The 144179-nt window shown below is 38.7% G+C and overlaps 3 protein-coding genes and 1 long non-coding RNA gene across 6 annotated transcripts; all 4 read left to right on the top strand.

The window, feature by feature from the left end:
* The first annotated feature begins 52453 nt into the window (after nucleotides 1-52453).
* LOC149169031 (uncharacterized) lies at nucleotides 52454-103806 on the top strand. Of its 3 annotated transcripts, none has more exons than XR_016259360.1 (5): nucleotides 52454-52909; nucleotides 53036-53108; nucleotides 53196-53286; nucleotides 77403-77457; nucleotides 103544-103806. It is a non-coding gene; the product is annotated as an uncharacterized LOC149169031 (long non-coding RNA). The 3 variants fall into 3 exon arrangements; XR_016259359.1 differs by having other exon boundaries at nucleotides 52469-52847; XR_016259361.1 differs by lacking the exons at nucleotides 77403-77457; nucleotides 103544-103806 and having other exon boundaries at nucleotides 52468-52728; nucleotides 52848-52909; nucleotides 53196-53549.
* Nucleotides 103807-120064: 16258 nt separating this feature from the next.
* LOC149169030 (uncharacterized) lies at nucleotides 120065-121015 on the top strand. The gene is made up of 2 exons (XM_089425051.1): nucleotides 120065-120721; nucleotides 120837-121015. The coding sequence occupies exons 1-2, from the start codon at nucleotides 120065-120067 to the stop codon at nucleotides 120879-120881; spliced, it is 702 nt and encodes a 233-aa protein (XP_089281177.1). The 3' UTR covers nucleotides 120882-121015.
* An 11-nt stretch (nucleotides 121016-121026) lies between these two features.
* On the top strand, nucleotides 121027-122846 carry LOC149169029 (uncharacterized protein PHLOEM PROTEIN 2-LIKE A4-like). The gene is made up of 2 exons (XM_089427013.1): nucleotides 121027-121138; nucleotides 122460-122846. The coding sequence occupies exons 1-2, from the start codon at nucleotides 121041-121043 to the stop codon at nucleotides 122839-122841; spliced, it is 480 nt and encodes a 159-aa protein (XP_089283139.1). The 5' UTR covers nucleotides 121027-121040; the 3' UTR covers nucleotides 122842-122846.
* A 10441-nt stretch (nucleotides 122847-133287) lies between these two features.
* LOC149169028 (uncharacterized) lies at nucleotides 133288-142951 on the top strand. Its single transcript, XM_089428524.1, has 3 exons — nucleotides 133288-133807; nucleotides 140519-141835; nucleotides 142031-142951. Exons 1-3 carry the CDS (start codon nucleotides 133625-133627, stop codon nucleotides 142637-142639), a joined length of 2109 nt encoding a protein of 702 aa, XP_089284650.1. The 5' UTR covers nucleotides 133288-133624; the 3' UTR covers nucleotides 142640-142951.
* The last annotated feature ends 1228 nt before the right edge of the window (nucleotides 142952-144179 follow it).

The following is a 144179-nucleotide window of genomic DNA, read 5'->3' as shown; positions in this document are numbered from 1 at the left end:
TTTGTTGTATCTCGAGATGTAATTTTTCTTGAATCATCCAAAACTGACAATGTTGTTGAGCGGCAACTTGATCGCTTGGATAGATTCGCAAAAGCAAAATCATTTCAAGAATTTGATAATCAGATTCCACATCTTGAAGGGGGGATTCCTATACTAGATCAACATGTGGAATCTTCTTCTGAAGAACACTCTCCCCCGCATGAAACTCCAACAACAGATGATGCTTTAAGTGATGTAATTGATAGAATTGGGAGACTCAATCTTCATTCAGTCCCAACTCAATCAACAGAGCAACCTGGACCATCTCAGAAAGGTCCCCCAAAGTGGCTAATGAAGACACTTCAAAGTGTTCATCCTGATGAAATTGGAAAAACGGGAACTAGAAATTCAAACCGGCAAAATGGAGGTGATGTAGATGACTCTAATTCACCTGTTGATATGGATGTTTCTTATGATTGTGAATTGAACTTGTCTACAGATTTTGAACCAACTTCCTTCAAATAAGCTGCTTCTCATGATGAATGGAAAGAAGCGATGCAAAAGGAGTATGATGCCCTCATAAAGAATGGCACTTGGAAGCTGGTTGATCCTCCATTTGGAACCAAACCAATTTGCTGCAAGTGGGTCTACAAGAACAAGTATAAAGTTGATGGCTCACTTGACAAGCACAAAGCTAGGCTTGTGGAAAAAGGTTTTGCACAGAAGGAAGGGGTCGATTATGAGGATACTTTTGCCCCCACAGCAAAATGGGCTACCATCTGGACACTCTTTGCACTGGCAGCTCAGAACGGTTGGAAAGTCCATCAAATGGATGTAAAAAATGATTTCTTGAATGGAGATATAAAAGAGAATGTTTTTATGTCCCAGCCTGAAGGATTTGCTGTGAAAGGACATGAACATAAAGTATGCAAACTTGTGAAGTCCTTGTATGGCCTCAAACAAGCACCGCGAGCCTGGTATGAAAAACTAACTGGGCATCTTCTGAAACTCAATTTCAATCATTTTGATCTTGATGATGCAACTTTATTTGTCAAGAAAGTTGGCAAAACAGTTGTATATCTTGTGGTATATGTAGATGATCTTTTAATGACAGGGAACAATGAAAGCTACATTACATCCATAAAGAAGGAATTGGGGAAAAGTTTTGAAATGACTGATTTGGGCTATGTTCATTACTATCTTGGCATTGAAGTAACACAACATCCAAAGTCCATATTTCTTTCTCAAAAGAAATACATTGGAGATTTGTTGAACAGGTTTGGCATGACAGAGTGCAATCCTCTTACTACTCCAATGGAACAAAACTTAAAGCTCACATCTATTGAAGGAAAGGAATTTGAGGATGCAACAAAGTATAGACAGGTTGTAGGAAGTCTCAACTACCTAACTACTACCAGACCATACATTTCATTTGCTGTTGGAATCCTCTCCAGGTTTATGCAAAAGCCTTGTGAGGGACATTGGTCTGCTGCAAAAAGAGTTCTAAAGTACTTGGAGGGAACTCAAGACTTTGTAATCAAGTACACACGGGTGGATGACTTCGGCTTGATCAGATACTCTGATTCAGACTTCGATGGAGACAAAGAAACTGGGATATCTACTTCAGGATATGCTATGAGTCTTGGATCAGGATCTGTCTCCTGGAGATCATGCAAACAATCAGTTCCAGCAGATTTCACAACAGAAGCAAAATACGTGGCAGCAGTTGAAGCAACAAAAGAAATTGTGTGGCTCAGAAAAATTCTTGAAGATTTACAGGTAAAACAAGTATAATCAACTCCACTCATGATTGACAACACCTCTGCAATAAAGTTGGCCAAGAACCCAAAGTTCCATGATCGAACAAAGCACATCAATACTAAATATCATCTGATTCGACATCATGTTGAGGCCAAAACAATCCATCTTCGTCATTGTTCCACAAATGAGTAAATTGCAGACGTCTTCACCAATGCGCTTGGAAGGGAAAAGCTTGAACAATTCAGAATGATGCTTGGACTCACCAACATCCCTTCAGATTAAGGGGGGAATGTTGACACCTAATCCTTGTGATTGGGTAAATATATGTAAATAAATAAATGAGAAATGTGAACAGTCATCGGGAGATGAACTGAACAGTCTCTCCCTCATGTATATAACAGACCTACCTAATTGAATGAATACACGAATCATTTTTCTTCCTAATGGAGTTACTGCCTGGCCTGACAATTCCTCCAAAACCATCTAGCTTAGGGTTTAGAGCACCTACCAAGATACAAATATCAACACTCCCTCTTAGCGATGGAGGTACTTCCAATACTAGGAAGTCTCCATCATCATCACCAACAACACTCGCCCATCTAGTGTCCATCACTGTAACATACTCTATAGAATGAACTTTGCAATATAAATAGTTCCTTTACCTCATCTCATCTAAACCTGAAGACATCAACACTTCCATCTCCCTCTGAAGCTAGACTCTCTCTGAGTCTACACAATCTCCATTGGTTCAACCTATCACTGATCTCCTGTCCTATAAGGTCAGTCTGAGTTACGATTGAAAACGGGCCATCATCACCATAACCCAATCCTGCAAGAACTCATCCTCCTAGATCAAACACAACTATTTCATATCCCTCCAATCTCGAATATGCAACATCATGATCCAATGAATAAACTAGCCTACCAAACTGCAGTCCATCACATGAAGCAATATTGATCGTACTAATCTCTTCCATGCCAAATAAATCCTTAACTTGTCCCAACAATCCAAGGAAAATCACAGGAAGTCCATGATCAAAAATTTTCCCTACAACAAACTGTTTTTCACTGGGTTCACCACCAATCCACCAAAACTCCCAGACTATCTCGCTGCCAAGCTAGTCAAGACCACATCTCTATGTTTTCAACTGAACCCTCTCCTCCATGATCTAGACAATCTCAACTCCCTCTAAGTTGCTTCATTGTGAACACTCTGACTCATTGGCCCTTCAAAGTAGCTCTAATACCATGTTTTTTTTACACGATACTGGTTTCTAGGATAGAATCTTACAATCACAGACGCTACCAAACCAAGTATCAAAACAAACTACTTTGCATAGTGGGACAGTATATAGAAGTAAATCAACATGTGCATAGATATAGAAAACTTTTTATAATACTTTTGCAACCCAACTTCGTTATATTAACAAACTATTAATACAACAGTCTAGGGCTCCCGTATCAGGGATAATGGCCCTCAGACATCCATTGATACAAAGATATATGACTAGGGTTTGGTGTCAATCACTTCAACAACCAATCTACCATGAACAAGATATATTGACCATATGGTTGATGTAGTGTGCTCTCTCAACTCCCCTCATTCGTACCCTAAAAATAGCTACCTGTCCCTTTAGCTCCCAATTTGCAACAACTCCATTAGGTCACTAATATTGGCTTCACCTACTCTCTAGCTAATCATTCATCCTTCAACGTATCAACACATCAAGAATCCTATAGTTTCAAAACTCCATTTGTCAATAACTCTAAATTGCCCACTGCTACTCCTTAACTCCTTTGGGTCTTCTTTCCCAACTAGTTGCTCCTTAGTCCTTCAAGGATTGATCCAAGTGGCTCTAGAAACACTCGGAAATTAAAGAGGGCTTAGGAAAAGCTCAAAAATCAAAACCTTTTTATTTCCATGAAACCAAAGTTAGATTGAAGATATCGTCACAAGATTTCCAATGGCTCAAATGGCACCTCAATCTAACATTGTATGTGAAAGTTATGGCGAGTGAAAATTTTTGTCAACTTGGCACATTAGTTAGAGTTAGTAGAACTCCAACTAAATTTGGAGCCCAGCTAAATCTGAAGGAGCCGCTAAATTTGACATAAATAATGAAGAAACAAATTAACACTTTGCATTAAGGGTTTCTAGCTATCGAAACTAGCGAAATTGTCGCCTACTTAATTTTTCCGATGACCCCAAAATTTCAGTCGACGAATTTTGACTATTTTATTTAAAAGTCAAAAAAATAAAAATTAAATATGCAGTGGTGGGCCACCAATTCTTCCATACTATATTTATATTATATATATTTCAATATATGGTCGTTAACAACATATCATATTATGGGGGGGCGGTGGGAGTTGAACTCGTGTCAAGCCGGGTGGTCGGCCTGCCCCACGCGGTGGCCCCATAACAACACCCCAAAACACTAATACACCAACCAACAAAAATAAATGACCGGTTACATATGGGAGTCGGCGACGATGGAAGCTTGGAATTTGTATAAGAACCTGAATTCACAATTTTCCCAACAGGAGAAGAGGAGCACGCACAGATACCAAGGCAGTGGAACCATGCCTAGCATGAATTTCAAGGAGAATATTCTTTGATGTAGAGGAGGAATCTTGGCGATTCCCTAGAGGGAAAAATTTCACAGTGTCAGAAATATGCCAAGTTTACACTCAAATTAATCAGAATTTCACCAGGAGTTTAATGGTGTAGACAAATTTCTCATCTAAGCAGCATAATTTCATTCAACTTGTAGAACAAAATCTTTATGGAATCTTGAGGAATCTTTGAGATTCCTTAGAGGCCCGAAATTGATAGTCCCAGAACCAGGCTGACTTTGTTATCATTTTCTCAGTTTTTCGCCAAGAACATGATGATGTGATCATATTCTTCATCTGAGTCGTTGAATTCCAGTCAACACGCGAGAAGGAATATTTAGGGAATCTTTGAGATACCTGGGGGTCCAGATTTTGGCCGAGTCAGAAAGGGTCGAGTTTACAGTCATTTTTCACGATTTTTTGATAGGAATTCAACAGTGCAGTCCATTTCTTCAACATAGGTGTGCATTTTTAGGCCATCCCCGTAATTGGATGTATAAGGTGTCTTTTGTACATGCATCTAATTTGATTTTTGTTGAAGATTAATGAAAGTGGCCTCCCCACTTTGAGCAGAGCCCGAAGACATAGCCCACACTAGGTGAACTTCGTTATCAACCTATTATGTCTTTGCTTCTCATGGTTTTCATTTATTTCCACTTCTTTTATGTGTATGCATCTTATGGTTACATGCCCTTTTAAATCTAATTACATATGCATATTTGAAGTGAAAATATTTGAATCATGTTTGGTAACAAAGAGGGTCTTCTATTGATGTGAATTGCAGGTGTATGATAACCAAGTCAAAGCTCCAAAGAGGTGAAGGAAAACTTAAGTCCTTTGATCCAGAAGCAGGGTGTGCAACATGAAGAGGGAAAATGGTAGATGAAGATGCTCGGATGGAGGAAGAGAGAAATTATCACAAGACTTTCTACGCCATGGTAGAAAAAGTGGACAAATTGTTTGCATAGTATGAGAAGAAAATGGTGAAACCAGAGAAGAAGAAAGGACCTGATAATCATGCCTCGGTGAATCATGAAGGAGAAGGAGAAGAGCTTCTTGAACATCCCTCTCCATCTTCCAGAAAAAATTCTTCCTCTTCCTCTTCTCATCATTTTAGAGGTAGGAAAAATCATAAAAAGCCCTTTTTCAAGCTAGATGCCACGTTTGATCTACCTATGTTTAGTGGAGAATCTAATGCAGAAAAGATAGATAACTAGATCAAACAGGTTAAAGTATATTTCCGCATACAATGAATCAAATAGGATGAAGCCAAGATCTAACTAACATCCCTTCAATTGAGTGGCACTGCTCTCGTCTAGTGGGAAGGCAAGCTGCAGAAAGGTGGTAAGAGTAGTCGTAAAATTCTTTCATCTTGGTCTGAGTTTGTTTCTGCTTTAAGAGGACAATTTTACCCATTGGGTTATAGACAGAAGGCCATGATGGAATGGAAACATTTGAAACAAAGTAAAGGAAACATTAGAAATAAGCATTAGCATTAAATGTTCCATTAGACTCTCCTGAAATGTTGATGAAATACATTGGCTCATTGCATGGTTATTTGTGTCATTCATTGTTATTATTTGAACCTAAAACTCTTGATGAAGCTAGTGTGAAGGTTGTACATCTTGAAAGCAGGGGGAAGCATGAGCAATATGACCGCCCAAAGAGGGCAGTAGTAGCTAAGAGAAAAGAATCAAAGACCTCTTGTACTCATTGTGAGAAAGAAGGGCATGATGAGGAGCATTGCTGGAAATTGCATCCAAAATTGAGGCCAAAGAGGAATGATAGAAAAGAGAAGCAGAAGATAGTTGCAACTATGCAACAAGACTAAGAATCTGAATCAGAGGATGATGAGAAGATCACAGTTGCAAGATTTTCAGGTGTTGGACCAATTGACCTAGGATCGAACTTAGGTGATGAAATGAAGATTGTAGCTCTTGGGATTACAAAAGATGGACCTATCGACTTGGGTTCCGATTCAAGCGACGAGACAAATATTTCAGCATCTATTGTGCCAAAAATAAGGAGGGAACCAAATACTACATGGCTCAAGAACTCAAAGAAATCAACCAAAGAATTCAGGTGAAGAGTGTTCAACTAAGAAGATTCCTACAAGAAGCAGAGGAGGAGAAACAAAGGTTGCAACATCAATTACAAGCCAAGGAGGAGGCCTTGGAAAATTTGCAGCATAACAAGCCTGAGGTAAAAAGTGATTCTTCAATTTCATGTTCTTTTTATGATGACGATTTCACTGCTTTTGAGAAACATACTATAGGAATTGGATCAAAATTGTTGAAAAAATGGGGTATCAAGGAAAGGGCCTCGACATTAATGGCTAGGGCATTGTGAATCCCATCAAAGTGGAGGAATTGCCTCATTATGCAGGACTTGGGTATGTCAGAAAAGAGGTTGGAGAATGCTCCAAGGCAACCAATGACCAATCAATGACGGATGATGGGAGCACCTCATCACATTCCAGTGATAGTGAGGATTCCACGGGCACTTATTAGAGGCGCACCAAGAATAATTATTCCAAGACGGTCCAGAAAGTTTGGAGGAGAAAGAATCATTATAGTCACTGCAACAAGGATGGACATTAGAGAGCCACATGTCAGATGCTCCATGACCATAAAGCACCTATGAAGGAACCAATGGGTGATGATGTTCAATAAGCGAATCCGCCACCAGGAGATGACCCATTCACTTTGTTGAGTGAGAGATGGTTTTATTAGATATAGTAGCTTGTCATGGCCACATTTTTCAAATCATATTTTGTGAGAATATTGTAAAAGTGATGATGTGTTTCCCATCACTTATGAAAGAAACATGATGATATTTTGGCCTTTTGTTGATAGTTGGGGCATTGGTTTTTGTTATGATTTTTATGTAAACTTGACAGAAAAGTGTGTTATAAACTCTTGGAAAGTATGGGGTTGTTTGAGTCATGTTTGGTATTGTATGTAATTTTCAAAGAATGTACTACATGTTTGCATAGAATGCATGTGTTACTTTGTAACTTGTGGCTCCGAAGTACAAAGGTGAATGAGAAGAAAGTGCGGCTTCACAGGGCACTTGTTGTGTAGACAAGGGAGTACAGAAGATTGCAGATAGTGTTCATGTTTTTGGAGGACTAAAATCTTCTCAGAGGGGAGGAATGATCTAAGTGGCTCCAGAAACACTCTGAGATTAAAGAGGGCTTAGGAAAAGCTCAAAACTAAAATCACTTATATTACCCTGAAACTAGGTTCATATCAAAGAGCTCGTCACAATTTTTCTAACGGCACAAATGACACCTCAATCTGACATCGTATGTGAAAGTTATGATTGCTTTACACTAATGATTATATGCATATATGTATGTATGACGCTGTTATCTAACAAGGTCATCATGGATCATGATTTTTTTATGTTAATGTTTATGTATATGTATGTATGTGTCTATATGTATCTATTTCACTATCCAACAGGGTCATCAGGAATCATTCTTGTGGAGGAATGATTGCTTACACAAGAAAATAACATGAAGAGGTTCGTGGTCTTACGAGGGATCAATTGAAAAGAGTACTCATGACAAATATATGAGGTAAGTATCATGTGGTTATGATTTGATATTATGTGATTATATTATGTCTATGTTATGGATAGGTTACACCAAGGGATACTTCAGTGAAATGAAAGCAGTGGTCTGCAGAATGTTAGGATAAGCATGAATAAGACACTAGAAGCAAGGTTTCTTGGTAAGGACAGTGTGGTTTCGGATATGTGGTATTATTGTTGAGAATATGTTGTATATGTTGTGAATGTTTCATCTATGATGATTGTGCACATGCAGTATTGTGCATATGTAGTGTGTGTACATGTTTTTTATGCAATATTATGTACAAGGTGTTATTATAGATAGTGTTGTATGAATGTTGCATATTAAGTGTTGGGTACAGATGACGCTATGTACATGTTGGATATATGATGTTGTGTACATATTTTATTGTGTGCATGATGGATATAAAATGTTATATGCATATGGTGCTCTGCACGTGTTGTATATGTGGTGTTGTGTACAGATGATGCTATGTACATGTGGATATGTAGTGCTATGTACATGTGGATATGCAGTGCTATGTACATGTGGTGTTGTGTGCATGTTGTGCATGATTGTACAAGTGGTGATGTGTGTATGTGGTGTTGTGTACATGTTGTACAACTGACATTGTGTGCAAGTGGTGTTGTGAACATGTCATTCATGTGGTGTTGTGTACATGTGGTATCGCGTACATGTCGTGCATGTGGTACTATGTACATGTGGTATTGTGTACACGTTGTACAAGTGGTGTAGTGTACATTTGGCATTGTGTACACGTTGTGCAGATGGTGTCATGTACATGTAATGTTGTTCACACGTTGTGTAGGTGGTGTGGTGTACAGGTGGTATGGTGTACATGTTGTACATATGGTAATGGTGCACGTGAAGTATTGTGTTCATGTCGTACATGTTGTGTTGAGGGCATGTGGTACTATTTATGTGCATTATGTACTTGCATGTATTGTATGGTGTTGTACATCGGATATAGATGTATTGTGTTGTGTTGTACGCTAGGTGTAGGTGTATGTATTGTGTTATGCACAAGATGTAGGCCTATGTATTGTATTGTATACATTGGGTGTAGGTGTATGTGTTGTATGTCAAGTGTAGGTGCATGTATTGCATGGAGTTGTATGTCATGTGTGGTTGTATGTATGTGATGCACACTATGTATATGTGCACCTGGTTGAGGAGAAGGCACTGGGTGTTTGTCGGTTGTGGAAACCGATCCAATGTGTGTACGAAATAAGAACAAAGGTAGAAGTAAGATCGATTAAAGGATAAGTATCGATATTGTATTTCAATTTTACTATGCATATGATTTATGATTCTGGTCTATGATGATTACATGTGATCTATGATTCTAGTTTATGATGGTTACATGTGATTTATGATTTTAATCTATGATGGTTATGTTTTGAGCTAACCTGATGTGATATTTTATGCATGTCGATTTGGTCAAATATGCTAGTTTGACTTGTTGTGACAGGAAGCGAACAGGATTGAAAATGTACCTTATTGATGAGTTACCAATGAGGTATGATGTCAAATTATTTCAATTTGTTTTAAATCTAATGGAAGTTATTTTCTTGGCATAGGAATGCATGAAATGTCTAGTTGGGTGATTGAAATTGACTACAAGAATTTGCAACAACAAAAGGAATTGGAAAATGCAGCAGTATGTTGGTAAAGCACTTCAGGAGCAAGGCCATTGTGGGACACTAGTACCCAATAGTGTCCATTGATTTCCATGAGCATGTTATGACCGGTATGATGCTTTTGAGGTAGGTATATGCCTTGGTTTTGTATCTTCCGATGCAAGGAAGCCTTGCCAAGGGATGGACTGCCTGAGATGGGGGTGCCAACAAAACTTGGAAGGTGAGTGACTGCATGGAAGGGATTGACCAGATTGCCCGAGGGACTGTGTAGCAGAGAAGGGAAGGTTGGGGATGGATTTGTTTAGGTCATTAGCATTGTCAAATGGAATCATATGCACATTGGGAGTGCACCCTGGAACAATGAGCAAATAAATGTTCACTGAGAGGACAAGTGGCACAAGATTATAGCATTGGACATTGGATGCAGATTTGACTTTCCAGTGGGTTCTGGACTTCCTGGGAAGGAGATGAAGCGAACAGGATTGAAAATGTACCTTATTGATGAGTTACCAATGAGGTATGATGTCAAATTATTTCAATTTGTTTTAAATCTAATGGAAGTTATTTGCTTGGCATAGGAATGCATGAAATGTCTAGTTGGGTGATTGAAATTGACTACAAGAATTTGCAACAACAAAAGGAATTGGAAAATGCAGCAGTATGCTGGTAAAGCACTTCAGGAGCAAGGCCATTGTGGGACACTAGTACCCAATAGTGTCCATTGATTTCCATGAGCATGTTATGACCGGTATGATGCTTTTGAGGTAGGTATATGCCTTGGTTTTGTATCTTCCGATGCAAGGAAGCCTTGCTAAGGGATGGAGTGCCTGAGATGGGGGTGCCAACAGAACTTGGAAGGTGAGTGACTGCATGGAAGGGATTGACCAGATTGCCCGAGGGACTGTGTAGCAGAGAAGGGAAGGTTGGGGATGGATTTGTTTAGGTCATTAGCATTGTCAAATGGAATCATATGCACATTGGGAGTGCGCCCTGGAACAATGAGCAAGTAAATGTTCACTGAGAGGACAAGTGGTGCAAGATTATAGCATTGGACATTGGATGCAGATTTGACTTTCCAGTGGGTTCTGGACTTCCTGGGAAGGAGATGAATCTAGTATTACATTGAGGGTGGACGTGTGAGCCTCTAGATTCCCTTGTTGCGGATGTAGGCATCGTATATTTTTATTTTCTGGTTGAGAAAATGTGTATATGTGTGTATTATTATAAATATTGTATCGAGTTGGATTTATAAAGCTCCATAGACAGTATGGTTATTTGTTGGTTGAAATAGATGTGTATATGTATATATGTGATTATTGAAAATACTGTAATGAGTCGTGTTATAAAGCTCCAGTAAACGGTATTTTGTCATGTTTTAGCATATGGCCATTGTAAATACTGCAGCGAGTTGTGTTATAAAGCTCCATGGGAAGTATGTTTTGTTTTCAGCAGTCTAGTTGGTTATAGGTGTCATTGAACACTGAGGGTAGTGTTCCCCTAAGGGGGAGGGTTTTGTAACAGCCCTGGTGAAAATTCCATGTAAAATATATATAAGGCCATAGTGATGGGATACGTATTCCAAGTTGAATGGTGGGGGAAACATGCTAATGGGTGTTGATTTGTTTTATTATGGCTAAGGAAATGGCTAAGGCTTTGGAAAGGCAAAATGGAATTTATGGAACATTTATTTAAGAAAATAGAGGCCTCATTAATAAAAAGGCTTATGAGGATAAGTGGGCAAGACTTGGTTAGTTCAGTGTTAGAGCTCTCTTCTATTCTCTCTCTCTCATACTCTTGGATACTTAGATTTTTCTTGAGGCACTCTTGGAGGGCGTAGCATACTTGGATTTTGGAGCAAGAAGGCAGAGGAAGAGTAGGAAAGCGCAAGAGGGCATCAGGATCAGCAACTACATCATATTTTCTTGCAGGTACCAAGTTGCATGTATGATTTCTTCACTAGTTTTGGCATGCATGGCACATGCATGTGGTTTCTTGGTCATGATCTGTCACTAGCATGGAGGATTGCCTGGATTGACAATGGATTTTCCTAGCCTTGCCATTTTCTGGATAGTCATGGTGTTGTGGGTTTATTTTCCTTGTTTCTGGTTGGTTCCCATGTTTCCTTAGCTTGGGTTGAGCTATTAGTTCCTGGAAACCTTGGCTAGACAAACGCTCTAGAAGCCTTGTAATGGCTTGGGTTGAGTTACTAGTCATGAAAGCCCTGGTTGGAAAAATGCTCTACAACCCCTGTAACATCTTGGGTTGAGTTATTAGTCCTGGAATACTTAGTTAGACAAACTCTTTGGAAGCCCAACGGTAGTTGTGGGTTGAGTTACTAGCCCTGGAAGCCTAGGTTGGACAAACGCTTTGGAGCCTAGCAGCAGTCGTGGGTTGAGTTACTAGTCCTGGGACTCAGGTTGGAACAAACACTCTGGAAGTCTTGGAAGGATTGGATGGAGACCAATCTAATGATGGTTTTTTGATGTCTGGCCATGAGGTGGAATCACTATTTAATGGGTTGAGGTGGATTTCCTCTGGAAGCCCTGCATGAGTTTTGATTGATGTGTTCTATGAGATCCCACATTCATGCTTGGAATATGGCACGGGGGTGAATGGATGAAGAGAGATTTGACTCAGCCATTCTATGGTTGGATGGAATGTGGAAGTCCCATCCCTGGTTTGGATTTTTCCTCATTGATGAAAGGTTATTTCTCCTTGTATTTCTATGAGTATTATGATGGATTATATGTGGTTTATATGGATTTTATATCATGGATATTTATGCCCCTATTATGCTAGTTATTTATATGTTTTATGATAGCAACTATGTATGGCTCTCATTATGTTCTTACTTGTTATTGAATGATCAATATATTTATGACCTAATGGATGAAATAGCAACTAATGTGATAAGGAGAGAATGCTTCATAGCAATTATCAGATAACTTTGAGATCCCTACACTTAATTCTGTTGTTTACACTTGTAGGTTACATGTTCACGATATGTTTGATGAAATGCCTGTCATGGCTAGTAGGGGTCTGGCTAAGGTCTTGATCATCTCATTGCTTTTGCATCATTATTTCCCTATAATTTTCTTGATTCTAAGCATTCATTCCATTTTGGGCAGTGGCCTGGGCTCTGGGCCTGAAAAAGTGGCTTAAATCTCGAGGTCACTGGCACAGAACTAGTAATTTTGGTCCACAATCACTGGCAGGCAGGCCTATGGGAGCGACTTTGGGTTTCTGGTCGCTCACTCCCTTGCCCATATCATGAGAGAAACTATGGCCTAAGAGGTCCAAAACAATAGTAGGACGCAGGGACAAGTTGTCTAAGTGGTTGCCTTGTCTTCTGAGGGTTTTGTTGATAATGTTGGATGAATTTGTGTGATGTTCCATCAGTTCCATTTCCTTAAGGTTCCTAGGAGGTCGAATCATATCATAGTGGCCTCTCATCGCATGTTAACCCCAGCTGGTCGGTTACTTGGGTAGATGTGGTAGGAGGGTGTTACAACTTCCTCCCAAGATAGGTATTATTGTAACTTTAGTAGTTCCTATAGAATAGTTTCTAGTTCCTTTAAAGAGTGTAGTTAATTAATCCTTATTGCATGTTATAGCTATTTCCTAAGTGCTTAATTAAGTTTAGTGTGGTTAACGAGCTATTATCACAAATGATTTAACTACATTCTCGTATTTGTGTAAGTAGCATTTAACTATGTTTTCAAATTTTCATAAGTAGCATTATTTGGTATTTCATCTTTAGGAAGGAATATTTAGTTATTTCAAGGATTTTCTAGTATTTTAATTACAATAGATCTAGATTATGAACTACTTCATGTGACAAGTTAATTGGTTTTCCATAGTTAACACAATTTGCTTTGAGAAAAAATAAGGAAATTTTCTAGTTTTTTCAAGAACGTTTTCTGCTTTGGTGTGATCTCGAAAATAAGAACAAATCGCTAAGATGAGTATTAACATGATTATAAATTGAATATTCAATTATTGAAAACTTGGCAAGGTCATACAATTTTCTTTCTTATCAGTGATTTATTTCCACAAGTGTGAGAATGATTTATTTTCATTTTTGCCAGTGTGATTTATTTTCTTTTTGCTAAAGCAAGAGTCATACCTTCTATTTCATTAAATCGGACAACAAATTACATAAAATACAAGTCCCAAAGGAACTGTGGGCCAAAGAAGTAACTATCTACTTAAAGCCTAGGGCACCGAGCTAAAGGCTTAAAAACCGAGCCAAGGTCCCGCAAACAAAACTACAATACCCACAAAATACAAACAAAGCCAAGACCGTTCGATCCCCCTCAGAGATCTGACGGACGAGGCTCAAATCGGGGCGGAAACAAGCAAACACTTTAAAATTAGAATCGGACCCGATGAGGAAATAGGGACCAATCTAAAAGGATTTCAGGTCCGAATGGGGGGATAACCCTCGAGCATGTAGTTCGCCCGAAATCCACTGATTCCCACCATGAAGCGAAACAAGCATGGAAGATATTCCTCACCCAGACCTGCATACTTTTTCTTAACTGTCAATTCTCCTCGCCAGATCCAACGACGGAGGATAATATCGCAAGACCTAGAAGCATGACGATTTACCGCGCGATAAACAACCTGGACCCACCAACATGCTCGCTTATTCTTGACTGTAGATTCATCTTGCTTGATCCAACAGCTGAGGATCATATCGCATGAGCCAAAAGCACCGAGAATTACCACGCGATGAGGGTGGTATTCCCTCCCCTCCCTTGGCCACGTGTTGCTTGGTGAGTGGAATCGCTCCCAACTGCGAAATACCGCTTCCAGCTTTAAGGGCATGCGAAAAACCATAAACCACCCTGAGAGCGGTATTGCCATTACAGAAAGAAAAACAGGGGTTTTAAGTCTACCGAGAAAGCCTGGACTCCGGCCCCTCGCACCATCCCATCTCCTCAGGCGCATGAACCAATGTAAGATGAAAATCCATCCATCTAGCCGTCCATCCGAGAAACAGTGTCTGCCGAGCAACTTCCACCTGAAACTTCTGTGTTTGTACTTACCAGGGTTGAGGAGGTCGACAGTGACCTGCATCCCAAATATGACCTCACTTCGGAAATAACACTTCATAATGAAACCAAATCAACTAGACCCCGTCTCTGTGGCTCTGTTTCGAAACACCATTCTGTCCTCATCTGCCTAATCGTGACAATGCGCCTTTAATCTATTCTGAGGCATCTCTTGCTAACTCAGCGCGACCCTGCTTTTGATTGGCCAGAATGTCCGCCAATTTATTTGTTGTCCTTCGTACATGGGTAAAACTCATTGTACGTAAGCACAGGAGGTGAATATGAATCCTTTGAAAGACCTAGAGCAACCTCCAGTGTTTTGAGACTTTTTCCAGCTCCATGCCACAACTGATTCTCTTGACCGAGTTAATGATTAACTCAGAATCAGCTTCGACTATTATATTCTGGAGATTATCCTGCTTCAGGAATTCTAAACATTGCTCAAGAGCCATTAATTCCGCCATATTGTTAGTGGCTCTTCCCAAATGGCAATGGAAAATGAAAAGGATACAGTCGTTTTCATCCCTTAACACCCCTCCAAAGCCAGCAATACCTGGGTTGCCTTTTGAAGCCCCATCAATGTTGTATTTCAAAAAACCCTGAGGGGGAGGATGCCAGTAATCCTGCTTAGTATCCAGTTTCAGTACCTTCCTATCCAAGCCCTGTGGTATAAGCCCCTGCATACCCAACTGAAGAAGTATCTGCATTTCAGCTTCTGAAGGTGGATTCTTTGGGGAAGTTCGCACTATAGTACCTACCATCTCCTTAAGTTGTCTTAAGATCTGCTCAAAAATGCATTGGGAGGAACTTTTTTCATTTTTGAAGATTTTGTTGTTCCTTTCTTTCCAAACATTCCATATTATGAAGCTTGGCGTTAAAGCCCAAGCTGAGCAAAGAAATTCATAATCAGAGAAGTTCCATCTCCAGTTATTTAGGGTGTTGATAATGCTTCCTTTGTCCCTGTCTGTCTGTTGGAAAATAGTGTTAAAAGTATCCCACAACCTGAAGGTGAAATGAAATTATTGAGAAGATGCTCCATTGTTTCCTCTTGGGCTTCACAGAGCTGGCATCTGGAAGGACCTAGAACACCCCTCTTTCAAATGTTTTCCCAAGTCAAAATTTTCTTATGATGTACTAGCCACATGAAGAGTTTGATCTTCATCCATCCTTGATGCCTCCATAGGTTCTGCCAAACCCTGTCCAGTACATTGGAGTCCAGCTCAAGGAGTATGCGTTTTTCCTCCTTAAGATTGAAGGTACCTTCATTATTGTTGCCCCATCTAAGTTGGTCATGCCCCCCTATCACTAAAATTTTCCTTTGGTCCAACATTTTCAGAAGTGCCTCAGCTTTTGCTTTCAAGGGGCTATCATCCCTATAATCAATATTCTTCCAGGTTCTCCATTTTCCTTCACTATTGGTTTGATCCCAAAAATATTTTACCCTAAATAACCCTTTGGTATATGTTTCTTTCTTGAGGTCCAGAAAGTCCTCTCTTAACAGTGTAGGTTCTTGTTGCCATTTGTCCTCCCAAAACAAAGCAAGATCTCCCTCTCTGATTTCCCAGAAGCTATTATTTTGTACTAAGCCTCTATTCTCCCAGGCCTTATTCCAGATGTGTGAGCCCTTTATGATGCCAAACATCCTTATGTGATCATTATCTTGCCAAGTGCTGGCATATTTTTCTTTCCAGATACTAGCCCACTGAGCCTTTGGGTCTTTTACCCAACGCCACCATAATTTTGCCCCTAAAACTTTGCTTAGTACTTCCGGATCATCCAATCCAAGACCCCCATGGTTTTTAGGATTGCAAATCTTATCCCAGGCTACCAAGGCCCATTTCTTTCTCTCCTCCCCCTTACCCTAAAGAAAGTCTCTTTGAATGGTTCTAAATTGTTGCAAAACTCCTTTTGGAGTTGGAAGGGCTGATAGCATGAAGACGGGGATTGATTGAAGAACAGCTTTTGTAAGCACTAACCAACCAGCCAAGTTTAAAGATCTAATAGTCCATTTCCTGATTTTATCCTGCATCTTATTAATCACCAGCTCCCAAATGCTCTTGTGCAAAGGTTTATCAGTTAGAGGAACTCCCAAATATTTGGAAGGAAGGACATCCCTTTGAAAGCCTAGAATTCTGGAGATATTTATCTGAATAGCAATATTGGTATTAAAGAAAAAAATCTTAGATTTGGAGAGATTAACTTCCATACCTATAGCCATGGCAAAGTCACACAGGATTTGTTTATACGCTAGTGCTTCTTTGACCGTGGGGATTCCTTGCAGCATAGTATCATCAACAAATTGTTGATGGGTCAAAGCCTGTCCAGTCTCAGAAAGTTGGAGACCCTTGATATTACCAACTTCTTTCGCATGCTTGATAGACCGACCAAGTCCTTCCATCATGAGGATGAAGAGAAAGAGAGAGAGTGGATCTCCTTGCCTGAGGCCTCTTGAAGGAGTAAAAGTCTTGGAAGGAGAACCATTAACCAGAATTGAAAAGCTAGAAGAATTTACCAAGGCCATGACCCATCTAACCCAGTTATGATCAAACCCAAAGGCTATAAGGACCTTCTTGATATAGGTCCAGTTCAACTTATCGTAAGATTTGGCTAGGTCCAATTGCATTATCATTCCAACCTTCCTATTGCTTGACAATGAGTGCACCACCTCATGCGCTTGAATGATGTTATTGAGAATTTGTCTGCCCTCCACATAACCAGATTGCTCCACAGAAACTAGAGTAGGTGTTACACTAAAAAATGTCACCATGGCTATTTACAGTTAGTATGGCTCTATCAACAGTCATGCTATCCTCTTAGGCAAGTCTTATGCCTCTGCTCTCCATGTCAAACTCCAAAAAGAGAGAAAGTCTTTATAAATGTATTTATCTCTGGGTACGCAGGTTCTCTCAACCTTACCTGCGGGTACGCACTCAATGTTCACAAAAGCTGCGTCCTTGGACGCTCTGTATATAAAGGGGCAGGTGCGTCCCCCTGTAAAGGTCAAAATGCACAAGTTTCATCTTTAAAAAGTTACTTGTGGTCATTTCTAGAGCATTCTAGAAGGTTGTTCGACGTGTATTGAGCGCCTCCAGATGGTTCATGTACCCCTACCAAAGAGGAACGTATCCCATCAATAAGGGAGCTATCCCATCCAAAGAGGGGATTATCCCATTGATGGTGGACATGATTAACTTCCTCTTGAGCACTATAAATACAGGCATTGGGCCAGAAGGAGGGGAGGTTGGAAGCTAAACATTTCTAAGGGTAGATGTTGCAGGAATTAGGACTCCCATTTAGAAGCTTGTGAGGAGAGATTACCATCTTTGCTTGTTCTATTTGGAAGTGGGTGAGCTTTGTCAAAGCAAAGGAGAACTCTTGATGGACCCTGGGAGGGACTTGCACAACACCAAGGCTCAGGTTGTATTTGTTCCTTTTGTTACCTATTAATGCAAATGAGTCCATTCTTCTCAATAACTTGTTATTTATGAGTTGTTTCATGTACTCCTTGGTCTATGTGTTAAATATGTTTTATTCTATGAGATTATCAAGTGCTATTTAATCGTTTGATTGTTATTGGATGCAGGTTTCAAAGTGAAGGAGGAGCTCATCCGGATCAGCGAGGCTGGACTACTACAACAGCGTTGGACTACAGGTAGGATCTAAACACTTGATTTCTTATATAGTAAATGCATGTTTAGAGAAGGATTGCTCTTGTTTGTCTTGTTTGTCACTAGAGAGTCTTAGGCTCCTAGGGAGGTTGGTTGTGTCCGCACTATCGACTCTTTCCGCCTGACAAATTGGTGACTCCGCTGGGGACTCCATTGATGTGAAAGTCTTTTCCTTTGTATGCAACTTTGATCTGAGAAAAGTCATTTATTTTCTGGTTTTTGGCTCTGTGACTTTGTTTTTGGGTGGGTTAGCTTAGGGTTAGATTCAATTTAGTTTTTCTTGAATTTTCCAGTAGGACGCACCCTCTGAGTATTGCACAGTGCGTCCCTGTACGCACTGTTGCTGTGTGCACAGAGCGGGCCCGCACCTGGCTTAACCGGTTGCTTGCGTCCCCTGCTAAAATTTAAGAAAAATCCATTTTTTGCATTTTTTCTCTTAGATTTTGCTTTTTCTTAGTTTTTACTGCCCAGATCCATTAGTCTCTTGTCAAAGATCTTCACCTGAACTTGTTTCGATAGCATTGAGTGTTTTAGTGGATTTCATAGAAGTTTAAGCCCTAGGGTTTGATTTTTTAGTAGGTCTTGTAGTGACTTTGGCGGTAGAAGTTGTCAAGCCTTAGATCTCTCTGGTTTTGTCAGCATTCTTAGAAGTCAGACCTGTCATAAAGTCTACCTGTGAGAGCAACTTACCTTTTAGTTGTCTCTTTGGCAAATTTCGAAGTACTTCTTGATTAAGTCTTGAATTCCATTTTACAAAAAGAACAAAAAGATTTGAGTTTTGTTTTGACTGGTCTTTTGATTTTGCATTAGCTGGTCCTTGACTTGATTGTGGTCAAGTAAAACAACCTAGAATCATCCTTGTAGGCTTTTGCCTCGTTAGGTTTGCTTAGAGTAAATTTCTTTTTGATTTGTTTGTGAGTCAAGTTTTCATAGATTTTATAGCTTTTGAGATTGATTTTCGTTAAAATAGATTTATATGCTTTATTAAATAAGAGAAAATACAAAAACATCTCCTTTGAAAAGTTTTGTTTCAAGTAGCTTTGAAGAGTTTTGAAAGAGAAAGAGTTTTTCGTGCACGTAAGGAGTGGTCATGTTTGTATGCTTGGAAAGATAAAGAGAATTGTTTCTTTGATTGTCTTTACTAAGAAAGTTGTTTTTTATAAAATTTGCATCTCTCAACTCTCTTAGTTAGGAATTTCATTGAAAGAGAAAAGTAGCGTAAATCATCTTAGGTGCATCTTTGTAGTGGTTTGAGTCGAGTCTACACACCATTGGTTTCACTTCCGCTACCTTTTGTCTTTAAGAAAAACCATAAAATTAACGCTTAAAGTAAAATCGACGTAGTAACTTTTATTTACTAGGGCTCTGAAACACCAATTTAGATCAGGCTAGTGTCTTGGAGTAGGAGAGTAATTAACTCTCCAAGACAACAAAACCAAACAAGTAGCTTATCTTGTGATAGAATAAATCCAATTGTCTCATTTGTACTCTGGGAAAGCTCCTCTTAAAGGAGAAGCACGAGCTCGTGTCCGAACCAGTGAGGGGATCAATCCCCCCTCGTTGGGAACGACGCCAGACACGCACGTATTACAAATGATAAACCTCGGATTAACCATTGTCGAGGAGCCAGGGGTCACTTGTCGGTAAACCTTGGATTATTGTCAAGGAACCGGCAAGGGGATTGAGCTTGATACTCTGCCCTTGCGTGCTGTCGGAGTGTAGACTGTTCCCCCAGGTGCATTTGTTGCGGTTGGTAACCTTAGTGACCATTATCTTTAGGATTCTACCGAGGTGACGGTGGAGGGAAGATCCCACTGTACCTGGAGCAGACGTCGGCTAGACTCACTTGGATTTTTCGGGGGGTTCACTTCACTCGAGACGGTTAAAGTGAAGGAACTTGTGCCGGTCTATTCATTAAGCAGGTTGCCGGGGTAACTGTTCCACCCGCCACTTCTGTACTGAATCCGGCGATGTTGGGTTTCATCTCCAACTAGCGTTTTCGGTCTGGAAGGCTACTGTTTGTGCTTGGTTTGACGCCCTAGATTCTTTAGGCGTGTGATTCAAATTTGTTTGGTTCTTTAGAGACTTTAGGTGGTTTGATTTGAGATTTTATTTTGTTTTCGTGTGTAGTAGTTAAAAGTTTTTAACTGTGGCGGAATTACCGAGACAGTCCCGTAGACTTCGGGGCCAGTCTCCTGAAGTTGTTTCTGTGGCTGAATTGTTGAGAAGATCCCGTAGACTTCGGGGTGAACCTCCTCGAGACAACCCCAGTAATCTAGAAGGTTTAAAGGTCCTTGTAACTCCTCCTAGTGGCAGTAGAGTAGGTTCACCTGAAGAAGGAGAATCTTCCTTGGTAGTCCATTCAGATTACCAAGGTTTAGAGACAGGTTATAATCCCGAAGCTGTTACAGTTTCTGAGCTTGTTGGTAGTTTTTCGTCTGCTAGTGATACAGGCGAAGAACCTGAAATATCTGAACCTGTTACTCCGACTTCTAGTGTTCCAAATTCACCAAGAATAGAACGAGTTATCACCGAAAATCTTCCTACTGGTTTGATTGCCATTGAAGAACTTGCTCCAGAGGAAGAAATAGGTGTCTCTAACCTTGAAGATCAACTTACTATTGATCTCAGGGAGCGTGAATCCATCTTTTACAGTCCTCCTAGAAGTACTACTTGGTACCTTTCGTTAACCAATTATTTAGACAACTCAGGGGTAGGTTTTTCTACACCTCGTACTCTTTTTCCACCTGGAGGTATTTATACTCCTGTAAATATGTCTGATCAGTCGTCCGTGTTTACTCAAACTCCTGAATCTTTCTTACACGGCGGTCCTTCTGTTCCCACCGGGTATCAATCACTTTCTGGTACCTTTGCGGGGGCATCTCCTCAACCCATTGATCATGGGTTATTAGCTGGAAACAATGGTAATATACCATTGGGTGTAGGAGACATTTACATGATGTCAGGTTCAGTTCCCGTTTCCCAACCTCAAGGTGGCCAATTACCGCCTGGGGGGCAACCTCAGTTAACGCCTGGGGGGCAACCTCAAGGTACACAAATCATGTCTGGGGGGCAACCTCAAGGTCAGTATGTACCTATGGTGCAATACATGCCTCAAGGTCAGTATGTACCTATGGTGCAATACATGCCTCAAGGTCAACCCCAGCCTCAATATGTACCCCAGGGTCAACCTCAGTATCAATATCAACCTCAAGGATGGCAACCTCAAGGATGGCAACCTCAAGGGTATCAACCCCAAGGGTATCAACCTCAAGGGGATCAACCTCAAGGTCAAGGTCAACCCCAGTATCCGTATTTACCTCAAGGTCAATACCCGAGTCAAGGTTATCAACCACCTCAAGGTCAGTCATATGTTTCAGGTATGGGAACTGCACCTTACAATTATCAATCCTATCCTCAATCCGGTTATGGATCTCAGTACCCTCAACCTGTTACGGGTCAATACCCCAGAATGTTAGTGTGGGATCCATCACAGGTCAACAGGTGTTGCAGCCAAGTTTACAGTTGGTACCTCAAGCTGGACAACCCGTAGTTTCTGGTCCACCCCAGCAACCGCAACCTGTCCAGTCAAATGTTCAAACTTCTGTAACTTCGGTAGTTACTCAGCCACCAATTGCACCTAGTACTCCATCTCAAACGGCTGCTGCAACTACCGCTACATCTGCCGCACTTACTTCTGGAGTATCGACAGCTCTGGTTTCTACTGTCTCTGCAACCACACTTCAGACATCTTTACCGTTGTCTGGATCTACGATTCAAACCACGGTCCAGATGCCTACAGGTCAGCCTGGTATAAGTACGGTTGTCACTACTCAACCTCAATTTGTTCAACAACCGTACCAGGGACAGTACCAACATGGGCAAGCTGTCCAACAGCCGGTTTACCAGTATCAACCGTATCCTGGGTACACTTATCAACAACCTCAACAACCCCAGTACGGTCCGGTTAATCCTGGTTTTCCAGGAGGATATAATATCCCTAATGCGACTCCTGTTCCTAGTTATCCTGGATATCCTCCTCCTGGGACTGGTCTTGTGACCCAGAGTTTTAGAGATCCTAACCGGCAATTACCGTTTATCGCAACTTTGGATTTACCAGACTTGACGCGCCTAACGAATGATCCAATTCAATATCTTCCGTTCTGGCCGCCAATGCCAAATAAGTTGCCCAGTGATATACCCAAGTTCGAAGGTAAGTCTGGAGAGGATCCGTCCAATCATGTGATGACTTACCACCTCTGGTGTGCTTCAAATTCTATCTCGGATGATTCGATCCGCTTACGTCTTTTCCAGCGTACACTCATTGGTCTCGCGGCCAAGTGGTACATTGAGTTACCACGGGCCTCTTTTTACAATTTCAGCCAGTTAGCTACCTCGTTCTTAACTCATTTTCAGTTGCCGGTCAGATACGATAACGGCACGGAGTTATTAACTTCACTAAAACAATCGACGTCCACGTATATTTCTGATCACATTCATGAGTGGAGACGTCGAAGAAGGCTAGTGAAAGTTTTTATTCCGGACCAAATCTTAGCTGAATGGTTTGTTAAATCATTATTACCGAAGATTACTGAAGATGTAGCTAAGGCCGGAGTAGTTACTGAGGAGCAAGTCATTGCTCAGGCGCAGTACCTTGACTTAGTTTATACTCAGTCGGGTACGTTACACGAGAAGATTCCAGATCTTCCAAAATCGAATCAAATCGCTGCTGCTCCTTCGGGATCTCATGCCGCTGATGGTATGATTGGCATCGTGAACACAAAGAGTAAGAAGAAGTCTTCCAAGGCTTCAACTACTCCTATAATCACTTTGCCTGATTCTCCGACAGGAGAGTCTTCTCCTGAACTTTCCGCCGATATTCACGCTGTAGAGTCATCTACGGCCAAATCAAAAAACGGTGGAAAGAAGAAAGGAAAGAAGAAGGCTAAAGCAGACAAGGCTCCGAAGGAGAAAACGGAAAAGTCGGAAACCAATGACGAAAAGCGCAAACCTCGATATCCTTGTCTTATTTGTGAAGAGGATCATTTTACGAGAGATTGCCCTCATCGGGCCGAGGTTGTGAAAATAGTCAAAGGTTCTCCCACTCCTGCTGTGTTAAAAGATCCATTTCCAAAGCAGGAAAGTAAGATGATAGGTTCTTCCTCGACTGCCAGTGAAGAACCCATTTTGATGATGTCTCATGTGAGGATTGCGACTCGATCGCAAGATTATGGTAGTAAGAATCCTGTTGATGGTAAGGAAGCAGAATCTTCTCACTCTAACCCATCAACCTCAGCTCCTGGTTCCGATCCACTACAGATCGAAAAACCTAACCCGGACTTAGTAATCAAACCGCCCGCCAAGGGTGTACTTCGAAGGTCTGCTTTCAATCCACATGCGAGAGCGGCCCAGAATTACAACATTGTTGAGGACTTAGCTGTTTCACCCTCAGCAATGTCGGCTTTAGAAGTGCTGCAATCATGCCCAGCACAACGAAAATTACTTTTGTCGGCTATCGGAGCTGTTGATGTTCAGGACCCGAACCTGATAATCTTCGATCTAGAAAATAGTACACCGCGTCTACCCCATCAAATGGCTTTCCAAATTTCAGTGATAGTAAAAAACAGGCCTATTCATCGGACTGTGATTGATGAGGGAGCTTCTACGTGTATTATGTCGATTCAATGTTGGAGATCGCTTGGTTCTCCTTCGTTGAACCAATCCCCGACCATCCTTAAGGCCTTTGATGGCCGTGGGTTCCGTCCGTTTGGTATTCTACAGGAATTGCCTATAGGGGTAGAAGGTAAAACCGTTAGTCTGGATGTGGAGGTGGTTGATGCCCCTCTAGACTACAACCTTCTTTTGGGTCGAAGTTGGTCATATGCTATGACAGCGGTCGTTTCATCGGTCTTCAGAGTAATTAAGTTTCCATATAACGGTAAGATCGTGACTATTGATCAGCTGACATACTTTTCATCCGACCCAGCCTCTTCAGAGAGTATCCAGCATGTCGGTAAGACGACAATCCCTTATAGGGACGTTGGCGTAGGTTTAGTTAAAGATTCCGGTTTACTGGGAACTTTTCCTTTCCCTCCAATCAACGCAGACCCTTCATTTGCATCAATTCATATGATTACATCAGACAACATTATTTATGATGATCCTTGGATTGTCCCATCTGAATCTGAGATAGACTCATTCGGTGATGCTATGCCTTTGAGTCCATATGAAATTGCTTATGAAGCTGTCATGTCTTTTACCGACTCGTGTTCAACCCAAATCGACCAAATGAATGTGGTCAGTGAAGAATCACTTTTCACATCAACCTTAGAACGGATAGCGTTTCCCGAAGTCGTGTCATCTGACGAGCAACTTCGCGAAATCCTAAGTGTAGACGATCTACCATGGGAAGATCTCCATCACAGATCTTCGTTTTTACCTAAGGATGATGTTTTTGAAAATGATTTTTCATCTATCTTTACCGCTGAATATGTCAAAGACGCTCAGAATCCAACGAAACATTCTGATTCAGAGTTGAATTTAGGGAATATTTCTCGCACTATTCCCATTGATATTTCAGTGAAGCCCGGAATTGAGGAAAACATTCATATAGGTGCCTCATGTACAGAAGATGAAATCCAAACTTACAAGGCCCTATTCCAAGAATTTCGCGATGTGTTTGCCTGGTCTTACGAGGAAATGCCGGGAATCGATCCTGCCATTTTTGTTCATGAAATAAAGACCTACCCGGACGCTAAACCCGTCCGGCAACGGTTGCGTCAAATTCACCCTCGGAAAGCGGCTGCGATTAAAGCAGAAGTCGAAAAGCTGTTGAAAGCAGGTTTCATTTATCCAATCCCGTTAACGGATTGGGTATCGAATATTGTTCCGGTCAACAAGAAACAAGGAACAATAAGAATCTGTATCGACTATAGGGATATAAATCGAGCTTGTCCAAAAGACAACTATCCTACGCCTTATATCGATCAAATTATTGATGATTGTGCCGGAAGTGAAATGTTTTCCTTCATGGATGGTTTTTCGGGCTATAATCAAATCAATATTCTACCTGCCGACCAACCAAAAACGGCATTCATTTGTCCATGGGGGACATTTGCTTATTGCAAATTACCTTTTGGGCTTAAGAATGCCGGGGCCACTTTTCAACGGGCGATGTCTTACGCATTTCATGACATCAAGCACATTGTGCAACCGTACCTCGATGATTTGCCTGCTCATTCTTTACATCGAGCTGATCACCTTGTCCACTTACGAGCAATCTTTATGAGGTGTAGGCATTATCGAATTCGGTTGAATCCCCACAAGTGTGTGTTCTGTATAGAGACGGGTCGATTGCTGGGATTTGTTGTTTCAAAAGCCGGCATTCGCGTCGATCCCTCGAAGGTCGAAGCTATCATCAAATTGCCTCCTCCTTCGAGTTTGCGCCAACTCCAAAGTTTGCAAGGGAAAGCGAACTTTTTACGCCGATTCATTCCAAACTACGCCGAGGTCACTAAAGGTTTTACACGGTTGTTGAAACAGAACGCTCAATTCTTTTGGGACGAGATTGCCCAACAATCTTTTGATGCACTTAAACACGCGTTGACCCATGCACCGTTGTTGCATCCTCCCAACTACAACCAGGACTACTTCTTATACCTCGCAGCTTCGCATTCCACTATTGGAATGGTGTTAGTTCAAGAAGATGAATTCGGAGCGAAACATGTGATATATTATCTTAGTAGGACCTTAAACCCCACTGAGCTAAAATATTCGCATGTGGAGAAATTGGCCCTGGCAGCCGTTCAAGCTGTCCAGCGTTTTCGTCACTACATTCTTCTCCGTAAAACTACAGTTATTTCGGATTGCAACCCTATGATTTATATTTTGACAAAACAACTGCTAGGGGGCAAGTACTCTAAATGGATCGTTATCCTGCAAGAGTTCGACTTGGAGTTTGAGAAGTCCAAGTCTAAGAAATCCTTAGTTTTTGCGGAATTGATGTGTGATTTCCCGCGTGCTGACACAGAAACTGTGGCAGAGGAGTCCATTGCGGACGAATCTTTGTTTCTTATCAGTACTTTAGATCCGTGGTACGGGGATATAATCATCTATCTCCAAACCCAAACCTTTCGGCCTGAAGCTTCAAAGTCGGAACGTCGAAAAATTCGGTTTCAATCCCAGCAATACAAGATTATTGGAGATACACTTTATCGCCGGGGGGCAGACTTAGTTTTTCGACGTTGTTTAACTCACGAAGAGGCTGAGAGGGTTTTGAATGATTGTCACTCTGGAGCATGTGGCGGTCATATGTCTGGGTATGCCACAGCTCAGAAGGTGTTGCGCGCTGGCTACTTCTGGCCATCCATGTTTAAAGATTGTATCATTGCAGTCCGGAAGTGCCACAACTGTCAAGTGTTTGATCGCAAGATGCGCGCACCACCTGCTCCTCTCCACCCTATAATTGTCGTTGGTCCATTCGCCAAATGGGGTATCGATTTTATTACTTGTAACCCTCACTCGGCCGGGGGGCATGCGTATATCATCCTCGCGGTTGATTATTTTACTAAATGGGCCGAGGCGATGCCTACATTCGACGCAAGCGGCAAAACAGCTGCAGTTTTCGTATTCAATCATATTATAACTAGGTTTGGTGTCCCACAAGCAATCATTACTGACCATGGGAGCCATTTTCGAAACATCATGATGACTGAGCTTACAAGCCAGCTTGGTTTGCGCCACGATAGCTCTACTCCTTATTATCCGCAAGCCAACGGTTTGGTTGAGTCTATCAACAAAGTTCTGGTTATCATGATCCGACGAACCATTGGTATTCATCGGTCGAATTGGCACAACATGTTATTTTCAGCGCTATGGGCATACCGAACCTCAGTGAAAACTTCAACAGGGTTCACTCCTTTCCAGCTAGTTTATGGCTTGGAAGCTGTGTTACCCATTGAATGCGAAATCCCATCACTTCAAATGGCTGTCGAATTACTTCCAGCTACTTCCGAAGAGGAGAAGCGTTTATTATACTTAGCTAAATTAGATGAGACTCGACGTGACGCTGCATTGGCAATCGAGACTCACGCGAAGCGAATGAAAGCTCAGTATGATAGAAATGTGACCCCTCGAAGTTTTTCGGAGGGAGACCTAGTGCTATTATATGATCAAGCTAACGATAAGCTAGGTGCTGGAAAATTCGTTCCTATGTGGCATGGACCCTACATTGTAAAGCGAAAGCTAGCAAAAGGGGCCTATGAGCTGGTAGATTTTGATGGGGACTCTTTGGGTAAACCCAGAAATGGACTTTACCTAAAGAGGTATTATGCTTAAATGGTGGGTATGGAGAATTTTTAGTTAGGTTAGGTTTTCTTTCTAGCTAGTATGTTTGTTAGTTTAGTCAGTGTGCTTAGCTTAGAGAGTGTGTTTTTCGTCGTTATTCTGGCTTATCTTGGTTTTACTCTTGATATTGCAGATGTCGACGCCTCTCCAAACATACATTGGATTTGCTGATGGTGCTTGTCGTAGTACACGGAATATCTCTTCCGCAGCTTGGGTTATCTATTCGCCCTCTGACGAGTTAGTTTCTATGCATGGGGTAAGCCTCGGTCAAACAACGAACAACATTGCAGAATACAGTGCAGTGGTTGAATTATTATCTGAATCTATTTCATTTGGAATTCGACGTTTGATAGTGAGGTTAGATTCTGAACTTGTTGTATTACAGCTTAATAGAGTATATGCCATTAGAAATCCTGTGTTATTAAGGTTGTTTTTGAGAGTGCGTCTCTTGGAACGTGAATTTGATTACATTGAATATCAGCATATTCCAAGGTCTTTAAATACATTAGCAGATGCAATTGCTTCTCGAATGTTGGACAGACATTTACAATAATCATGCAAGTAAATTTAAAAACATTTCATCACATATGTTAAACAAGATAAGCCGGTAATAGTGATATATATAGATAGGAGTGTGTCAAAAAATATACATCGTCTTCGATCATAGGTTGAAAAACACCTTATGATCGGCAAAAATGATAAGTACAAAAAGCCAAAAATGTCATATGTGTCTACAAAAGTGACTAGCCAATCACTGGTGGTGCTCCCTATACGACACCACTGCACGGGCTACCTTACACAAAAACCTCCTAAACAGTCCAGGGACTGCGACTACATAGCGCTGAAGTCTAATAGGAATATCATCTATGGTAGTCTCAGGTATATCCACCGTCAGACGCTCTAGATCCTGCTCCAACTCAGCTAGTGACTCTGCAGCCGCGTCCTGTGGAGCCGGTACCGGTGCAACTGGATGTCTCCTCTCAAAAGGCCGGAGGTTGGCTGGGCGCTGTGGACCAACATCTGCATTTTGAAAATTTTTACTGTCAGTTTTGAGACGATATATATAAAAAACAAAAAAATATATAATTTGAAAACTTGTGAAAAATAAAGTACCTCTGTCATCCCATTGTTCTCCCTGTGGAAGAACCATGTCCGGATCACCTCGAAAATCTACTCCGGCATACGGAAAGTCCTGAATCGAAAAGACCTGGTCCTCTAACCAGTGAAAATAACCATCAGGGAATCGAACAACTGCCGCGCCCTCGTCAGGATGCCGGGCCATCACCGTAACCCATCGTATCAACTTTGGCTCCCGAGGACCCAAGATATCAACAGTGAGTTGCTGAGGGATCAGCATCGGAACTCTCTCTAAGGCAAAGCTCACAACTAGAGGCCCATATCCAAAGGTCTTCAGTTGTTCGTTCTTTGCCCTAGTCAGTTGGCCCTTCATATTGGCCGACACAGCATCGCACCAGTTGAAGATGGTGCCTCGGAAACAGTCAATCGCCATCCGCATTTGGGACCCGGTGGCAATATGTAAAGCGGCTGCACCGCAAATTCTGGTAACCGTGAAAGCTATAACCTTGAGTTCACGCCGAGAGATGTGTTTGATTTCTACGCCTTTCGCATGCTGTTGATTGGGTATGCACCAGTCTGCCCGGAGACTAGCAAGGGATTGGCCACCCGGCTAGATTGAGTTGCTCGCCCCTATTTGGCAAGCCAGTGAGAAAATATATGTCAGAGGGCTCTATCTCGAGCTGGTGCCCTCCGATGTAAAAACATTGCTCATGAATGTTCCATCTCTCAACCAGCCACTCCAAGAATCTCACCTGAGCCCTCATGCCAGGTATGGCCCAGTATTTATATAGTCCGCATGCTTTTAGGGCATCAATGGAAGGTTGATGATTAATTGCGGCTAAATCAACGTCCTCGTGCTCTCTTTCTCTCCAATCCAACATGGTGAGTGCCCTACACACCAAGAAACAAAGATTAGAATTTATTTGGGAAATTTTAAATGGTTGTTTTTGGGGTTTCAAATTCCGCCTTTCACGGGGGACGCACCCCGCGTTTAGGACACAGAGCGCCGGGACGCAGCTGGCCTGAAGGTGGGCTGCGTCCCCCGACCTTTTTCTTGTGTAGGAAAAGGTCGGGGGACGTAGGTCACCCTTAGGGCACCTGCGTCCCCCGCAGAGCGGATTTTAAAACCTAAAACCCCCCAAAAACCAAAACTAAAACCTAAAACAAAATTTTAATCGGATGAAATTGAAGAGGAGGATGTTGTGGAATACCTGGAAGAGACGGCGTTCGATTCTGACGGTCGGATTCTCCGCAACGACCACGGGAAGTTTCTTGCCAAAAGCCCTTTTCTCAATCTCAACTGTAAAATGGTAAAAATGACATGGTAAAAAGTCTTTTTATAGGTTTTTTGGATGAATGAATGCTAGGTTTGTTTATTTTTCACCATGGAAGGATATTTTTCAATGCATTTTTGCCTATCTTAAACAGGTATGAGTAATGTGTCGTTTTTGTGCAGGACAAAGGGATTTAGAGGGAAAATTGTCATTTTTCACGAGCCAAAATATCAGAGTCATATTTTAAGCCCTTTTCTGACTCCTAAAACATGAAAAGATTGCCGAGCGTTTCTTTCACACTCGTTAAAACGGAATTAAAAGACGGTCCCCTTATAGCTCTTTTCTGACCGTAAAATCAGGAAAAGATTGCCGGGTTTTTGTCGTTTCAAACTCGATACGGAAATAAAACGACGTGTCCTTGATCACTTTTTACTTTTCAGGTCAGTGGCACTAATTATGAAAGTACTCCTTGGTCGCAAGATCAAGCGGTTCCCCCAGGTATTATTTTATACTTTTTCGGGCTTGAGGGACACAAATTTACGAAAAAGTTCAACCTGGAGTCTTCTTAAGTTTTTCAAACTCTCTAAAATTGAAAAACGCCGAGTTTCTCCTATACTGGACTCGTTAAACATTTCACAGTAAAGGACCTGTTCAATTACAAACAGGAACGAACCACTCCTTCCTAGGGTTCGAATCAAAACTAGGTTGGACTCATCCGAAGGATGAGCTTATAATCAAGCATATGTTATCCTCCTCAAGCTTGTTAAAAATAAAGAGGTACTTGCCAGAAATGGTGGGGGAAAAGAGAGAAGAATGAGCTTATTTGTTATCTTTTGTCTCAGAAGAAACTTTATTACCACTCTTGGACACGACACTTTTCATTTACCTGGGTTGGGAAATCCTTTACCTCACAGTTGATCAAACGACATTGAAAGTCTTCAGCCGGGTTCTGGGGATTAACTTTGAGTCGTTTATCACCAAGCCATCTGTTGTGTCGTTATGTGTTCAAGAGGTCTGCAAGCAAAACTTTCATCTGCAAAATACTTGTCATCCATTTGACCATCCCTGAGTCAGTCCTTACAGCAACATTTCTTCAACTTGAACAATGATTTCGTGTTGTGGGCTAGCCTGCAACGGGTCGCTTTCTATCGACATCAACACATTATCTAGAGAGATGACTTAGAAATCGTCAGTACCTTGAAGTTTGCATGCATCAATGGTAGGTTTCTCGCCTTTGACGTCAGTTTACATCATTGACTTTCGATCGAAGGATTCCGTGAAATGTTCGACATCAACTCATTCATTCACATCTCATGGATTGTACTGGGTACTTTGAGAACCATTGACATTACTAGTGGTCTCTCTCACACTTGTTAACAGTTTACATCATCGACTGGTAATCAAGTGGTTTCTACCATGTTCGACATCAACTCATTTATTCGCATGGCTAGAATCGTACCAATTCGAGAAGTAGAAATGAAGACCCTGGATCTAGTTTCCACCATCCAGGCTGCGAGGAGTTTTGTATTCATTATCTAAGTAGACTAATCATAAACAGATGGTTGCGCCCATACTGTGTCTACAAAAGTCTATGATTATGATGTACTGCAAGATCATTACTGTATCAGAGTAGTTAGTCTGTTAGTTAAAGTTTTGATCTGAGTATGGGAATGCCTACCTCAGTGATGATATAATCTTATACATGTATTTTGTGTTGAAAATTGCAGGTTCTGACCAGGCTCTCCACGAGATAATCCTTGAAATGATAAAGCGCTTCACCCTTCCTAGATAATACAAAACCCTAATCTATTACAGGCTTCGCACTTTAGGGGGCAATCTGTTACACTAAAAAATGTCACCATGGCTATTTACAGTTAGTATGGCTCTATCAACAGTCATGCTATCCTCTTAGGCAAGTCTTATGCCTCTTCTCTCCATGTCAAACTCCAAAAAGAGAGAAAGTATTTATAAATGTATTTATCTCTGGGTACGCAGGTTCTCTCAACCTTACCTGTGGGTACGCACTCAATGTTCACAAAAGTTGTGTCCTTGGACGCTCTGTATATAAAGGGGCAGGTGCGTCCCCCTGTAAAGGTCAAAATGCGCAAGTTTCATCTTTAAAAAGTTACTTGTGGTCATTTCTAGAGCATTCTAGAAGGTTTTTCGACGTGTATTGAGCACCTCCAGATGGTTCATGTACCCCTACCAAAGAGGAACTTATCCCATCAATAAGGGAGCTATCCCATCCAAAGAGGGGATTATCCCATTGATGGTGGACCTGATTAACTTCCTCTTGAGCACTATAAATACAGGCATTGGGCCAGAAGGAGGGGAGGTTGGAAGCTAAACATTTCTAAGGGTAGATGCTGCAGGAATTAGGACTCCCATTTAGAAGCTTGTGAGGAGAGATTACCATCTTTGCTTGTTCTATTTGGAAGTGGGTGAGCTTTGTCAAAGTAAAGGAGAACTCTTGATGGACCCTGGGAGGGACTTGCACAACACCAAGGCTCAGGTTGTATTTGTTCCTTTTGTTACCTATTAATGCAAATGAGTCCATTCTTCTCAATAACTTGTTATTTATGAGTTGTTTCATGTACTCCTTGGTCTATGTGTTAAATATGTTTTATTCTATGAGATTATCAAGTGCTATTTAATCGTTTGATTGTTAGTGGATGCAGGTTTCAAAGTGAAGGAGGAGCTCATCCGGATCAGCGAGGCTAGACTGCTACAACAACGTTGGACTACAGGTAGGATCTAAACACTTGATTTCTTATATAGTAAATGCATGTTTAGAGAAGGATTGCTCTTGTTTGTCTTGTTTGTCACTAGAGAGTCTTAAGCTCCTAGGGAGGTTGGTTGTGTCCGCACTATCGACTCTTTCCGCCTGACAGTAGGAAGAAGTGGTTTGAGTCTATTGACAACAACCTTGGATATTATCTTGTATACCACATTGCACAAAGCTATGGGTCTAAACCTGTCCGGAGTCTGAGCATTGTCCTGTTTAGGGATCAGGGAGATGAAGGGAGTGTTGAGCACCTTCAAAATGGTTCTATTCATCCTGGAATCTTCCACTACATTCAGGATATCTTGTTTAACAATGTTCCAACAAGCTTGAAAGAAATCCACATTGAAACCATCAGGGCCTAGCGCTTTACCATTCTGCATTTCTTTGATGACCTCACTAACCTCCTCTTCAGTCACTAGCCTATTAAGATTAAAATTATCCTCTCTAGTTACCAGCCTAGGTATATGCCTTATTAAGTCCCTGATAAAATGATCTTTGTCTGAAATGGTTTCCTTTGTTATACCTTGAAAGTGATGAACTAACACAGCGTCTATATCTTCATGGGAATTAAGTAGATGACCTCTCTTGTCCTTGATTGAAGAGATCCTATTATGAGATATGTTCGCCACTGTGGAAAAATCTAGTGTTTCGCTCCCCTTCTTTTAGCCATTGAACTCTAGATTTTTGTCTCCAAAAAATTCCCTCTTGTTTACATAAATTCTCCCAATCTTGATGATGTTTGGTGACTTGATCATTTCTGACTTTATCAAAGCCATCCGTGATAAGGGCTTGATTGAGTTCCTGCATTTTATCTTCAACAACTTTTTTCGCTTCAAAAATATTGCCAAATTCATTCTTGTTCCAGTCTTTAAGTCTGAGCTTGATGTGCTTTAGTCTTTTGTGTAGCAAGAACATTCTTGTACCCTGAATATGCAGATCTTTTGTCCACCATTTTGCAATGTTGCTGATGAAATCTAGGTGGGTGAGCTAGATATTCTCAAATCTAAAAGGTCTGTTCCTAGGGGTACCAATGCCCTGAACCTCAAGTTGAACAAGCCAATGGTCCGAGCCTCCAAAGGGGAGAATTCTCGTTGTCATTTCCTTGTCGGTGAGCATAAGGTCCTCTGATATTATGAATCTATATAACTTTGAGGCTACTTGAGACTCTCCTCCTCTTTTATTGTTCCAAGTAAAGAGCCCATTACTAATTTCAGTGTCAACTAGCTTCATATTATCTATAAAAGTTTGAAACGCTGAAGAGTCTTTGCTTAAAGTTCTGGTTCCCCCTTTTTTCTCCGAAAGTGATTTGATCATGTTGAAGTCCCCACCCATGATCCATGGTAGTCCTACATGTATGTCTCTTAGATCCACAAGAGAATCTAGAAACCTGAGTTTATCATCCATTCTTTGAGGGCCATAAACATTCGTGACCAAATAAGTCTCCCTATCTCACACAGGTTGAATAACCACTGACAAATAATTCCTAGATGCCTCAACATAAATTATGCCAATCTTTTGGGGGTTCCAAAGAGTGAGTATGCCTCCTACTGTATTATCTACTTTGACTTCTAGAAACTCAAATCTATTGAGCCATTTGCTATGAATTTCATTTATTTTTTGAATGGAACATTTAGTTTCCTGGATAAATATCATATCTAGAGCTTCTTGTTTCATTCTATTGCTAAGTATTCTTTGTTTTCTTTTACTACCTAGACCTCTGATATTCCAAGATGTAAACTTCATTACTAAAGATTTGTAAAGGAGTAGCTGGTTAGGTCTTTCATCTTACCTGAATATATCGTTAGCTTTCCACATTCCATCAATAACTTGTTCTGCTTTTTTCTGCCTCTTTTCTTTCCTGGGTTTCTAAGTGCTAATCCTGTTGTGGTTTTCATAGTTTTCACACCTTCGTTGCCCTACCTTTCATTGTTTCTTTGCCTTTCCAGCCCTTTAGCCTGAGTTTTCCATAGGAACAATTGTTGTACTCTGTTGAACTCTTCTTGAGGTAATGAGTCTACCCCTCCCATGGTCCCCTGTTTCAAGAACCCTTCCAGATCTCGGTGTTCTCTATCAAGAATCTCCTGCAGTTCATGATCCTCCATTTCCATCTCACTCTGGGCCATTTCTTGGTCCATCTCCGATTCTCCATCGCTCAGCATAGTCTCTTTTTGTTTATTAATATCTTGTGTTTGTTCAGTATATTTTTATTTCTCCTTCTCCACTGGGCTTCCTTCCATTACCTGATCTACTTTTGTTATCTCTTCTTCTTCTTCGAGTACTTGGAACCTGTTCAGACTGGCCTGTTGCCCTTCTATTTGATGTTGCTTTGGCCCCCTTTTGCCCCCTTTTCCTCTATATCCCACTTTGTGAAAGCTTTCAGTATCTTTCATTGTGGTAGCTTTACTTCTGTTCTCTATTTTACTGAGAGGGTAGTCTCTAAATAGGTGCCCATGCTCATGGCACCTACGACATCTAAAAGGAATATGTTCATAATCTACTGTTTGCACCCATTCTTCATCAAAAACTTCCAAGATGACCTCATCTGGTAGAGCTCTAGAGAGATCCATCTCCACACATATTCATGCGAAGGAAGTGTATTTTCCCCTTCTAGTGGCCTCAGAAGCTTTGACAAAATGCCCTAATTTGTTTCCTATGGCAGATAATGATTTCGTTTGCCAGTAATCAAGAGGTAGGGAGTAGAGTCTTACCTAGACCAGGACCGAAGTGAAAGTCTCTCACTCCGGGACAAAATTCATCATCCACGGCCACATGTAGAGGCCTGCTGCTGCATAGAAGTAGGGCCCTCCTTCAAACACCTTGTCTTTTTCATCAATATTTGTAAAGACCACAGTGAAGAAACCCTTTGACCCAAGATGTAGGTCTATGCTTCCTTCTGGTTTCCGATGGTATTTAATCCACGTTTGTAATGCCTTTTTAGTGGGCCATAATCCCATGAATTTTCAAATGATAGCATAGGTCCCTGTGCGCCTATAAAGCAGGATCATTTAAAATTACTCTGGGTGTGACCTCAGCCTTGGGTTTACATGGCCCCTTTTATGCCTTGTTTTTTGCTCCCTGTTCCTTGTCTTCTTCCTCATTTAATAATGTGCTATTGTTCTCCCTTGATTTGGTTAAATCTTGCTCCTCTTCCATGTTCCTTTTTCCTTCTCCTGAAGGACCTCTGATAGTTTCTAATGGTTTCTTACCTCGGCTGGCCATGGCCTGCCTGTAGGAGGGAGTGGAGCTCCCCCCTTTGCGCCCTTCCATGGAGTTCAACACTTGCAGAAGCCTGAAACCCTAGCTCTTCGTCCACGTCCGCCTCCTCCAGTGTGATTTATTTTCATTTCTATAAGTGTGGCTTATTTTCATTCCTACAAATGTGATACTAGTTCTAGAAGAGGGATTTGAATTCCTATAAAGTGAGGCTTTATTTCCTGCATGTGAAAACTTCAATTCTAATAAGTCCAAAATTTATTTCAATCTGAGTGATTCCTAGCTTAGCATTTAGCCAACAGATCTTTTACTACAATTTGATTTTTTATCTCTTAGTAACCTTGTTAGTATACATTCATACTCTTTTTATTAGTATTCCTATAGATATAACCCCAAAACCAAGTCATGTTATGAATGTTTACAGTTTGCAACATATATAGTGCATAATATTTTTCAAATTCCATACAAGCCCAAGGTTGAAAATTAAATATCTAGTCCCTCTAATTACCTCTCTGAGAAATCAAAAGGGTAATTAAAGGGAACATCATTTTTGGCATCGTTATTGGGGAACTATCAAAGGCACAAGTGCGTTCTTACATTGACTTAGTAGAAAACATGCCAAGTCATAAGAATAGGTGAAGAGGCTATAAGATGCATTAATATGAAGTGTTACATAGGGAATCTATGCGACCCTCTTGCCTTATTTGACAAAGATATATAACTACTCTTTTGAAAGGGATTTGTGTGGATATTTATTTTTTTCGATTCATGAATAGAACTAGGGCTTTAAAATGAATATTTAATAGTAATATAACCCCCCCAATATACTAACCATGTATGGAAATCAACCAAGGAAGGAATTTCAAAGAATACCCATCTACAAGGGAGGACATAAATAGTTAGCACCTAATAATAAAAGAACATACAACTCCTATCATCTAGCCTATATAGCTAATTGATATTGTAAAATAAGTTGTTTCCCTAATAGAGGAAAAAATTCTCCTCCCAATAGAAGACTTAGCCAAGATAGAGGAAATTCTTGGGTGGCAACCTAACCAAGGGAACCCAATTGAGTAACTAGTATATACCTCATCATCTATAGTATCCATATTCAATTACCAACCATTTTTTGATAGCATGTAGGAGAAGAAGGATTGTTGAGAAGGAGACAATCACTTTTGAATTTCTAATATAAGATTTAGATGAAGTGAGACAAATGAATAATATTCCTCCATCCCTACCTAATTTTTGTGGCATGATAAATGAGGACCTAGAAACCATTTTTTTTGAATTCAATGTCCTCTATCAAAGTTATGATTACATACTAAATTCTCAAAAATTGAATTTATTCCCTTTCACACTAAAATATGTTCCACTAAGATAGTTGATGGGCTTAGCAAGAAACAATATTGGAATATGGGACGAAATGAAGAGAGATTTTTTGAGTAAATACCAGGATTAACGCAAAGTTGAAATCAAAAAGAATAAATCTTCAGGATGGTCCAAAAGGAGGAACAAAGAATGAACATTATGTTGAGAGATTTCAGTACAACTTATAGGGATCAACGAAAAATCAACCAGATAAGGACACACTCAAATTTTTGTTTCTAAGAGGAATGAAAGAAGAATGTGTTGATATCCTCAACCTGATCGAAGGAGGAGATGTCTCCCAAAAAAGTTAAAGATATATTTGTGAGCTCTACAAAAGATACTCAAGAGGAAATTCTAGGCTTGGAAACAAACCATGGGACATAATGAAAAATTTATTAAAACATTAGGGGAAGTCACAAAGGAAAAAAATAGCAATTTATTGGAGGATTTTAAAACCAACATCCTATTCGTGCTGACATCTCATGTGGATACATTAAAAATAGAAAAGAAACAAGAAGTGTCATAACTATACTTTTCCATATTTTTCCCTAAGTGTAGGAAGAAACATCCGCTAAAGGATTGTCCCTCAAACATAATTGAGGTTTATGGAATCTATGAACAAAACCACTCCGCCAGTAGGTGCTTGTCCTTACTAGAATTAAATGCAATCCATTTAGATATATGCAGTGAATATTTTTTCATATCTACTAAAAAGTGCACCTTTAGGCTACAAAATTTTCCTGCATCCATGCTATAGGAACCTCCAACAAGACTTCAGCAGATATTATTTGGTGAGAAACACTCACATGCTTTTGATGTCTTATTCTACCTATCACATTCTGATGAGATTGTCCCTATGGATTTTCTATGGGAGCTTCTTTCAGACTTTCCACGTCATATTCTCATAGAATTGATATTGAATCTTCCCACAAATATGCTATGAGAACATCCTAAAAAATCTTACCAAATTTTCCCATAGATCTAGTAGATGATTATTTAGAAATAAAAATAGAGGCTCAATAGACATTCCACAATACCCATTTTCCCACTATCATTTCCTATACATATCATGACCCAAGATCATGCTATGGGGACCCCTTCCCCAACATGTCACTAAATTATTTCATTCGTATTATTTTTTACACCATTTATAATCTCAACCAAACATCTTCCATTCATACCCATTCCATGTACCTTGTTATCACTCTTCATTCTAAAAGGATTGAAGAGTTGTTGATTTCTTGGATGGTTCTTTGATTAAAAATTGTTTTGATTAACTTCAACAGCCTAATCTAGCACTCATTCAAGCTCCACACAACATCTAATTTGTTACAAGAAAGGACAATTCCACCAAAATTTGTCTTCAATGGTAAGAAAATTGATATGTATTTTTTGTATTGCCTCTAGTTACAAGAATGATTAAACATTGGATTAATGATACCTTGCTAGATGTCACCTCACCTTGTCCAAGGATGGACAACACTTCGATTTGGGAGGAGTACTGCCATATTTATCATGTCTTTATATTTGACAGGATGTTGAACAAATCTATCAAAAAATCTACCTGAATCTATAGCATTGGGGAGAATTCATGGCCATGGAAAATTATAATGAAGCAATCATTAGAAATTATGTCCTAAATTTTCCTACTAAATATAATATTGGCACCACTAATCACAATAATTTCCCTCTCCTTGCAATGAATTCCACTACCATAACCATGACAAGCCATGATGTCACAATAAATCATTACCATTAATTAGAAGTGTTTCCATTAATCTCCTATCATAGAACCACCTTTTAGTCATGTATTTTGTATCTGAAATCAAAGCCCTATCTTGCATGATAATAATTGTAGCTACTCTACAATCTGGGAACCACCCACCCACAACAAACCATATGATATAAGGGTTATTACCCAAAATCCAAAAGTAGCAATTTTTTTCAAAGATTCTAGATGGTTGGCATACTTCGAAAGACTGAAAAATGGCGATAAGACGATTGCTATGGAGTTTGCAATGGTCAATGAAAAGAAAGATGCAGTAGTTAGGGGCTAAGGATACAACTCAATGAAGATAAAATCACCAAGGTGACATGATTACCACAAACTATGGAGCATAGGTTTGAAAGGAGAGCCTTTATGAAAATGGTAAAGGAAATTTTTTTAGTAGGCAATGAAATGGTGGAAGGGGAGAAAAAAGGACATAGAGCACATCATTACCTCAACTTGGACATAGGTAGCCCTAAGCATCCAAAAATTCATAACATGTGAGCGAAGATATAACATGGTGTTCACCTATCATTTGAAGTTTCTAAACCACTTGAGACACCAAAGGCACATCAACCTCCATTTTTTTTTTGTTGAAATCACTAAATACAATGTTTAGAATGGTGTGGGAGGCTAAAAATATTGAAACTAGCATCTCTCATGATGGAACAATTTGCTTGGTCATTGAGGATGCTTTGATAGAAGTGGGACAAAGTTAGGACACTTTTTAAGGCTTGTCACAGTCCTAAGAAATTGTGAAAGTGAAAGAAATTATGGAGCCATCAGATATTGATGTCAATAATGGAGGAAACATTGTGGTTGGTACTCATAGAAGGTTGCAAAATTAGTAGGCCCCTTGTAACTGTTAAGACAAAGGTTGTGAAGAGATGCTCCAAAACCATCCAAATGAACAAGGACATGGTTGGCTACAACAAAGGAGGATGGGAATGTTCAAGTAATCAATGTGTCAAAGAAGAAAAACCTAGAGGAGTATGTGGGCCCAATAGAAAATTTTCTGGAAACAATGGAGGAGGATGCATTTGAGGCAGAAGACCAACGTACTAATGGTTTGACCGAACTAGAAATAGGCATAGCCCAAGAAACCTATGAAACAAAGTAGTTGAAAGATGAGAGGAGAAAGAAAGGTAATGTTGTCTTATTTGGAAAATTTCAACCCTTGTTTTCCACTAAATATTTAAATATGCAATAAAAGTTAAGAAGAATCCATAGTAATTTGAAGAAGTCCAACATGGCCTTGTATTAAGAACTAAGCATTACACAACAAAGACTAAATATTTTGAATACCAGCTAGGCATAGACACACTCATCCTAGCCATTAAGGAGGTTAGACATGATGAGAAAAGACATGATATTTCCCTTAAATTTGTTGAATAAGAAGAAACTAATATTTGTGATGAGATAAGTGTTGAAAAAAAGACGAGAAAAACATTGAAGATATTGAAAATGTAGTCGCAAAGGACCTTGGAATTCCAACAATAAAGAAATTGGAATCAAGGGAAGCAAAGCCTACAAAAGAAGTGAGTATCCTTGATGTAGCTAAGGTAGAGGGAATAAAATATGAGAAAGAAAAAAAGGCAAGAAACATACAACCACTGAAGGAGAAGCAAGAAGAAGAAACAAAGGAAACGGTGGAGGAACCAAGAAGTAATTTGTTCATTTTAGTAAAGACACATGGCTAAAGAAGGATGTTTCCACGTGGAAGGGACAAGTAGAACATCTATAAATGGAATTAGTTGCTATAAGGGAAAAAAATATGGATGAAGCCTATATAGAGGAGGTTTTTCAACTCAAACTAAAAGAAGAAAAATTGACAATACAAATCCTTACTATGGAAGTGCAGTAGTTAAAAAGTGACAAATATTACTTGTGTTTCTTAGCACAGAAGTTGAGAGACCACTATGTACCCTTACATGTCTACTCAATTTACTTAAGGGATTAATTGATGTCTTTCCATACCAAGGTCATCATTATCATAAACCCTGACCTCATCAAGCTATTAGAACAATTTGTAGTCACTTTTTGCAATAGCAACAAAGAAGATCAAGTCTTGTTAAGTGAGTGGTGCATCCATAACTAATCATGTCTAAATATAATGATTGGGGTCCTAATCAAATGATGGGAGATGTAAAGATGTGGGAATTCATTTCTTTTATGAGGAATCAAATTAAGTGGAGCAATGCACTCTCTTCCATATAAAATATAGAGTGGAATGATGTGTTATGAATCATAGGTTCCTCGAGTCCAGTAAAATTACTTGTAGAGAAAACATGGATATCACAAGCTCAATTGTTTGTTTCATCAACCCAAAAGAATCAAAATATAACGATATAAGACCAGTAAAAATGGTTATCACTTAGTAGAATAGAGTTTCTCCTAGAACACAAAATGAAGGAGGAATCCCTTACAAAGGAGCTAAGATTAAAGGAACCATTCATAATCTTCATGCTTGAAAATGCTTTGGACTAGTTTCCAAAATAAATCAATTGTCTGAAACAATATGGTATACATTGGATTGTTTTGAAGCACCACATTTCCATTTTATGGAGTCCTTTAATAGACAAGGAAGATGATGAGGATTTCTAGTTTTTTATTAGTCAAAACTTGGAGTATTACAAGGTAGAGGAAGTAGGTCAACCTTCTATTAATGGAGTAATTCTTTCTTACCAACCCCACAACCAAATATTTTAGACCATGAGGAGTTGATTGAATAGCATGAAGGTGTGCAATAGGTTCAGTTGGATGGAGATGATGAGCCCTTGTTTTAGCATCATCTTGTACTATTTCGACTCTCCTTAGCATACCATTTGACTTAATTTTTCCTATATTTTCCTCTTTTTTTGTGCTCAAAGTGAATTTTGGATTGGTATTAATTAGCTAGTTTTATTATCTCTAGTTGACTATAAGTTAATTAGAGCCATTTTGATACTTACCATGGATTGGTGGTTGTTACAACTCTTTTGCAAGACAAGGATCCTATAATAGAATTAGGTTTTATGAAAAACACAAGGATCCCACAACATAACTGGCTACAAGAGAAACATAGTGATACCATAGTAGAATAATGATTATACTATAGCCAACTAAAAAATACATATGGCATATCCACAAAATAAGTTTTTTAGAGATTTGGGAGTTGTTGTCACCAATTTCATAGCAATGGTGACACAACTACAACCATTTCTAGTCTAGATACAATGAAACAAGGCGTAATGAAAAAATGAGACCATGATGAATGAGGGGATATTACTAAGGTGAGATACAAGTTCTAGCGTACCAACATGAATCTACCTGATATGTAAAAACCTGCATCCAAATAACTAGTAATCTAAAATTATATGATTCACTTGGTCTTGGGTTAACTGATTTAGAGGTAGTTAATCTCGAGTTTGAAAATCAATGAACAATTCTTGATATAACAATATTTGTAATATATAGGTTTCTTATATTATTCAAATGAGGGGCTAATATATAAGAGACATGCCACCTCTCCTAAAAAAAAATCAATATTGTAAAAAATTGTTGCACATAAATTACTTTCTAATTAGTACAAAAATTCAATAAAGCTTGATACCAGTACTCTGTTGATGTGAATGTGGATTTAATTAAGTAATTATTTCCTTTTTAATTTAGTATTGCGTCTAAGGAGGCAATCTCCCCTCCCAGGATAGGTCATATTATAACTTTAGTAGGTTTTGTAAACTAGTTTCTAGTTCCTTTACAAAGTGTGGTTAACTAATCCTTCTTGCAGGTTATAGTTATTGATCGAGTGTAAATTAAATTTAGTGTGCAAAACAAGTTCTTGTTATAGAAATTTAACTATGTTTTCATATTTGCATAACTTGCATTTTCATTTTGTGTAAGTAGCATTGTTTGGTATTTCTTCTTTAAGAAGGATTGTTCAGCTGTTTTAAGGACTTTATAGAGTGCTTTAATTGCAATAAATCTCGATTACAAATTGCTTCTTAAGAAAATTTAATTGGTTTCCTATAGTTAGCACAATTTTCTTTGAGAAAATAGGACATTTTATAGTTGCTTCAAGAACGTTTCATGCTCTAGTGTGATTCTAAAAAGTAAGCACAAATCCATGAGACAAGTCTTAACATGATCATGAATTGGGTATTAATTATTGAAAACTTGACAAGGTTGTGGCATTTACTTTCTTGTAAGAGTGATTTATTTGTGCATGTCTGAGAGTAATTTATTTGTATTTTATGCAAGCATGATTTATTTCCATTTTTGCAAGTGTGATTTATTTCCATTCCTACAGGTGTAAATGCTAGTTGTAAAAAAGAGATTTAAATTCCTACAAAGTGAAATTAAATTTAACAAACGCATGTGCTCTTTTGCAAGGCATTATCCTAACTCACACATTCCATCCACGACATCTTCTTGCTCTAGCGAATTAATTTATCATCCTAAGCACATGCAATTTGGAACAAAGGCCAGAGATCTTAGATTAGAATCCATTCTTAGTAGAATTAGAACTTTGGTCAAAAAAATGAACTGCAAGATTGAATGGTTCCATGTGTGATGACATAACAAAAAATTGGTTGACTCCCAAGCCAATTTGGCAACCCAATTAGGAAAAAAATGATTTTTTTAATTAATGAGCAACTTGTCAACTAAATAATTCCCTACTTTTGAGGTCTCAATCCTTTTGGATCTAGTAATGTTAGAATTGTAGCAAGAAAGGCTAAATTTGACTTGTGCCTTAGTCAAATTTAGTGATTTGATTTTCCACATCAACAAGATGACTTGGACGGCAGTTAGTTAGAGTGGCATGGACGTGTCTACTATTTTACTCAGTAAATTCAAGTTATAGGATAGAATTAGAGTTGTGCATGTAGTGATTGCTAAAATTTAGCAATCTAGTTCAGTTACTTTCAATTTGACTCAGATAATAGAGCTCAATTAACTAGTTGAGTCTATTGAAGGTCAATTGAGTAGTAGAATTTTTGTTAACTTAGTGATCTCTTAGTTAAACTAGTCAATCAGCTAAAAATATCCCAGACATGCATGGAATTCGAATTGCCTAGTTGGAGTGGAGGAAAAGGAACATTGTAATTATCAATTGTATACTAGTTGAGTGTACAGGCTTGGCAGTTAAGCAAGTGAATCATTCCTTGGGAATTGTGCAAGAAAATAGGAGGAAATTCCTATCTTTTAGGAGCTAATTTCCTCAAGGATTGTGCAAGGAAATAGGAGGAAGTTGGGGCCTTGAATTGGCTAAGTGTTGGCTAGAGCAGGAAAGTTAGTAAGAGAATAGGTTTATAGTGTAAGGTGTGCTTCTGGATTGAAGCAAGACATTGTAATAATTTATCATTCTCATCTAATTAAGGAAAAAAAACGAAGGGGTTTTTCCCAGTTGGGTTCCCCTGTAAAATCATTGTGTTCTTTTGGTTTTCATGGTTGCATGTCATTGCACATGTTTCTAAATTGTGATTTCCATTTCGCATAATAGTAGAGGAAATTTGTAATCTCTTGATTTCATTTAGAATTCATAGTAGTAGAAAATTTCTATTAATTTCTACATGGTATCAAAGCAGGAATCACACTAGCAACTAGTCAATAGATCTTCTCCTTTAGATATTTTGATTTGTAAATTCAGTGAAGCAGTTTTCTTTTGTGCGGGAAAATATCTCTCAACGGATTGAGATTGGAGTATGCCATTGAGGGAAACTCAAATTTCATAGCTTGTAAGGACAGGGTGGAGGTTGTACTCGATGATAATGGAGTGTTGGAGTACACCAAAACTGACATTCCAAAACTGGCAGTATCAGATGCACAATAGTTAGCCCAGTGGAAGAAGGATACCACAAAATCTAGAAGGATTTTCCTGGAGGGTGTGAGAGTCCACATAGTCTTTAATTTACATGGAAAGGGAACTCCATATTCTATGTGGAAAACCCTCACTGAGCTATTCAAAAAAGGTAGTGATGCCATGAAATTGGCATTGAGGGACAAGTTCAAAAACATTCGCATGCAGAAAAATGAAACCATTTCACATTACCTCTCCAGATTCACTCAGTGTCTAGATGAACGTGGAGGAGTTGGAGAAAATATACCCTCTTCAATCTAGTGAGCCTATATCTCCTAGGCCTTCCAAAATCCTGGCACAACTACTAAGACTCTGTAAATGGAAGGGACAAATTGCCAAATTGGGAGAGATTTTGGTCTGATTTGGTGCAGGAAGAAATTTGAAGGAACACTAGAGATGGAGTAACATCCAAATATGAGGAGGAAGAGAATTTTTCCTTGGTTGGGAAGGGAAATAAAGCTAAGGGAAATAAGGCCCAAAGAAAGCCAGAGTCCAGCTAAAACAATGGCAAGAAGAAGGACCTAAGCAAGATAAAATGTTTTCACTACCATGAATTTGGACACTATGCAACAAAGTGTCTGCACAAGAAGTCTAACAAGAAGCCTTCAGGAGGAGAAAGAGGTAAATCATGGCCAACACTATAATAGGGAGTGTGTGGTATCTAAATTTAGGTGCCTTGTTCCATATGACAACATGCAAAGAATTCTTCAGTAGCCTAGAGAAGAAGGATCTCCAGATGCACATAGAACTCGGGATGATGGGCGATACAATACCAAAGGGATTGGAACTATAACCTTTAAGAGGGATTTAGGCTCCCATCTTCATCTAAAATATGTCATGTATGTACATGTGTTGAAGAAGAACTTGATATTTGTATCTTTATTGGAGGATAGAGGCTATGATGTTGTTTTTAGTAAGAGGAAAGCCTTTCCAAGACATGTAGCTAATGGGCAAGTGAAACAGATTTGAGTTAGAGTGAAAAATATCTACAAACTTGAGGTGGAAGCTTGTGTTTCACTGATAAGAGAGGCATAAAAGGTGCAAATTCGAGATGTTGCAGCACTCTGGCATAGGCGAATGGGACACTTACACCATGGGGCCTTAAAAATCATGCAATAGATTACCATTGGTCTCTTGAAATGCACCCTTGACCAGCATGATGTCTGCAAGGGATGCACATTGGGGAAATATGTCAAATCCACCTTCTAGGGCTGAGATAGAAGAGCTGGAGCAATATTGGAGCGAGTCCACTCTGATATATGTGGACCGCTTTCTACAACCTCTATAACAAAGCACACGTATTATGTAATTTTTATTGATGACTTTTCTAGAAAATGTTGGATCTTCTTCATGTGAAAGAAGGATGAATTTTTCTCAAAATTTGTTGAATTCAAAGCATTGGTTGAAAAGGAGACTGGTCAGAAATTGAAAGCCCTAAGAAGTGATAATGGAGGAGAATATGTATCTAACACCTTCAAGGAGTTTTGTGCCAAAGAGGGTATTAGAAGAGAACTGATAGCACCCCATAACCCACAACAAAATGGGGTGGTTGAAAGGAAGAACAAAAGCATAGTGGGAGAAATAAGAGCCATGTTGCATGATCAAGGGTTGCCATTACATCTATGGGAAGAAGCATGAAACATTGCATTTTATTTACAGAACAAGAGCCCTCATAGAATACTTGGCATGATCACACTCGAAGAAGCTTTCTTTGGGAGGAAGCTAGATGTATCTCATTTTCAAATTTTTGGAGCTATTGTGTATTGTCATGTATCCAAGGATAACAGGAAGAAACTTGAGCCTACAACTGAGATGGGAGTCTTTGTAGGATATGCAAAGACTCCACGTAACTATAGGGTACATTTTCCCTTACCCAGGGTGACAATTGTGAGGAGAGATGTCAAATTTGATGAGGAGAAGGCTATGAGATGCTCTATAGACTAAGAGCTAAGTATCCCACCGGAGGAGGAGTTTCTAGATCCAAAGGAGGAAAACCATGCAGATCTTCGGGATGTTGTGGAGTAGCCAGAAATGGAGTATACAAGAACCTGAGTGGAGGCACCCACTCAACCAGAATCTTCCAAAGAGGGGAGTAAGAGAACTAGAGTATCTGACAATTTGGTACAGGATGCATGGGAGCACATAGGAGCTCCTATATCTCAGCACATGTAGAGTAGGTCACTAGACATGCACACTGGGTATATAGCTCTCATGACAGAACTTATTGAGACAAAGCCTTCTTCATTTGAGGAAGCAATTTCTCAACCAGTGTGCATTGATGCCATGGTGGAGGAGTATGACTCCATTATGAAGAACAATGTATGGGAGGTGGTGTCAAGACCAGAGAACAAGTTAGTGGTTGGTTCCAAATGGATCTACAAAGTGAAGCATGTAGCTAATGGGAGCATCAAGAAGTACAAGGCCATATTTGTGGCCAAAGGCTTCTCTCGGGTAGAGGGAGTGGACTATGAGGAAACATTTTCCCCGGTTGCAATATATTCCTCCATCATAACCATTTTATCATTAGCTTCACAGATGGGGTGGAAGATCCATTAGATGGATGTGAAGACCACCTTTCTCAATGGTGTTGTTGAGGAAGAAATTTACATAGAGCAGCCAAAGGGATTTGAGACATATGACAAGGAGACACATGTGTGTAGACTCAAGAGAGCCCTGTATGGTCTCAAATAGGCGCCTCGAGCATGGTACACTTGGATTGACACATATCTCAATGGATTGGGCTTCACCAAAAGTGACACAGATGCCAATATATATCACATTGTGGTAGATGGAATGTTTCTTATCTTGGTATTGTATCTTGGAGACTTGTACTTAGAAGGGATGAGCAATTGATCCACTCTTGCAAGGAGGACCTTTCAAGAGGACTTGAGATGAAATACATGGGCTTGATGCATTACTTCCTTGGGATGGAAGTATGGCATGGTGATGGTGAGTTGTTTGTGAGTTAAGGGAAGTATTCCTCTGAAATACTTCAAAGATTTCACATGGAGAACTGCAAGCCTATGGACACACCTCTAGCTACAAACTAGAGGAAGGAGAGTGCTTCTTCAGGAGAGGTAGTAGATGCTACCATCTACAGACAGCTTGTGGGATCCTTGATGTATCTAGTGAACACAAGGATTGACATATGCTATGCAATTAATCAGTTGAGTCAAGCCATGGTGAAGCCTACCACGCTGTATTGGAAGGCAGAAAATCATGTGTTGAGGTACCTCAGAGGCACAACCGAGTATGGGTTATGGTACAAGAGGATAGAGGGAGTGAAGCTCCAAGGCTTCACTGATGTAGATTGGGCAGGGAGTCCATCAGATAGGAAAATTACTTCAGGTGTTATCTTCAATGTTGGGTCTGCAACTATTTCTTGGTATAACAAGAAACAAAGGTCTATGGCACTTAGCTCAGTAGAGGTTGAATACATGGCTACAAGTCAAGAAGCATGTGAGGCCATATGGATGAGGAAAATACTTGTGGGTTTTTTTCAGTTAGGAGATGGATCCGACAGTGATTTATTGTGATAATCAGAGTTGTATTAAACTCTCTGAGAATCCAATATTTCATGACAGGTCCAAGCACATTGATATCATGTACCATCACTTGTGGGATTGTGTGCAGAGGAGAATTATGATGCTATAGTACATTCCAACTGAGGAGCATGATGCATATATCTTCAAAAAGACATTGTCAAGAGGCAAATTCGAATTCCACATGTGCAGGATAAGGGTGGTGCAAAATCCATTTCTTGCTAAGAGGGTGTTTTAAAATTGTAGCAAGAAAGGCTAAATTTGACTTGTGCCTTAGTCAAATTTAGTAATTCGATTTTCCACATTAGTAGGATGACTTGGATGGAAGTTAGCTAGAGTGACATGGCCTTGTCTACTATTTTACTCAGTAAATTTGAGTTATATGCTAGAAGTAGAGTTGTGCATGTAGTGATTGCTAAAATTTAGCTATCTAATTTAGTTATTTTCAGTTTGACTCAGTTAAGTAAGCTCAAGTAACTAGTTAAGTCAATTGAAGGCCAGTTGAGTAGTAGAGTTGTTGCGAACTCAGTGATCTCTTAGTTAAACTAGTCAATCAGGGAAAAATAGCCTAGACATGAATGGAATTTGAATTGCCTAGCTGGAGTGGAGGAAAAGGCACATTGTAATTATCAATTGTATATTAGTTGAGTGTATAGGCTTGGTAGTTAAGAAGGTGAACCATTCCTTTGGAATTGCACAAGCAAATGGGATGAAATTCCTATCTTTTAAGAGCTAATTTCCTTAAGGATTGCGCAAGGAAATAAGAGGAAGTTGGGGCCTTGAATTGGCTAAGTGTTGCCAGAGCAGGGCAGTCAGCAAGAGAACAGGTTTACAGTGCAGGGTGTGCTTCTGGATTGAAGCAAGACATTGTAATAGTTTCTCATTCTCATCTGATTAACGAAAAGCAGGGGAGGGTTTTTTCACAGTTGGGTTCCCTTGTAAAATCATTGTGTTCTTGTGGTTTTGATGGTTGCATGTGTTTCTAAATTATGATCTCCATTCCGTGGAATAGTAGAGGAAATTTGTAATCTCTTGAGTTTAGTTTGAATTCATCAGTAGTAGCAAATTTCTATTAATTTCTACAAGTAAATATTTGTATGAATGGGTATTTGGGATGGTTTTTAAACTATAAATCATAAATAGCAAGTGACTGCAACCCCTAATACTACATGGATTATTTACTTATGTGACCCAAATGTGTGCATTTGCCACAATCTTTTTTTTTTTTCCAGCTGGTTCACGTATCCTGGTCAGTTGATCCGCTACTCCAGGTTCGATAAATCTGGGTGGACCCCACCCGAAGGGGGTCCACCCCTCGGTCACCACAGACCTAACCCCAAGAGCTTTCGGGTTTCGACCCTGTGACCTCCCATTAGCGAGGCCCCGACTTGACCGATTGAGCTAACCCTTGGGGCTATTTGCCACAATCTTTTATATAAATAAAGTTCACCAATTTTTGTTTTAAAAAAGAAAGCAATATTGGCTATATGTTTGAAGAGTATAGTTTCCTAATAATATAATATATTAAATATATTATTATATTAAAGTTATAATACTGAAGACGTCTAAATGAATTGGATTTTTTTGGACAATCATCATCGGAATTTGGTTATATAGTTTTTAATAAAATTATAATTTCCATCATTGAAATTGCATTTCAAATATTTTAATTAGTTTAACGTCCTCAAAAAGACTTATTGTTCTTAAATTGTACAATCTCAATAACTGCTATTTACAATTCTAACAATTCCTTTAATTTTTTAACCAAATTTTAAACAAAAACAATTGAAAAAATATGACCAAAACAATCCAAATTATAACATTTTTTAGACTACCATTATAATTATACTGATAGGCTTCCCCATATTAGGAATGGGGTGTCAGAGGAAAGTTTTCTTTGGTGATAGCATTGCCCTGTGTGACTAGGATTTAAGATGCTATGAATATTTTCATCATCACTCTTTAATGGAAAGCTTTGATTACACAAACTTATGTTTAAAACTTTAATGTGACTAATAAAATGTTAATTGCACATATATTAAGATTCAACAAAAAATTTTCCCATGCATTACACTTTCATCCACTTACCATCAATTCACATTACGCTAATAATAACCAATTTCATCACTAAGTAATGACAACATCCCTAATTGATAATAGTAACCTCCTCATCACTAAGTAATGACAACATCCCTAATTGATAATAGTAACCTCCTACATTGATAATGATAATTCTAAACATCTTACCACTATTCATTCAATATTTCACTCTCATTACCTATCCACACTTATCAACCACACATTATATATATAACTTTTTAAAAAAAAACCATTTTATATTTATACATAAATCTCATATTATTTCAGCACCATCTAAACTATAGTTCTTCAGGTCCCATTATTCATATAAATATTTCTCTTTTGCTTCTTCCTCTTGTTCCTTCCTCTTAAGGGCCTCGGTGATGTTGTACAGATTGAGACTTTCGTTTGAATATTGGAGAATAATGAAGGTCCGGAGGTCTTGCCGCTCATGTGCCTTGCTTAGCAAGTAAAGTTGACAATAAAATATTGGCCATTCCCTTTAAGTTTGGCTTTTTTCAAGGAACTTGTTTATTCAATGAAATATTGGGCATTGTTTTCTCCAATAATCTTGTGGTTAATGTTCGGTTTTGACAACTATACAGAGACTTTAGAAAGATAAAAAATTATAATCAAAATGTTTGAAAAATAAATTTTTTATATTAAAAAGCATTGGTATCCAATTTTTATATTTCAAAGTTGTTATATTTATCCATATATAAATGTGTTGCAATTATTTCGGCATTATCTTATTCTGTAAAATAAAATAATTAATTATATTTATTTTGTTTTGAAAATATATTTATTTTTGTGTGTGGATATAACTTTATTTTTTATATTTATGGTAGGTATGTATTAGATTTTTTATTAATTTGTCTTTGACCAAAAATTTATGTTATTTATCCATAATTTAACTAATTATATTTATTTTATTTTGAAAATATTTTTATTTTTGTGTGTATATAACTTTATTTTTTTATATCTGTGACAGGTATGGTATTACACATTCATTTTTTCTTTTGATTCTCTATTAGTTTGTCTTTGACCAAAAATTTATGCCACTTATCAATAATTTAACATTAGGAATTCATTTTTTGTTATTTTTTATTATTATTTAAATTTATTTATTTGTAAGGTGATTGGTTGAGGTCTTATTATGGGTTGTTTAGTAACTTTGGTTTTTATTAGTTAATAATTTTTTGTTTTTAGTTATTTCCTTTCTATTTAAATTTTTCATTTTTTTTATTATTTCCATTTTCATGAATTATAGTTTTTTTTAAAGAGAACAAATAATTAAAAAAATTTCACTAATTTTTTTAGTTTTATTACTTTTTAATTTCACACATGCACACATATATTTCTATGGTTTTTTTAAAGAGGAAAAAATAATTAAAACAAATTTTCCCAATATTTTTTTTTAGTTCTTTTACTTTTTAATTTGACTTTTTTCTTGTTTGTTTCTATTTTTTTTTTCTCTTCCAATTACATTAATCATAATTTTTGTTGTTGTTTACCAATAGCTTTTATAATTAATAACTATTATCATAAATAATTATCTGTAAATATAATTATTATAAAATACTTAGAAGTTTTATCTTTGAGCTTTTTGCAAAAACAAAAAAATCAACAACTTTTCCTTTGCTACCATGATGTAAGACACAAATATCTAACATAATTTTTTTTTATAATGAAATTTACTACTCCTATATACACACTACGCACGCATATAACAATCCTACTGGGAAGCGTAATTAATCCAACACACCTTACAGGATTACATTAGTTCTGCAATTATTAATGTCTGAGATTAAACTTAATCAACTGTGCATGTAATTAACTATCCTAAGCACTCGGCATTAATGCAAATGCGGTGGTGGAGGAGGTGAGTTAACGTTCAACCCTGGTTTCCCTCCCCTTTAGCTCTACACGCGGATGCATTTATGCTATAGGTACTGTTGTATTTACTCCGCTCAGCTAGCTTGCAGTCCTAACACTGCCAGCTGCCTGATCCAGGCTCTTCCGTCTGCCAAGTGGTGCTCATCTCCCTTGGAGAAGGGGAACATATCTCGGAGCTCGTCCTCGCACCTGCAGCAGAGATCATATCCCCAACACTCAGGTTCTTCACCTAGATTAACGACCAGAGCCTGATCCCAGCTCTTCATTCTGTAACTTCGGAACAGAACAGGAAACCTACCAGCATCTGATCTTCGTTTCTACCACTCGTTATTGTTGCAGGTGTGCTCGGAATCTCCCTTAATCTTCCCAGAACATGGGAACCCAACTAGCTACCTTTAATGGCAAGTGTAATATTATTTGCAAAGGTTATTTTTATTATTGTTTCCTGGTGCTGGTGCTTTCTGTTTTGTCTCATTTATTTGATCTTTCACCCACAACTGATGGTAATTTTTGTTCCATTTACACAGGTGAAGGCGCAATGTCCCTTTTAGGTTCCTCTTTGTTATCAGCAAATGGAAAACCCTCCCCGATCTACCCTAGGTGAGGCATAATTTCTTAATTAGTTAGTTTAACTTGAAAAAGGTTTCCTATTGCTTAGCGTCGAGACTCTTTCTGCTTGGCTTGTAGGTTGCAGAGGTCTGAGGTGCTGGGGTTTTCCCTCGAGATGCTATGCTCCTGTCGCAAGTAGCAGAATGAACCCTTCAAAACAAGCATGACGGTATGGAATCCCTCAACATACCAGCTTGAGGTTTCCTTCTCTAGTTTGCGAGTTAGACTTGGACTAAATAGGAATTAATTGTAGTAACAATTCCCATAGATAATGTGAATGCTTGAACAATTTTCCTCTGGTTGGTATTCTGGTGAACAATGTAGAGGTTTTTGCTAAGTTTATTTATGACTTGGACTAGCTCTAAAGAATTCTTACTTCCCTGATATTTTTTGAAGGAAATGTTATATTCGCTCTTGATATATGAGTATTCATCTTTATTTCTTGAATGCGGAATTGTAAATGATGTGTTTTCAGTGCTGACTGTTGAACGGGAATTTTACAGTCTTTATACATTATTCTACTTCAGTTCTAGATTTGGTTGAGGCTCTTTGCTATTAAGTCTTCAAGTTAGAATCATTGATTTTATTAGCCTTTAGCAGTAGAATGATTTCCTGGGTGTCCCCTCTGGGACTGGCCTAGGAATAAATTTGTTGGAGATAGAAGTTCATGGGTAAGGATGATTGTTTGAACCGAGCGTTCATTGCCCTTTTTCTTTTAGCACTCACCATCCTTAATCAGGGTGTTGTCTTGATAGAAAAGTTGGGCCTATGACCAACTATTTAGACCTATGCGACCCATGAATAACTTACCCTTTTAGCATTAACTTGAAACTTCCTTACCAAACTAGTTTACCCGTTTGCTTCTTAAGCGTCTAATTTGTTCTATAGATATTGTAAAATGAAATAAGGTTTGCATTACTTATTTGATTCAAAACCATTTCACAGATAACTCATAACAGCTATTTCACAACAATATATACCTGCATGATAATTAATTCTATAGATAATGTAAACAGAATAAAGTTTATATTACTTAACTGACTCAAAATTACTCCATAAGTAATTCATAACATCTATTTCATAATAATATATACCTGCATGATAATTAATTCTATAGATATTGTAAACAGAATAAAGTTTACATTACTTAATTGATTCAAAACTACTCCACAGCTAATTCATAACAGTTGTTTCATAACAATATATACCTGCATGATAATTAATTCTATAGATATTGTAAACAGAATAAAATTTACATTACTTAACTGATTCAAAACTACTCCATAGCTAATTCATAACAGTTGTTTCATAATAATATATACTTGCATGATAATTAACTTACTTCTATTTTATGTTACATTCTTTTTCTAACTGACACAAAATTAAAGAAAAACACAAATCCAATATCATAATGTTTATTTTCTAATTACACATTATGGCCAGATTAGCATTTAATCGAAATTTTCATAACATAATTAACCAATTTCACTTATCTACCATGACAAGACTAAACTACAATCAATGAACCTCTCCACCCTTCCTATGAGAACCTTGCAATCACGTCAAGTATTCTCCCCCCAAGCTCCTCTTTTCCCAATAATCAGTTATCTCTAATGTAGCAGTTTCTATTGCTTTGGCCTCAAGACTCCAGGTCCAGCCAGCAATGGTTTCTACTTCCTCCAGGGAAGTCTCTTCAAGATTCGTTCCCACTGAAACCTCCTTCAGCTCAAGGAATATTTCTTTTTCTTTTTCCAGAAAAAGCACCCCCTCCCTCCTTCTCCCTTCCCTTATGTAAGAGAAGAGTAGAGGAAGGGTAACTGTTTCTTTAACTGATAACTGTTAACTGTTGGGTAAAAGAGAGTTATTGAGGTTCATCAGTAATTCTTTTTTTTAGAATTCCCCATGGAATATCACATCTGCCATAATTATTTATTTTATTAAAAAAAACTATTGTTATTACTGAATCTATTTATTGTCCATTTCTCAAAAGTAAAAACAAGAGTTTGTTTTCTCATTGTAAAGTAAAAAACATGAAATTAAAAGTAACTTAAAGTCCTGGGGTGTCACATCTTCCCCCTCTTAGCAGAACACCGTCCCCGGTGTTCATTTTTCCATCTGTTCTTGGAATAATTCCGGATACGCCTCCTGCATGAAGTCTTTATCTTCCCAAGTGGCTTCCTCCGGGCTAAAGTGCTTCCATTGCACTTTAACCTGGATGATAGCTCGTTTCCGCAATGTTACTTCTCTCTGATCGAGTATGTGCAGGGGTTCGACCAGGAATTCTCCTTCCAGTTCGACCTACCACAAATATCATTGTTATATAATTGACATGTACATAACCACTACATCCTTAAATAAGTAAATTCTGTGTTATGCACATCTATCTATGCACATATATATATATATATATATATATATATATATATACATATACATATATATCTGTATATTTATACATGTATGTATGTATATGTATGTATATATATATATATATATATATATATATATATTCCTGAAGTTCTTGCCAATTTATGATATGTCTGGGGTCATACACATACTTCTTTAAAAGGGAAACATGGAATACATTATGGACCCGAATGTGGCTAGGCAGGGCTAGTTGGTAGGCCACTGGCCCGATTCTGTCCAAAATTTGGAATGGGCCATAGAACCGGGGGGCCAACTTAGCACACTTTCCCCACCTCAACGTACTCCGCTTTGGTTTAATCCGCACATACACGTGATCTCCCACCTGAAATTCTCGGTAAGTTCTCTTTTTATCAGCGTACATTTTCTTCCTGTCTTGGGCAGCCTTCAAATTTTGTTGAACCCTTTTCACGGTTTTATCCATTTCCTCCAACATATCTGGTCCTAATATCATTTTATTCTCCGGACTATTCCAGTTTGCAGGTATGGTACATTTCCTTCCATAAAGTACTTCAAAAGGACTCATTTTAAGTGACTCATGATAGTCGTTGTTGTACGCGAATTCTACCAGATGTAGATACTCTTCCCATTTCCCAGGTTGTTGCATCACATACATGCGCAACATGTCTTCTACCACTTGATTCACTCGCTCGGTTTGCCCATCAGTCTGGGGGTGATACACAGTGTTGAAGTGGATCTGTGTACCTAACCTGGTAAACAATGCTTTCCAAAAAGCAGAGGTAAACTTAACATCCCTATCAGATATTATGACTTTCAGCATACCATGTAGCCTGAAAATTTCCCTCATGAATATATCGGCTATTTGAGCTATTTGATACGTGGATTTGACAGGTATGAAATGAGTTGTCTTGCTCAACTTATCTACCACAACCATAATTGAATCATTCTGTCTTTTAGACCGCGGCAATCCCATTATAAAATCCAAAGTTATAGTATCCCATTTCCATTCAGGAATAGGTAGTGGCTACAACAATCCAGCAGGGTGCTGGTGTTCCGCCTTGACTTGCTGACACTCTAGACATTTAGCTAGGTACTCGGCAATATATTTTCTCATTCTAGGCCAGTAGTAGGCTTTCTTGATAGCCATCAAAAGCTTTTGATAGCCCAGGTGAGCAGCATAGGGGCTTCTGTGAAATTCATCTAACATACTTTGCTTCAAAGACAATTGATTAGGTACGTAAATACGGTTTCTGAACAACAATAAGTTTTCAGAGTTAATACTATACTCCCTTTGCTTTGTCGAACCTTGTGTAGATTTTACTTGCTGCCATAGGTAGCTATATTCAGGATCCTTCTAGGCTGCCTCCTTTAGTTGATCCACAAAATTAAGTTCAACTTGACTAAAAGAAATTTCATAAATGTGGTGCAGCTTTCTACTTAACGCATCTGCCACCCTATTTTCTTTTCCTTTCAAATGCTTGATTTCAAAATCAAATTCGCTTAAGAATGCAGTCCATCGAGCTTGGCATGCATTTAAGGTAGGCTGATTGAAAAAGCTGGTTAGGCTACTGTGGTCTGTTTTGAGCAGAAATCTTTTTCCCAACAAATAATGCCGCCATACTTTCAAGGCATGCACTACTGCAGTTAGCTCCAAATCGTAAGCAGAATATTTATGTTCATGTTCCTTGAGTTTACGAGATTCATAAGCGATGACCATGTCATTCTGCATTAAAACGCCACCCACACCTTCTTTGCATGCGTCTGTGCAAACTATAAAATCCTCTTCATGATCTGCAATTTTTAATACCGGAGTTGTGGTGAGCAAATGCTTCAACCTATCAAAACTTTCTTGACAGGCTTTCGACCATTTGAAAGTTGTTCCCTTCTTTTGTAAGGAAGTAATTGGGTAAGCGACCTTGGAAAATCCCCTTATAAATCTTCTATAATAACCTGCAAGTCCCATGAAAGAACGTATGTCTGCCACATTGGCTGGAATAGGCCAATTCATAATGGTTTTTATTTTCTCTGAATCGACTGCTATACCTTCAGAGGATATAACATGTCCTAGGTACTGAATCTGATCTTTATAAAAATCACAGATGATGAATTTAGCAAAAAGTTGATTTACTCTTAAGGTTTGCAGTATTATGCGAAGGTGTTCTTTATGCTCTTCAATACTTCTGGAGTATACGAGAATGTCATCAATGAATATAAGGATGAATTTATCCAAATAAGAATGGAAAACTCCATTCATCATGCTCATGAAGGTTGTTGGGGCATTAGTAAGGCCAAATGGAAAGACTACAAACTCGTAGTGGCCATAGCGAGTTCTAAAAGCAGTCTTGAAGATATCTTTGTCTTTAATTCGAATTTGGTGATATCCAGATCTTAAGTCAATCTTTGAAAATACCATTGCTCCCTTAACCTGATCGAAGAGGTCATCGATCCAGGGTAAGGGGTACTTATTCTTTATGGTCAACTTGTTCAGTTGTCTGAAATCTATGCACAACCGCAAAGTACCATCCTTCTTTCTTACGAACAGAACCGGGGCTCCCCAAGGGGATACACTGGGTCGGATATACCCTTTATCCAACAGAACCTGCAGCTGGATTTTTAATTCAGTTAACTCAGGAACACTCATTTTGTAGGGTGCCTTTGATACCAGTGCCACTCCAGGGACCAGTTCTATGGTAAAGTCGAGGCTTCTCTTGGGTGGTAGTCCAGGAATATCTTCTGGAAACACATCCTTAAATTCTTGTATAACAGGTATTTCCTCTAAGGCTGACACTTTATCTTTGGAGTTTGTAAATCCCACTTGAACCGCATATATTTGACAACCCTTACGCATACATCTTGCCAGTTGGTGGGCTGTAACAGATCGCAACTTGACTTCTCTCTTGACTCCCTGAATCTCTATTCTAGTACCATCATTAGACAGAAAATCAATGGTCTTATCTTTACAGTTTACTAAGGCCCACTGCCGCTCCAGCCAGTCCATGCCTATCAAGACATCGTAAGAGCCTAATGGTAATATATTTAAATCTGTCCTAATTTGTTGTTCTGCTAATTTTATTTCACAACCCTCTACTTTTGCACAAACTTTTCTTTTTGCACTGGTAGCTAATTGAACCAACCAAGGGTTCTTAAATTTTGAACTTTTTAGATGGCATTCATCAACTATTCTGGGACTGACATAGCTCAAACTAGCACCTGGATCTATTAAAATGGAAACAGGATGATCAGATATTTTACCTTCAAGTTCCACCATTGAAGGTTGATAATCCGCTTGGCGATCTTCTAGTGTTGCATTGATTCGAGGTACGTTTCGTGCCACATCACCCACAGTAGAAGCTTCATGAATATTTGCAATAGGTTCCGCTCTTCCTCTATGAGGACAGTTCTTGTAGTAATGGGGTTCCCCGCAACCCCAACACTGCAACGGCGGTCGGGGAACCTAACTGGTTTCCAACTTACTTGATGCCTCATTTTGTCTTATATCACTCTGAGGTCTGTACTTCTGTTGATTTCGATTAACAGGTCCATTTGGTACTTTGCGTCCTGAGAATCTAGTTCCTGAGTTCTTCATATTCTTATTATTTGTAAAAAAATTCTACCCTTCTTACTTGGCCAATTCTTATGCACTTCACCTTTCTGTCTCATTTGCTGGTAGCAGATCCGAGCTTTCCGAACTGCTTCATCCATCATTTTTGGGTTATCAAATTCCAGTTTCTCTTTCATGAAGGCAGGCAGGCTGCTGATAAAGCGTTGGACTTTAGCCTTTTCTTCTCGAATATAAGGGACGTATCTTAATAGTGACGTGAATTTAGTTATAAATTCATCCATAGTTTGTTGTCCTAGTTTCAAGTCATGAAACTCTTTTGCTTTGTCGTCATAAAATCGCTCAGTCAGATATCTATCCTTAAAATGCTTTTGGAATTGCTCCCAGGTAACCTCTTGCTCATTAATTTCCTTGACTGTTTTAATTTCTTCCCACCACAGGGTGGCCTTGCCTTGTAACTGATAAATTGCTAGCCTTGCTCTCAAATTTTCATCATATTCATATATTTGGAAATATTTATTCATATTAATAAGCCAGGCCTCTGCCGCTTCTTCTGTTTCACCGTTATAGTTTGGTGGTTTGATCTTTTTGAATTCTCCCTGAAGTTCTATCTTCTGTCTTTTTAATCCCTTTTTGCTGGAACCATTATCTGACTCTTCCTCATTACCAGTTTGTCCCCCTTCTGATTCCTGATGTTGTTCTTGTTGTCTACGTGTTTCTGTTCTGTTTTCTTCTCCTTGACTAGGGTCTGGATTCCTCTGATTCTATCTATCTGATAAACTTTTCATAATTTTCTCTTGTTCCAGACATAGTCTTTCATTGTCTGCACGTAGGTTCTGCATTTCTGTTCTTAACTGCTGGACTGTTTCGAGTAAAGCAACATTGGTGCCAACATTTGTTTCTCCCAATTGAACCCATACTTCTGGGTTACGTCCGGTGCTCCTATGTGCATCAGAATCATTTTGTTATTTCTAAAGTCATTCAACCCGTCCTTAGTGTAGTAACCTGAGGCTCTGATACCAATTGTAACAGACACAAATATCTAACATAAAAAACTTATAATGATATTTACTACTCCTATATACACACTACGCACACATATAACAATCCTACTTGGAAGCGTAATTAATCCAACACACCTTACATGAATACATTAGTTCTGCAATTATTAATGTCTGAGATTAAACTTAATCAACTGTGCATAAATTAACTATCCTAAGCACTCGGCATTAATGCCAATGTAGTGGTGGAAGAGGTGAGTTAACGTTCAGCCCTAGGTTCCCTCCTCTTTAGATCTACACGCGGATGCATTTATGCTATAGGTATTGTTGTATTTACTCCACTTAGCTTTGCAATCCTAACACTGCCAACTGCCCGGTCTAGGCTCTTCCGTTTGCTAGGTGGTGCTCATCCGCCCTTATAGAAGGGTAACAGATCTCAGAGCTCATCCTCACGCCTGCAGCAGAGATCATACCCCCAACACTCGAGTTCTACTCTTGGATTAACGACCAGAGCCTGATCCCAACTATTCATTCTGCAACTTCGGAACATAACGGGAAACCTACCGGCATCTGGTCTTCGTTTCTACCGTTCGGCATTGTTGCAGGTGTGCTTGGAATCTTCCTTAATCTTCCCAAAACATGGGAACCCAACTAGCTACCTTTAATGGCAGGTGTAATATTATTTGCAAAGGTTATTTTTATTATTATTTCCTGGTGCTGATGCTTTCTATTTCGTCTCATTTATTTGATCTTTCACCCACAACTGACGGTAATCTTTGGTCCATTTACACAGGTGAAGGCACAATGTCCCTTTTAGCTTCCTCTTTGTTATCAGCAGATGGAAAACCCTTCCCAGCTACCCTAAGTGAGGCATAATTTCTTAATTAGTTAGTTTAACTTGAAAAAGGTTTCCTATTGCTTAGCACTGAGACTCTTTCTGCTCGACTTGCAGGTTGCAGAGGTCTGAGGTGCTGGGGTTTTCCTTCGAGATGTTATGCTCCTATCGCGAGCAGCAGAACGAACCCTTCAGAACAAGCACGACGGTATGGAATCCCTCGACATACCATCTTGATGTTTCCTTCTCTAGTTTGCGAGTTAGACTTGAACTAAATAGGAATTAATTGTAGGAACAATTCCCATAGATAATGTGAATGCTTGAAAAAATTTCCTCGAGTTGGTATTCTGGTGAACAACACAGAGGTTTTTGGTAAGTTTATTTATGACTTGGACTGGCTCTAAAGAATTCTTCCTTGCCTGATATTTTTTAAAGGAAATTTTATATTCGCTCTTGATATATGAATATTCATCTTTATTTCTTGAATGCGGAATTGTCCATGATGTGTTTTCAGTGCTGATTGTTGAACGGGAATTTTACAGTCTTTATACATTATTCTACTTCAGTTCTAGATTTGGTTGAGGCTCTTTGCTATTAAGTCTTCAAGTTAGAATCATTGATTTTATTAGCCTTTAGCGGCAGAACGATTTCCTGGGTGTCCCCTTTGGGACTGGCAGAGGAATAAATCGGTTGGGGATAGAATTTCATGGGTAAGGATGATTGTTTGAACCAGGTGTTCGTTGCCCTTTTTCTTTTAGCACTCACCATCCTTAATCAAGGTGTTGTCTTGACAGAAAAGTTGGGCCTACGACCAACTATTTAGACCTATGCTACCCATGAATAACTTACCCTTTTAGCATTAACTTGAAACTTCCTTACCGAACTGGTTTACCCATTTGCTTCCTAAGCATCTAATTTGTTCTATAGATATTGTAAAATGAAATAAGGTTTGCATTACTTATTTGATTCAAAACCATTTCACATATAACTCATAACAGTGATTTGGTGGCCTGGGTGCAGGCGATATAGACAAACGCCCTAATCCTGATATAATTTCCTCTAATTCTGGCTGAAACCCTTCTTCAATCCTAACTGGAGTATTAGTCATCTATTTCTAGACTGACTGTTCATAAATTTTCCTTTTTGGCCACTATTACTACTCTTTTCCCCTCAATCACCTCAACCCTTGGTATCGGGAACAAATTACACAATAGAGTCTTCTTTTCCACTATCAAAGTTGTAATTCCAAAGGAATCACGTAATACACTATCAGTAGGCTTTTGAATGGCAATAATGCAAATAAGCATAAATTACACTATCGGCGGGCTTTTGAATGGAAATAACGCAAATAAGCGTAAATTACTCTATCGGCGTTGTTTAATTGTCGTAGTGCTATTTCACAGGAAAATACACTGTCGACATTGTTTTTCCCAATGGGATGCGTTAACATGCAAATACGCTATCGGCGGGGTTTTATTCCATAAAAATGGAATAACACTATCGGCAGGTCGCTATCGGCGATTCCACGAGAAGTGGAACAACACTACCGCGTTCCGCTAACGCCCTTTCCCGATGCGATAACACTGTAGCCTTATCGGCAATCACAATCGGGGTTTTCAACGTTCCAATGCCAGGCTCCTCCCGCTCAAGTCTTGCGATGCGATAAACTTTGCAGACATGATAGGTTATTAAAGCCTCCCTTATATAGTTTCAGATCCGAAAGTCGCACTTCGGACTTCGGCGCTTCAAAGGGCTAGTCCCTCTCTGCTCCAACACAGCGATGCGATATTGGTTGCAGACCCGATAAGGGTATCGGCCATACTTAATAGGATTTCAAGTCCGGAACTCAATTCCGACTAAGTTTTTCACGGTTTTCTAGTGTAAACCAGAGTTTCCACCTGCGGAACTCAACAATGCATATAAGGGAAAACAGGGCATACCGATATAAAGAAAACCACTCCAAAGGCTTAAATCGAAGTATTAGTTGGAAAAAAACGCCAAATCACTATTATAAGACTCAAAAGAAAAACGCTACTCAAATCCAAATATTGTTATGCTCTTAACCTGCAAAATAATACCCAAATACAGAATATGCGAAGAAAAAGATACCCAAAACACAAAATAGCAATGATTTTATTATTCAGAGAGCAATGTTCACATGCCTCTTCGAGGGGGAAACCTCCAATAGAGCAGAGCTCGATTACAAAAATAAGACACAATGCTCCTCGCAGGGAGTCTCTATCCTTTATATATGACTCATACATGCAATACCACGGGCCAATACCGTGGGTTTTATTAATACCATCTATCTAATACTATGGCCCATTTGCAACTAACTGTGGTCCCGTCATTAATTGCGGGTTAACCACTTACAAATATTAATATGGGCTTTATTGACTCTTGACTATGACGTGATCCCATGACATAAATAAGGGGGTTAGGGTGGGACCCTAACATGCCCTCCCCCTTAAGACTAGCCTTGTCCTCAAGGCTGAAGCTGCGGAAACTGCTGAAGAATAGTGGCTGGTTCCCAAGTTGCATCTTTCGGAGAGGTGTCTTTCCATTTGACGAGGACTTCCTTAATCATGCGGCCACGCAGGTGCTTGTCTCGTGTGTCTAGAACCTGTTCGGGTTGAAGCCAGATTGACCCTTCTTCGTCCAATTCAGGTAGACTAGTTTGAACTCGGCAATTGTTCCCAATCACTTTCTTGGGGCACGATACATGGAAAACTGGATGGATTTTTGTCGTAGGTGGCAAAGCCAACTTGTAGGCCACTTCTCCAATGCGCTGAAGTACTTGGTATGGTCCATAGAATTTTGGAGAGAGCTTTTGACAACCCTTGTCTTTGAGTGATGTTTGCTTATATGGTTGCAGCCTCAAAAAGACCTGATCCCCTTCTTGAAATTGGCGCTCTGAGCGATGTTGGTCGGCCTGTTGCTTCATGCGGTTCTGAGCTTGATGAAGATTCTCTCTAAGATGGGCGAGCATGGTTGCGCGGTGTTGTAGGAGTTGATCCATTGCTTGTACTTTGGAGCACCCCTTGAGATAAGAAGTAGGGGAAGGCGGAAGTTGACCATAGACTGCTTCATAGAGAGTCATTTTGGTGGTGGCATGATAGTTGGTGTTATACCACCATTCAGCTAGAGGTAACCACTGTACCCAAAGGTGTTGCTTTTCTGAAGTGAAACACCTAAGGTAGGTTTCTAGACATTTGTTGACGGCTTCGGTTTGACCATCTGTTTGCGGATGATATGAAGTACTGAGTTTGAGTTGAGTGCCTTGTATTCTGAAGAGTTCCTGCCAAAAATTACTGGTGAAGATCGGGTCGCGGTCGGACACAATAGAAGTGGGCATGCCATGCAATTTGAAGATCTGATCCATGAAAGATTCAGCAACCAAAGTTGGTGTAAACGGGTGGGGTAGGGCGCAGAAATGAGCATACTTCGACAGTCGGTCCACAACCACCATGATGACTGACTTGTTCCCTGACTTTGGAAGACCTGTAATGAAATCCATAGAAACCTCTGTCCAAATTGATGCCGGAATGGGCAATGGTTGTAATGTGCCTGGTGTGTTGACGGTTTCCCCTTTGTGGCGTTGACAGACATCACATTCTGCTACGAAAGTAAGGATGTCCTTTTTCATGCCTGTCCAAAAAAATGATCTTCTGGTGCGAGCATACGTCTTCTGAAAGCCCGAATGTCTTGCAATGGGAGATGAGTGCAATTCTGCCAAAATGCGACTTTTGAGGGTGGATGTTGGTTATATTACGACTCTGTCCTTGTAGCGAAGAATATCATTCTGCCACGAGTAGCCCTTGCTGGAATTAGGATCTACCTGCAATTGAGAAATGAGTTGGGAGAGCCCGGGGTGTGAAAACCATTCCCTGCGAGCCTCTTCAATTTAGTCTGGAATGGGGAGGGAAATTGTGAGCAGAGTACTTTCCTCCTCAAATTGGCGAGATAATGCATCTGCTACACTGTTGTCTTTCCCTTTCTTGTAAATGATCTCATAATCATATCCCAGCATTTTGGCTAACCATTTATTTTGTTGTGGGGAGGATAGGCGTTGCTCCAAAAAATATTTAAGACTGTGATGATCTGTGCGGATTTGGAAACGTCGCCCCAATAAGTAAGGTCGCTAGGTCTCGACTGCATGTAAGATGGCCATCATTTCCTTCTCGTAGGTAGATTGGCCCAGATTCCTCCCACTAAGTTGTTGGCTTGTGAAGGCCAATGGTCGCCCTTCCTGCATTAAGACCGCCCCAATACCTGTACCCGAAGCATCATATTCAATGACAAAGGATTTGGCGAAGTCAGGTAGTGCTAAGACTGGAGTGGAACACATGGCGTTTTTGAGAGCAGTAAATGCCTGTTGTGCTTCCTCGTTCCAGAAGAAGGAATTTTTCTTTAGGAGTTGAGTGAGGGGCTTCGTTATGCGGCCATAGTTGCGGACAAATTTACGATAATAGCCTGTGAGACCCAAAAATCCTCTCAAGCTCTTCAAGGTCTTAGGTTGAGGCCATTCTTGCATTGCCTGGATCTTTTTGGGGTCCACCTTGACACCTTCACGCCCCACAATGTGGCCCAAATACTCAACTTCTTCCATGCCAAACGAACACTTAGACATCTTGACAAATAATTTATGCTTGCGGAGCAGTTGCAAGAGTAGATCTACATGCTGAAGATGTGCCGCCCAAGTGCCACTATAGATGAGGATGTCATCGAAGAAGACAAGGACAAATTTTCTGAGATATGGTTTGAGAATGTGATTCATAAGGCTCTGAAAAGTAGAGGGGGCATTACAGAGACCAAATGGCATGACCAGGAACTCATAATGGCCTTCATGAGTTCTGAAAGCCGTCTTGGGAATGTCGACTTCCTTCATGCGAATTTGGTGGTAGCCTGAGCGAAGATCCAAATTAGTGAAGAATTGAGCCCCATTGAGTTCGTCCAGCAAATCGTCAACCACCGGGATGGGAAATTTATCTTTGACTGTCAACTTATTGAGGGCCCTGAAGTTGGGACACATCTGCCACTCCCCATCTTTCTTGAGGACCATGACCACTGGGGATGAATAAGTACTAATGCTGGGACGAATGACACCTGCTTCCAACAATTCCTTGATGATTGTTTCTATTTCATTCTTTTGGGTGAACGGATATCTGTATGGCCGCACATTTGGGGGTTGGGCCCCTGGAACCAAGGTGATGCTATGATCATGTTCCCCTCGCGAGGGTGGAAGCTCATGAGGCTTGTCAAAGACCGTCCGATGGTTATTTAAAATCTGTTGCATCTCAGGATGAATTGGCAGAGACATGGTTTCGACTACCTGGATGGCATTAAATTGAGCTACCACTCCATGATGGCCCTTTTTTAACAATTTTTCCATCCTATGCGAGCTGATGATAGAGGGGGCTCCCGCCTGGAGTCCACGGAGGGTATGTGTGGAGTTGTTCTGCTTAAAACTCATATATAACTCCTGGAAATCCATTGTGATTGGCCCAAGAGTGCGGAGGCATTCAGCGCCTAGGACAATGTCGCAACCCCCCATGTGTATGGAAAACATGTGGGTTTTCAACTGATAATCCCCCATTTGAAGTTTGACATTTTCACAGCGGCCTTCACATTTCATTGTGCCCACATCTGCAATTTGGACTTGGAAGTTAGAAACTGCCCGGAAAAAACAATGCGTTGCTTCTGCGATTTTTTGATGGATGAAATTATGGGTACTTCCACTATCAATCATGACTACTATTGGGCGATGTTTAAGAAAACCCCTGATTTTGAGAGTTTGAGGGGAAGAAATTCCTGCCAACGCATTTAGCGAAATAACTGGTTCGTCAGATACAATCTCCTTTTGGTTGTCTTCTTCGATCGCCTCCGGTTCCTCAAGTGGTGGATCTTCCTCGGTGGAGCTGTAGTCAGTGGCATCCATTTGAAAAAACTTGGGCTCCTTGCATTTATGAGCCGGGGAATATTTTTCATCACAGTAGTAACATAGTCCTTGCTTCTTTCTTTCGGCCATTTCCGCAGGTGACACCTTTTGAATCTTAAGTGTTTGAGTCGTGTTGGGAGCCTGTGGGGGACGACCTTTAGCGGGGAAATTGTGGCGACTGTATTGGGCTGCTAATGCACGTTCCACCTTACGAGCTACCTGGCAAGCCTCTGTCCACGTGGGAGGGTGGTGGAGTAGAACTTGAGCTTTGATGGCTTCTTTAAGACCGCTGATAAAACATTCCATGTAGAACTCATCTGTGAGACCCTTAGTGCGGAAGGCTAAGGCTTCAAAAGCGGTAATATATTCATCCACTATACCCCGTCTGTCGGAGCTTAGTGAGACGCCCCAAAAAGGAGTCTTCCTGTTCAAAGCGATTTCGAAGAGCTTTGGTAAATTGGGCCCAATTCTGAAAAGGTCCATTGCAACGCTGATGCCATTCCCCCCATTGCCATCGTTCATTGTCCAAGTACATGGTCCCCACCATAAGCTTAGTCCCATCATCTAGGATATGATTCAATTTTAAATACTGCTCCATTTGTGCTAGCCATGCGGACGTGTGAGAACCGTCAAATTTATGCATATCCAACTTGGGAGGTCGCTGACTGGGTGGTGGATGGGTGTGCCAGACGTGAGGAGAGTGGCTAGACTCACCCTCATGGTATTCATGGCCATTATACGCCTCCTCGTGGGCTGGCTCCTTGCCCTTCGAGAGTGCTTGCTGTATCTGGAGACTTAGTCCGCTAATCTCACGTTGGAGGGAGTTCATATTTTCTTCAAGTTTGTCCAGCCTTTCATTGGCCATCGCTTGAGCTCTAGTTTCTACCATACACCAACTTGATGAAAAATTGGGACCGCCTAAATTTTTTTTTCTAATAAATTGAATGGTACCACCTTGCTCAGCTCGTCGTCCTGATGCTGATGGGCTAGATCACCAATAAGCGCCTCGGAAGATCTCAGACTTTTTTTTTTTTTTTTTTGGAAAACTCCTAACGGAGTTTTACTCCTTGATCAATACTGCAATCGCCAAATCCTCAAAATTTCAATGCTGCCAAAAGTCCTGCAAAAAGTATTCCCCGGTATAGGAACCCTTCACAACAACTCCGATCTGGTGGATCTGAGATATCTGAATGGTGGAACAACTGCTGCTGCGGCACGTCTTTGCACACGCGGATCTAGAATAGATGATGAGTGATCCCCCGATAGAAAAGGGAACTATGGTCTAGAGGAGTGTCAGGTGCTACAGATCGCAATATACATAAGGGTCTGACAGTAGTACTCGGCCCAATGTTTCAGGGCTCTAACTAAGGAGGATCGACCGTACCCTTAGCCGTACAACCCGACTACCCTATCGTACGGGCGAGTAATCTCTCCGAGTGTTGTTCTCGGTGTACTGTAGCCACAAGATGGCCGAAGGTTTATCTATGGCGAGGTTTCAAGGGAGCCTAGGGGGCTTCCTATATACCCAGAGAGTACGTGGAAGACAGTCCGTGCGCGGTTCTGTCTATTGCGCTACTACTCGAAGGGGTACCCACAGGGGTTACAAGGGAGTCCAACAGACGTGAACACCTCTTGTATTTCCTGCGTGCATGCCTCCCCAAATCCGCAGGTTTATGCGCTCAACGACAGATCCCGTGGTTTAAAGACGCCGGAACACGTCTCTAGCCAAAAAAAAATTGCTAAAAATTGGAGATCCCACCGAGCCCTGGAAAGTGCTCTGATACCACTTGTTATGCTCTTAACCTGCAAAATAATACCCAAATACAGAATATGCGAAGAAAAAGATACCCAGAACACAAAATAGCAATGATTTTATTATTCAGAGAGCAATGTTCACATGCCTCTTCGAGGGGGCAACCTCCAATAGAGCAGAGCTCGATTACAAAAATAAGACACAATGCTCCTCGCAGGGAGTCTCTATCCTTTATATATGACTCATACATGCAATACCACGGGCCAATACCGTGGGTTTTATTAATACCATCTATCTAATACTACGGCCCATTTGCAACTAACTGTGGTCCCGTCATTAATTGCGAGTTAACCACTTACAAATATTAATATGGGCTTTATTGACTCTTGACTATGACGTGATCCCATGACATAAATAAGGGGTTTAGGGTGGGACCCTAACAAATATACGCATGAATACCAGTTTTAAACAGGAAACCAAGCATTCAGATGCATAAAAAGGGTTTTGGAGATCACAATGTCTCCGAGATCAACCAATACACAGAGATGTCTACTCCTTTCTTCAGCAATATGGCATAAACACATTCAGTCAAAATCCCTTTACAATAGCCTCAACATTACATATATACTGGTTCGTGTTAACAACCAATTCCTAAAACAGAGGCTTAAATTTATTATAACTATCAGTTCTGCGAGACATCCTCCTTGAGAACCTCCACTATGCTTAACTAATCCTATCTGTTCAACGAGGTATTCTCCTCGAGAACCTCCACTATAGCTTAACTATTAACATTTATTACAACATGATTTATTCCTAGATTCTATCTCTATGCTAAACTAGAAAAACATGGAAATTGATGGCTAAAGGATCCCACTCCTTTGCTTGTAGATTTTTTTGTATTTTTGGAATAAGTTTGAAGGTTTTCCCCTCCAAGTCTCATGCTCCTACATCAGACTCCTAAGGACAAAATTCTTCATGGGCTCCTGTCCATGAGCTCTTCTACAGAACTGCCCAGCTTCTGTAGCATGCTTTCTGTTACCCAAGTAGCTTCAACAGTTGGTTGATCCTTCCATTTGACCAAATACTGAAAGTACTCCTATCCTCTGGTTTTCTTGAACACTTTCTTGTCCAAAATCCTTTCTAGCTGTAACTCTTTTGTTGTAGGTAACTGTTTTACCCATTCAATTTCGTGTGTCTCCTGATCCTTATCTGTATCATCTGCAGTTTCACCTTCATACTTGTACAAGTCAGAAACATTGAAAATTGGAGATATTCCAACATCAAGAGGTAGTTCAATTTCATATGCATTTGCAGAAAATTTCCTTAATACTCTGCATGGTCCAATTTTCTTGAACTTTAATTTGTTATACTCCCTCTTTGGAAATATTTCGTTTCTGAGGTGTGCTAAAACCAAATCTCCAACTTCAAATTTAACCTCTCTTCTGCTCATGTCTTCTCTGGTTTTGTATTCAATGTTTCTATCCTGCAGCTGTTGTTTCACTTGTTCATGTATTGCTTGCATTTCTGAAGCAAAATCTTCTCCCTCTGCACTTCTCATCTCATCTTTTCCCAAGTTTCTTAACTCAGATACTCCTCTTGGATGCATTCCATAAACAATATGGAATGGACTTTGTCCTGTACTCCTGTTAGGTAAGTCATTATATGCATATTCATCTTGTGCCAACACTTGATCCCACTGTTTTGGATTTTCTGCAGTAAGACTCCTCAAAAGATTGCCCAAACTCCTGTTCACTACTTCAGTCTGTCCATCAATCTGTGGATGATAGGCAGAACTGAAACTCAGTTTAGTTCCCAACTTCTTCGATAAAGTCCTCTAGAAATGTCCAACAAATTTGGAATCTCTGTTTGAGACAATACTCTTAGGCAACCCATGCAATCTTACTATCTCCTTGAAAAACAAATTAGCAATGTGAGTAGCATCACTAGTTTTATAACATGGAATAAAATGTGCCATTTTTGAAAATCTGTCCACTACAACAAAAATTGAATCATTCCCTCTTTGAGTCTTTGGTAAGCCCAAAACAAAATCCATACTTACCATATCCCAAGGCCTATTTGGAATTGGTAATGGAATATACAAACCTGTGTTTTGGCTTCTTCCTTTTGCATATTGACATATTTTACAAGTGTTCACATACTTTTCCACTTCAGATCTCATTTTCAACCAGAAATAAAATCTGTTCAACTGTTCATAAGTCTTCTCTATACCAAAATGTCCTGCAAGTCCACCACTATGTTTCTCTTTGATTAAATTCTCCCTCATAGAACAGTTTGGTATGCACAGTTGATTCCTTTTAAACAATAGTCCATCTTGTAAGAAATAATCCGCCCATTTACTCCTATCCATCAAAACAAGATTCTTACAAGCTTCAAATTCCTCTTTAAAATCTGAATCTGTCTCATACAATTCTTTAAGAAAATCAAAACCTAACACTTGAATTTGACTCTCTTGAAGTAATGCATTCCTCCTACTTAAGGCATCTGCAACTTTGTTTGATTCGCCATTTATGTGCTTCAAGGAAAAATGGAAATCTTGAACATACTCTACCCATTTAGCATGTTTCTGGCTAAGTTATGGCTGCTGCATAATATATTGTAGTGCATGGTTATCTGAATAAAGTATGAACTCTTTTGACATCAGATAATGTCTCCACTTCTTCAATGACTGCACAACTGCATAGAACTCTTTATCATATGAAGAATAGTTCTTCTTTGAACCATTAGCTTTTCACTAAAATGAGCTATAGGCCTATCTTCCTGACTTAAAACACCTCCAATAGCTTCTCTGCTGGCATCACACTTCACTTGGAAAGGCTTACTAAAATCAGGTAGAACCAAAATAGGTTTTTCAGTGATTTTCTTCTTCAACAGCTGAAAATTCTTTTCTGCTTCAGCAGTCCATCTAAATGGTTGTTTATCCTTCTTTATGGTCTCAATAATAGGGGCATTGATCTTAATAATTTTTTTTATGAATTTCCTATAAAAATTAGCAAGACCATGAAAAATTCTTACCTCAAAAACACTTTTAGGTGAAGGCCACTCCATGATTGCCTTGATCTTCTCTGGATCCAACTTTAGCCCTTCAAAAGATATAACAAAACCCAAATACACTAACTCTTCTTTCACGAATGAACACTTCAAATTCAGCAATAATTTCTCTTGTTGTAGCCTTTGTAAGACATAATTCAGATGTCTTATGTGCTGCTCCTTAGACCTACTGTAAACTAATATATCGTCCAGATATACTATTACAAATTTACCATTAAACTCTTTATGAACTTCATTCATGAGTCTCATAAACGTACTTGGTGCATTTGACAACCCAAAAGGCATTACTCTCCACTCATACAATCCCTCATTTGTCTTAAAGGCAATTTTCCACTCATCCCCTTCTCTTATCCTTATCTGATGATACCCACTCTTAAGATCTAGTTTTGTAAAATACTTTGCTCCACCCAAGCAATCCATTAAATCTTCAATTCTAGGTAAATGAAATCTGTACCTGATTGTGATTTTATTGATGACTCTTGAATCAGTGCACATTCTCCAGCCTCCATCTTTCTTTGGACTCAACACTGTTGGTACTGCACAAGGACTCAAGCTTTCTCTGATCAGTCCTTTGTCAAGCAGTTCCTAAACCTGCTTCCTAACCTCTTCATTCTCTGTGGGAGTCATTCTGTAAGCTGCTTTGTTAGGTAGATTTTCTCCAGGAATCAAATCTATATGATGGCTGATTCTTCTAATGGGTGGTAACTCATTAGGCAAATCATCAACAATGATATCACAATAGTTGTCCAACATTTCTTGAATTTCAATGGGTAAATCAGAAACTTTAGTGGAAGTCATTATTACCTTAGGCTTGCAAATTACAGCAAAATTTACCTCATTCTCTTCAATCTGCTGCAAGTATTCCTTTCCTCCTAGCAATAGATTTTTTGGATTAGTCTTCTTTCCTGATGCATCTTCTTCTCCCATAGGCAGCAACGTATGATTGATACCATCTTTACCAAACTTGTAGGTGTTTCTTTTCCCATCATGCATAGCTCCTCTATCATATTGCCAAGGTCTTCCAAGCAATATGTGACACACATCCATAGGCATCACATCACATACAATTTTGTCCTTCTATTTGGCCAACTGCAACTCCACTTCACACTGTTCATTCACTAACAATTGATGTCCCTTTGTAACCATGACACCTTGTAAGGTGTTGGATGTTTAATTGTCTTCAGCTTCAAGTTCTCCACCACTTCTGTAAAGACCAAATTATCAGTGCTGCCACTATCAATGATCATCTGACAGTATTTCCCTTGAACCTTACACATTGTTCTGAACAAGGCCTTCCTTTGTAATGGCTCAACTATCTCCTTTGCTAGCTTGAGCAAAACTTTATTGGTTACCAAAGATTCTCCTCTCTCTGGTATATTTTCTTCTTGTTTCATTGTTGTTGTTGTTGCTTCTCCCTCAACTTGAGCAACAATTGCATTCCTCTGACTTGTTCCTACATTCTCTGGGCACTCAAAAGCTCTGTGTCCCAGTTTGTTACATCTGTAACATCTTACTTCTTTTCCTCTACCTCTGCCTCCTCTTCCTCTAGAAAAACTCCCTCTACCACTTGCATCACCTCCTATGGGTGCATGTTGGTTTGAGTTGCTACTAGCTCCATCTTTAGGTGTTGTAGATCTTCCTCTACCACCTTGACTTCCCCTTCCTCAGAAAGTACCTCTCCCTCTGGCAGACTGCTTCCTCACGAGTTTTTCTTCAGCTTTCAGTACCATCTGATAAGCTTCCTCTATTGTTTTAGGAGATAGTATACTTATCTCATCTTGAATGTCCATCCTAAGGCCATTCACATATCTAGCCACCTTCTCATCTATATCCTGAGTTTGTCCAGCTCTTATGCTTACCTTATAGAATTCCTCTATGTATTATTTCACTGTCATAGACCTCTATCTAAGATTTTGCATCTGTCTGAACAAGGTTTGCTGATAATTACTTGGTGGAAACTTACCTCTTAGCTTTGCTATCATCCTACTCCAATTTTTCATAGGTTGCTTGCCAAGTCTCTTTCTTTCTGACTACACTCCATCACACCAAAGTGTTGCATGTCCTTTTAACTTGGTGACAGTAAACTTTACTTTCTTTTCATCTTCTGTTTCTTCATAGTCAAAGAATTTCTCCATGCCATTAATCAAGTCTATCAATTCTTTTGGATTCAGTCCTCCTTCATAAATTGAAACCTCAGTCTTTGGCCTAGCTATGGATCTCAACACTGACTAAAAGAATCTCATCTCAAGAGTAATTTCTACAGCTTCCTCCTCTCCTTCAGCTTCAACCTCAGGTTCACTAACATCTCCATCATCTATATTTCTCCCTGTTGTTAATGCTTCCATTCTAGCCAGCATCTGTTACACAACTTCCATCACCTCAGAATTTGCAATTGGTCGTCCTCTTCTACCACGTCCTTGTCCTCTTCCAACTCTGAAAGCCATATTAACTTTCCTTCTTTTGCTTCTGAGTGTCGATTCAGTGTCTGAGTTTCAGTTCTAATGGTGGCCTGGATGCAAGCAATATAGACAAACGTCGTCATCCTGATATAATTTCCTCTAATTCTGGTTGAAACCCTTTTTCAATCCTAATTGGAGTATCAGTCATCTATTTCTAGACTAACTATTCATAAATTTTCCTTTTTGGCAACTATTACCACTCTTTTCCCCTTAATCGCCTCAACCTTTGGTATCGGGAACAAATTACACAATAGAGGCTTCTTTTCCACTACCGAAGCTGTAATTCCAAAGGAATCACGTAATACACTATCGGCGGGCTTTTGAATGTCAATAACGCAAATAACCGTAAATTACACTATCGGCGCTGTTTAATTGTCGTAGTGTTATTTCACAGGAAAATACACTATTGGCGATGTTTTTCCCAATGGGATGCGTTAACATGCAAATACACTATCGCGGGGTTTTATTCCATAAAAATGGAATAACACTATCGGCGGGTCGCTATCGGCGATTCCACGAGAAGTGGAACAACACTACCACGTTCTGCTAACGCCCTTTCCCGATGCAATAACATTGTAGCCTTATTGACAATCACAATCGGGGTTTTCAACATTCCAATGCCAAGCTCCTCCCTCTCAGGTCTTGCAATGCGATAAGCTTCGCGGACCCGATAGGTTATCAAAGCCTCCCTTATATAGTTCAGATCCAAAAGTCGCACTTTGGACTTCGGCGCTTCAAAGGGCTAGTCCCTCCCTACTCCAACACAATGATGTGATATTGGTTGTAGACCCGATAAGGGTATTGGCCATACTTAATAGGATTTCAAGTCCAAAACTCGATTCCGACTAAGTTTTTCATGGTTTTCCAGTGTAAACTAGAGTTTTCGCTTGCGGAACTCAACAATGCATATAAGGGAAACAGGGCATGTCGATATAAAGGAAAACCACTCCAAAGGCTTAAATCGAAGTATTAGTTGGAAAACAAGGCCAAATCACTATTATAAGACTCAAAAGAAAAACGTTGCTTGAAGCCAAATATACGCATAAATACTAGTTTTAAACAGGCAACCAGGCATTCAGATGCATAAAAAGGGTTTCGGAGATCACAATGTCTCCGGGATCGACCAATACACAGAGATGTCTACTCCTTTCTTCAGCAATACGACATAAACACATTTGGTCAAAATCCCTTTACAATAGTCTCAACATTACATATACAGTTCCTAAAACAGAGACTTAAATTTATTATAACTATCAATTCTGCGAGACATCCTCCTCGAGAACCTCCACTATGCTTAACTAATCCTATATGTTCAACAAGATATTCTCCTCGAGAATCTCCACTATAGCTTAACTATTAACATTTATTACAACATGAAATATTCCTAGATTCTATCTCTGTGCTAAACTAGAAAAACATGGAAATTGATAGCTAAAGGATCCCACTACTTTGCTTGTAGATTTTTTTGTATTTTTGGAATAAGTCTGAAGGTTTTCCCCTGAAGTCTCATCCTCCTGCATCACTATTTCACAACAATATATACCTGCATGATAATTAATTCTATAGATAATGTAAATAGAATAAAGTTTATATTACGTACCTGACTCAAAACTACTCCACGGGTGGAAATTGATAGCTAAAGGATCCCACTACTTTGCTTGTAGATTTTTTTGTATTTTTGGAATAAGTTTGAAGGTTTTCCCCTGAAGTCTCATCCTCCTGCATCACTATTTCACAACAATATATACCTGCATGATAATTAATTCTATAGATATTGTAAACAGAATAAAGTTTACATTACTTAATTGATTCAAAACTACTCCACAACTAATTCATGACAGTCATTTCATAACAATATATATACTTGCAATGATAATTAATTTTATAGATATTGTAAACAGAATAAAAATTACATTACTTAACTGATTCAAAACTACTCCACAGCTAATGCATAACACTTGTTTCATAAGAATATATGCACCTGCATGATAATTAACTTACTTCTATTTTGTGTTACATTTATTTTCTAACTGACACGGAATTAAAGAAAAACACAAATCCAATATCATAATGTTTATTTTCTAATTGCATCCAAATTGTCATAACATAATTAACCAACTTCACTTATCTGCTATGACAAGACTAAACTGTGATCAATGAACCCCTCCACCCTTCCTATGGGAACTTGGCAATCACGTCCAAGTATCGTCCCCCCAAGCATGAACCCCTCCACCCTTCCTATGAGAACCTGGCAATCACGTCCAAGTATTCTCTCCCCAAGCTCCTCTTTTCCATCTTTCCTATGAGAACTTGGCAATCACGTCCAAGTATTCTCCCCCCAAGCTCCTCTTTTCCCAACTTCCTATGAGAACCTAGCAATCACGTCCAAGTATTCTCCTCCCAAGCTCCTTTTTTCCACCCTTCCTATGAGAACCTGGCAATCACGTCCAAGTATTTCCCCCCAAGCTCCTCTTTTCCCAATAATCAATTATCTTTAATGTAGTAGTTTCTATTGCTTTGGCCTCAAGACTTCGTAGTAGTTTCTATTGCTTTGGCCTCAAAACTCCATGTCCAACCAGCGATGGTTTCTACTTCCTCCAGGAAGTCTCTTCAAGATTAGTTCCCACTGAAAGCTCAAGGAATCTCTTTTTTTTTCTTTTTCCAGAAAAAGCACCCCCCTCCCTCCCTCGAAGAGTAGAGGAGGGGTAACTGTTTCTTTAACTGATAACTGTTGGGTAAAAAAGAGTTATTGAGGTTCACCAGTAATTCTTTTTTTTAGAATTCCCCATGGAATATCACATCTACTATAATTATTTATTTTATTAAATAAAACTACTTTTTTTTAGAATTCCCCATAGAATATCACATCTGCCATAATTATTTATTTTATTAAATAAAACTACTGTTATCACTTACTCTATTTATTGTCTATTTCTCAAAAGTAAAAACAAGAGTTGGTTTTTTCATTGTAAAATAAAAAAACATGAAAGTAAAAATAACTTAAAATCTTGGGGTGTCACACATAAGATCCTATGTTTCAAAATTATACAATTTCTTACTACTTCAAAGCTATGCAAACTTTTCATTCTCTCGTTGTGGTTTGGATTTCACAAGAAGAATTTACAGCTTCATGTGATTTAGATTTCACATAAGTCATTTGCAGTTTTTCTCCTTTACGTCACATAGACTGGTAATTTCGTTATCTAGGATATCAAAGTGTTAATTACAAGCATTGATTTACTTGCCAAATGAGAAATAACAATAATTTTCTTATTCTTATTTGCAGCGTTGGCATACCATCCTTCCCTGCTTGCATGAATTTCCATTTCCCGATTCCCGAGGTAAGTTTTTGGTTTTTTAGGTGGTTAATTGGAATTTTGAGCGAAAAACACATATAGTTTACAAAGAACAACTAATCTTACACTGAAGAATTATGAGTAAGAACTTTATTTTTCTTTGTTTTTTAAGTGAGGCACTTTATGTTTTTCATTTTTTAATTGCGGTAAATTATGTCAATTCAATCTATTATTTTGGTTGAAATATTTAAATTTTATAAAATATTATTAAATAAATAATATAAATATTAATTTATATGGTAAATTGTTTTTTTATATAAAATTATTATTATTATTTTTCACTATTTGTAATATGTGGAAATAATATAGGATTTAAGAAAAGTTTACTAGGGTTATTTATATCTTCAAAATTACTTGGAAATTCCATTATATATAATACCAATTTTTAGAATGTTGGATTTTTTTTATGACTTTTATGGCTAGCCTTCCAAAATGCAACTCTAGAATATCTTGCAATTTCATAAACTTTATTATTAATTATTTTTATGGGATTGTAGTTATTAATTAAGCAACGAGAAAATATATAATATTTCCTTTCTATTTAACTTTTTGATTTTTCTATTATTTCTAATTTTATGGATTATAGTTTTTTCTACAAAAATAATTAAAAAATATATGGTAGGTTTTTTTTTGACTTGTATCTTTTTGTCTTTTTCTATGGTTTTTTTTTAAGATGGTAAATAGGGAAAAATAATAATAATAAAAAATTTCCAATAATTCTTTTTAGTTTCTTAATTATAATTTTTTTTCTTGTTTATACATAGATTTTATATTTAATAACTATTATGATAATTAGTTATTAGTTTTTAGAATCTTGTGAGTATTTATTTCCTAATTTTATTAAGAAAGTTTTATTGATGTATAGTTACTAATTTTTAAGATCTCATGAGCATTCTTTTTTAGCTTTGATGAATTTAGTAAAACAATTGTTATTACAAATTATTCATAAATATTAATTAACATGTCTTTACAATTTAATATAAAAATTAATATAATACTAAATCACAAATTCTAGATTATCTCAACTCAATTTTTCTCTGCAAAAGAAAAAGCCATTATTTGAGTGATAACAATAAAAGTTTTATTTCATATTCCCATGCTTTCACTGCCATAAACACAATTGCATTTAACTCTATATTTATCATGTTCAATTCCCATGAACTTTGTAGGAGACAATTGGTTGTGCAAAACAAATTTCTAGGAATTAATATCTCATTGAGTTGCACTTAAGTTTCTCTATATCAATTTGAATCAAACACTACCAAAAAAATAAAGTTATAAAGCTTCATTACAACCAATGAGATAGGGCATTCACCAAAAAGAAACATTTTAGCACAACATTTTCACTTTAATTTCTATTTTTTTATGAAGACTTTAATTGATCATCTCACACCTTGTGAGCAATTCATATTCTAATTAGCTATGTTTAAACTAAGTGGCAAGTACTAGCTACTAAGTAGCACTTGTTTAATAACATATTTGATAAATTTGTTAATATAAATTAAAATGTTTTATTAAATCATTTTTAAGTTAAATATTTGTTAATGTATAACTAATTAAATAATAAAATTGTTATTAAAGTAATGTAATGTCTAATAATATTGAGGATAACCAATTATATAAATTTTTTAATTCTTTCTCTAAAAAGGTTTTGGCAAATATATGATGGTATTAGAGAAGCTATATATTATAATGGAGATATTTGTTATGATCGTGTTTATGGTTTTGATGTTAATGGTGGGTCTTTAGGTGTAATATAATATATTGTTATTGGCTTTGTTGTTGCATCATATATTTGGTAAGTGATGAAATTCTTTCTCTTAACAAGATATATAAGTTAAATAGGCATGTAACTATTTTATGTTTTGGTTAGTTTTGGAAACATTAATGTGGAGCACCAGGAAAGAGGATGGTGATTGCAAGCGACAACTTTGAGGGAGCTGGTGGAACGAGGACGCCTTGCAGGTAGTTCCAACACCAACAACGCCCTCCTATGACCCCCTATGACACACTCTGACAGGACTCAACATCAAAGGTCCCCACGACTCCACGCAAGCCACCTATGTCAACCATGTATTTTTAGTTTTTTTCGAGACAATATGGTTTAAGCTTGAACCTCTAATGCATGGTGAAACCTTCAGATTTGTTTACATAATGCTTGTACGAGATCACATCTTCCAAAGGTGGTGTAAGACAAATGACTTTCAAGCTATTTCGTAATGGCCAGGTAAACTCAAGAAATCACTACATGAAGGCAACTAAGGTAAAAAAATTTACCCATGGAAGAAATCTTACTCGACTATTCTGAGGACCCCCTTTAGGGTATTGCCATATTTACATCATTGCCTCCTATTCCTCGAAACTGACATCAAACCCTCAATGACTTTGAAGGTATGGATCTAATGAAGGCGCATCTCCCCCTCCATGGCAGTGAGACGGACGGTCAACAAGGGAGGGGAATAGGCTCGACTGGTGTGGTGTCTACTGCCATTAGATCGGGCTTTCCCTCGAGAAACACCAACCCTATTGTCGGTCAGAACACAGATCTATCCTTAGACTCTTCCTCTGGTAAGTCTGGGATACCCCCCTCCTCTACCTTGAATGATTGTGCAACTATTTACCAAAATTATCTCAACCATATGTGTTTTTTCTTAGTGATCACTGCTCGAACACAACCTGTTACTTCAACCATGAAAGCTTCTCCTCCAATTAATCACTCTCTAAAGAGAGGTAGCCTATGAGTTTCTTCGATCCAGTGCCTCTGTTTTCCCTCCTCTCATCTACTAGCGGCCAAATCTCATCGCTCCCTTTTACAATTCCCTCCTCCAAAAAGCCTCCTCTCTTCTTGTTCGCAAACATCCCTCCCCTTTCTCCATCTTCCCTTTATTGATCAAGTGCTCAAAAATTTACTCAAAATTCAAAGTTGTCCGATTGGCATGGAACCTGAACAACCGCATAGTGCTCGTCGTTCTAAATTCGATGCAACTCGTTTCACGTGAAAAGGACTCCATATAATCCTAGAAACATGTTCTGTTCATTTTCCAAAACAGGCAAATTTGACAAAATTGTGATAGCTCAGTCAGCAGTCCATACTACTAACGTGGCAAGTTGATGTGGCAGGTGATGTGGTAGTTGATGTGTCAGCTGACTATGTTTTCTTGGGCCAATCATGTCTCTCCACTTGTCCAAATATCATTGGCATTGATTTGGGCGATTTTCATTGGTGGGTTGGTGGCCAACCATAGGCTGCCATGTGGCCCAACTGGAGCCACATGGCAGCATGGGAGCCACCAAAAACTTGTTAAGAGGTCGAATTGCACCTCACAAGATTTTAACTCGGCACCTCGTTCCAACTAAAGTCCGCTCTTAACCAACACGCCACAGTAGTCCTTGTTAAAAGGACTTGGGAATGTTTAATTTTAATATGCGTTGGGTGGGAGTTGGTAAAAGGGGCCAGGGCTAGCCCCAGCTCTGATCATCATGCCTAAGCGGACCAGGGGAGGGACCAGGGGCCAGGGGTAGCCCCGACACCCCAACCCTAATAGATATACCATGTGACTTGTCAACAAGACCGTGGGTGGAGGAAGTGGGGGTCCGGTCGGCGGGGGCAGACGGTTAGCACTGGCCCTCAGGCACATGGGCCCCTATGTGACCACGATTTTCAAAAATAAGACCTTAGAGGGATTTGAAGCACCTCGATAAATATGGTCGAATATTGGGCAATTTGGCGCTTGGTTAGTGGAATTGTAGGCAAAATTGTGGGTTAGGTGCCATATTTTGGGGAATTTGTAGAGCGAATAGTAGCCAAGCTAGGGGAACTCATGAATGGTTGACTTTTTGTCCAATTTGGGAGTAGGAAGAGGCTATACAAGCATTTTGGGTCTTCTGAAGCCATTGGAATGGGTTTTATAACCATTTGAGCACTGTAAATGTATGTATTCACACTTTTGAGCATAATTGAAGAGGGCCAAGCCATTGGAAGCTAGACCAAGGAGACGTAGCCCAGGAGGGGTGAACTCCTTCATCATGTGTTGTTGTGTTATTGTTTATGGTGATGTTTATGTCTGATATATGTTGTTGTTCAATGTTTTACTTATGTTAATTTTCTCATGAAATTTACAAAAAAAACGCATAAAAACTCATGGATAACTTGCAATTTACCTTATATCCTCAAGCACTTGTTTATATTCTGAATTGGAATTTAGCACAAAAAACACTAACTTTCCCATTCATATCAAGTTTGGTATCAAAGTTCTTGGTTTTATTTGTGCAAGGAGGATTTAACTGTTTGCAAGTGAATGTGATGCTTACAAGGTTGAAGCTCAAGAGAGGAGAAGGAAAGTTGGTTGAAGGTCCTGAAGTTGGGACAAAGATAAGGAGAGAAAGATTGCCACAATCTCCACCACCAGTTCTACCTCAAATTGCAGTTGAAGCTTTAGCAAGCATGTCACATGAAGGAGAGCCTGCAAATATGTCAGAGGATGAGAAGGTTTTTAGGAAGGATTTCTTTGACATGACAAAGATGGTGAAAGTCCTCTATGAAGAGAGGAATACAAGACTGCAAGGTGAAAGCTCCAAGCCTCCAAAAGGAGAAGGTTCTTCAGGAGGAGGAGGTAATGGAAATGGAGGTAAACCTCCACCATCTCCACCATCATCTTCATCTTCATCTTCACAAGCATCTTCATCCTCTTCCACTAATACAACCCTTACTCATACTCATCAACATACCTCAAAAGGAATTGGTAAAACACCCTTGTTAAAACTTGATATTAAATTTGAGTTGCCTATGTATAATGGTGAAGTGAATGCAGAGAAGCTTGACAATTAGGTTCATCATTTGGAGGTCTATTGCAGAGTTAAAAACCTTCAAGATGATGACACAAAGATTCAGGTAGCTTCCTTGAGACTGGAGGGTGTAGCAATAGTATGGTGGGAAGCAAAGACACAAGAAGAGATAAAAAAAACATGGTAAGATCTCAATTTCTTGGTTTGATTTCATTGCTGCAATTAAAAGAAATTTTTACCCTCTAACATATATGCAAAAAGCCATCATGAATTAGCAAAACTTTAGAGAACTTAAAGGTCAAAATGTGCAACATTACACCCAAGAATTTAGAAGGTCTCTAATGTTAGGTGTAGATTTGCAATCACAAGACACGTTGTTGAAGTATATAGGGGGTTTACACAGTTACCTTAGGCATATGATCCTTATGTTTAATCCCAATAGTCTAGATGAGGTTTGTGTGCAAGCCACTCATCTTGAGGCAAGAGGGAAAAATATTCCAGAAGAGGGTAAAAAGAAGCCATTTAAGGGTGGAGAGAAAGGAAAGGGTTTCAAAGGAAAGAAAAATGCAAGCATTAAGAAAGAAGGAGAGAAAATAACATGCAAACATTGTTCCAAAGAGGGTCACGATGAAGACCATTGTTGGAAGCTTCATCCAGAGATGAGGCCTAAGAAACTCAACAACAAAGGAAAATAAAAGACAACTGCAATCATTCAAGAGGATTTGGGATCCAATTCAGGTGATGAAACTAAAATTACAGCCATGGGTATAAAAGGAAAAGAATCCATTGCTAGCACTAGTACTTCAAATTGTCACACTAGCACTCCAAATGAGCAAACAAGGATTGAATTATTTCATGTGAGGGTTATTGCAAAACATACAAAAGTGGACACACTATTTGATAATGAGTATCAAGCCAACTTGATATTTAAAGACTTAGTAAAGAAACTTAATCTTGAAACCATTCCACATCCCAAGCCATATCCATTGGGTTGGATATGCAAGGACACAAGATTACAGGTTACAAGGAAATGTATTCTTCGGTTTGCAATCACAACAAACTTCATTGACGAAGTTGAATTAGATGTTATACCGCTTGATATTTCAAGAATTTTTTTGGGTAGTCCTTACCTCTATGATAGAAAAACAATCTTATATCGCCATGAAAACAAGTACCACTTGTTCAAATATGGTGTGGAGTATATTGTGAGATCTCATCGCAAGAAACTAAATCTTTCATTAGTTAATGTAGGGCAAATGAAAAGAATAGTGAATTCAAGCAAAAATTTAGTGCTTCTTATGATCAAACCAAAGAATGATGTTGATTATGAAGTGTTTGAAGGTTGTGATACAAAATTGAAATCTGATTGTGTTGATGTAGTTAACCAATATGATGAGATGTTTCAGGAACCAAAGGGATTGCCTCCCAAGAGGGGAATCCAACATGAAATACCATTGCAGCAATATTGTCATCTTTCTAACATTGGCATGTACAGGATGTCAATAATGGAAAATGTAGAAATACAAAAGCAAACCTAAGAATTGTTGAACAAAGGGATCATCCGACCATCTCCTTCACCATATGGGTCACCTATTGTTTTGGTGCCCAAGAAGAATGGAAAGCATGTCACTAAGTGGAACTTAAGGATTGGCTTTCATCAAAGTAGAATTGTTAAAGGAGACACAAGAGGAAATTCAAAACAAAGCAAGGTTTGTTTGAATGGCTAGTTATGCTTTTTGGTCTTTACCATGCTCCTACTACTTTCATGTGTATGATGAATGATGTATTGGAGCCATTTCTAGATGAGATATTCTATTTAGATGACATCTTAGTTTTCATAAAATATCTTGATGAACATGTCATGCATGTGAAAAAAGTACCTAATGTTTTGAAGAAAGAACAATTGTTTTTGAAGATGTCAAAGTGTGATTTCGGTAAAACTTACTTGGTGTGCTTGAGTCATATTGTTGGAGGAGGTGAGTTGAAGATAGACCCCTCCAAGGTTGATGTCATGATGAATTGGCAAATGCCCAAGATAGTCACTAGAGTAAGAAGTTTTTTGGGAGTATCCCAATATTGGAGAAAGTTTATTACTAAATTTTCTTCTATCGCAGCTCATTTGCATACATTGACTAGTGCGGAAAAGGTCTTCTAGTGGGGAGGCAAGCAATAAAAGGAATTTTATGTCTTGAAAGAAAATATCGGTTCAAATCATGTACTTGCAAGTGACTATGCCATGGGCACAGTCCTCATGCAATATGGTAAGCCCATTTCATGTCATTCAGAAATTTTCAATGGTGTAGTAACAAAGTTGCAGTAATCAAGGCACTTTCGACCAATGGGATCCTTACAACAATTCCACTTGGTCAGCAAGTATAATAAAGGTATATACAACAAGGTTGATGATATGCTTTCTAGTCCTATTGTTAGTGTAGCTACTTTACTCAAGCATAATTTTGTTTTGCATAAAATTTATGTTCAACAATATGCATACTTTCAAAATGTACATTTAAGCTTGAGTCAAGAGAACCAAGTAAGGGAATTTGATTACCATTTGCGTCATAATTTGTTGTACCCTCTTGCTAAGAAGGATGTTTCTACTGATGGTGACATGAACAATGTCAAGAAGTTCATTGAATGATTCCAAATGGTACATCAAACAGTTCAAGATCAGCTTGAAAAGAGCCAAAGCAAGTACAAGTCAAGGCACGACAAGCATCGAGTAGATCACAAGTTCCAAGTTGGTGATGGATTTTGGCTTCACATTAGAAAAGAGAGGCTCCAAGGAGAAGGTAAAAAGTTGAAACCAATTTGATATGGTCCATTCAGAATTTTGGAAAATATTGGTGACAATGCCTTCAGGTTGGATTTGTCTTCATATATGCAAATTTATGTTGTTGTTAATGTGGAAAATTTAAGGTTGTATGAGCCTCCTTTGATTGAATATCAAGGAGAGAATGCTAAAATTCCTTCCACTGAATATTTCTCTCCTGAATACCTTAATGAACTATAGCAAGACAACATTCTTGACAGAAGAACAAGGTCTTCAAGATGAGGGAGTGTAGACTACCTTAGAGTGGGGCTTAAAGGAACCAATCTAAGCAAGGCCAAATGGATTGAGATTGGAAAGGTGATGAAATTGTACCCCCACATGCTGAAAAAATGAAAGTGATATTTTTGGGTCCAAAAGCTTCTAGTGGGGAGGAGTGATCAGGTGCTCAAAAATTTGCTTAAAATTCAATGTTATTAGATTGGTGTGGCACCTGAATCATCGCATAGTGCTCGTTGTTCTGAATCTGGCACAACTCGTTTCACGTGAAACAGTCTCCATATGCTCCCATAAACATGTTCTGTTCGTTTTCAAAAACAAGGGAATTTGGCAAAATTGTGACAGCCTGGTCAGTAGTCCGTACTAATGACGTGGCAGGCTAATGTGGCAGGCTAACGTGGAAGGTGGTGTGGCAGCTGACTGCATTTTCTTAGGCCAATAATGTCTCTCCACTTGTCCGAATATCATTGGTGCTGATTTGGGCGATTTTCATTAGTAGGTTGGTGGCCAACCACAGGTTGCCACGTGGCCCAACCGGAGGCCACCATGTGGCAGCATGGGGGCCACCAAAAACTTGTTAAGAGGTCAAACTACACTTCACAAGATTTGAACTCAGCACTTTGTTCCAACCAAAGTTCACTCTTAACCAACATGCCATGGTAATCCTAGTTAAAAGGACTTGGGAGTGTTTAATTTGAATATGCATTGGGCAGGAGTTCGTAAAAGGGGCCAGGGCTAGCCCCAACCCTGGTCACTGTGCCCAAGTGGAATAGGGGGTGGGACTAGGGGTAGCCCCAGCGCCACGACATTAACAGATATACCATGTAACCTATGAATAAGACCGCGGGAAAAGGAAGTGGGGGCTTGGTCGGCGAGGGCGGACAATTAGCCCTAGCCCTCGAGCACATGACCCCCTATGTGACCATGATTTTCGGAAATAAGGCCTTAGAGGGCTTTTAAGAGCCCCGACAAATCCACCCAGATATTGGCAAATTTGGCACTCAGTTAGCGGAATTGGAGGCGAAATTGTGGGTTATGTGCCAGATTTTGGGGAATTTGTAGAGCGAATAGCAGCACCTAGGGGAACTCATATCTGGTTGAGCTTTTGTCCAATTTGGGAGAAGGAAGAGGTTAGACAGACATTTTTGGGACTTCTAAAGCCATTGGACTGGGTTTCAGAACCATTTGAGCACTGTAAATATATATGTTGACACTTTTGAGCATAATTGAAAAGAGCCAAGCCATTGGAAGATGGACCAAGGAGACGTAGCCCAGGAGGGGTGAACTCCTTCATCATGTGTTGTTGTGTTACTATTTATGGTGATGTTTATGTCTGATATATGTTGTTTTTCAGTGTTTTACTTATGTTAATTTTCTCATGAAATTTACATAAAAACACATAAAAACTCATGGTTAACTTGCAATTTACCTTATAATCCTCAAGCACTTGTTTATATTTTGAATTGGAATTTAGCACAACAAACTCTAAATTTCCCATTTAGATAATTTATCTATGGTTCCAATAGACCCTTTCGCCTCCATTTGGGTTGATCTTTGATAATCAAGTGAGCAAAGCCCCAATATTGACCAGATTTATTGATCCCTTGCGTTTACTTGAACCCTTCCTCTTGCCTTGATTCTCCCCTTCTTTCTTCTCCTCCCCTTCAAACAATCCTGTCATCCCTCCTGCAAAACCCATCTCAAGAGTCGACCAAGGATTTGAACCCCCATTCTCGAACCCCTCACTTACCTCCCCCACTGAGTCAGCAGGTGCTTCCAGAAGAAAACCCCACCTGTTAGTCAAAAAAATTACAGGATCAAAATTAGTGGTGCTAGGGGAGGACATTGAAATTCATCAAGTCATCCACATGTCTGAGCACACCCTAGTAGGTTATGCTAAGGGAAGGCGCTTCAACCAGTATACTCTGGAGGAGTGGGTCAAAAAAGAATGGGGGAAACATATTAAATAGATAATTGAAGTCAATTCTTTAGTCAAAATATGGTTCACACTGATCATTGCGGATAAGGAGGAGGCATCATGGGCTCTTAAGAAACCCTGGCATATTGACTCCACCCCTCTACTTCTCAAAATATGGAATCCTCTCTTTGATCCAAATAAGGAATGAATGGACAAAATACTAGTATGGATCTGCAAGCCGAGATTACCAATGATATTTTGGATGAAAAGTGCTCTATCTGCAATTGGCTCGAACTTGGGTGAGCCTCTGGGAGTAAATATGTCTTGTCTGCAACCAAAGAACTAAAGGTTGCAAGGGTTCTCGCACTATTGGAAATTCGAGCGGGATTATGGAGCGAAACTGAGATAGTGTATAAGTGGAAAAAATACACATAGATACTAGACTATGAGGGAATCCTCTTCAAACAATGGTGTTATCACAAACATGGCCATAATGTTTGTCATTGCAGAATGCCCTTCAAAAGTAGGCAGCGGTTTGAGCAATTCCAGCCATGCATCAAAAGTGAATCGACCCCCATGGCCGAAGACCCAATCTTGCATTCCTCATTGGCTATAGATTTAGGGGACACAATGATGGTGTCCCTGTTGGCTTCTCCACTAGGACTAGTGTCACAACAAATTTCGCAAGCGCAGTAGGCTAGGGCCATGAATGCTCATCCAGATCATGATACAACCACTTCTTATGGAAGTGACATTGCTTTTGGGTACTCTACATATCCCCTTTCCCTCTTTTGCTTTGGCTTATACTTCTTTTTGCTTATGGGTTAATGCTTCAGGCTGGGATCACTTTGGGGTTATAACATCTATTGGACTTACCATAACCCATCTGGTTTTGAGTTATGCGACCTTTTCTCTCCCTCTTATGGCCCCTCCCAATAACTTTTTGACCCCTCTCATTACTGAATATTCCTCATCCCTATCAAGGTCATCTAATCCTTGTTATTTCTTCCGTTAATGCCTGCCTAATCCTTCCTTCCATCATAGAGGAATAAGTTATAACCCTCCTGATATCTCTTCTAGAAAAGGAAGAAGTCATTGGTCCAAACTGATACTAGCTTAGAACAAAGCCTTGGTTGATGATCCATAAACTGTCGTGAATATTCCACTGGAAAATTCATTACAATAGATCTAATAATATTATATTAAAAATATGAGATTCAACATTGTTACAGTTTTATTAAACTTTAAGATATGTATATTTTACTCTAATTAGTGCATGCATGTGAATGGAAATTATGTAGAAAAGTAGAGAATGAAAAAATAAGCTCTCACACACACATAAGACACAAGATATGCTCTCTAGGAAACCCTTTTGGCAGAAAACCTAGCTGGAAGGTGAGGCTGCTTCACTCTCTTTCTCTATCTGGAAAATATGGCTGCAGGTACAAAGAAGTAATACATGTGGACTGTGGGCTGCTACAGTGCATATATCCTCTCTATTTTCTCTACCTCCTATCTCTCCTCACTATCTTTGCTCATCTATGGAACAAAATGCTCTCAAAAGAATGGAATGCCTCTTCCTCCTAGTGGCCTGATTATAACATAGCTCGATAGCCCACTAGTGGTTAATTTTGACTACATCAACTCTTAACTAGAGTTACAATATGGAATATTCTAGAGTTTTTTACATAATAATCATGGGGCTAGCCCCTTTTCCATGAATAATGGGGGCTGACACAACATCCTCCTGAACTATAGGTGTGAAAATAGGAATGTCAACTTCTGAGTGGCATAACTTTTGCATACAGACTCTGATTGATGCGCTTCTTACATCGTTGGAAATATCTATGTGTGTATAATAACATGAAATGATTGTGCGTTGAATTAGTAATTTTTTACCCTCAAATAATTTCGTCTGATGACTCAAAATGCTCCTAGAAGGTTTCAGACCACGTGTCACCAAACTGGGTCTTGTCGGTAAAAACGATCTCGTGAGATGATTCCTCCCCTTTTTCCACTCTGAATGCATCGAGATGGATGATAAATAATATAATGATCCAATTTGGATCAGTTGAAATGGCATCATGGTGTCAACTCTCAAATGATGGGGCACTTAGAGCAGCGAATGCCCAAAACAGGTTACCAAATGATCTTTCTCTCCCTCAACTATAGGGGCCTGAAAAACGCTAAAAAATTCCAGGCTCTTTGATATCTTGTCGAACTTGAGGGAGTTTTCATTCTCATTCTTCAAGAAACTTTGGGAGTGGGGTATCTCATCTCTGGCATTTTGGGAAGAATCCTACCTGGATGGCAATTCATATGCACAAATCTTGAGGACATGTGGGAGGCAAAGTGATAGGGTGAAACCCATAGTTTGTTAACAACCTCAATTTTTGGGGGATGGACTCAGTCATCGGCCTCAAATTCAACTATTTGGATCTCAATCAAGATCTCCTCATCTTAAATATATATGCCCCCCCAGAATAAAATCTCTTTATGGGACTTTTTATCTTAGAAATCATGTATGGCCAAGGATAATCTTATCATTGGAGGGGACCTAAATTTCTCAAATGTTGAAGTGGAGAGTTGGGGGGCCCATAGCATAGGTTGACAAAAATTTAGAATATTTCTCCAGTTTTATTAGAAATCACTGTAGGTTTTAACCTCATACAGAAATTACTTGCATACGAATTCTAAAACACAGAAAAATAAACAATGTGAGAGCATAACACATAAAACACATATACACAAAGATTTTCCCACTGGATCCCAAAACCAAGACTACCAGCTTGATTTTTCATTATGTTCCTTTCAATGTTACAATACATATTTATACATGCCAAAGCATCCAATACCATGGACCGAAAACCATCGCGTCCAATACCATGGACCGAAAACCATCGCGTCCAATACCATGGACCGAAAAACCATCGCACCCAAAAAACATGTGCGAAAATCATGCACAAAACCATAGGTGGGTCCGCCCAACCTAACATAGGGTCCAAAACCAAAATTTTCTGAGGTGCTGCCTCAGACCCCATAAAGTGGGGTTACGGGTGCCCCTCAAACCCCCTGTTAACTATGTGGAAAGAATATAACACAACCCAACATTCTCCCACTTGTTTTTTTCTTTCCACACGGGGCCACAAGAGAGCTTAGTCATTTTACCAGCGCTTTTATGCCCATTGTATCTCTACACCAAGAGAACTTCTCAGAGCTCACAGATTTTGTCAATGCATCGGCAGTATTCTTCAAAGTGTCCACCTTTACCAGCAACACCTTTTTGTCTTCTATCATATCCCTCACAAAGTGATACTGAACATCAATGTGCTTTGTCTTTGAATTATATGTGGGGTTCTTTGCCAAGAAAATTGCACTTTGGCTGTCACAGTCTATCCTTATAGCTTCCTGTACTAACCCCATACTTGAACACAATCTCTGCAACCAAACTACTTCCTTGCTTGCATGAGTGGCTGCCATGTATTCTGCCTCTATAGTTGATAGTGCCACTATAGATTGTTTCTTACTCATCCAACTGACTGCACCTCCAAATAGGTTAAACACATACCCACTTGTAGATCTTCTCTGATCCAGATCTCTAGCCTAGTCTACATCAACAAAGCCACGAATATCCAACACTCTGTCCAATCTTGGTCTTCCTTGGTAGCATAGACCATAATCACTAGTGCCACACAAATACCTGAAAACCCGCTTCACTGTTGTCCAATGCTCCTTTCCTGGTTTTGACATAAACATGCTCAATACTCCCACTGCATGTGCAATTTCTAGTCTAGTACAGACCATTGCATACATGATGGTACCGACTGCAATTGCATATGGAACACGGGACATGTCCTCTTCCTCTTCTTGTGTCTTGGGACACTGTTCAGCAGATAACCTCACACCTACAGGAATAGGAACCTTCACCGGTTTACTATCCGGCATATTAAACCTTTTGCAGTATTGTCTCGACATACTTCCTCTAGTTTAACCAAAGCTTCCTCTTTTCCCGATCTCTTTTAATTTCCATGCCCAAAATATAGTTTGCAGCACCAAGATCTTTCATGTCGAATTTGGAGGACAACTGGGTCTTCAAATCCTGGATAATTTCTTTGTCATTTCCAACTAGCAACATATCATCCACATACAAGACCAGATAAACATGGTCACCAATTAATTTAAAATACACACAGTGATCTACTTTACTTTTGGTAAAGCCAAGTCCCCGTATAAATGTATCAAATTTCTGATACCACATCCTTGGTGACTGTTTTAACCCATACAGAGACTTCTTTAACTTGCATACTAGTTCTTTCTTACCCTTTGCTGCAAAGCCTTCAGGTTGCTTCATGTAGATTTCCTCTTCCAGATCCCCATGAAGAAATGTTGTCTTCACATCCATATGTTCTACCTTAAAATCAAAAGCAGCAGCAACAGATAAAAGTAATCTAATAGAAGTTACCTTGGCAACAGGAGAAAGAATATCACCAAAATCAATTCCCGACACCTGGGAATAACCTTTTGCTACCAACCGAGCTTTGTATTTCTCCACTTTTCCTTCTGCATTTGTCTTCTTTCTGAACACCCATTTGCCGCCAATGGGTTTCTTTCCAGTCGGCAACTCCACCAGATCCCAAGCCTCATTTTTGTGCAAAGATGCCATTTCATCAACCATGGCCTCTTTCTAGAATTTTCCATCCTCTGAATCTACTGCTTCCTTCACAGTTCTGGGATCATCATCAGTAACAGACAAAGAAAAATTTGAACAGAAAGCAGATGGATTATACCTTTCTGGCTGCCTTCTTTCTTGAACTGATCTTCTCATAGCCGAAGTTTGTGGCTCTTCGTCTTCTGATTCCTCCTCTGTTGTAGAGTCTGGTTCTTCCTCCTTTAGCTCAAATTCTATCTTCTTAGGTTCCTTTGGTTGGACTTCATGTTTAATAACATCTTTCACCTCTTTGAACACCACATCTCGGTTGTACATAACCTTCCTTGTTACTGGGTTCCAAAGCTTATAACCCTTTAAACCATCCTTATACCCAATAAAGATGCACTTTTCAAATTTACTATCCAACTTTGTTCTTTTCTCCTTTGGAACATGTACATATGCATCACATCCAAATACCCTCAGATGTGAAAGAAAGGGTTTCTTACCAGTCCATACCTCTTGTGGAGTCTTATCCTCCAACGTTGATGAAGGTGACCTGTTGACTAGGTAACATGCAGTATCCATCGCCTCTGCCTAGAATTCCTGTCCTAACCTGGCACCACTGAGCATGCTTCTTTCCCTTTCCATCAATGTCTTGTTCATTCTTTCTCCAACTCCATTTTGCTGAGGTGTATATGGAGTAGTCTTATGCCGTGATATACCACACTTCTTGCAGAATTCTTCAAATTTCTTACTGCAAAACTCTCCACCATTATCTGTCCTCAGCACCTTTATCTTATTCTATGTCTGGTTTTCCACTAGAGCCTTAAACTTTCTAAACCTATCAAAGACTTCAGATTTCTTCTTAAGAAATATATCCATGTATTCCTTGAGAATTCATCTATAAATGATACATAGTACACAAACTTACCTAGTGATGGAACCTTCACAGGTCCAAACACATCACTGTGCACAAGTTCTAATATTTGTTTCACCCTATTACTACTAGAGAGGAAACTCACCCGATTCTGCTTCCCATATACTCATACCTTCTACCATACCTTTACTATGAAGTATCCATAGGCCTTTTTCTCCAATATGTCCAAGCCTTTGATGCCACAGCATGGTCTTCTCTCCAGAGACCACTGGATTTTCTGCTCCACTTTCAGGAACCACATAATTATTGCACCCATCAGTAACAGTGCTACCTTGCAGCTTGTACAGAGTTCCAATCTGAACTCCCTGCATCAATACCAGTGCTCCCCAAACCATCTTGCAGGTATCCTTCTCGAACACTTTTTTTACACCTACATCATCTAGCTTGCTTACAGAAATCAGATTTCTGGCCAATGCAGTAATATGTAGAACACCTGGAAGTGTTCTAACCCTTCCACCTTGCAACTTCAACTTTACTTTTCCGCGACCAATGATTCTAGCCTTCCTGTCATCCCCCAAGAAGACATCACCACCATCATATTTATCATACTCACAGAACCACTCTCTATGGGGAGTGAAGTGAAAGGATGCACCTGAGTCAATCAACCATGCCTCATGATCTACATGTGTACTTGAAGAAGCCAAGTACACATCCCCACCTTCATCTGAGGTGGTTTTCACCTCTGCAGAAGGAGCCTCATCAGATCCCTTTCCTTTTTTAGGAGCTTTAGATTTACAGTCCCTTTTGTAGTGCCCTTCCTTTCCACATTTCTAACACACCACCTTTACAAGTTTTCCTAGAGATTTAGATCTCCCTTTAGATTTAGATCTCCCACTCGATGACTTATTTTTGTTTCTGTTCTAGGTCCGCCCTTGTACAGACAAGGCATCACCATTTTGGCTCTCCATATTTTTCCGTCTCATCTCCTCCGTCAGCAAGGATGAGACTATTTCATCAAAATGCAAGGCAGTTGCATTGCTACCTATTGCAATAACCAGAATATCCCATGAATCTGGTAGAGAACACAACAAACTGATGCACTTATCTTTATCTGAAATTTAAATATCAACAGATGCTAACTGACTTACCACAGTATTAAATGCATTCAGATGCTCTTTCACTGAGTCTCCATCTTTCATCCTCAGGTTATACAACTTTTTCCGCAGGAACAATTTATTCACCAGAGACTTAGATTGGTACAAAGTCCCTAACTTGTCCCACAAAACCTTCGTTGTAGCTTCCCCTGATACATTCAACAATACTGAATCTGAGACACATAATCATATTGTGTTCTTTGCCTTCTGATCCAACTTCTTCCATTCTTCATCAGACACTTCCGTTGGTTTAGTACCCAGATCTACCATGATCCACTGGTCTTTATCCACCAACAGATCCTCCATCTTGAGTTTCCACAACTCAAAACTCTGACCATTAAATTTCTTGATCTCTATCTTTCCACTGCTCGCCATCTTCTTTCACCACCAGAATCGATCTCGCAAATCTCCCACTGAATAGGGTCTACCACAGGCCCGAGCGAAACCCCTCAGCAACAAAGGTGTCCCCTTGAAGCCAAAACAGCTCTGATACCAAATTTAGGTTTTAACCCTGTACATAAATTACTTGCATACAAATTCTAAAACACAGAAAAATAAACAATGCGAGAGCATAACACACAAAACACATATACACAGAGATTTTCCCACTGGATCCCAAAACTGGGACTACCAGCTTGACTTTTCATTATGTTCCTTTCAATGTTACAATACATATTTATACATGCCGAAGCATCCAATACCATGGACCAAAAACCATCGCATCCAATACCATGGACTGAAAACCATCGCGTCCAATACCATGGACCGAAAAACCATTGCGTCCAAAAAACATGTGTGAAAATCATGCACAAAACCATAGGTGGGTCCGCCCAACCTAACATAGGGTCCAAAACCAAAATTTTTAGGGGCACTGCCCCAGACCCCATAAAGTGGGGTTACGAGTGCCCCTCAAGCCCCCTATTAACTACGTGGAAAGAATATAACACAACCCAACAATCACAATTCCATTGGCATTGACCCAATCAAGCTTAGAAACACTTGGCACAACAAAAGAATGAGGGAGGACCGAATTGCAAAACACATTGATCGCTTTCTACTGGTTGAGAATCTGGTAGATATTCTGCCTCTTATAAAACATTGTATTTGGGATGGTGGTGGCTCAGACCACTCCTTGATGATGTTGGAAATCAAAGCTATGAGGAAAAAACCCCCCAACCCTTTCAAATTCAACTCTTCCTAGCTCACCGACAAGAGTTTCATAGAGCTAGTGAAAGCCACCTAGAGGCCTTTCAACCCTCTGTTTAATGTTTCAACATGAAGATAGTTCACTCTAAATTTAAAAGTAGTGAAGGAAGCTACCATAAAATGGTTGGTTGACAAAATGAACAAGGACTCTCAGAAACTCCGTGAAGTGGAAGTTGATCTAAAGGTAATATCAGAAGACCCATCAAAAGGCTATGATTTAGAGGAATCAAAGGAAAATATGTCCCTCCTTAAAGGGAGGAAGAAAAAAATCCTGGATAACATTGAGGCTACTCAGATACTCAAAAGTTCAGTCATCTAGTTGGAGGAAGGTGATGAGAACACCAAGTTTTTCCAAAACTTCACTAAAGGGAGGAAAATGAGCAATACAATTCGGAAGCTAAGGGACCTAGAGGGGAATTATGTTTCCTCTTTCGAGAACCTTGCTGCTCTTGGGACAAATCATTTTAGCTCTCTTTTCAAAGAAACCCAGAGGGCATCCATTGTAGAGGTGGTCAAGTTGGCCCTTTTCTTCCCAAGATTCACGGTACCAAATGACAAGGAGCACTTGATGGAATCAATAACTATTAATGAGCTTAAGAAGGTCATGAGTGGGTTCCAAAAGGACAAGAGCTCTGAGCTAGATTGGATGGTCAATTGAATTCTTCCAAGTGCTTTTTGAACTCATAGGTGATGATCTCTACAGAGTCTTTGAAGAATCCAAATCATCTGGACATATCCCTACCTCTTTCAACTCTATCTTCCTTGTCTTAATCCCAAAATCCAATGACCCCTCTTATTTCGATGATTTTCGCCCCATATCCCTCTATAATTGTATCTACAAAATTATATCCAAAACTATAGCTCCCAGGCTCAAACTCATCCTATATAAATCTATCTCCGAGGAATTTTTTTCCTTCCTGGAAGGAAGACAAATCCATGAAGCCATAGGTGTTGCCTAGAAAGGACTTCATAGTCTCAAACAACATCATCTGAAAGCGGCCATCCTAAAAATTAAACCTCCAAAGGCTTTTGAATGAGTTAGTTGGTTATACATTCAACTTTTTCTCACCCATATTGGTTTCAGAATTGACTTTATCAAATTGATTATGAGTTGCATCTCCATTGCCTCCTTTGTAGTCCTCATCAATGGTTCTGCATCTCCTTTCTTCAAAACCAAACATGGATTAAGGCAAGGTTTCCCTCTATCTCCCCTTCTCTTTCTCTTATTGGAAGAAGGCCTTAGTAGATCCTTGGAGGAAGCTCATAGAAGGAATGGTTTGATGGGTCTCAAGGTAACGCCCACTCTCCACATCACCCACCTCCTTTTTTTTATGATGTCCTCATCTTCAATTATGGTTCCCAAAATGATGCTCGTTCAATCAAAGAATCTCTTACTCTATTCGAGTCAGCCATAGGAATGGCTATCAATCTTCAAAAACAAACCATCATTCCTTTCGGTCTGAGTGAAGGTGAGATGAGGTCCCATCTTCACTTATTTCCTTTCAATTAGACCAATCTAGAAAGCGAATTTGAATACCTTAGTTTCCTCCTAAAACCAAACTCATACACTAATGCAGTCTAGAAATGGCTCTTAGCCAAGATTGAAAATAGTCTCAAATTTTGGAGCACAAGATGGTTATCAAGGGTGAGGGACTTAGTTCTAATCAAATTAGTGTTGGAGCCCATCCCGACTTACTCGATGTCTCTCTCCTGGATCCTGAAAGGCACCCTCACCAAAATATGAAAACTATGATATAAATTTCTATGGGCTAGCACCTCAGAGTAGTACGCTTTTCCTTGGGTCAAATGGACTAGAATTGCCATGCCCAAGGCATGGGGGGTATGTGGATTGAAACAACTTCCTTATTTATCTCAAGTATCGGTAGCTAAAGTAGGTTGGAGGATACTCTATTCCCAAAGTCTGTGGACTTTTATGGTCTATAGGAAATAAATTTTCCCTCTATCCCTTGAGGACTGGATTCATAACTCCAACAAAAATGGGCCAAATGCCTTTATCGTATGGAGGGCCATCATCAACTCTTTCCCCCTCATTTAAAATGGTCTTGCATGGAAAGTGGGAGTAGGCTCAAGCTTATCATTGGGCATCGATCCTTGGGATGGAAGTAACGAATCCCATTGCCTCTCGATGTATCTAATTGCACTCCTTCACTCAAAATGGAGCTATGCTCTCAACTAAGTTGTGGCACCCCATCTGAATCCCCTCAAAGATTAAAAATTGATTTTGGGTAGAAAGTTGAACTTACCAAGACAGTTCATAAGAACCTAGTTGACATTCACACAAGCCTTACGAAAGGCACACATCCGCATAAGTTAACACCCTGATGAACTAGTCTAGACCCTCTTCTCATTGGGACTTTACATTCCAAAAGAAGCCTACCTAACCCTCATCTCATACTGAGCTCTGGGCCCTTAGGATTTGTGGTGGTGCCACCTATGGAAGCTCAATTGTCTAGCCAAATCTAGATTGTTCATGTGGTGTGCTTTGGAAACAAAATTCCCACATGGGATTTTCTGCGCAAAATACAAAAATAAGAAGGGCCAAACTAGTGTAGTTTAAGAAAAACAATGGAGGAATCAATCACCCACATGTTGATCGAATGCTCCTATACCAAAATCCTTTGGCAATACTTTTCTTCAAAGCTTTTTCAGGCCTATAAATGGGAGGGTTTAAATCTTATGGAAGAATGGAAAGAGTGGGTCTCTAACAAAGGAACAAGAGACTTCATTGTTCTCCCTCTCTTATCAAGATGGGGTATTTGGATAGGAAGGAACAAAGCTATTTTCAATGACAAATTGATTCCTTCTTAAACCACGGTTACAAAATATCTTGCCATTATGGACCTTCTGCCTAAGCCATCCCATGATCCTCACACTAGAATTGCTCCCTAGCCTCAAATCAACAAAAATAACCCTTGGGGTTTCTTTGATGGGGTAGCACAGGGAGATCCTAAATTATGTGGAGATGGAGTTGTCCTACACATTCACAACAAACACTCTTATCATATGAAAATGGGGTTGGGAGAAGGGTCAAATAACTATGCAGAGGTCATGGCACTGAAGCTATTACTGGTCTTTTCTTTGTGTAGGTTTTAACCCCGTACAGAAATTACCTGCATACGAATTCTAAAACACAAAAAATAAACAATGCGAGAGCATAACACATAAAACACATATACATAGAGATTTTCCCCTGGATCCCAAAACCGGGACTACCAGCTTGATTTTTCATTATGTTCCTTTCAATGTTACAATACATATTTATACATGTCGAAGCATCCAATACCATGGACCGAAAACCATCATGTCCAAAAAACATGTGCGAAAATCATGCACAAAACCATAGGTGGGTCCGCCCAACCTAACATAGTGTCCAAAACCAAAATTTTCTGGGGCGCTGCCTCGGACCCCATAAAGTGGGGTTATGGGTACACCTCAAACCCCTTGTGACCTCCCCCCCTCTAACCCCCGGTTAACTACGTGGGCTAGACATGGAAAGAATATAGCACAACCCAACATTCTCCCACTTGTTGTTTTCTTTCCACAGGGGGCCACAAGAGAGCTTAGTCATTTTTCCAGCCCTGAAACGCCCATTGTTTCTCTACACCAAGAGAACTTCTCAGAGCTCACAGATTTTGTCAATGCATATGCAGTATTCTTCAAAGTGTCCACCTTTACCATCAACACCTTTTTGTCTTCTATCATATCCCTCACAAAGTGATACTGAAAATCAATGTGCTTTGTCTTTGAATGATATGCAGGGTTCTTTGCCAAGAAAATTTCACTTTGGCTATCACAGTCTTTCCTTATAGCTTCCTGTACTAACCCCATACTTGAACACAATCTTTGCAACCAAACTGCTTCCTTGCTTGCATGAGTGGCTGCCATGTATTCTGCCTCTGTAGTTGATAGTGCCACTACAGATTGTTTCTTCCTCATCCAACTGACTGCACCTCCAAATAGGTTAAACACATACCCACTTGTAGATCTTCTCTAATCCAGATTTCCAACCCAGTCTACATCAACAAAGCCATGAATATCCAACACTCTGTCCAATCCTGGTCTTCCTTGGTAGCGCAAACCATAATCACTAGTGCCACGCAAATACCTGAAAACCCGCTTCACTGCTGTCCAATGCTCCTTTCCTGGTTTTGACATAAACCTGCTCAATACTCCCACTGCATGTGCAATGTCGGGTCTAGTACAGACCATTGCATACATGAGGCTACCGACTACACTTGCATATGGAACACGGGACATGTCCTCTTCCTCTTCTTGTGTCTTGGGACACTGTTCAGCAGATAACCTCACACCTACAGGAATAGGAACCTTCACTGGTTTACTATCTTGCATATTAAACCTCTGTAATATTGTCTCGACATACTTCCTCTGGTTTAACCAGATCTTCCTCTTTGCTCGATCTCTTTTAATTTCCATGCCCAAAATATAGTTTACAGCACCAAGATCTTTCATGTCGAATTTGGAGGACAATTGGGTCTTCAAATCCTGGCTAATTTTTTTGTCATTTCCAACCAGCAACATATCATCCACATATAAGACCAGATAAATAACACGGTCACCAATTAAGCCAAGTCCTCGTACAAATGTATCAAATTTCTGATACCACATCCTTGGTGACTGTTTTAACGCATACAGAGACTTCTTTAACTTGCATAATAGTTCTTTCTTACCCTTCACCGCAAAACCTTTAGGTTGATTCATGTAGATCTCTTCTTCCAGATCCCTGTGAGGAAATGTTATCTTCACATCCATCTGTTCTACCTCAAAATAAAAAGCAGCAACAACAGATAAAAGTAATCTAATAGAAGTTACCTTGGCAACAGGAGAAAAAATATCACCAAAATCAATTCCAGGCACCTGGGAATAACATTTTGCTACCAACCGAGCTTTTTATTTCTCCACTTTTCCTTCCACATTTGTCTTCTTTTTAAATACCCATTTTCTATCAATGGGTTTCCTTCTAGCCGACAACTCCACTAGATCCCAAGCCTCATTTTTGTGCAAAGATGTCATTTCATCAACCATGGCCTCTTTCCAGAGTTTTCCATCCTCTGAATCCACTGCTTCCTTCATAGTTCTGGGATCATCATCAGTAACATACAAAGAAAAATTTTAACAGAAAGTAGATGGATTATACCTTTCTGGCTGCCATCTTTCTCGAACTGATCTTCTCACAGCCGGGGTTTGTGGCTCTTCATCTTCTGATTCCTCCTATGCTGTAGAGTCTGATTCTTCCTCCTTTAGCTCAAACTCTATCTTCTTAGGTTCCTTTGGTTGGACTTCATGTTTAATAACATCTTTCACCTCTCTGAACACCACATCTTGGCTGTACACAACCTTCCTTGTTACTGGTTTCCAAAGCTTATAACCCTTTAAACCATCCTTATACCCAATAAAGATGCACTTTTTAGATTTGCTATCCAACTTGGTTCTTTTCTCCTTTGGAACATGTACATATGCATCACATCCAAATACCCTTAGATGTGAAAGAGAGGGTTTCTTACCAGTCCATACCTCTTGTGGAGTCTTATCCTCCAATGCTGATGAACATGACCTGTTGACCAGGTAACATGCAGTATCCACCGCCTCTGCCCAGAATTCATGTCCTAACCTGGCACCATTGAGCATGCTTCTTGCCCTTTCCATCAATGTCTTGTTCATTCTTTCTGCAACTCCATTTTGCTGAGGTGTATATGGAGTAGTCTTCTGCCGTGATATACCACACTTCTTATAGAATTCTTCAAATTCCTTGCTGCAAAACTCTCCACCATTATCTGTCCTCAACACCTTTATCTTCTTCTCTGTCTGGTTTTCCACCAGAGCCTTAAATTCTTTAAACCTATCAAAGACTTTAGATTTCTTCTTAAGGAAATATATCCATGTATTCCTTGAGAAGTCATCTATAAATGATACATAGTACACATACTTACCCAGTGATGGAACCTTCATAGGTCCAAACACATCACTATGTACAAGTTCTAATATCTGTTTCACCCTCTTACCACTAGAGGGGAAACTCACCCAATTCTGCTTCCCATATACACAATTTTCACAGAAATCAAAATCCATAGAGTTATTACTCATACCTTCTACCATACCTTTACCATGAAGTATTCGAAGGCCCTTCTCTCCAATATGTCCAAGCCTTTGATGCCACAACATGGTCTTCTCTCTAGAGACCACAATATTTTCAACTCCACTTTCAGGAACCACAGAGCTGTTGCACCCATCAACAATAGTGCTACCTTGAAGCTTGTACAAAGTTCCAATCCGAACTCCCCGCATCAATACCAGTGCTCCCCGAACCATCTTGTAGGTATCCTTCTTTAAAACTGTTTTTACACCTGCATCATCCAGCTTGCTAACAGAAATCAGATTTCTAGCTAATGCAGGAATATGCAGAACACCCGGAAGTGTTCTAACCGTTCCACCTTGCAGCTTCAACTTTACTTTTCCAAGACCAATGATTCTAGCCTTCCTGTCATCCCCCAAGAAGACATCACCACCATCATATTTTTCATACTCACAGAACCACTCTCTATGGGGAGTGAAGTGAAATGATGCACTTGAGTTAATCAACCATGCCTCATGATCTACCTGTGTACTTGAAGAAGCCAAGTACACATCCCCACCTTCGTCTGAGGTGGTTTTCACCTCTGCAGAAGGAGCCTCATCAGATCCCTTTCCTTTGTCAGGGGCTTTAGATTTACAATCCCTTTTGTAGTGCCCTTCCTTTCCACATTTCCAGCACACCACCTTTACAGGTTTTCCTGGAGATTTAGATCTCCCACTCGATGACTTATTTTTGTTTCTGTTCTGGGACCGTCCTCGTACAAACAAGGCATCACCATTCTGGCTCTCCATATTTTTCCATCTCATATCCTCCGTCAGCAAAGATGAGACTATTTCATCAAACTGCAAGGCAGTTGCATTGCTACCTATTGCAATAACCAGACTATCCCACGAATCTGGTAGAGAACACAACAAACTGATGCACTTATCTTCATCTAAAATTTTAATATCAACAGATGCTAACTGATTTACCACAGTACTAAATGTGTTCAGATGCTCTGTCACTGAGTCTCCATCCTTCATCCTCAGGTTATATAGCTTTTTCCATAGGAACAGTTTATTCACCAGAGACTTAGATTGGTACAAAGTCCCTAACTTGTCCCACAAAGCCTTTGTTGTAGCTTCCCCTGATACATTCAACAATACTGAATCTGAGACACACAATCGTATTGTGCTCTTTGCCTTTCGATCCAACTTCTTCCATTCTTCATCGGACACTCCTGTTGGTTTAGTACCCGGATCTACCATGATCCACTGATCTTTATCCACCAATAGATCCTCCATCTTGAGTTTCCACAACTCAAAACTCTGACCATTAAATTTCTCGATCTCTATCTTTCCACTGCTCGCCATCTTCTTTCACCACCAGAATCGATCTCGCAGATCTCCCACTGAACAGGGTCTACCATAGGCCCGAGTGAAACCCCTCAGCAACAAAGGCGTCCCCTTGAAGCCAAAACTGCTCTGATACCAAATGTAGGTTTTAACCCCATACAGAAATTACCTGCATACGAATTCTAAAACACAGAAAATAAATAATGCGAGAGCATAACACATAAAACACATATACACAGAGATTTTCCCCTGGATCCCAAAACCGGGACTACCAGCTTGATTTTTCATTATGTTCCTTTCAATGTTACAATACATATTTATACATGTCGAAGCATCCAATACCATGGACTGAAAACCATCACGTCCAAAAAACTTGTGCGAAAATCATGCACAAAACCATAGGTGGGTCCGCCCAACCTAACATAGTGTCCAAAACCAAAATTTGGGGTTACGGGTACACCTCAAACCCCCTATGACCTCCCCCCCTCTAACCCCTTCTCTTCAAATTTTTGGGGATTCACAGCTCATCATAAATTGATAAAATGATTGAATGTATGTTATAACTTCAGGCTTCAACCTCTTTTATATGAAATATCTCGCCTCAAATAAACTTTCTCATATTTTACTATTTCTCACATCTACAGGAAACACAATACATGTGCAGACACCCTCTCTAAAGAGGCTATTCTATTGGTCGTGGGACATGGGAAATAATTGAGCACTTCGAAGGAGAGGTTCATTGAGGATTGTTGGGCCGCCAAATTAACATCAATTTTCACTCCATTTTCACCTTTATCCTCATTTTGTCACCTCATTTCATCATATTATCATTACATAATTCTATATTTCCATTACCATATGAGTTTATATTTTCATTTTCCAAAGTTATTAATTTCATGTATTTAGAGAGAATTTATGATTAAAAGTTAGAGAAATAACATGTATTTTCTTATACCTAAAAGTGGCTTGAGTTTGATGACATGTGTAGATCATTTGGAAGTTTCCAAGGCACCCTTATGTGGCCTCCCAAGATCAAATTCGAATTTCAACTCAAGAGGTGGACCATATTCCAAGGAGAAAGATCATGGAGATTTTGATGTGTCATGGGATTTGTATCTAGTATTTAGGGATAAGTTGAGACAAGTATGGGTCTAGTAGATATTTAAGGGATCTACATTTATTGAGTAGATATCTCTAATTCATGTCTAAATAAGAGGAGCATCCTTCAAAGGAAAGGAGGAGGGAGAGAAAACAATTATCAGTTCTTCATTAGCATTAGATTTATGTTCATTCAACATGAATAATACCACTTTCTCCAAATCATGAGTTATGAGTGTTGTTTGATTCTTAAGGTGTGATAGTTGTTCATGTGTGCTCATTGAGGAATGGAAGGATCCCCATACTGAGATAAGTACACTTTGTTGTAAAGTAATGTTGTGAATATACTAATTTTAATGATGATGTTCATCTTATTTCTTTGTTGTAAATACTTGTAGATAATTTCAGTATGAATTCATGTTGTGGCCATGTTTTGTTGTGTGAAGGTTGATCTCCTTTCAGTACCTACTTTTGATGTGAGAAGGACAACCAGGAACTCCTAAGTTAGGAGTCTCTTCTCCATGAGCTAGATTAAATTGAAATAAGATTTACTTTCTCATATGCTTTCCTAGATTACATTTATGTGAATATTGATTCCCTTTCAGTATATAGTTTTTATGTGAGAAGGGCAATCAAGTCCTCCTAAGTTGGGAGACTCTTCTCCATAAGCTAAGAATTGAATTGAAAACAATATTTACTTGCTTTCATTTATATGCTTTCTTAGGTGTTTGGTAATGTTATTATAGGAAGATTGAGAAGGACAATCAGGACTCTTGAACAAGAGACTCTTCTCTATCTTCTAAAGTAAAATAATTCCATTAATCAAACATTTGTTTTTTTGCTTTCATAAAATAGATATGATAGTTTAGATTTGTAATATTCATTTCCATTCTAAACAAACTTCCTACACCTTTTTCATCTAAGGTCCCATATATTTTGGTTTGCTTCTAAGTTTACGATACCCCGGATTGATAATTAAATGACAGGGATTTAGCAGACAACTAAATCGCCCAACATTTTGGCGCCGTTGCCGGGGAATCAAACTTAGATGTAAGCTAGTTAAGAAGATTGTTTAGGAAGAATTTTGATTTAGGATCATTTAGGGTTAATTGCATTTAGGAATTTTCATTTAAGTTTATTCTCATAGAAATAGAACACAAATAAAAAAAAACCCCATTCACTAAAAAAAAAAAAAAAAAAAAAACACAATAAAAACAATGAATATAAGTTTGGAACAACTCGCTCAGATCCTAGCAAGTGTTAGGATCTCCTCTTCTTGCGAAGAAGAGATCTTGACAGCCGCCAAAAGCTTAACTACTCCTCTAGAAGAAAACAATGAATTAACATTTGAAGAATCTTGTATATTTGACAATGAACAATTATTTGAACAGGAAATTGAGGAGGACGAAGAGAAGTTGCAGCACGATCTGAATCAGAGTGGAAATCATGCCTATGAGAGCCTTATCGACAAGTGGTTTCGATGGTTTCAAACAAGTATGAGGTTAGATCGATTTTGTTTTTGTTTCATTAGATCATACTCACAAAAACTAGATTCGATCATCCTTGTATATTTTCATTTTAAAATTGGGAAATTGAAAATGAATATATTTTTACTACTATTGCGTGAATGGTTACACTGGAAATTTAATTACACGTAATAGTTTGTAATCTTCAATTAGCATAGAGTAGGTAGGATCATATTTTATGTTTCGAATAAGTATGCTCTCCTCCTGCGTTTTCACACGATCTCGAGGATCAGAAAGTAGAATGTTTATAAATGTTTTTAGGATTGCAATATGCTTGTCTCCATTTGCTAAAAAAATCATCTTAAATCAATAAAATATCCTAGGTTGTTTTAGGGTTAGAATAAAATTTAAATTCTTTTTAAGATTTCAATTTTAGGAATGAAATTCAATTTGTAAAAATAAAATCATCAAAAATAAATTTAATTTCTTAATTGGAATAGAAATTTAAATTTTAGTTTCAAAAAACCAATACAAAATAAATTTCATTTTTTTTTTTTTTTTAGTTCTTAATAACAATACAACATAAATAAATAAAACAATTAATTTCTTTTTCTTTTTTGTATTTTTTTTTAACACAAAACAAAATAAAACAATTTTAGTTTCAACAAAATAATCTTAATTTAGTTTAAAAAAAAATAAAAATAATGTAAAAAAAAAAAAAAAAAAAATAGAATCAAATTTCATTTTTTTAGTTTTTAACACAATAACATAAATAAAGAAAAAAAAAGAGGATGGGAAAGAACTTCTGAGGACCTGAAACAAGAGCAAGATGATGTTGCCAAATGTTTGAAAAGGGTGATCTTGTTGTATGAAAAAACCCATGAATACACATGAATGCAATTTGTCAGATGAAGTAAGCTGCAGGAAAAAGGACCCAAGAACATTTGACATTCTTCTAATGCACAGTAAATTGGATGAAATAAGGACGTGCATCTCAATGGTAAGATCGAAAGTAGGGATGCAATCGTTTAGCTGTTCGTTTCAACAACAAGGACAAGGAGCGTAGAATGCTTTTGATGAAGGAAACGAGGGCTTCAAAATCTCTGCGCTATTCAACCAAGCTCTGCTACTCCATCACTGCATGTTTGGAGGGCGTGTATGCTTATCGAGCTCTTGTGATTCCTGCAACTCTGCACATCGAGAATATGCAGCCCTTCTTGCTCAGACTATCTGTCGAACAGATCACCTGGTTCATGCAAACACGGGTTAGCAAACGGAGCAGCAGTGTTGCTGCAGCAACTCTTAGAGCTGGAGAGAAGAGGAGCAGAATGTTGGCGGAGGCGAAACTCAATTTTATGGAATGAAACGAGGTATTCGATGCTGCTTATCCACCATCATCTCCAAGACAACTCAACGCTCTTGGCCAAACGGATCTTGATTTCTTTACTAATTGTGGGAAAATTCGATTTAATTGCTGGCTATTATCATGAGATAGTGCGCTATTATCATGTTCCAAAAATAAAAATAAACACTTCCACCGACAGGGAAAGCCACTATTATCGTTATTGTTATAACCGATCGCTATAGAGGGGCAAGAAACGAGCCTGGTTACGGATTACATTCTGAAGATATTAGGGCTGGACATTTGTGCGGATACAATAGTTGGAGATGAGATGCACAGAGGGATTTCCGGAGGTCAGAAGAAACGTGTAACTACAGCCGAGATGCTGGTTGGTCCTGCCCGTGCTCTGTTCATGGACGAGATATCGACCGGGCTAGACAGCTCAACCACATTCCAAATTGTGAAATGCTTGCGCCAGAGTGTCCACGTCTTGGACGGGACGACCTTCATTTCACTGCTGAGCAATGACACATTAGGTGTATATGTTCTAAACTCGCGCGGAATATTTCCACATGGGTACTGGTACTGGATTGGTATTGCAGTTCTGCTTGGATACATGGTGTTCTTCAACATTTGTTTCACTCTCGCGCTAGCTTATCTCAAACCTCTCGACAAAGCCCAGGCTGCGGTGACTGAAGAGACTTTGCAGGAACAGCAGGCGAATAGAACAGGAGGAAATATGGTTGTTGAACTGACCTCCCGTGAGGGAGATAGAGGGAAGGCCATTGCAGAATCCACATCCGAAGACCGTTCAGGTGGAATTGTAAGGAGAAGTGGTGTATCGTCTGCCGGTTCTATTTCGGATAGAGTCGAGGCAACGGCCACTGGTACTGCCGGAGTGGCAAAGAAGGGCATGGTCCTTCCATTTCAACCGCTCGCTATAGCCTTTGACGATATTTGTTACTTCGTCGACATGCCACTAGAAATGAAAGAACAGATTAAAAAAAAATCAAAATAATTAAAAAAAATTCAAAAAATTAATATATATATATATATATATATATATATATATATATATATATATATATATAATTTCAAAACAATTAAAAAAATTGCAAATGGACATTTCATAAGAGCTGAAAACATTTTATGCTAACTTGTCTTGTTGGAGTTGGGAACGAGCGTGCAAAGGCAACAGGTAAAAAAAAAAAAACTCATTTCATTTTATTTTGGTTGCTAAGCATTCATACTCATTCTTGCATTTTATATCTTTCAAAAATCTCTTACAGTTTTCATGCAAGATATGTACTAAGCTTTTACAGGTGCGCGATGATCCAAGTCCATGCAGATGTGATCTCTAGAAATCACATTCATCATTGAAAGCTTGAAGGAGTTAATTACAAATGTCGTGACATTTGTCACTATAGAGAAATGTTTTGTTGTCATGATTTGTTTCCCACACTTCTCCTTCAAAGCATCATCAGTCATTCATGTTAAAGTCCATTGATTCATTGCCTTATTCATCATGACTTCATACATGTCTACTTTTCTGAGTCGCATACATTTTTGCCTACCTTTCAATTCATCTTTTTGCCTCATGAATAAACCATCCATCTCTCTACATTGCCTTGCTTTCTTTCCATGTTCGACATCGACACATTCATTCACATGGAAAGAATTGTGCCACGATATGGGACGAGATGAAGACTATATGATTTAGGAGCAGATTATTTTATACTTTGGAACAGATTCAGTAGCAGTAATAAAGGATCCACATTCGTGACTTCATCCATCATATATGCAACCAAGACACCGATCACATTCTTGTATTCTTCATTCCATGATTCAGCAGCAGGAGCTACACATTTCTACATATACACAGTTTGTCCACTCAGGTAAGTGAAGGTATGTTCTTTTCTAGCTTTTTATCATACAATTCCTTTAATACTAAAATTATAATTTTTGGAAAATGTTTCACCATGTTCATATTCACATCCACACTCCATTATCACCTTCCATATGTCATATATGTCCTTTCTACACATATCATCCTAACCAACATACTTTTTCCAAACAACTACTATTGCATTATGATTCAAATGTTACATGTTTTGCAAATAATGATCAAAGAAAGAATGGTTGATTAAATGTTTTCAAAGTCTTTTGATGCAACACAAAAACAATGAAAGTATTGTTACACAAGAACCAATACTAAACAAATTTTGTTTGTCACACAAGAACCAACCAAAATAATATGTTGCAATCAAATGTTTTTAAGAGAGAAGACTTTTCAAAAAAAAAAAAAGAACAAAGTTGTCAAAAAGAAAATTATGTGAAGTTAAAAAATTTGATATCAGCCAAAGTTCATGTAAAAGCAAGACAATTCAAAAGATCAAATCATGATCAATGTAATAGATTGCATGAGGACATGCAATAACTTAAGTTGGGGGGTATGTTGGGCCACCAAATTAACATCAATTTTCACTCCATTTTCACCTTTATCCTCATTTTGTCACCTCATTTCATCATATTATCATTACTTAACTCTATATTTCCATTACCATATGAGTTTATATTTTCATTTTCGAAAGTTATTAATTTCATGTATTTAGAGTGAATTTATGATTAAAAGTTAGAGAAATAACATGTATTTGCTTATACCTAAAAGTGGCTTGAGTTTGATGACATGTGTAGATCATTTGGAAGTTTCCAAGGCACCCTTATGTGGCCTCCCAAGATCAAATTCGAATTTCAACTCAAGAGGTGGACCATATTCCAAGGAGAAAGATCATGGAGATTTTGATGTGTCATGGGATTTGTATCTAGTATTTAGGGATAAGTTGAGACGTATGGGTCTAGTAGATATTTAAGGGATCTACATTTATTGAGTAGATATCCCTAATTCATGTATAAATAAGAGGAGCATCCTTCAAAGGAAAGGAGGAGGGAGAGAAAACAATTATCAGTTCTTCATTAGCATTAGATTTATGTTCATTCAACATGAATAATACCACTTTCTCCAAATCATGAGTTACGAGTGTTGTTTGATTCTTAAGGTGTGATAGTTGTTCATGTGTGCTCATTGAGGAATGGAAGGATCCCCATACTGAGATAAGTACACTTTGTTGTAAAGTAATGTTGTGAATATACTAATTTTAATTATGATGTTCATCTTATTTCTTTGTTGTAAATACTTGTAGATAATTTTAGTATGAATTCATGTTGTGGCCATGTTTTGTTGTGTGAAGGTTGATCTCCTTTCAGTACCTACTTTTGATGTGAGAAGGACAACCAGGAACTCCTAAGTTAGGAGTCTCTTCTCCATGAGCTAGATTAAATTGAAATAAGATTTACTTTCTCATATGCTTTCCTAGATTACATTTATGTGAATATTGATTCCCTTTCAGTATATAGTTTTTATGTGAGAAGGGCAATCAAGTCCTCCTGGAGACTCTTCTCCATAAGCTAAGAATTGAATTGAAAACAACATTTACTTGCTTTCATTTATATGCTTTCTTTCTTGCTTTCTTAGGTGTTTGGTAATGTTATTATAGGAAGATTGAGAAGGACAATTAGGACTCTTGAACAAGAGACTCTTCTCTATCTTCTAAAGTAAAATAATTCCATTAATCAAACATTTGTTTTTATGCTTTCATAAAATAGATCTGATAGTTTAGATCTGTAATATGCATTTCCATTCTAAACAAACTTCCTACACCTATTTCATCTAAGGTCCCATATATTTTGGTTTGCTTCTAAGTTTACGATACCCCAGATTGATAATTAAATGACAGGGATTTAGCAGACAACTAAATCGCCCAACAAGGATGAAAGCACATATTGAAGATGTGAATCAATAGCCTTTTGTTTTTATATTGGCACTACTGATATTTAATATTTTCAACAAGTGAACCATCAAATTTGGGGCTACTTACGCAACCCAATTTTATATATTTTGTAAACATATCAAAAGACTACTTCTCATATGTCACTTTTCAACATTGTTTCAGATGATACTTACTGTTTTTTGCAAATCCGATTTGTAACCAATAACACCATCATAAGCTATTTTTCAAAAGTATTATGAACCATCAAATGAATACATGCATGACATGTATAAACAAAATGTATTTTTTTTTTCTAACGATAATAAAATTAAACATTTTTTTGAGGAAAAAAAATTCTATGTTTTGGTTTCTTTTGTTGGAATCTAGTTATACAATTTTTGTCTAAATCACACTTTTTTGTTTTTTTAAAATGTTTTTTTAAATGCATAAATGAATTCAATGCCCTGGAAAAACTTTGGGGAATTCAGATTTTATAGATTTCACAACTCACACCTATGATTCCAACAAATCTCTATTAGATTTCACGTAAATTTCCCTAGAAAATATTACAAAAAAATCAAAACATAGAAGAGTTAGACTACAATAGTTAAATATATTTATTTTTAGAATGAGTGAAGGTTGAAAGATTAAAAACTCATTTATATCTAAGAACCTAATAATATATTATATTTAAAGACTCATGTTCCTTTGTAAAATAAGTTGAAGAAAACATGTGAGGACCATAAAGAAAATGTGTGAGTGAATTGGCTCCATGGAATATGGCCCTTCAAGGTTCCCTACAAGTTGTGGTTCTTTACATGACTTTTAGTCTTCTAAAACTTGCCTTTCACAAAGTACTCTCTTGATTTATCTTGAAAATAGATTGAGACTCTTCACGATTTCTTTTTAGATTGTTTTGTTGTTTTTGGAAAGTGAATTTGTTAAAAGATGTTAATTGAAGATGCCGTTTTATTTTTGCAAGTCAAGGTTTTTCATGTGCGCAAAAATATTACATCGTTGTCCATTGTTTTCCAAAATTTTACCAGCTTGACTCTTACCATGTTTGTTGTCCAGCATGTAGTTTCCAAAAATGATCACACGGTGCCAAAAGGATTTGGAAATCTAGAAACAGAAAGGAACAAAAAACCAAAATACCATCAAGTTCAATAAGCAACAAAGAGTCATTATGAATCTGATGAAGTTACTAGTGTAGGATTCTCCAATCTTGAGTCAGGAGTGGCAAAGGCTAGAATTTACAATGTACATGATTTTCCATATGGGCCAATCATCCTTCTAAATGATCCAGGTTTTCATGCGAGTACCATTGTCCCCTTTGTAGACTAGCCAATTTGTCATGCATATGCCACTGATTCCTTTGAAGGTCATTCATGAAGGAAATAAATGCATTTCGGTCATCTTTCCTATCTATGAGAAGTTGTTCCAAAAGTCTTTTAAGTTGTATGTGCTAACAACAAGTGTTTTCTAGACTGAGAGCATGCTTATGGAAGTGGATTGGGTGAGAGGTTGCTGCCTCTCCATGGTTTGGAGCCTCCAGGTGGGAATGGATTGACTGACCCCTCTCACCAACCCCCTAACAAACTTGGTCACTCTAACATGGCATAGTGTAATTCTCCAAGGCACATGTAAACCCTAGCTTGGGATGGCCACATACAAGATGTAGGGGAAGAGCCTCCCAAGCCGCCCAAGAAAAGGACCTCCTTAGAAAATATAGAACACCCATATATTCACAAGAATGCAATTGACTGCAGTCCCAAAGAAGGATAGAGAATTGGAAACCCCCAATCTATAGGTTAAAAAAACATAGTTTCAGCAATGTCTCTCCCCCTAGACGAGATTCAGGCCACCAAATGTAGTTTGGGTTAGTAGGAATTCCAATGGTGCAACAACCCCGGGTTAAAATCCATGTAATAAAGTTAATAAAGGAAAAATAATAACCAAGGTCATGAGACACGTTTTCCAAGCGGAATGTTGGGCAAAAACATAGTGATGGGGATCACTTGTGATTAATTAATAGCTATGGAAATTGCCAAAGGCAATGACAAAGGCAAAGAGGCATTAATTGGCATTTTATTTATGAAAATAATGGAAAATAGGAGAAAAGGAAGGTGAAAGGTCATAGGTTGCATGTGAGGAGGAAAATGAAGCAAATAGAGACCTCAATGATAAAAAGGCTTATGAGGATCAGTTCACAACCTTTTTTTTCAGTTTTAGCTTGGAGTTCTCTCTCCCTCATACTCTTGGACACTTAGAGTTTTCTTGGATCACTCTTGGAGGAGTGTGGCATACTTGGGATTTGGAGCAAGGAGGAAAATGCAAGCGGACAGTGGGATCAACAACTGCAATGAGTTTTTCTTGCAAGTACCGAGTTGCATGTATGATTTCCTTGCTAGTTTTGGCATGCATGGAACATGCATGTGGTTTATTGGTTATGATCTGTTATTGGCATGGAGGATTGCCTGGATTGATAATGGTTTTGCCTAGCCTTGCCATTTCCTAGATAGCCATGGCGTTGTGGGTTTTACCTTTTGTTTTTTGGTTGGTGTTCATGTTCCTTAATGTTGTGGGTTGAGTTATTAGTTCCTGGAGCCTTGGTTGGATAAATGCTCTAGAAGCCTTGCAACAACTTGGGTTGAGTTACTAGTCCTAGAAGCCTTGGTTGGACAAATGCTCTGGAGCCCTTGGTGGGTTGAGTTACTAGTCCTGTAAGCCTTGGTTGGAAAAACATTTTGGATCCCAATGGTAGTTGTTGGTTGAGTTACTAGTCCTGGAAGTCGGGTTGGAACAAACACTCTGGAGCCTTGAAAATCTTGTATAGAGACTGATTTGGTGATGGTTAGTGACGTCCAAACGCGAGGTGGAATCACTGGTTGAGGGTTGAGTTGGTTTGGCCTCTGGATGCCATTGTTTAGTTTTTTTGGTTTATTCCATGAGATCCCACATTTATGCTTGGAATATGGTGCGAGGGTGATTAACTGAAAGAGAGATTTGGTTAAGCCCAATCTATGGTCGGGTGGTATGTGGAAGTCCCTGTCTTGGTTGGATTTGCATATGTTAATAAGAGCTCTTTCATCTTATGTTTTGTGTGTAAATGTACTTGTTATTATATGACTTTGATGGTTGTTCTATTGTTGTTATTTATTTGGTTATATGCTGGTTATAAGTATGGTTTTATGACAATCTTGAGTTATGGTTCTCATCATGTTTTAGTTAGTAAATGAAATGTTAATGAATGAATGACCTAATAGATGATAATGCAACTAATGTGAGAGGGCATCAGACCTTCTTGATGATTCTCAGATAAGTATGAGGTCCCTATGTTCATATGTGTTTTTATGACTTGTACATTACATGTTCATGATGTGTTTGACGAAATTCTTGTCATGGTTAGGATGAGTCAAGTTAGGTCCTTGTTTAAGTTTTGCATTAGAGGAATTGTATTCTTGTTATTTATCATTTTTTAGAATTTCATCAAGTTTTGGGCAGAGGCCTGAGTCCTAGCCCTGAAAAAGTGGCTCAGAATTCAGGGTCGCTAGCATAGAACTGCCTGAAAATGATTGCAGTCACATGGAGGCCTTGTTGTGGGAGTGACTGGAGGGTTTTGATCACATCGAGGGCTTGTCATGAGAGCGACTAAGGGTCTAGTTTAGTCAAAAGACAAGTTAACTCAGGGGTTGGGCACTTGGAGTGGTTGGTTAGCCTCTGGGGTTCCTGTGGCTCCTGAGGAAGGTCAATTTGGTTTTGGTTCATCGATTCCACTTCCTTAATTGTACTTGGGGAGTTGAATCATATCATAGTAACTCTTCGTCACATGTTTACCCCGATGAACTAGTTAGCTTGGGTAAATGTGGGTGGAGGGGCGGTTACAAATTGCCTGTGACTTATCTCTTAGGCCAGACTGTCAAAATGGAAACTAATATAGGGTGTGCTAAACATAGAAGGGTAGGCCTAGTGCACCATGGAAGCCAAAACACTGAATAAAGCCAAAGAGGGGACAAAATTCACAATTAAGCCAAAATAACTCAACAACTCAAAATGGAAGCCAGACTTAACAAGCTTATGATTTACCTCATAAGAAAACTATGAGAAAGGATGTGGGATCGACTGCAACTCTGCTACATAGAAACCATCGGCCATGCCCCTTTTACACCCAATTGTTGTGATAGTTTAGGGTTTCCCATGTCCTAGGGTCCCAAATTTCATAGTCCTGCGCTTGCCTACCACATAATTTCATAAGAGCACGCCCCTGAGATAATGACCTACTTTCATAGCTTCGAACCCTAGGCATACGAGGCCACAATAAGGTAAACCCTTCCCCCCTTGAGCTCCCAAGCCTTTAGAGGAAAAAACACAAACTTCTATCTGCACCCATCATTCTATAAGGATGTATGTCACAAGTATATTGTTGGCACCCCCCCTTGACCCCACCATGTCCATGTTCATCCACCCCCATTGGGGTAATTACAGACACCATTTTCATTAAAAAGGGCCTTGCACCGTATTTAAATAGTTATTTGTGCATTATTTGGGAAATTAGTGTAATGTTGGTTTTAGGTATACAAGATTTTGTTACAAATGAGATTTGAATTCAAGTGGAGAGGATAACAATTTTATCTTTCAACCATTTGAATTAAACCTAATTAACTCCTTATTAATTTGTTTAAAGATTTACACATTTTATTTGTTTTTAACATAAGTAGCATTTTTCAAATAATAATAATAATAATAATAAAGTTGGTGTAATGATATCTATTTTTGACCATCAAAGGTTTACCACTAGTTTAGATGCATCTTAAACTCAGATCTATCAAGTATCCACAGGGATCAAATTTTACCTTTTAATATGAACAAATTAATATATGACATAGAATATGTACATACAACATCTATGTCATATTGGGCTATAGAGCACTGAGAGTGATAAAAAGATTTACACCTTAAAATTGATCTCTATTGATACTCAATAGATTTGAGTTTACGTTGGATCTATGATGATTTATTTTTTTGAAAATGTTGTCATGTGATAATATCTATAGTATACTAGGATGTAAAGCAGGCACACTCTCTCTTTATAGTAAGCTAGATGGTCTTATTATTAGTACATTGCAAAAATTGTATAAGCTTTATTGTCTGATGTGGGAAAGTAACACTACAATAGTATTGGGTTATCAATTTTTTTTATCTTACAAAAAATTTGAAAGTTTTTAAAGAAAGGTAAAAACCTGAAATATATGCCTACTTATCCTACTAGCACCAACAAACCAAAAATAAAACTAGTGAAAAAATATGCAGTTGACAATTCTCTTTGCATAACAAGATAAGAAAAGGGGTTTAGATTGAAGTCTTGTGTCCCTACTTTAGACAATAACATTTGTAGCTCAACTTCTCATCCAACAAGATGGCATTTGACATAATACATGCATATGTTGGGAACTCGTCATTGTCTTCCATGTGATTTCTTTGAGAGTCTTCTTATCTATAGATAGTAGTTTCAATATTGAAGAATTCTCTATAAAGATAATTAAACTTTTGTTCCATTATGTGAAACTTATGTAAGATAGTATGATGCTGGCTACCCTTTTATTCAATTACCTAGGTAATTAATGCTTTACTCATCCAATATAATTCAATGAGTTTAAGGAATTTTGTATCTCTAGTCATATAGTAAAATGAGTCCATAACCTACTCCCTAAATTTTACTTCCAAATTACTCCTTTACAAGACAAAGTTGGTTGTCTCCATCCCACCATCTCATTCTTGGTTTCCTTTAATAATTAATACTAAAAGTCTAAGGTTGCCTTCATTGCTTCCAACCAAGCCTTAGTCACACACTGAGGAGTGTTGAAGGGAGGGGGCAGACTAGGAATGCGAAGAGTACCTTTGTTGTCATTCCTTTTTTCTATATGTACGGAAGATTCCTCTACCTACAAGATTCATTGAAGAGGGCAACCTAGCAACAAAGATGATGGAGAAATAAATAGGAGTTATAACACCTTAGAGCTATAAAAATGAATTCAAATGCAAAGAAAAACTTCTATCCAAATGCCTATAAAAGGAGAGAGTCAACAAGTTTGCTTCTAGAACACTAACAAATTCCCTTGGGAGATAGAAGATGGGACTAGCGCTAGAGCCCATCCAATTCTTAGGCTCCACCTTGGAGGAACCGAACCCACATAAGAGAAGACCAAAGGGAGACAACCTAGGAAGATGTAAACTCAAAGACCATACGAAATTCAATTCTCAAGATTACAAGGAGCCCAAGGATGGTGGTGACCACAAATAACACCTGACAAAATTCAAATAGATGTAGACTAGGTGGAATTGAAATGTGTAGCAACAACTTAGTGAATAAGACTACTAAGAAAATTTCCCATAAACTACTTGTGTCAACCATCAATCCTAAATCTTTCACTAACCAATCATTAATTAAAGTTGCAAACCAAAACCATGCCAAGCTGTTTTTTTGTTGTTGAAGAAATAGAGATAGATATTAAACAACAAAGTCAATATTTGCAACCAATTTCCATATCCAAGCTTGAATCTCGCATTCCTAAAGTTGTCTCATCTTGCAGTTTCCTCCATAGGGTTTGGCTACTTGAATTTGGAGTTAGTTATAATCCAATTAACCCTAGCTCACTTTATCCTTGCACTAGGAAGCGCAAGCCCCTCCGGGTCCTTGATTGATAAGGTAAGTCTGAGAATGACTCCTTGCACTAGGAAGCGCAAGCCCCTCCGGGTCCTTGATTTCTTAAGTTACCTCACCTTGGAGCTTTAAGTCACTTCACCCAAGTCACCAAGTCAGAAGTAACCTCACCTTTATCCAATCAAAATATCCTATCCATTAAGTCACCTCACCCAAGTCATAAGTCACCTCACTCATAAGTCACCTCATCTTGGAAAGTATCACCTCACCTTTGTCAAATCAATCTATCCCCCGCCAGTCGAAGTAGCCAGTAATCTCAATCTATCCCCTGCCAGGTGATCCACGTGAAGGACTAGCCGAGACCTAGGTACGCAACGTATATAATGAGGAGGTAAGGTGACTAGTACGTTTACAAGTCATCGGGTAGGGTGACTGGTTCGTCGGTAAGTCATAAGGCAAGGTTACTGGTCCGACTATCCACTACGTTGTCGGCTGTCCAATCAATCTAGCCTGGACGTAGATCCACCCACCCTTGGAGTAAGGCAAGTATAACCTCACCTAACTGCCCTGCCCCAGTCACAATTAGGAGAAGAGCCCCAACTGTCTCGTTGAGGAGTAAACTAGCCCCAACTGCCCTTATTCAATGCCTAGTGGTCTTCAAGACATCTTCTGGATCCATTCTTACCTGATTATAACCTGAGAAACCATCTAGCATGGGCATTCTTTCTGATCCAACTACCTTCTGCAACATTTGATCCATCTTATGCCAAGGGTAGTGGTCTTTTCATGATGCTTTGTTTCAGTTTATGAAATCTACGCATGGCCTTATTTCTCCATTCTTATTTATGACTAGTACCAAGTTAGCCACCCAATCTGAATACCTAAAAGGAATGATGATCTTGGCATCACATAATTTATTGACTTCTTTTTGTACCAGGGGGGAAGCATGGGATTCAATTGTCTTTGCTTTTGTATGAAGGTTTTGATGTCCTCCTTCAGGGGTATTTGATGCCGGAAAATGGTAGGGTCATAGGTCTTGAGATCTTCATATTTCCAGGCAAATGCATCTTCAAATTCTCTGAACAGCTGAATGTATTCCCCCTTCTCTTTTTGGGACAGAGTTTTGGACATTCTGACCTTTTTTGGGATGATGGAAGGTAAACTGGTTGGGCCATATTGTATCTGCTCAAGGGGTTAAGATTGATCCAGAAAGGGTTGAGGCAATCAATTCTATTTATTTCCCCAGACACAATAAGGCCCTCCAATCTTTCTTTTGGAAGATTCACTTCCTTCAGAGGTTTCTTCCTAACTTCGCTGAGCTTACTAAGCACATGACTAAAATGCTTAAAGAAAATGGGATGATAAAGCCCCAACTATCAATAATGCGGATCGTTTCCAGCTATCAATAATGCCTTGGGTGAGACTCCACTGCGGATAAGTCCCCCCAAGTTTCCAACAGACGGGAGAAGAGATGTACTTAATGCCAGATGAGAGAAAGGAGATGTCCCCCAAGTTTCTCGCCATACAAGAGAGAGTGAGGTAATATAATTTCATATAAAGTAACTAGAAGTAAAAAAAAAATGTGTGAGTAAGATGTTTAAACTTTATACTTTTGAAAAATATTTCAACAATTTAAATAAACTATTTGAAGTTCTGTGTTAACTAATTTATATCGATATCAACTTCACATGTATCTAGATATATAAAAAAATGTTAAAAAAATATTTTAATGTTGTTTATAATTCAATGTCCAAAGAAAAAAAGTAATTGAAAGTTAGAAAAAAGAAAAATATAAAGTACTTACTAATAAAAATATTAAGAGTGATATGTGTAATTCATTCAATTCTAAATATAAAATTAATATGTGACATTTAACAATATTGATAGCAACAAAAAAAATTCAATGTGGGTTATCAATAACAAGAAAAACATTTTAATGTGTAGATCTAGATGCACATGTTATGTAAAATATTTTAATGCCAACTATGTATATGTTATATATTGTTTAAAAAAAAATTATGTATAGATCATATAAACCAAAAAGAAAAGTTTTATGGTTAAAACATTTGAAGTATGTTATGTAAAATATTTTATTGTCAAATATGTATATATTATATATTGTTTTAAAATTTAATGTCTACATTATATAAACCAATTGAAAAAAATAAGTTTTTTATAGTTAAAATAAGTAGTCTCAATATTTTATAGTTTGATTTTTTTTAGGTATATGTTTTTTTGTCGAAATCTAACAAAGGTTTTTTGGACTTAAAAGTTTAAGTTATGTATTTTATATACAATTCAAAAATACAATTTAAACAATGAAAAATTACACACGCACATTTAAAAAAAACAACAATTTTATATTAAAATATAAAATAATTACATGTACATATGTCATATAAAAAAATATTCAATAATATATATATATATATATAACATGCCACATGCCACTACATATTCATAGAGATATATCACGAAATGAGAAGAGTGTAATTTTTTTTCCAAATTTTACACAGCTTGACCCTAAAGAAAAATCCCTATCAACTCAAGTTAAATCTATACTCTATACTAGTTACAAACCAATCTATCATTCTAAAATATCTTATTTACAACCACGTTTCAAATAACTCAAATTAACTATAAAATCTATTTTACCCAACCTATATTAACTATACATCTCATTGCTAATTAATATGATTTCCGATTACTTCTCCCATTCTAATAAGAGCCATCCCATTTTTTATAAACACCCCTTCCCATAACACTATTTTATATTATCTTTATTATAATTATATTTTCCTTTTAAATTTTAATACATTAAAATTACAAAATTTAACCAAAAATTTTATAAACAACGCCCCATCCCATAACACTATTTTATATTATCTTGGTTATAATTATATTTTCCTTTTAAATCTTAATACATTAAAATTACAAAATTTAAAAAAGATTTTAAATGTTTTTTTTATTTTTATTTATATTTATCAATATTGATATTTACGCCGTAAGGCGTTTTTCTCTGAAATAAACTCTCCAAAATGCTGTCGTAATATGTGCCATTCGATTTGGTTGTTAGACGATCGAGTAATCCTTAACCGTTGATTTCAATTGCGCAATGCCAGGCGCCAGGCTCCATACGAACCGTCAACCGTCTTTCAACAAGATAGGTTGCGGTGAGCACAGACGAGAAGGAGGCGCCTGGGGAGGCCAGACATCGTGGTGGTGTGGAGGGAGAGACATTAGTATTCGCAGAACAACAAAATCGATGGCCACGCACAGCCAAATAATCAAGCAAGACCGTCATCCCGTCTGGCTTGCCGATGCGCTGATTCTTTCAGCCGTTGCATACAGCGACAATCCTCGGCAGGAACTTGAAACACTGAACCGTAAAATTTACCCTATCATCGCCGAGTCCAAAACTACTTACTTGGTCTTTGTATGTTTTTTAGAGCAGGTAGCCATGGCAGCCATCGGGAACCCAATTGCTGGATTAGTGCCTGATCCTGAACCTGAACGCGAGACAGGTATGTTGGACCTGCCAGAGAGTTGTATACTGGTCATTTTCTCCTTGACTATGCCGTGCGACATTGGCAGATTGTCAGTTGTCTCCAAGCTCTTCAATTCTGTGGCCTATTCGGGCGATCTGTGGAACAAATCCCTTCTTAAAATATGCCACCAGATCGTATCCAGGGCTGACCCCCCTGTCCCAGCTTCAATGGTAAAACTGTGCGCTCGCCTCGTCGATCCAATTCTCATAGATGGGGGCACAAAGGTATTTATATATCACTTATTCTCAGGGTTTTGGTTGTCATATTTGGGAAAACGCCGTTCATCAACTCATTAATAATTCATATTCATATGTTTTTGTTCTGCTGGAACAACAATAGATGGCCTGGCTGGAAGGATCCCCAGCGAAATTGGGTTACATGTGACTCCAGGTTTGATTATCAATCTTCTTCTTTTTATTTTTCAATTTGTTTGTTTAAGGGTCTCCTTCTCTTGTTGGTTTTGAGGTCACGGTATTCTGTGATGGCTTCTCATGGAGTTATCTGGTTCAAAAATCATATGCAGGCAGTTATTGGCTTTAGAGCATGACGATGATTTGGAGTTCTTTGGGGCTAATTTTTTGGTCGACCCCATATTGTATTTTCCGAAAACGAGGCTCAGGAATGCCTACATTGCTCTACAGGTATGGAGGATTGCGTGTGTTCAAAGCGATCCTTCTAATGTAAGTGGAAGCTGGGTGGGAGTCAATTTTTGCACAGTTGTGTCTTTCGCCTTTGGACCAATGTTGTGGTTGGGGTTTATCTGAATCACGCTGAGATTACTGGATATGCCTTTGGATCAATGTTGTGGTTGGGGTTTATCTGAATCACGATTCATGCGGAGATCACTGGATATTTCCCTGGGGAGCTTAGGTTTGGGCTATGATCTATCAAAGGTCAGATGCCCAGGCGGTAAGAGACTCTGAGAAAGCCAAATGAACGCCTAATGAGTACCTTCCTCTTGATGTATTGAATACCCTCTTCGCTTTGGGTCTTCCTGTTGATTGCACTTGCAGGGAAGTTGCACACATTTTGTCTTTGCTTAGCCTTCTGTGGCAGGTTGAAGATTTTATGTAGACTTTTATAGGTCACTCGATTCTTTTTAGAATTTGGTCCTACTTTATTCATTTAGAGTTTTGGTCATACTTTCGGTTAGCAGTTTTTAGTCTTTACAGGACTCTGGTGTTTGTATTCGTTTGAAGTCTTTGTTGTGGTTCTTAATCAACACCAATTTTCTTTCAAGCTCTTTGGAACATTAATATGACAATTATTAGTGTTTGCCGTCTCTGTGCCTCTGCATCTCATTTTTTTGCCGCTTCAAAATTCAATCATGTTCTTTGTGGTTACTTGACCCTCTTTTTCAGAGATTTAATCATACTTCCTAATTGGATCTTTCAACCTCCTCAGGCCTCATGTTCATGCATTTCGATACATTTTTGTGAGTTCGTCTTTAGTTTCAACTCCTAAGTGTTTAGGCATTGGTGTTACTCCCTTCTCAGGGTCTGGTTCTTTGCAAACACTCATCCACAAAACACAGGGTATCTATCCAGACCTTGTAGCCCAGACCCATTTTTTATTTTTCACGTCTTTTCATACTTCCCTAAATTGCACTTATAAGTTATAAGGTGTGTTTGTGTACATTCACCATGTGGTTATGTTTACAGTGATCTAAAAGCTGTGTATATTTGACTTCTGACTTGTTGCTGTTGTTGGGTGAACTACCAACCGCCCAACCTTAATGCCGAGTATTCCCAGTCTGCCGTAGATAAATGGCCTTGCTCTCTATTTCATAAAAGAAGCAATGATTCTCTAGTTTTTTCGATTGTTTTTAGTGTCTGTTCTTTTTATAAGTTGTGTGCTCTTTGTATGGGGTTCAAGCTAGCGCATGATCCTGGTTAACTCTCCTTGTTTTTAAACAGAGGAAACCCTCACAGAGTATACATTGACGTTATGGTTTGTGTTCAGATTCGAGGTGCTGGCGGAATTATCAGTGGTTTGGTGGTTGGAGATCCGTGGTCAAATCGACTGCAGGCTTTTGTCTCCGAATACCAACTACAGAGTGGTGTTTGCCCTTAAATTCACAGAAAATCCCTCTGGGTGGGAAGTGCCAATTAGGTTTTCTGTTACAACGCCAAAGGGAGAACAAATGGAATTAGAGAAGCGTTTGAATGAAAGAAGAGGCGAAAACCAGGGTATAAATGGTGGATGGATGGAAGTGGTTGCAGGAGAATTTACAACCAGACCCGAAACAGACGATGGTGATGACTCTCACATCAAATTTTATATGAAAGAAGTGTTACGGAGGATTCCTAAACGTGGGGCTTCTTCTGGTCGGCGTGAAGATTGAGCCCATCTACACATAATTGCATCTCTTGTGTATATTGCATCTGTTTCATGTTGTAGACTTAGTTGCATTTATTGTGAATAGTGCGTCTGTTTCGTCGACGCTGCTGGTTGTGTCCCTCCCTACACATATTTTATTTGGTTTTGGAAGTTGCACATGATGACTCTGTTTCGTAGGCTACTCTGTTGACTTTGTTGAGTTTTACCATTAAATAAAACAAAACCGGCAAAGCCTCATTTTCACGAGATTTTATTTCCTTTTCTAGATGGCATTTTTGGTTTTTGGATAAAAAGGCAAGCACTTATTTTGTAGTTGGTAACTATGTTGGAAAAGATTTTGACTGAATTGAGAGTTACATATTGTTAGCGTTGGTCTTTTCCAATGCATATTTTTCCATGGAGCTAAGTGTTGTGATTCATGTAGGATTATTATTTGCCTAGTTGTTACGCCGTAAGGCGTTTCCCTCTGAAATAAACTCTCCAAACTGCTGTCGTGTCAAAATATCTGCCATTCGATTTGGTTGTTAGACGATCGAGTAATCCTTAACCGTTGATTTGAATTGCGCAATGCCAAGCGCCACGCTCCATACGAACCGTCAACCGTCTTTCAACAAGATACGTTGCGGTGAGCACAGACGAGAAGGAGGTGCCTGGGGAGGCGAGACATCGTGGTGGTGTGGAGGGAGAGACATTAGTATTCGCAGAACCACAAAATCGATGGCCACGCTCAGCGAAATAATCAAGCAAGACCGTCATCCAGTCTGGCTTGCCGATGCGCTGATTCTTTCAGCCGTTGCATACAGCGACAATCGTCGGCAGGAACTTGAAACACTGAATACCACATTCGGCTTGCCGGAAACGGCGATCTATGAATTTCTGGAAGAAGACAAGCTGCGAAAAGAAGGCTTCGAGATCGGCCGAAAGCAGGGTCTTCTGGTCGTTAAAAGCCTGGCCAAAGATCACATGATCATCGCCTGCAGAGGCACCACGGGGTTTATAGATGCGCTAACGGATCTCAACATAATGCAGAGGTCCTTGAGCCTGGGAGCGGGAGCTGCTCATGTGGGGTTTCTTGACAGAGCCGAGAGCATCCCATTGAAGTATCTTAGGCGCCAATTAATACAAGGGAACAAAATTGTATTGACGGGCCATTCTTTAGGAAGAGTCGTTGCCTCGTTGCTCACCCTCAGATTGTTGGAATTGAGCCCTAAGTTTTGCCACGAACAAGTTCAATGTTATTCGTTCGGATGCCCTCTCTTCGCGGATTCAAAATTGGCAAAACATATAAATTCGCGTTACAGAAGACACTTTGTGCATATAGTTTCCAAGAGCGATATCGTCCCCAGGCTTATGCCGTTTGCGCATTTTCTGTACACCCTGTGGGCCGGCTTGGAGGTCGGCCCACTGGAAGATGTGTTCAACATAACGCGGCTAGCGCTTCTGGTATGGCAAGTGCTCCCCAGAATCCGTAAGCAGCGTCTAGGAATAGCAACAGTGGCGACGCAGGCGGTGTCGTGGGTACCCGGCTTGATTCGTGGCTTCGTCCATCGGTTGTTAGCTTTGGCGTTGTCCTACCATTCGGGGTCAGGCTACTCCTTCGTAGGCCAGATGGTGCTGCTTGATGCAGACAAAAGCTTCGATGAGGATATCGATGACTCCTCGGATGTGGATAAGCACCTGGCCTTTCAGTTTACTCAGGTTGTTTCCATGGACAGCATAAATGAGCACAACCTTCTTAGCTACATCGAAAATGTCTTTTCTGTTAAGACGAAGGAAGAAGAATCTGATTCAGAGCCGGAGGTCCACAGAACCACGGTTAGTGTTTCGCTTGCTGATGGTAGGGATAGGAAGAGTAAATTGAGTAATAATCGGATTCGTCTCACAGAGTTCGAACCCGAGACCTCTCATTCTACCGAAAACCCTGCCGGGAATATTTTGAATAAAAGAAAGAATTCAAAGTCTTTCCGAAGCAAGGTTGCGTGCTTAATCTTTGCTAAGCGTATGCAGGAGTCTGCTCCCATACCCATCAGGCAGAAACCGAAAGAGAGAAAGATGGCTTGCAATAGTAATGAAAAACCTGGGCAGATTGGGCAGATTTGCTCGCAAGTGGAACACACTTTTCGTGACATCTTCCATTTATTATGCAGTTATGCAATTTCGCAAATTTTATGCATTGCAATAGCAAATGAAAGGACCCTGTGGGATGTAGCCTGTATCGCAATTTCTCCTGTGCAAGGAAAAATGTTTGCCCTTAACCTGAACCACACGTCTCGATGTTTGGTACGAACATTTCAGCTGTTCCTATCCTGTCATTGTTCTGAGGATGTACGGTTGAAAATTAATTATGTTCGGCAAAATGGACGTCTTTTAAAATGCAAAACGGTCAAATATTTTTACGCTGTAAGGCGTTTCCCTCTGAAATAAACTCTCCAAACTGCTCTCGTGTCAAAATATGTGACAACACGACGCTCCATACGAACCGTCAACCGTCTTTCAACAAGATACGTTGCGGTGAGCACAGACGAGAAGGTGAGGCGCCTGGGGAGGCGAGACATCGTGGTGGTGTGGAGGGGGACTGATACAGAGATACCCATTTGGGTAAAAGGTTTCCTATTTATGATGGTGGAAGACGTTTGTACACAGCTGGGCCATTGCCCTTTACCTCAAAATAATTCAACATCTTGCTTGTTGAGGGGGACGATGGACGTGGTCCAATAAGGGAGCGTCAGTTCAAGATACTTATAAATTTTAGGTCAATTCCTATCTGGGAGGGAGGATGATGCTCTGCATGAAGCCCTGCAAGTTCTTGATATTGTTCTATGTAAGCCACCAACTAAAAGGTACATTCCTGTTAGCAGATCATTTTATTCTGGCAACCTGGGGGCAAAGCAGTCCCTTGGAGAGGGATTGGAAAGCTGGCGTGGGTTTTACCAAAGTTTAAGGCCAACCCAAATGGATTATCGCTCAATATTGATATGTCTTCAACTGCATTCATTGAATCATTACCTATGGTTGATCTTGTTTCGCAACTGTTGGATAAGGATGTGAGAGCAATACCGTCTCCATGCTATACAAAGAGATTGGTCAACACAGGCTTCTTTAGTTATCTGGATGTATGTTTCAATTGCCTCATAAGAAACGAAGAAACCGTCTCTGAGTGTTGGGGTTGCTTCTCGAAGTAGTGAGGCGCTGAACCGTGCTTTCCTTTGGTCTGTGTCTCAGTCAACAATACTTTGTAAGTGATTTTGAAACTTTTGTAACGACATCTTACAATATTCCCGTAGCTAAAATTCATTTGATTGAGCTGAAAATTGTGCATGACTTAGCATCATCCCAATGCAGAAAATTTAGTTGAGATCGAGAAAATAACCGGTGGCTTCGTAACGCAAATTGGCAGAGGAGGATTTGAGCGTCTACGCCATGCATGTCTCTATGCCATCTAAGTACTGTCAAAAACATCGAAACAAGGAGAGCAGGAACCCTCAACAGAGGCATAAATTATTGCTTGAGAGGTATATATAATTGCTTGATTGATTAAGGTCTCATGTTTTCATATATAAAAAACAAAAAATTGTCATTAAAAATAAAATGTCAAAAATTTTGTTGTCATAAAAATTAAATGGTTTGATCTCTCTTTGGGCAGTTTTGGAGAAATGTGTGAAAACAAAACAATGACATGTGGGAAAAACAAGGTATAATATAAGTTTCTTTGCGTTCGAAATTCCACCATAAATTCGTGTGTCATTTGTGGCATATTGCGGTGAAGGAGAATTATAAATATTGATTTACCATTATATGTCCATGGTAAACTTCCCTGACCTATGGTTGATCTTGTTTCGCAACTGTTGGATAAGGATGTGAGAGCAATACCGTCTCCATGCTGTACAAAGAGATTGGTCAACACAGGCTTCTTTAGTTATCTGGATGTATGTTTCAATTGCCTCGTAAGGAACGAAGGAACCGTCTCTGAGTGTTGGGGTTGCTTCTCGAAGTAGTGAGGGGCTGAACCGTGCTTTCCTTTGGTCTGTGTCTCAGTCAAAAATACTTTGTAAGTGATTTTGAAACTTTTGTAACGACATCTTACAATATTCTCGTAGCTAAAATTCATTTGATTGAGCTGAAAATTGTGCATGACTTAGCATCATCCCAATGCATAAAATTTAGTTGAGATCGAGAAAATAACCGGTGGCTTCGTAACGCAAATTGGCAGAGGAGGATTTGAGCGTCTACGCCATGCATGTCTCTATGCCATCTAAGTACTGTCAAAAACATCGAAACAAGGAGAGCAGGAACCCTCAACAGAGGCATATGTTATTGCTTGAGAGGTATATATAATTGCTTGATTGATTAAGGTCTCATGTTTTCATATATAAAAAACAAAAAATTGTCATTAAAAATAAAATGTCAAAAAAAATTTTGTCGTAAAAATTAAATGGTTTGATCTCTCTTTGGGCAGTTTTGGAAAAATGTGTGAAAACAAAACAGTGACACGTGGGAAAAACAAGGTATAATATAAGTTTCTTTGCGTTCGAAATTCCACCATAAATTCGTGTGTCGTTTGTGGCATATTGCGGTGAAGGAGAATTATAGATATTGATTTACCATTATATGTCCAGGGTAAACTTCCCTGTGATGCTCTATTATGTCCAACCTTGTGTTTGATAGGAAAAAACAATTTCTAAATCACTATATGTCCACTCGTTTTAACTAACAATCTTGTTATTGAACAGGACCAAATGTTTTATAGAAGTGACCGACTCAAAAACAAGACTCGACATTCCATTGAATGCAAGCCATGAATTAGAGTATCTATAATATCTGGGAGAGAACTGGTGGATACAAATGTCTCTGAGCTGAGGAAAAATAGTCATATCCTCTCGTATGTAAGCTTTGTTCATGTAAATATATTCATATTTGTGGGTATGAAGATATTGGAGAACTAGAAATGTAATGGTGTTTTGGATTTTGAATTTTATCTCTCGGGGAGATAAATGATTTTGTTAGTAAATATTGAAATCTTTTGGGATGAATAAGTGGTAAAATAGGTCAATATGAGCACAGTGTGGAAACTGGCGGAGTTGGCCATGCTGGGAATAAAAATCCAACACAATGAAAAACAGGCAACGAATGAAGTTATAAGTGAATTGAAAAACAACAACCAAATGAAATACAAACAACGAATGAAGTTGTAAGTGAATTGAAGAAAAGACATTTGATTTATTAGGGAAACTAATTCACTGGATCACAAATCTGTCCATGATCAAATCTTTTATGTGGCTCTAGCATCATACTAGACTAACAACTCATCTCCAAAGTATCTATATTCTCAAACTTATATCACCTACTTACATAGGTTGGGTTTCTATGGTCATAAAATATTCACTCTTTATCCTGAGAATATAAGATTTGTGAGAATCTCGCAACAACCTTTAACTAACACAGTTTCATCCCGTATGACATCACTGGAGGCCGAAAGCAATTGAGCCTTTTTATCCCATCAATGCAACTTTTTAAATCCCCAAATACCTGAATATCTTTGATGTTGAGCCACTGAAACAAGTATAAAAAACCCGAGATGCAATAATTTTTGCCCAGTTATTAGTACCCTACCACCTTAAAAACATGTTTATGTTGTATATATGGCCGTAGTACCAGCTGAGATATGTCAAAATAATAATATGGTATAAGAACTCTTATAAAGGTTCATAGTTGTGTGTATGAAAGATATATAATTTATCAGTTCTGTTGAACATATAAAAACCAGTCACAAAGTTTATAATATAGAGAAAATAAGATTGTCCTCCTGATAATCTGCAATCAAAGAAAAAGCATGTAAATTGCTTTGAAGAAAAACTGACTTTATTACATTCTTTGAAGAAAAACTGATTTTATTACATTGTTCCGAGAATTGTTGATCCTTTTGTTTAAATAGCCTTGCTTTGCCTTTGTCCATTTGAATTGGATGCGGAGGAATTGTTTGGATGGCCAAAAGTGGTAGGAATCTGGGCAAAATAATTTCAAAAAATCTTGTAGATGCAGTGTTTGAATTTTATTTTTGATAGTAGAAATAGATTCAGCACCATCAGTAGAAATAGATTCAGCACCATCAAAAACGTCTAGGACACTTAAAATTTTGAAATTTAACAACTATAACTTGGATTTACAAAAATCTTTACCACATATTTTCTAAATATAACCTAAATTTCCATAACAATCCAGACAATTCCTCAGCTAGTTAAACTATGGCATTTAGATTTGTTCTTACACAATTCATGGATCCTTTGATTCTATGCATGTGATGAAAACTGATAGGAGAGGCATGAGATTTGAAATCATATTTTGATATATTGATAACAAGGTGTAGTTTCTTATTTCAAATGTTCCACTAATCAATCTATAATAAGTTTGGAATTTCTAGGTGATATTTTTTTCCTTTGCCATTAGGATATTTAGAGAAAATAATTGTGGATAATTGTTTCACACTGTGTCTATATTTACACAGAATAAAAATTGGAGTATGAATTGTTTATAAAAATTTAGCCTCCCATCCATCCTTTTGATGTGTCTCATCACGCGGCTCTATTTTCTGTTTTACTTTACATATTTATTGCCTAGCATATTTATTTCTTTACATATTTACGCCGTAAGGCATTTCCCTCTGAAATGAACTCTCCAAACTGTTGTCGTGTCAAAATATGTGCCATTCGATTTGGTTGTTAGATGATCGGGTAATCATTAACCATTGATTTGAATTGAGCAATGCTAGGCGCGACGGTCCATACGAACCGTCAACCGTCTTTCACATGCTGCAGGCAACGATAGCAAAACTCGCCGTATTTTGTGCCTGCCAGGAGAAAAAGAGAGGCTCAGACTCTTCAAATCCGACCTCCGCCAAGAGGGAAGCTTCCATGCTGCCGTTGAGGGTTGTGAGTACATTTGTCATTTGGCAACTATAATGGATTTCGCCATTGAAGCACGGGTATTTTTTAACAACCACCCGAATGCACAACTTCCGGAAACAACGAATTTATTACTGGATGTTGACCCCTTTTTTGGATATAAATTTTCCCTTTTAATGTACTTTTTCTTCAAACACAGATGAATGTTATCGAAGCTGAGGTGAATGGTACTCTTGATATTTTGAGGACTTGCAGTCAGGCAAAGTCTGTGAGGCGTGTAATTTACACATCATCCATAACTGCAGCCTCGCCACTTAATGATGATGGCGAATTCAGGGACTGCCTCGATGAATCTTGCTGGACCCCAATCGATATCATGAGACGTGAAAAGCCCATTTTCTGGGTAAGTTCGCTGTTACTACTCACTTCAAAGATTTGTATTAAAAGATCTGTAAGTTTATCTTAACTTCAAATATAATCAATCTAGATTTATTAGGGTTAGGGTCCAGAAGATCAAATTTATGAGTTGTAAAGTTGCATGCTCATAATAGATTTAGAATTAGATAAATCTAATCAATCTGGATTTATTAGGGTTAGGTTGTAGAGGATCAAATTTATGATTTGTAAAATTGTATGCTCATAATAGATTTAGAATTAGATAAATGTAGACCGGGTTTAAAAAGTGATGAAATCCCAAATAATTTTCATATTCCACTATAAAATGAGCTTCTTAACACAATCTCTTACCCAACGCAATCATTATTTTGACTCGACTGTAAAATGAGCTTCTCAACCATTATTTTGAAATTAATTTGAAATGCAAATCTCTTGATATTTAGAAAAATGTAATTTACATTTTTATCTTGTCACACGTATGGTATGCGTTCATTAGATATTTGATCTTATTTTTGTAAATTTTCATGGCTTGGTGTTTCTCTTATGGATTGTTTTATTTCATTGAGTTTAGGTTGATTATGGATTCTCTGTATCTCATGGGTATAAGCGTAGTTTTGTTACATATCAATAAGATACATGAAATCTGAAATCAATATATAAATGTTCATTTCATCTAATCTTATATTAAAGTCGCATCTCTGTATCAATGTTGAACATTTTGATTCTCAGTATCCAATGGGTAAGAGCATAATTTTCAGATCTGCAATTAACAGAAAAATGCCCATTTTTCCTGTTCTTATATTAATGTTCACATCTCTCAGGCAACGCTGAACATTTTGAATGGTTAAGGGAGCTTCATGATATCACGGGTTCCATTTTATTAGTCCACACTGAGGATGCTTGTAATGCTCACATATTCTTGATGGAGCGTCCCTCTGCGAGAGGTCGATATATATATGTTCAACAGTCCGTGCTACCAGCGTTTTTCCAAGGAAAATAACCTTGCAAATTGAAACCCAACGACACCCTCTATGAAGAAACCAAAAACACCAGAAACCCTTGTCTTCTCGTCAAATCTACCAAAATATTCGTATAACCGTAAGTAATTTCAATACTCTTCCACAAGAATCCTCAGCAAACATATCAGTCTTCAACAGTCCAAAGGTGAGAAATCTCTTCAAAGATGACTTATTGCTTTGGCTCACTGTTTCCAATAATCCATCTTTCATAATCTTAGAAATGAACTGTGTATGCAAATAGCCACGCTTACAAAGATAGAATTAGGTAGAAATGAGGGTGATGAATATGCAATATACAACCAATCAATAGGATGCTCATTGCTATCATTGTTACAGTCACACATAAGTCAATGTCATGCAACCAGTGTTACACTTACAGCATCAACAAATCGTCAAGGATTTGTCACACAAGGTTTCTGTCCTGTGTCAAGGTCTTTAGCTATTAGTGATACTGGTGAAGCTTCAGACCTAGGATCACAACTTGAAGAGAAGAAACAGGTAGAGCCTCCTAATATGAACATAAATATCACAGATACCCAAAGAAAAGCTCGGTCTTCTCAAGTAATGGTGCTTCTGAGTTTGCTACTGAGGCATGACAACACAAAGTTGTACATTGCTTCCTTTCTATTTTTTGAGGGGAAATGTACACTATGAGTAGCCACTTGTGATATTAAAACAGTGAGCTCTGAGGTCAATATAATGCTCAGACTTATTGAGAAACAAGAGCTGGAGATATTCAATAGAAAAAGATGGAGATGGGTGTTTCAATGGACAATCTGCTTCAAACAATTTCAGATCACGGAATCAGGAATCGATTTCAATTATTATGCCTCTATATAATTCATTCTCTGATGAAGGATTCATGGTGGAAGGAACTTGAAAAAAACTCGTTCCTCAGATTTTGGCAAAGATGATTAGATTTCAGAAATGACAAATCAAACATCCATAACCATCAGTGTTGTTAGATTTATCACCAGCAAAATCTAACACTGAAAATTCAAATTCACCAAAGAGTATTTCAGAGGAAAATCATCGTGATGATTGAGTAATATGGAGAACAACTACAGATCCATGCTACGAGCATTTTTCCAGGGAAAATAATCTTGCAAATTGAAACCCAACGACACCCTTTATGAAGAAACCAAAAATACTAGAAACCCTTGTCTTCTCGTCTTCCACAGTCCAAAGGTGAGAAATCTCTTCAGAGATGACTTATTGCTTTGGCTCATTGTTTCCAATAATCCATCTTCTATAATCTTAGAAATGAACTGTGTATGCAAATAGCCACGCTTACAAAGATTGAATTAGATAGAAATGATGGTGATGAATATGCAAAGATGTGGTTGATACAGAGATTGCAAACTCAGAGGTTTGCTTTATTTCTGGATGAAGTTTGGAGAGATGGTTCCCAGTTGATGGAAGAAATTTGGTTTCTTGCTGCTAACCCACCACTCCAACTCGAGACTCGTTGTAAGTTCAAGGAATCGCAAAGTCCTGTCAGAAATTGGAGTTGCGGAGACATCTATAATAAGAATGGGGCATTTGGTAGAAGAGGAAAACTGGCAGCTATTTTTTATTCATCCTTTTCGAATTCCATGATTCAGTTGGGGCTTACTCACGAGGTTCTTCTTCGGTTGTCCACACTCAGAGAAAGTGTTCAACCTTCATCCAGTTCTTTGTTCTTGATTGGCATATCTGATTACAAGTTATTTTCTCAGTGATATAGTGATAAAGTAAATTCAAATTAACTCACATGTACAATTTATAGTGTTCTTCCTACCTCTCCTCTCCTTTGGCTATAGCTTTCCCATTGAGCAACTTGGTAGCTTCATAGTCATGAACAACAATTTATATGCAATATTAATTCAATAATTAATAAAAAACAGTGTAAGGCACCCTAAATCAATTTCATTTCTACTACATCTCTACATTTCATTTAGATTTGCCCATTCCATGTCCTGATTGTTCCTCAATTTATGCCTTACGGCGTTTCCTTTGCAACATTTGGTGCAAATGCTAGTTATTAAATTTTTAAATCTAAAACACCCTTCCATTATAGTGTTGCATAAAAACACTCTCTCAATGAAATAATATTAAGGAAATATCTAGAAACCTCTGTCATATGTGTACCGACAAACATGTCCCCAACTACGCAGCAATACCCTGAACATTTGAGCCATACAATATTCGAGCATAAATTGTTTAAAAAAACGACTTCCGTGTGACATCCTAGCACCGTTGATGAAATTATATAAATGAAATTGCGAGCATCTGCTGGCTCTGCTATTCTCCAATCAAATCGACGACTCTCTTTTTGGCCGACGCAAACTGAACGGATCCGCTGTAGATTTACAAATTTTTTAGAGATTGCTTGAGCTGGTCCCTTTTCCTCTGAAAATAGTCTATAAATTCTTCTGTTTCCTAAATTTTGGAGGATTTGTCATAATTTAAGGTTTTTGGAGAGGTAAATAAGATGGATTTTGAACTGAGGGCAGCGAAAGAGAAGTTGGAGCGCGAGCAGAAGGAAAGGAAGGAGAAGGCCAGAATTAAGATCGAACGAGAAAGAAAAGCACGGGAGGAAGCTCGGCGGCAGCAAGAGGCTCTTGATGCAGAACGACAGGCGCGAAGGATTGAAGCTATTCAAACCGCTTTAGCCGTAAGTGTTTAATTCTTCAGCCCTCCCATGCTTCGGAATTAACACCGCCAGGGTTTCGGGTGTCGTCGCGTTGAGAAAAATTTTGGGGGCGACATTTTACAATTTTTTTCTCTAAGCAATTTGTCAATTTTCAGTTTTGTTAAAAACAATTTGGATATTTTTATGCAAACATTCGTAGCTTATGATGTTTACCGAAAATCGTCTTTGGCGTATGGTTATTATCATCAAATTCCTTATTTTCTTCTGATCCAGGCATTTGTTTAGTTTACTTGACAAAGAAGGCTTGTTGCCGTTAGCATCTAATTCCCCTTTCCCTTAAAATCCAGTCAATTATCTAGCTTTTTTGACAAAAGAATGGCCGAGCGCCCATGATATTTTCATGTAATTCTCAGATAGAAAAACTAACTCATCTACCGAATGTTTTTTTTTTGTCCTGCAACTTTTAGGATATTTCGAAAATGGCTTTCATTCGTTTATCTGCAACTCTTTTGATTTCAGTATAGGATTGTGATACCCTTTTTTGGTAAAATTATGGATCACTCTCATATTGTTATGAGCAGATTTACTCTTTTTATCTCCCTAAATATGGCTGGAAACTTGATTTCCGGACAGTGGTCAGTTGCAGTCAAAACAAGGAAAGTATGCCTAAGATTTACGGTACACACGAATTTGTTTCTCTCTGTCGGTGTCCACAGTGAAAATTTTTAGAACGGATAATTTTCCTTAGTTGTTAGGTGGAAGAAGGCATCTCCTATTCTTGGGTCTGCTTTACAAAGAAAAATTGAAAGAGAGGGAATCAGACCAAAGAGCTGAATCTCATAAATAAGGTCCTACTAAATGTTATGAGCCTAACCTAGCAATCTGCTACCATAATGGAAATTTCAAATATCTGGATTAATTGGCCGTGAAAAGTAATAAATAAGCAGCACCAACAGCATTAAATCAGTAGTAACAGCAGTAATTTTCATCCTTAACGACAGAAGAATAAGCACTAATCATCAATTCCTTGACAACTTATTTTTAGAGAACCATAATAGAAAATTTTGAGTTCATGTTTTGGGCCAATTTGAGATTTTCTTTTTGTTAAAATTTGCAACTAGGGCCAAACTCCATGTGGGTCATCTTATTTATGGCTGCTGATATTTTTCTTGGATTCCTCTCGTCGAGATGTGTAGAATTGATCTAACGATCATCCGATTCCGACAAGTATTTATGGAGATATGAATTTATTTGTATTTACTTGACAAATTGTCAAAGTCGGCCAGCAGCTAAATGTGTGGCATACATGCTCATATAAATACAAGTGAGGTTGAGGCATTATTTCATCATCTCATCTCACTCATTCTTCTCTCTCTCCTTAGCATTGGGTTTACACAAGGAGCAACTCACACGTGGGAAGAAGGAGGACGCAGAAGGGCAAGGAAGGGAGACGCAGAAGCTGCAGGTCATCTCTTTGACCAGCGAGGACATTTCAGGGCTGCAGTTTTAGTGTGGCTGTTTCTCCTAGGCAGGCCGCAAATTCTGGCACACAAACCAAGGCATTCTGACCTCGGGTTTGACCAGCGTTGATTGCCCTAGTTTGTGGCAGCAAGTTGACTTTAGTTGACTGGGTTTTTTTGGACTGTTTATGGGCTGCCTTTTCTTGCCGTTGGAGGCCTAGATGACCAGGAAATTGACCAAGCATATTGAAGGTCAATTTCATCTTGTTTGACCAGATTTGACTTTGCTGGTTAGGGTTTGCTGCTGTTGTCATAAAATTACAGATTTATGTATTTGTACCAATTCTCTCTCTGCTGAACTATCGAAGATTATAGAAGAATTGATCAAAGGGTTTCCCCACATTGGGGTTTGTCCCTGGCTAGCCGCCACATCTGGTGTCTCTTGTCTTGACTTGTTTTCTGTTGATCTATTAATGTTCTATCTGCATCTTACTATATGTTAATGTGACTGCTAAACAGTGGCTAATAAGAAGAAATTGAAGTAAACTGCTCTAAGCATAGAACATACCATAAATTAACACTTTCAGCTGCTTCATTGTTTCTCGGAACTCCTCAAGGACATCACAAAGAGATGGCACTTGGATGTCTTCAACAGTCCAATTAATCAGTAAGGGAAGGTAATGTTCATAACTGTAGAGGGATTTAAATGGTGACATTCCAATGGATATGTTATAGGTTTTGCTGTTCCTGTTTTCTTCCAAATTCATCCAGTTTAGCCAAGAAGCTTGCTAGCCTGCAACATACTTTCTCAAATACCCCTCTAAGCATTTGTTAGTAATCTCTGTTTCTCCCATCTATCTGAGAATGCTAAGTGGTACTTTCCCCTGCAAAAGGATGTTTGAAGTTATAATGGATTTCCTCATTTGATTGGGAATTGGCAGTGTCTGCAATATTCAAACTCTTCAGAGTCTATGTTTTGTTTCTTTATCAAGTTTCACATGATTCAACAAATCATATCACGTTTGCTTCAAGTCACTTCCGAAGGAACTTGTTCCTTATGCTGGAATAGGTCTTAAAGAAGCCAGTGTGACCATAAACTGCTGGATAATGGTATTCGGCTAAGATTTTTTCTTTAAATTTGGAAGTAGGTACAAAATATTTACAAGTTTTTTGTAAAATATCACATCAGTGGGTGGTGTCTTTGTTCTCTTTCTTGCATCTTCTCCGTGTCTTGCAACATAGGAATAGCCCTTTCATTCTTGACATATTCAATCAATAGTTTTTCCTTCTACGGATTTTACTGCGTATATAGGGTGCAACTCCAATAGCTGGGATATGGAAATCACAACACCGTTTTTGCCTTTATGTTGAATTATAAATTCAAAACCTTGTAATTTGTTTACTCACTTCAACCGTTGCTTGCGCAGATCTCTTCGGTATAATAAATACTCACTTTTGTTGGTCTATTTGGAACCTTGGATAAATGAAGAGTTGCCTGAACAAATATTATTTGAACTTTTATACAGCATGTATTAGCCAACTTCTTTTCGTCATAGATGCATACTTATCAATATCAAAATAAATAAGTTGCTGGTTTTGCATAAGCACATCCTCTATGCTGGTGCCTGAAGCATTGTATTCCACTGTAAAGAGTAGTTAGAAATGTGGGCAAGTAACTGTTACCTTTTTCATGTGCTATAATGTAGCTTCTGCTGCTTCTGTCCATTAGGATTGATTCTTGTTTGACAGATCAGTAATAATAGAAGCTGCACAATCTGTGATATCCACTCAACTAGCTCACATTCTCTGGAGTGGATGAACCAAGACTAGCCTGAATCTTAGTTGGAACTTGGGACAGCTTTGATTCCATCCTTACTGATGATATGTTCTAGGTACAAAAGTTCACACATTGCAAATTCGCATTTTTATTCCTTTGTATATAGAAAGTTTGGCTGTTGGAGTACATTGGTTAATCTAGAACTCATTACCTGGAATTCCTAGTGGTGATGATGAGTTCAAAATTCCCTCACCCTGATGATACCCAAATGATAAATCAATCTTTATAATATTACCGAACCAAAAATTTATAGTGGTGATGGCAGCAGAGATGCAAAAGGGGACTTGCTTAGTACTATATGACCTCTATCCAGTAACTCTTGGATTACTTTTTGTATTTTATTCTTGAATAATTTAGTAGGTGCTGAAAAACATTTGAAACTTGTTTCGAATCCAATGATGTGTTCTTGCCCCCTATCTAGTAGCAGCCAATGCGAGAGGGCCAGAGACATTTGGAACTTGGTTTGAACTGAATAATGTGCTCTTGCACTCTACCCAGTGGTAGGTTCCCAGAAAACATCTGCATACACATAGATCAATTGTTTCACTTTCTTTTTTCTTGCCTGGTTCTGATTTTCACCTTCATATGTAGGTTCTTTATAGAATTACATTTGTAATATATATCATAATTCACCTTTAGTAAGTTGTTTCGTTATTTTGCAAGAAGAAATCAATTCATCTACACATGTTTGCAGCCCGGTAATTGGCAAAGCATTTTGACTCAGTCAAATTACATAAAGATAAATATAAATATAAAATTAAATTAAAAATAAATAAATAAAATTAATAATTTTAATTATTAATTATTAAACCAGCCTAGATCCCTCTCGGCGCTTGGTAAATCCGGAGTTACGATGGATATAGGCTGGTTGTAATCAGTGGCTTTCCTCTCTGAAGTGTTATGAACAGATCATCCAGATTTGTCTGAAATTTGCCCAATGCTTTCCACCATTAAGCCCCCGTGACTATATCAGCCCTTATAATGTTATGGCATAAATATTGGAATTCAATTCTCAGACATCCAACTGTAATTTCAACCGATTTGTTCATATCGTTTCAGTTTATCATGGTGTTATTCTCCACTGAGGCTTGCAACTTTTGCAATAGAAAACTCAGCCTCATGGAAGTCACCATCTTTAAGTCTATGGAGTTAAGATTGCAGCTGGAATAAATGAGATTCACCACAGTTCGTTCCTTGATTTTGATTTTTTGAAAATTTCACTCAAAAGTCTGGTATTGAATGACCCCCATCATCACAAGGAAGATGGTGTTGGGATTTCATGCTGTTCTTGGTCTGCCATATGGGCATTTTAGTCCACTTTCTCTGCCAACAACTCAATCATATGGATCCTTCCATGGGTCTTGTCGTTTTGAACAAACCTCCTTGCAGCTAAAACAAAGCCCTTTTGAGCGTAAATAAACAATGATAGAAAATCTCTACTCCTCTTAAAGCTGAAATAAGAGTGATTTTAGTTTAAGCAATACCTTTATATTTTTACTTCTTGTTGGAAGGATTTTGGAGAGTCTTACTCTAGGCCAGGCCTGATGACCACTGGGTAAGTTTTTGATTGTTAAATGTTGTTGAACCTCAAAGTCTTGATGTGTCCTTCTTTGAGTCCTTCAATATGCATGGTAATGACACCTTAAGGTGAAATATTTTCAACAAGTAGGCTAGCATTGCAGAATTCTCAAGTAAGAAGTCATGGTGTCTTGTTGCTTCATATTCTTGAGGGCCAAGAAGAAATTGTCCGGTATATACCTAAAAGTTATGATAAAAGGCAGTCATAAATTTATCCCAGGTGGTTATCTCCAGTTGGCCCCCCTTGTCCCATGCTTGTTCTATCATTTGCTGCTAATCAAAAGCTGGAACCTTGAGGTGTAGAATGGAAAACTGATTTGTTTGTAACCTGCCATAGGATTAATTGGAAAAACCAGGACAACTTGCCTATCCAAGCTTCTGGTTGTGTATCCTCATTGGCTACGTGAAAGTTGAGGATGGAAATTCTCTAAACTAATCTTTGCTTAATGTGGTTACCCTTTAAATTTTCAGTCACCTTGATTTAGATAATTGCTTGCTTGTTTGTTGAAGTGCTTCGGAAAAGGCCTCTGCTCATGGTCATGATGACCAACTGCTCTTCTCCTATTTTGAGAAGGATGATGATCTTCACCACTGTCATTTCTATGTTCCCTTCTCTCATTCCCCTTTTTGGGTACCTGAAGTTCCATCCCCACGTTGTTTCTGATGGGCTTGTGTTCCGAGAGTCTTACCATTACTTAACTATTTCGTTTTTATGTAGAATAGTCATAAGAATTGCTTTGGCAGTCTCGCTATGTATTTGCACTGGATTGTACTTGAGTCGCATTGACCTGCTTTTGTGGTTGTCCGTTGGACATCTTATGTCATTTCATCTTGGCTCGTCTCTTTCAAGGTATCTTTTTTTACCTATCCTTCTTCTATTTATATCATTTTTCATGTCTACTTGTCCATTGATACGACTGTTATGAGCACACCCCAACAATCTGATTTAATAGTGAAAGACAGAAATCTGGAAATGTGGAATTAATTGGGCATCGACATTGGTGAATTTAACAGTGGTAACAACAGTAAACCAGCTCTATTAACAAAGATTTCACCATAAGCTAGCAGCAGAAGAATAAGTGATAATCACCAGCAGTTTGACAACAATTTTTTTTTCGCGAGAGTCATAACAATGGAATTATAAAGTATTGTAATTATGATAGCAACTAAATACCATAGTTTTTTTTGCTGTTCCTAAGTTGTGTGAGTCCTGAGATGACTGCACGCATAACATTTGGCTTTAGAAACCGCAACCCAGTGGCATCCAAGCTATCTAAATTACCCAGGGATTGCACCCAACCTGGGCCACACCAGCCCTTAACATGGCTGGATTTTTGCACACGGTGTTTCAAACTGGTGACTTTCACATCATGGAGTGCCTTAACAGTACACCCCATCACTCTCTATTCTACACCCCATGGGCACAGCTAAATACCATAGTCGTAGTACGTAGAAGCTTAAATGTCATATAATCCAGTTAATCAATTAATATATGTTTATAACAGAAGATCTCTCTAAAAATTCCATTGGCGTTTCTCTTAGTGCTCTAAGGTAGACTGATGCCAATCTGTCAGGGTAGGTACATTTAAGAAGCACAAGAAGGTTGTCACAGGAAACAATGTCCTCGATGTGTATTGGTAGACAGATACTCTGAACCTGAGTGTGTGTTATAAAATGAGCCCAGTAGCTGCATGTTTAGTGGATAAATATATATTCTTTCTAACAAATTTAGACTTACCATCTGTTAGCTCATACAAATGTGACCACTGTTTTTGACATGTTCTTGTTAAAGTTTGAAAACTTTATTCTGATTCTCGAATTTCTAATTACCCTACTGATATGGATGTACGCTTTCAGGAAAGTCAGCAAGAAGAACAAGATCTGGTTGCTGGGAATGGAATCAGATTCAACACAACTCTTCATGCCATACGTTATCAAGGCTATGGGGATAAGATCAAATTGCCTCCATCCTCCTTTGACAAACTATCAACACAGGGAGCTTTAGATAAAGGTCCCATGTTTTTTGAACTATCTACAGTTGATCAGAAAGAAATGGAAGGCTTCATGGAACAGAAAACGACTCATACAGGAGTTCTGGAATTTACTGCAACGGAGGGCTTTGCTGAGATTCCTCCACAGGTTTGGCAAAATTTGTTTCCTGACAACAATCAGAGCCCCTTGATTAGGGTAAGGTATGTGAGACTGCAAAAAGGAACATATGCAAAATTGCAACCTGAGGTTCTGGGCTTTTCTGATATTCCCAATCATAGGGCTGTCCTGGAGACAACATTGCGTCAGCATGCTACGCTTTCAGAAGGGGATATGCTAATTGTCCACCATGGAGGGATTGATTATAGGCTGAGGGTTCTTGAGCTCAAGCCCAGTTCTAGCATTTCCGTGCTTGAGACTGACATAGAAGTTGATATAATTGAGCCTTCAGTGGTTGCAGGTACCATGTCACAGGGTATGTTAATTCCACTTGTGCTGGGAAAATTGGAAATGGGGATTGTAGAAGAGGGAAACTATAACTACTACAAATTCTCTATTGACAATAAAATTGCCAACGCAACTGCCAATAGGGAGATGAATATTCTAGTTAACTTGGTACTAGATAATGGCGATACACTTGGAGATGCTGACTTGTACATTTCTCGCCATCCACTTTTGTTTCCGACTCAGCACCAATACCAATGGTCCTCCCATGATATAGGCACAAAAATTGTATCCCTTACAGAGGGAGGGTTATCACTAGCTGCAGATACATACAGCGTTGGTATTTTCGGGTTTAAAGGAACAAGTAAATACAAAATTATTATTGAGTGTCAATCTGTTCAATTGGAAACCATGGGACAGAAACTTGGAAAAGCAAGTGCTATAGCGGGAAAGTCTGGTGCATCCTCCCAACCAGGTGCAGATTCTGAACAATGTCAAAATTGTAAACAATTTATACCTACCAGAACAATTGCTCTTCATGAAGCCTATTGCAGGAGACACAATGTAGTATGTCAACATAAAGGGTGTGGGGCTATACTCAGAAAAGACGAAGTTGGAAAACATGTTCATTGTTTGAAATGTGGTCGGCCATTTCAACAAGAAGAGATGGAGAAGCACATGAAAGTATTCCATGAACCTCTTCATTGCCGATGTGGTGAAGTACTAGAGAAGGAAGAAATGGTAAGACATAATTATGTGATATCTTCTGAGATTTTATTCATATTGTCAGTATTTTTAGCAGGGTGAGGCATAGGAAGATAGAAATGGCTGCCCGTGTAAACTGTAGCATCCCCTGATTTGATAAATTTGCCTTATGCATTGTATATTCTGAACCATGCATTGAATCTGATTAAATGTTCTTGTTTATTATGACAGGTGATTCATCAATCTTCTGTCTGCCCCTTGCGCATGATAAGTTGCCGCTTCTGCGGTGACATGGTTCAAGCCGGAAGTGCCGCTGATGATGCGCGTGATCGAATGCGTGGATTTTCCCAGCATGAAAGTCTTTGTGGCTGCAGGACGGCTCCATGCGATACCTGTGGTCGTGCTATCATGCTTAAAGAAATGGATCTTCATAGAGTTGCAGTACATGAAAAACAGGCATCTGAAAATGAGGATTTCACTGCTTCCAAATCTTATACGGTGCCGTATACTGAGGGTGTAGCACATCTTTCTGCACCTACGAAGTCACCCCAAACAAGCCAATTTGCTCAGGATGATACAGTTGAAAGTTCAGAGTGCCCCATCTGTTATCAGAAATTCAGCGGATCACATTCCGATAGGCAGTTGAATGCTCACTTAGACAAAGATCATTTCTCTACCAATATGGATGATGATAGTGTTTCTGCACAAAGCTCTTCAATGCCGGAGGAGCCATCGCCGGAGGAGCCATCGTTAAGAAGAATGCTAGTGTCTTGCCCCATATGTGGTATGAATGTGCATAGTGAGCGGGACTTAAGCCAACATATTGACATGGTGCATTAAGCCAGAATTAATAATTCTGGTGAATGTGATATTCACCTGTTCCCAGTTTTAGTTTATCTTGGTGCAAATTCTTATGACACAAACAGGAATCCGACTTCTAATTTTTAATGTTTCTTAGTCATCGATTACTGATGACAAAGATTGCCCCTTAATAGTTTGAGAGGAACTACGTACCTTAACAGTAATGAGAATGCAGCACCTAGATATTTGCTATTTGGATAGTGTCAACTAGGGTACCAATTACGTAGGTATCCTTCAATCATTTTTATTTGTCAATATTAATTTATGTAGGTCCTTAAAAAAATTCATTTATGCAGTATCCTTTGTTCAATAATTTTTATCTGTTGTTATTCATTTGTTTTCCTTAGTTTTGGGTGCCTATGTCCTCAGTTTAAGGTTAAATGCACTGTATCTCAGTTGAATTCGGTGCGTGTTAGTCTGGAGTGAAATACTAACCAATTTTTTATTTGTTGTTATTCATTTGTTTCCTTATTTTTGGGTGCCTGTGTCCTCAGTTTAAGGTTAAATGCACTGTATCTCAGTTGAATTCGGTGCGTGTTAGTCTGGAGTGAAATACTAGCCAATTAATTACGCTGAAAGAGCACGGTCTTTACGGAATCTTCTACGCCTGGCGAGAGAGTATAGAAATCTTCCACCTGTCCTGTGGTTTGGGCGCACTGAAATATTCCATCTGCCCCTACTTGGCTTGGCATCATCGTTTCATCTGCTTCCGGGCTGAGTACCATGCAATTCACTGTCGTGAAGACATGCCCTTCAATACCGTGACCCTGTTGGGCAGGTGAGAGGGCCTGCATTTCCAGGCAGAAATTTCACATAAGACGTCGCCCTGCCTACCAGGCTTGAGGCCTTTTCTTAACTGGAAAACGGCAGGCGCTGGACTGGGTGAAAATAACACACTTAGAAATATATTTCCTTGAGTTCTCAACGCCATGGGGAATTTCAACTAGTTTCCTTAACTGCAAACAATCAATTTTCAGAAAAAATTACTTTACGCGGTTTGAACTCGCGACCATCAGCGACAAAAAGGCGTCAGTGATTTAACAACCTTTATCAATTTATTTAATATTATGAGTTACAATGTATCTATTATTAATTAGAATGTTTTAAATAGACTAAATTGAATAGAGACTTTTGCTCTGATAAAAATAAAACAAAATTAAGAATTCTAATAATTTTGACATAAATAAAAGAAATTTGAACTCGCGACCATTCAACGACAAAAAGGCGTCAGTGATTTAACAACCTTTTATCAATTTATTTATTATTATTAGTTACAATGTGTCTATTATTGGTTAGAATGTTTTACATAAATAAATTGAATACAGACTTTTGCTCTGATTAAAATAATACAAAATTAAGAATAATTATAATCTGGACATAAATAAAGGAGAAATATATTGAATAGACTTATTAAAATAAAACAAAATTAAGAATTTTAATAATGTGGACATAAATAAATAAATAAGAGAGAAATATTTTTAATGATCTGGGAAAAATATTTATTCATGAATGCTGCTTT

This window comes from Pinus tabuliformis, chromosome 4_2, assembly GCF_031772625.1.
Source record: "Pinus tabuliformis cultivar Carrire ecotype Pingquan chromosome 4_2, CPIR1, whole genome shotgun sequence".
NCBI classification, from domain to species: Eukaryota; Viridiplantae; Streptophyta; class Pinopsida; order Pinales; family Pinaceae; genus Pinus; species Pinus tabuliformis.
The sequence above is the reverse complement of the archived record's forward strand: the minus strand, read 5'-3'. Positions and strand labels throughout refer to the sequence as shown.

What these genes read in the sequence shown, in the direction of transcription:
- LOC149169029 (XM_089427013.1), top strand. Translation starts at nt 121,041, where the DNA reads ATGACGATGATTTGGAGTTCTTTGGGGCTAATTTTTTGGTCGACCCCA. An exon ending in ATGCCTACATTGCTCTACAG is followed by an intron (nt 121,139 to 122,459) that starts GTATGGAGGATT and finishes GTTTGTGTTCAG; the next exon opens with ATTCGAGGTGCTGGCGGAAT.
- LOC149169028 (XM_089428524.1), top strand. Translation starts at nt 133,625, where the DNA reads ATGGATTTTGAACTGAGGGCAGCGAAAGAGAAGTTGGAGCGCGAGCAG. An exon ending in CTATTCAAACCGCTTTAGCC is followed by an intron (nt 133,808 to 140,518) that starts GTAAGTGTTTAA and finishes GTACGCTTTCAG; the next exon opens with GAAAGTCAGCAAGAAGAACA. An exon ending in TACTAGAGAAGGAAGAAATG is followed by an intron (nt 141,836 to 142,030) that starts GTAAGACATAAT and finishes TTATTATGACAG; the next exon opens with GTGATTCATCAATCTTCTGT.
- LOC149169030 (XM_089425051.1), top strand. Translation starts at nt 120,065, where the DNA reads ATGCCAGGCGCCAGGCTCCATACGAACCGTCAACCGTCTTTCAACAAG. An exon ending in TCATAGATGGGGGCACAAAG is followed by an intron (nt 120,722 to 120,836) that starts GTATTTATATAT and finishes GAACAACAATAG; the next exon opens with ATGGCCTGGCTGGAAGGATC.